Source organism: Labeo rohita, chromosome 5 (genome assembly GCF_022985175.1).
Source record: "Labeo rohita strain BAU-BD-2019 chromosome 5, IGBB_LRoh.1.0, whole genome shotgun sequence".
In the NCBI taxonomy this organism is placed as follows: Eukaryota; Metazoa; Chordata; class Actinopteri; order Cypriniformes; family Cyprinidae; genus Labeo; species Labeo rohita.
In genome coordinates this window covers 22,619,204-22,763,382 of record NC_066873.1, presented here as the reverse complement: position 1 = coordinate 22,763,382, position 144,179 = coordinate 22,619,204, and the positions used below count along the sequence as shown (strand labels likewise).

Genomic DNA, 144,179 nt, shown 5'->3' with positions numbered 1-144,179 from the left:
TACACTCACTAACGTTATATGAATGAATTGCGTTTGTGCCGAATTCTTACAAAGCAATCTCTCTCGTTTCTCTGTTAATATACGCAATCTCACTGTCTGAAGCATCTGTCATCGCAAATCAACACAGGCTTTTGTGAATAATTAGGCAAAGCTCTTCTCATAGGATAAGAAAACACTGCCTCATGAATAATTATGAGACACCAGCGTGTCATCAATGTACTATAGTCCGTTGTCACGTCACAAACTGTGACGTCAGCACAATGTAGATTTAAAACCCGGAAGATGAAAATACCACAAAAAAGCTCAGATTAACCAGTTTTCTCCAACAATTAAAATTAACAGATGCTAACATTGTCATCTGTGATGTGCAACACAAACACCTCTGCTAAAATCTCAGAAAAAGTTGTCCAAGGCTTCGTGAACCTTTAAGTAAATGATGACATCATTAACATTTTTTGGGTGAATTATCCCTTTAAAGTTTTTTTTCCCCCTTTCTTTTTCTTTTCATTATTATTTTTTATTTTAAATGAAATAACACAATAATACTCTACATAAGAAGCTAAAACTGCCAGCAGGTAGTGGTAAATGTCTTCATGACTCATTCGTTCATTTGATTCGTTCAAATGGCTGATTCATTCAGGTATTCAGTAACGGGCTCTCATTATGAATGGGCCTTTGAATCACTGGTTCACACAATTCGTTTAAAACGCGGATTCATTCGGAAACTAAACACTGCTATGTTGCTCGGAGGTGCACAACAATTCTGCTGCGGCTTTAGGTAATATTTTTGTTGGCAAAACTGAGCAAAAACAGACAATATTGTGTTTAAATATAACACAATTTTGCAAAAACTTCTTATTTACTGAACTGTTGTATAAAATCACATTTTCACTCGTGCTATTCGGGACAAACAGCACTCTTGTGGTATTGCTCTTACTGCTTGTGTGTTATCACTTATCATATGATATAAATATTAGACAACAACTCATACAGCAGCATTTTTGCCCTGATATCTTGAATTTTAGTTATTATTTGTCAACAGTTTCTATATGAAATGTAAGATGACATATAGGTCTGCGGGCAGGGCCAGTGCGTTAAGGGTGTTAAAATATTTTATTCGCGTTATTTTTCATAACTAATTAAGTAAGTTAACATGTAAAACTGACAGCCCTAATTATAATACATAAAAGGACAGCATGAAACAAAAACAGCAGACTGACTGAATGAGAGCGCAAATTCATTCTCTGTCAGCAGGTGGCGCTTATGGAACAACAGCGATACAGCGTTTCCTTGGTCACCACTTTAAACAAAGCAGCATTGAGCTTTTAACTACTACATTAATATGGAGGTAAGATGAAAAGAAAATACAATCCAAACTTTTCTGAAGACACTCAGAGCCTCTCAGATACACACTGATATAAACCCTCACCCCCAATTCAGTATTTAGGATTAACTTCCAGTATTTCCAGCTTCACGAACAGTGAGCTGATCTAACTGCTACAGTATTTTCTTCTCTTTGCATTCATCTTCAGTGTCTCTGTTAACGGCTGTTTACAGTTGGTTTCTTTGCTCAGTTAAGGAATTAGTTGTGTGTTATTAATAGTTTTAAAAGTTCTCCAACCATTAGTCATAAGTGTATGCAGTTAACAAGGATCCCCTCTCAACTGACAACGCTGTCTACATTGCTTTGCCACTTGTATGCTGTTTTTTTCTCCAAAAATTCATACCATGAGCGTAAATCAAACCAGTTTGCCTTTTGAACCAGTATATTGCCCAGCACTACGGGTAACAATGGAATAATACTAAAACTGCAAGAGAACATACAATCTGTACTCACAGGCCTTTGGGTCCAAGGTCTCTGATGAAGGACAGTGGACTGATTGCCAGGAAGTCCAACTGAGAGCATGAAAAACACACTTTAGTATGGAAGCATACAACCACAGTGCACATTTGTACAGGATTTGTCCATGTGTGTGTGAGAAGATCAATTTGGATACACTCAACAAAACTTTCCTCAGTATATGACAGTATATAAACAGTATATGAATATGAATCAGTTAAAAACATAGTAATTACATGTATGTACTTATAAACAATGTGTATAGTAATTATATGTATACACTTATATTATGTGTATGTAAGCTTCTCACCATTCCATGATAGTTTCTGTAAAAAGTGTTTTCTAGCAAGTTGTTTAAATATTCCTCCAGATATTTCTGAAAAACACATATAGAAACAATGTATACAATACACTGGGTGTCCAACGTTTAAAATAAGGCTTTGATTTATTACATTTGTACCGGTTTGCTAGACGTTCTCCTGATTCTGTCGTTTCCATGTAAAGTTGGCATTTCCTCTGTTAAACCTGCCAGGTGTTGTCTTTGAATGGCAAATCTAATTCAAATCACAAGAACAATGGAAGGAAAACGCCAGGTCAAAAAATCCAGCCAAAACAAATTAAGCGTTGTGAATTTGCATGGGCCTGTGTGTGCAAGCTTACCTCCCTAGAGGCAAGAACTGCAACATCATTTTGTGTTTGTACAGGTCTCTGTGGAGCTCCTGAAAGTGCTTGTACTTTCTTTTTATGGTCCATGTGAACTCGCCATGGGTCAGACGGACCGTATATAGAGTGCACACGTGTACCTACAAACAGGATTTTTACACTGTTAGTGTAAACACAACAACACATTATTAAGTACAAACCCACAGACGCACCTTGGAGCGGGTGGTGTATCGCTCTGTGTTCTCCACTCTACAGGTGATTGGTGTGCCATGAATGAGAGGAGAGACGCAACCTTCTTTCAGGTCTGCCAGGTGATGTATCACAAAAAAGTCCCGTTCCTCTGAGAGAGATAATGAAAGGCAAACACAAGACTGAGACCACTGGTATAATGCAGTGTAATGCATTGTTTTTGTCTAATTTAATACAAAATAAAGCAGTTTCAGTGAAAATTTCATCATGAATTGCTGTTTCAATGAGCAATGCATTACAGCTGAATTAATTCCACAGGTGTTGGTAGAACACAAGTGTTGCAGTCGAGACATTCTCATTAGAATCTAAGGTCAAGACAGAGACCAGAAGACTGAGTCCACATTTACCTGTGTACACAACAAGACCAAGACCATGTAAATATGGTCTTGTAGGGCTCTGTGATTTCTGAGAAGTGGAAAATGCGGACGGAATCACAGTATCCAGTCATAAAAATGGAATTTACTGTATAATGTGCAATGTCGCAGTATTTGCCAGATATTTAGGGAATAAATCAAAAGTCAGTACAATTAAATCAAAACACTTATTAATATTTAATATATATATATATATATATATATAATTAACATTTAATAAAACCATTAAAATGGGATCCAGAAAATTAACAGAAAATACAGATTTTGGTAAAAAAAATAACACTGAATTTGAGGGGGAAAAAAAAGTAAAACAGATTTCATAGGGCCTTAAAAATTTGTTAAATGTTTAATAAATTGCTGTTAAATTTCATGATTTCAATTAATTAGGCATGCTTTTTGATTCATATTAGTTCATTCAAGGGTTATTTCACCGAATAGGTGCCATTTGCTTCCAAAATCTTCCAAAAAAATTACATTTTCTAGCTTTTTTTAGATGGAATTTAGTAATAGACATATTTGACTGTTTAAAATCTGTATCTCAGGTAACATTTTTTAATTTTTTACAGAATTTTAAAGTGGAAGATGAATGGATTTTTCTCAGTCCTGTTACCAAAACTCTTATGTCTTTTAAAAAACAGATTTAAAAATGTGTCAACAAATTCCTTTATTTTCCCCTCAGGCAGGTGTTTATTTTAAAGTGAAATAACATCTGACCATTTGATGTCACAGACTTACTAATGTGATTAGTGAACTAGAAATAGTGCAGAATCTAAATGATTTATTATTTTGCACAATAATGATTCTTTGTTTATTTTCAGGTTTCAATAAAATTTTGGATAACAGATGTTCCTATATTTGGCCCCTCTTTTCCTCATGTTTTGGAAAATCATCCATTCTGACAGGCCTCAGTATCAGCAATGTTTTATCACCAGAGGTCAAAGATCAGACGAGTCACTCAGTTTCAGTGCTGTGCTTAAGAACACAGAGCATGGGAAGCATGGGAATGAGAGAAGGCAGCTGTGAAGCCAGTCATTCCACTCTCTGCAATCTTTTCACAAGGAAGTTAAACAACCCACTGTCACACTTTCAATACCTGTTCTTACAAGCATGCGGCATAAACGATCCTTTGTCCTTCGAGACAAATAAACGAAAGTGAAAAAAAGTCTGGAGGTTACCTGTGAATTGTGAAGCAAAATAACTAATAACTGTTTTTATTCTCAGATTAAAAAAGAAAATCTGAAGCATTATGTCTGTCTTTTGCAATACAAGACCTTGTTTCTGTAAAATATTCTGACTTACTGTTAATATTGCCAGGGTCTTGATTTTGTGTATCAGAAAACATTCTGTTTTCTTAGAACATAACACTGTAGAAATGTTCTCAAATGACAATTTCAGCTGACCAATACATTATTGTTTTCATGTTATTCCATGAAAACTGATAAATGGCCAATATTAAAACTCTAAACTATTAAAAACAAAAAAACAGTTCTAAAATTCCAATAAATGTGAGCTGTTTGGCAGCAGGAGGGTATGTAAATGATTTACACAGTGATCCTAAAAAAGGCAAAAAAATGCGAGCACTATCTGACTCCTGCTCAAATCGAACACACATGAGGTCTTCGAGCTCACTTGAATGTTACAGGCAGGGTTCAAAACTTGTGATCTGTTAATAAATACTATTAAATACTATACTATATAAATTTGTCTCACCACTGTTGTTTTCGATAGATTTCAGCTGGTCCTTAGTAAGGTTGCACAGCACGGTGTCCACACATTTCTGCCACCTTTTTGATGCATCTGTCTCAGAACTGGCCATAAGGCTACTGGACCACGACACACCTGTGCAAACACACCAACAAACAAAAACTTAGCTATGCGCTTTTTGACAGTTTACAAAATGTGAAATGTAGCATGATATTAGATAAACCTGGAAGTAAACTATTCTCTAAATGTGGAAACAGCTGGGGGTACAGCAGGGATCTGTGCTGAGACCTCTGCTCTGATACCAAATCACATGGCTCTTAACTTATCAGCTTTTATCTCACCACGGTGAGAAAGTTTTACGTGTTCTGAGCTACCTGTATATGTCCTGATACATGCAGTTTAACTTGATTTGTGCACAACTCTGGTATGAAAACACTTGATAAGAACAGATATACAGGCATTTGCAAAAATTCTGCAGGTTGGTGAAAGATGGCTGTAGAGATTTGGGCTTCAAAAGTTCACACATTTCACGAAACCATATCTTCATACCTGCCGTATTGTCAAGATAAACATAGAAAATTTTATCTGCTTAACTTTTTCTTATATTTTTTTCAATGGGAAGACAGTTATTTACTTGTTTGTTTGTTTCTTTAAACTGAAGCTGCATAGGATAATGTGTATTACAAAACGTATGATTAAAAACACCACTCATTATTGTTATTACTGTACATGTATTTCTATTCACAGGTGCAGGATTTGTCTGCACTGTTATTATTATCGCATAATCTGTATTCATGTAAGCATGAGTAAAAATAACTAGGACAAAACAGCTAAAGCGCTTGTGGCTGTTGGAATCGTTCCAGATTATCTTTGGGCTGAATTGTGTTGTATTTCTAAAGCAACTTTCTCCACAAAACAAAAGAGCACATCACTCTAGCAATACAAAAAAACTGCACTCCAGCTGTGGCACAGATGATTTGCCATCAAGTTACCTCTTCATCATTTTGTTCAAAAGATCTAAACGACTCTTCAGCTGACAGAAAACAAAAAAGTGGAAAGTTAAATGAAATAGATAACGAATTGATTTCAGCTGATTTGACAGTGGATTTCACTTTATGCGTCATGTTCTAACATTCTAAATTCATGTAGTACAGCAGTTCCCAACCATGTTTCTGCAGGTGCCTCAAAACCACAAATCTGGATGTCTCCATGAACAAGCTTGATTCAACTCATCAGTGCATTAGTAGAGACTCCAACGACTGAAATAGGTGTGCCTAATAAGTGAGACATCCAAAATATGTTGGGGAACCTCCAGGTACAGGACTGTGAAATGGTGCTGTTGTAAGTGTAACAAAGCAGAGTAAGATGCCTTAGGTGATATGATATTAGCCATGTATCTGAGGTTACGACATTTCACACGACTGTGACATCAACACTGACACACAAGTACATCTTAAAGGGCACCTATTTTTACAATTTTAATCTACATCTCAGCTGTCCCCAGAATGTGTCTGTGAAGTTTCAGCTCAAAATAACCCACAGATCACTTATTACAGTAGTTCCCAAACTAACTTTTCCTGCCAGGCCCCCCTTTTGCAGAATAAAAGCCCCACCCCCACATTTACACATAAACATAAACACAACTTTTAATAATTAAAATTCAGTGTGTGACAACTTACTGAAAAAACTAAACAAGGAACTAGTCACTTTTAGAGTAGAAACACTAAAAGTAAAGCATGCAGCTTTACTGGTACTATTTTTTGTACTTTGTAACAGCATTCATTGTTTTTTAAACAGATTTTCTTCTCTTTGTTGTAGTTGCAATTTTTGAAGTACATTCATCATCTACTTTACGTTTACCTGGCACTTGTCTTTTCAAAAACTTGTCCATGCTTAGAGCAGAACTACTATGTGTCATTCATTCATAATTTTACTCGGCTAATGGCAGTTCTCATTTTGATATCAATTGCATCGTCGAGTGGTCTGTTATTTTACGACAAAAATTGCTACAACTGATAACAGACAGGTGCAGCGGGTACTGCGAGTCGTCTTGAGGTAATAAAATATGATAAAATTCATATTTAGTGTTAAATTATTTACATATGTGGCAAGTAGCCGTATAATAAGCAAGATCATTTCACAATGGGGTCTTGTATCACCCTGAAAATGTTTATTTTTACATAAAACCTAGGGATGTACCGAAATGAAAATTCTTGGCTGAAACTGAAACTGGTAAATGATTGTGATCTAAATAATGTGTATATTATACGTTGATACCTTTGCAACATGTTAATGTTTTAAAAACCCTTAGTAGTTTTTGCATCAACACCCAATCAAATTACATATGCAAAATACCATGCTCACAGACACCTCCAAAGGTGAAAGTTACCATTGGTTCGTGGACCTCATGGAGGCGCAGCCTCCAGAGAGCTTAAAGGCATCAAACAATTGATCGCCACCCTCTCTTCACTGTCTTCTTCATCTGCAACATCTTCCGATTGCTGCCCGTGTGGAGGAACCCACGGAGAGCCTGAGCCGGCACAGGACGTGCCCGGCGGGCCCGACAGGCCCCAACATACAGAGCTGTGGCTCTCGACCACAAAGAGCCAGACATTTCCACTCAACCCTGGAATTCATCTTCATGACTCGCCTCGGTCAGCCAGAGGTTCTTTTCGAACCTACGAGGATGAGGAGGATGAGCTAGAACTCTTCAGGACTCCCCTAAGCACACGCCAGGCCTTGCGGCCTTGTCTTTCCATTCCCCAAAGATCACAGGACTTCAGCTGGGTCCCTCTCAGCTCTTGTTCTTCTTCACTTTTCACATGGGAAGACACTCCCAGTCACCATCGAGTCAGAACATCTTTGGAGTTCATCCCTCTTCAGACCCGGATGAACGTGATCACGATTCCAAAACCACCACTGCTCCAAACCATCAAGACTTTCACCCGAGACGGCATTCGGACACTTGTTCAACGACCAAGGCAATGCAAGTATCGTACATTTAACTAAACAAAACAGATGTTTAGTATAAGCTGTAGACAGCACTGATGGTTTCACTCAGGTGGTTAACTGACTCTTTTCATCGCTTAATTTCCTTGTCTCTCTCTAACTGCTTCTCACTGACCCTTCCCCCATGTATGAGTGATTTCATGTTTGTTTGTTAGTCCTTCGTTAATAAAACTCTTATGCACAAATTACATGAGTTTAGATTCTGATTCTGCCTTGCAAATTAATGTCCCTTTACGATTCTGATTCGAGCTACATGCTCTAATGCAATGGTACTTTAAGAAAGTTATTTTCTGTGGCCAAGAAAATACCATTTCTTAGAGTTGATATGAAAATTATACTGAACGTTCGCTGGGCGAACAGATTGGTTGATGGAAAACTAATTCTGCTACAGTTACTACTGGCAGCTGATATAAACAACTGTAATAAATCATAATTAATTGTAATTACATTTCCCTTTGAGCTAAATCGCGACAACAGCTTTCCTAAAATTATGTCCTATTCATAAGAAATATGTCAATATATCACCTTGTTTACAGTATCGCAATGTATTGCAACATATCGTATTGAAACCCCTGTATAGTGATACATATCGTATCGCCAGATTCTTGGCAAACACACCCCTACACAGAGAGAGAGAGGGTATTAGAGGGCGTTGCACTGGCTGACTGTGCCCACTGTTGCCAGGCAACCAGGCTGCAGGTGAAACACTAGACACAGTGGGAGAGAGACACAAGTTCAAGTAAACTAGAAATGGACTGGAAGAAAGGGAGGGAGATATTTCTACACATCATAAACTTACTGCACGTTAGCAGATCAAACAAATCATAAACCCGTCAGTGGCGATTTCTTTAAGACTGCAAGGGAAGCTCAGCTTCCCCTATAATGTCACAAAATTAATGGTCAAATTATGTACTATTGTATTAACATTTTATTGACTAAAAATGCGTTAGAAAACGTTCATCTCAAAGACGAGTTCGTTCAGAATCAGTTAGATATAGCAGGTCGGCTGACTTGATTTTCTTCTCATACATTCCCGTAGCGTCACAGTGCATTTCCCCGTTGAAGCCCAGCGTCCATTGACTTCAATGCGGCTGCTTTGAACGTTTTTTTTCAGTGCTTTGAAACTAGACGGTCATTGGATAAACGCTGCGATTATGTCCCGCCCACGGACGCTCAGCGTCTCTGGGGGTGAATGAGGAGCAAATGAGGAGTGGGCTGGCCTGGACGCCGAGCTTCTGCATGATGATTGGAGGGTCTGTCGAAAGATTGCATCTCCTTTTGACTGACAGCGATTTTGTACTATAAGGAATCGCTGAAGCTATTCGCGCTCAGTCCCATCGCGGATTTCTCAAGTTCAGTCGAAATAAAAACTGCTGCAACCTATTTCTTTATATTTGCTTGGCGAAATTGCTTGATTTTAATCATACATTTCACACAATTATACACCACATTCCTTGTTTCACTTTTACAGAGTTTAATATTTTTTTTTTAGATCGTTCATTCATTCATTGATTACTTGGTGTTCCTTAAAGACATGGAGTTGGACAGTGCAATGCCTCAGCTTTACAAACTGTTCTCATTAGTGGCAACAATTGGAGCTACATCTGCAGGTGTAGAAAGGAGCTTCTCCTGTTTAAAGCGGCTCAAGTCCTACACCCGAAACACAATGGGCCAAGGCCGTTTAAGCAGCCTAGCTCTGCTGGCCATTGAGAGGACACTGGTCAAGTCACTGGAAAAGACGCCTAGTTGGTACGACAGGGTCACAGACTGTTTTCTTGAAAAGGAATGTAGGGCAGAATTTACTTTTAAATAAATAGACAATTTTATGATGTAGGCCAAAAATGAGCTTCCCCTATTTGACAGACCAGTAGCCGCCACTGAAACCCGTGTATGAGTAAAATGATTTGACAGTGCATTTCACTCTTGAGATAAAGTCCAGCTGTTTGCATTTGACGATTTTAAAATTAGCAACTGGTTTGTCTAGATAGTGCAAACCACATCTAAAAAGACCTACTAGAAGGAACTGCGGCCTTGACTCAGTAATCTGTGATTTCCTGAAAAGCAATATCAGATGTGATAACAACAGCTGCAACCACAATTACATTTGTACATGACTGGTATGTCAAATAAGTGATATTCAGATGTGTATTTTTAAAAAGTATGAATTAAATTATGTTTTACAGATATTAGAATAAAACTAAAAATCGAACTAATATTCAACTGGATGTCCTGGCTTATACATTGTTGAAATATTTTCCCCCCCAGAATGTGATGATGGTTGAATGTGATTATGGAATGTGATCATGAGTGACATCTAACCACGTCTAGTCTTTTTTCCTGTCCTGTGAGCACACACCTCTCTCCGACAATTTCCCTTTTATAATATCTCTCCGAACCTGCTTCTACAGTATCTGGTAACCCGGATGAGGTTGTGCATTGTTAATACATCAACAGTCCGGAGGATGCGGGAATGAACAGGGTGGCCGTGTCTCAATACCTAGTGACCTACCCAACTAGTGAGCATCACGCGTTCATGCACCAAATGCTGTCCAAATAGACAGCTCATTCGTTTCTGATACAGAGTCGGTGTTTATGCATCAGTGATCTTTGTATCAAGACATTAACATTCCTGTCTCGTGTTTTTACGAGACACGTTTTTTACTCGCCATTTGAAAACAAAACTCAGATGGAAAATTTTGTTTTAAAACACAGTATAGATGTTTAGAACAATAAGAGGTTTCACCGTGCCTAAAAACAAGCGTAATAAATAACGTTACGTTTTACAAATTACTGTTGAAAATGTGCGTGAAGCCGCATTTTTCAGTGCACCATGATCGTAATATCTATTTCTAATCAAGATTTTATAATGTATTACTCACCACCAAGGAAACTGTCGCTTTTAAACTCTTGTTTGGCCCCTTGTAGTTTCGTATGTTGTTATTTCCCAGTTAAACTGAAACTTCTGGATAACTTATCCCCCATCACAACTCCCAAGGCGTAGGTTTGCTGTAACATTCAACGTAGGCAACTTGAGAGGCCAAATCTACCGTAAAGCCCCGAGAATGATCCGCAGAGAATTAACACATAAGTGCATATGCATCTACATTTTTCTTGTCATTTCTGGCTCATACAGAAATGTGGTCAGTTTAGGGAAATATTTTATAACAGACATTCTCTATAATTTTTGGCTCACTGAAGCAAATATACCTGGATTTGTCTTTGGCGCAAAGGCTCCACATCTTCACCGTAATTTACGTAGATGCGACGCGCGAAGCTGCAGCACTGATAAGCAGCGTTTTATCACAGAATCGTCAGAGGCATTGAAGCAGTATCTGTACTGTTGAAACAACAGTTTTATGAAAATTCAAACAGCACGCTGATAAAGCCCACATCAGAGGAGAAAGTCAGAGAGCGTGGACCACAGGAAGCAAACGCGATAGAAACCTCAGGGTTTGGCAGGAAATTAACACATTCAGCGCACAATGGCTGGTAACAGTACAGGAAATGATAAGTTGATCAGAAATATCACTTTGATTAGATCAAACAACAGGCTCTGTGAAACTATAAAGTCAGAGTTGTTACAAAGATGCTAAGTTTATTGTTATTTATCCTTCCACTATGAAGCCTCAGTAAAACCAGTGCTACTAGCGCCATCATTAGTACCTAAATAGTACATATTAGTAGTTATATAATCTGTAGAACCATTGAAAATTACCACCCAGGGACAACTTTTTTTTTTTTTTTTTACCATTTCACCAAGTTTTAGTCAAGCTTATAAAAAAAACAACAGATTTTTATTTGTAATATGATAGTTATTTTATTCTCCATCTTAGATGCATAAAGAAAAATCACAACAGTCCTTAATAAGGATTTAAAAATGATCTTACAAGCAGACATCAAACTTCTTTCTTGTGCGTTTGCACTGAACATTTTAAGACAGTGTGAATTAAGAATCCATTTATTCACTGCAAAGTGGCTGCTATATATATATATATATATATATATATATATAGACTACCAGTCAAAGGTTTTTGAACAGTAAGATTTTTAATGTTTTTTTTTAAATAAGTCTCTTCTGCTCACCAAGCCTGTTTATTTGATCCAAAGTACAGCAAAAACAGTAAAAATATTTTTACTATTTACAATAACTGATTTTTATTTGAATATATTTAAAAATTTAATTTATTCCTGTGATTTTAAAGCTGCATTTTTAGCATCATTACTCCAGTCACGTGATCCTTCAGAAATAATTCTAATATTCCAATTTGCTGCTTAAAACATTTATTATTATTATTATTATTATTATTATGTTGAAAACAGCTGAGTAGATTTTTTTCAGGTTTCTATGATGAATAGAAAGTTCAGAAGAATAGCATTTATTTGAAATATAACTCTTTTGTAACATTATAAATGGCTTTATCAATTTAATGATCATTGCTAAATAAAAGTATTAATTTCTATAATTTCTTCCCTTTTGTTACAAAAGCTTTTTATTTCACATATATACTGATATTTGGATCTTTTTATTCATCAACGAATCCTGAAACCGTTTTACATATTTTAAATCATATTAAAAATATTAAATATTAATAATAACAATAATAAATGTTTCTTGAACAGCATATTATAATGATTTCTGAAGGATCATGTGACACTGAAGACTGGAGTAATGATGCTGAAAATGTAGCTTTGAAATCACAAGAATAAATTACATTTTAAAATATATTTAAATAGAAATAGTTATTTTAAATAGTAAAATATTTCACAATATTACTTCTTTTGCTGTATTTTGGATCAAATAAATGCAGGCTTGGTGAGCAGAAGAGACGTCTTTTTCTGTCCAAAAATGTTTGACTGGTAATGTAGAGAAAGAGAGAGAGAGTAAATAATAAGCAAATAATAAACTTAATGCAAAATTGCATAAGCAAAATTAAAATAACATTTTGACAAAGAAATACATGAGATAGAATAAACAAAAATAAACATGCACTTCTATAATACTAAAACTAAATCACTGTATAAAAAGTGGCTGATGTAACACACTGTTAACAGTACCACATACTGTTTACATATGATAACCTGATTTGAGGCATTACAAAAGGCAGCCACAATAAACTGGAGAACCACTATGGTATGAAATAAGCTGAAATCATTAGCTTATTTATTCCTTATCATTTCACTAATTAATATAGTTTGCATAAATATAAGCAAAATGTACATTTCTGTAAAAAATCCCCCTAGTGTAAAAAATCTGAGCATTCTTGACTCAAGTATAAGACAAGATCACGTACTACTGTAAGTCGAACGATCCTGTTCAAATCATGTGCAGCTTACTGTACTCTATAAAACCTGTCTTGGTATTTATTTTGTGTGTCAGATAAGCAGAAAGGAGTGTCTCTTTGCTTGTTTCTTCTCTGGAGACTTCTCTACTCAGGTACATACTTTTTGTTCTCCCAAGAAAATGGGTACTCAGGTACCTGGTTGTAGTGACCCATGAGGAAGATGGCCACTGTGCCAACAGAGAATAGCAAGATGGCTGCCCAGAAACAAACCTTGTCAATCATCTTACCAATCAGCACCCAACTCTCCATCTCCTGAGAAAGAAAAGAAGAATAACATAAGAAAAACAAGATGAAGGAGGAAAAACAGTGTGTGGGTAGAGATGACTGCACTGAGGATGTCACTTACACGAACATGCACGCTCATACACACGTTTACTTACAGATCCAATGTCATTTTGCTGCTTAGTGGATTCAGCAATGAAGTTACAGGCATCCACACACTCTTTTATTTCTGGTGCTGTCTTTGCCAGACTCTTGTAAAGGTTTGCCGTACTGCTCACATCAATTTCATCCACTAGAGGGAGACATACACAAACACTATATTTTTATATGTTCTGAATGCTTGAGGTAGGTGAATGTTTGAATTTGTGTTACCAATTGTGCGCATGAGTCCATGTCTCTCTCTTTGTTTATCAAACATCATCTCACTGCGTGGCTGTTTCAAAACATATTCCTCAGCCCTCTGCATCAGTCCAAAAGAACTGCGCCGTCTCTCCCTCATTTCATACATCCCACTGCTAGGCTCCTCCTCATCCAGAAATGGGGCCATGCCAAGGAAACGAGGGACCACCTCAAGGAAAATCTAATGAGTGTAAGAGAAACACAGTTAAAGGATTACAGAATCAGAACCTATGCAATTACATTTATGAGATTTAAAAACGAAAACACATAAACGCACATGTCTGATGGTGTGCGACATGTTGTGTGTACTAGGACTACGGAGGGAGAAGTTGAGGACAATGATGCAGTTGGTCCCAATCAGTGTAGTCATACACATGACAAAAATTAGATACCTAAAATAAAATCAAGAAAAAGAGAAATTAGATGATTAAAACCAGTGAGACTGATAAAAGATGGTTCAAAAAATTCAACTGTCTGCACATTCACACACAGTGACACTCACTTGCCAATAAGAGGAACAGAAAGTGACGTTTCTGGAATCTTTTGAGCAATCAGGAAGAGAAACACAGTCTGAGCCAAGAGTACAGAAATGGACACGGTCAACTTCTGCCCTCCAGCTGAGAGACAGAAGAGACAGAAAGGAAGAGTGAGACATAGTGAACAGAAAAAGAAGAAATGACAGAGAGAGACTATCAACACTGTTAAGACAAGGAGAATGGGATCTTAAAGGATTACTCCACTTCCAGAATAAAAATTTCTTGATAATTTACTCACCCCTATGTCATCCAAGATATTCATGTCTTTCCTTCTTCAGTCACAAAGAAATTTAGTTTTTTGAGGAAAACATTTTAGGATTTTTCTCCACATAGTGGACTTCATTGATGCTCAGTGGATTGAAGGTTAAAAATGCAGTTTAAATGCAGCTTCAAAGGGTCTTATCTAGTAAAACGATCTGTCATTTAAAAAAAAAAAATATATATATATATATATATATACACTTATATTTATACACTTTTTAACCACAAATGCTTGTCTTGTCTAGCTCTAAAATGCGCACCCGTACTCCGTTTCAAGACAGAGTATACTGAAAAACTCCCATTTCATGTTCTCCTCCAACTTCAATGTCGTCCTACACTCTTAAAAATAAAGGTTCTTCACGATGCCATAGAAGAACCTGTTTTGTCTAAACGGTTCCATAAAGAACCTTTAACATCTGAAGACCATTTCTGTTTCACAAAAGATTCTTTGTGGTGCAAGAAGGTTCTTCAGATTATAAAATGGTAAGAAAGCGATGGTTCATTAAAGAACCTTTGCCTGAGTGGTTCTTTGTGGAACCAAAAATGGTTCCACAAAGAAGAACCTTTTAAAGCACCTTTATTTTTAAGAGTGTACATCGCTGTTTTACCTTTTTTTGGGCGTTTTATCTTCTTTGCACGTTCACTTTGTAAACACTGGGTTGCTACTTCTGCGGCGATGTAGGATGATTTTGAAATTGGAGGAGAAAATGAGATGTGAGTTTTTCGACAATCGTTTCACTAGATAAGACCCTTATTCCTCGGCTGGGATCGTGTTGAGCCCTTTGAAGCTGCATTTTTAACCTTCAATCCGTTGAGCACCACTGAAGTCCACTATATGGAGAAAAATCCTGGAATGTTTTCCTCAAATAACATAATTTCTTTGCGATATTGGATGACATGAAGGGGAGTAAATTATCTAGATTTTTTTATTTTGGAAGTGGAGTAATTCTTACATTTTTTAAGGCATACAGATCATTAACCTCAAAATGTCTGCACATGCACACGCAAACACCTTTTGCAGGTAGAAAAAAGGCCAGAACAACCAGAGAGGAGATGAGAGAGCAGGGCAGGATGATGTTGATGATATAGAAGAGTGGTTTTCTCTGGATGATGAGGTTGAAATACACCTCTTGGTACTCCAGATCATCAGGAGAGTAACGTGGGTTTGTCAGCTTACGAGCGGGCCGATGCTTTATTGCCCACTCCCCGTTCTCTGTGAGACCATGTGAGCATTAAAAGAAAGCATTAGAAGAAAAAGACGTAAACTTTCCTCTTGGTATTGAATGAGATGTGCCGATTGTGTTTTGCTGATATGTGTTTTACTACATTACTCTCTATTCTCTCTGTTTTTGATTAATTTATAATTGTTACGATTTTTTGTTGTTGATAGTTTCTTATGCTAACCAAGACTGCATTTATTTGATCGAAAATACAGTAAAAACATTTATTATTGTGGGATCTTATCAAAAATTAGGGTAACTGTTTTCTTTTTTACTTATATTGAAATGAGATTTATCCCTGTGATGGGATGAATTCTTAGCAGCCATTACTCCAGTCTTTAGTGTCACATGATCCTTCAGAAATTATTCCGATATGCTGCTTTGCTGCTAAAGAAACACTTCTGATTATTATAAGTATTGAAAATAGTTGTGCTGCTTAATATTTAAGTGGAAACCATGAGATTTTTTAAATCTTTGACACATAGAAGGTTCAAAAGAGCAGCATTTATTTGAAATTGAAATTTACTGTCACTTTTAAATGAATCTAATTAAATGAATCTCAAATTAATCTGTCCTTGCTGAAAAGGTGACCCCAAAGTGTGTGTGTGTGTGTGTAATGGTATTCAATACGTCATGGGACCAAATGTCCCCACAAGCATGGTAATACCAGTAAATTTTGACATTGTGGGGACTTTTTTTTAGGTCCCCATGAGGAAACAAGCTTTTAAATTATACAAAATGAAGAGTTTTAAAAATCTAAAATAGCATAAAATTATGTGTGATGGGTAGGTTAAGCATAAGGGGATAGAAAATACAGTTTATAAACCATTACACCTATGGAATGTGCCCTAAATGATAAGAATACCAGTGCGTGTGTGAAAAATAAATAGTAAACTGTGTGAACATGGCACCTGTGAAGGCCTCAGGGTCAATGTCCACCCACTCAATAGGCTTTCCTGTATCTGCATCTTCTGCCAATACCATATCAATTTCATTTGCACTGTATGTTTGAGACCTGCAGGTGTAAGATAAATATAATAAAAAAAATAAAGAAAAAATTAAAAATAAAATGACACAAATTAAAAATAGTTGTTATCCATAAATTTGTCATTAATTTCCATGAATTCATGAGACTTGCATTTAAACACAACTCTCACTCTGTGCCAACCTGAAGACTAGTGTGCAGTTTTGCCAGTCGAAAGGGAAATAGGTGATCTCAATAGCACAGGTACTGCGGTAGATGGCAGGGGGAAGCCAGTACATGGAGCCATCGCTCGAAATCAGCACGTTAGCGTAGTAAGCCACATCAAACTTGCCATCAATGCTATAAAGAGAGTGGAAAAGAGGTGTTTTCACCAATTTTTGTAGTAACAAAGATAATAAAATAGAAGATTTACTCTTTTACTGCTAACTCACTTGTTTTCCAATACTATATCTGGTAGCCACACAGTGTTGTATGGCACACGGATCAGACTAATGCCATGATACTCAGATGTATTCCATGCAAGGCGGTAATCGTGCCATTGCTAAAGAGCAGAAACGTGATAGAAGGAAAACAGGAATCAGCAGGACATAGAACAGAAAAAAGGAAAGTATGGAAGTACAGAATGAAATATGAACTGCATTAGCTAGGACATTTTATAACTGAACTGAATAAACAAATATTGTAGAAAGAAAATGAAAGAGAAAAGATGATGCAGAGGAATAAGAGAAAGAGCTAAAAGACATTTCTATTCTTTAACCTCTCGTGATTTTTTTTTAAATATTTGACATACTGAAATAAAAGATTTAGTTAAATGTGTGAGCAATCAGACAGCTCAAGTTAATTATTTCTTTGAAGCATCTTAAGGGCCGTCACACGAAATGAGCTTTTGCATCCTGCTGTCCTACTTTTCTTTTGTTTTTCTATGTAAACATCTGCATAACAGATGTCTTTGACTTGTGTGTTCATGTCTTATGCTTGAGCAGAATATTTTTAGAATGCCATGCCAAGTAAAAAAAGCTCAACTTCTGACAAATTTGAAAAGTCAGCATGAAATGTTCTCTAAATGCATGATGCATTGATTTTGCTGTGAACAATTCTCCAATATGTCTTAACTTGATGTTCCAGTAAAACATTAGACTTCTCTCTAGTGGCGTCCACTTAAACTCTGCCCCCTTCTAACAACTAAATGCAAGATCACGTTCAGATCTGCCTCCATCCAATCAACAGCTGATGGACAGAACCAAGTATCAGCTCTACATTTTTCCTTAGTCGATAACTTGTTTCACTCTGATGTACATTGAAATACAGAACAAAGATCTGTTACATTGCAACTTTGAAAGAAAAAAATAAATAAATATTTTGTGTAAATGGCCCCTTGGGAGGTTACGTAAAATACTCACAATCTCAATCCAAACATTTGTAGTTAGAGTCTCGTCTTTTTCATTCTGTTCAGGGAGAGAATGTTTCCAAATGTTAAATGTAAAATACCATCTAAATATTACTCAAATAATTTGTGCAAACATATTTTTATAATGCTGTACACACAAATTTCTAAAACAAATTTTATGCTATTTGTTATATTTATTTTTGCTGGTATTTATAACATTTAGATAATGTAGTGACATATGTGCCATTCTACAGAATTGTTGTCCCACAACCAAAAACACATTTAAAAAGCAATTAAGTTTTCAAATCCTATATGTTTACTAAGATCCTTTTATTATCTACTGAAACCCACAATAATATTTAAATTATTAGCAAGCTTAATATATATAAAATCATCATTTATTGGGTACTTTCAATTGGGAGGTGGCTGTCCCGAATCCTAACCCTTAAATTTATAAATTAAAAATGATATTAAAATATTTTTTTCTTCCATTGTTGTTTTTAAAAGTGTCTTTTTGATTATTTAAAAAAAAGTTTTATATTTTCTTTGTAAATTAGTAAACTTTACGTAAAAACAACAACAACAACAACAAAAATGTTGCGCATTTTTCATGTCACTACCAGAACAGTGTATGTTTTAGTCTATTAGCTGAGACTGATTTTAACTACACCCCTAAATTTATGGAAATTTATCAGGAAATTTTCAAAAAAAAAGTTACTACAGTTATGAATTTTTTTTTTTTGTATTTTAGTATGTTTTAGTAGTGTTTTAGTCCGCAAGTTCAAATTCTGTAATGTGATGTGGTTGCCACCAAAGCATACTGTCACTACCAAAAATGTGCTGTCACGATCGAGACATGGGATGTTTTGTCAAAAAAAAAAAAAAAACTCTACTGAATTATTACTAAGATATTATGATAATTTGGTTCATTGTGGTTTAGTTCAACTTTGAAATCAGTATGATCAACTTTTTGCCTTTTACAAAGAAAAACTGGATTCAAAATACAATTCTCATAAATTACACTTGAAATATTGTTTAAAATGTAATTGTTATTGATTTACCTCTGAAAAAATGTTAATAAAAAAGCTAAAAATATCTATATTTACAATGTAGATGCAAGCAAAATCTTAAGTCAATATAACCCTTCTAATTAAATTACTATTACAGTGTTTTGGTAGTGACAAATTTGGGGAGAGGAAAAATGTTCCAAAACTTTCTGAAAATACAATATGAGAATTAACTGCACAATTACTAGAAATGCATACCTTGCATATTATACAAATTGCATACATACAATTTTTTTTTAGAAAAATACTTTTTTTTTCCCAAGACATTTCCTTTGGACCAGTTCTGTAGACTGGCCCATTTAGCCCTACATTTGATTACTAAAAATCTCAGTACTAGTTACTCTTAGCTCTTAGGTGGATAAATTACCAAGGAGATGAGGTTGGTGAGGGTTAACTTGACCTGAACCTTCACTTTTTCATTAGGGTGTCTTGCCGGTCGAATATTTTTATTGTAGTTCTTAAACTTATCTGCGATTAACTGTGACTCCTCATTTGCACTGACTGCAAAGTAAAAGACAGAAATCAGTTTAAAACAGTTAGTTGACAAACTGAATTAAAGCATAGAGCATAGAGATTTTATGACAAAGTATTGAAAGGCCCACAGTTGAAAATCATAATGAAATATTCATAATATATAGCCATTTAAAACTTTACTGACTCAGCACTGTGAACCCAATACATTTGCAGTTACCCTTAAACACATTGTAAATGTTTATAACAGCTTCCACATCTAGCCTATATTAAAATGTCCACAATCTAAAAAGATTTTTAGAAAAATGACACAATTAAGTAACACTTAAAGCTGCCTGCGGTTATAGTGCGGTAGCAAGTGTGTTAAAGAAGAAGAGCCGAGTCAGTCAATCAGTTAAGACATACACAAGAGCACGTACCTTGTAAAACAGTGGCCACCAGCGCAAACGCAAGTATACACGTCCTGCCGAACAGGTCGGCCATGGCCATGGTCGCCAAAAGTCCGTCTTGAAAGTTGTTAACAAAGAGACGGACACGTTATTTTCGAGTGGTCAGTAACCGAGCTCTCGCTTCCCCTCACCGCTACAGCTGTCACTGCACGAGGCTCGAGTTACAGCGCTGCTCTTAAAGTCACATTCACTAATCGCCAATATCATTATGCTCCTAATACGCGACAATGATGCAGATTATGTAGGTTACTACTCTAGTATTACTGAAAGTGACCTCAGATACTATGAATAGAGCCAAAACATGCTGACAGAAGCGTCAATTTCAGGTGCCAATCGCAAGACTTTGGTTCCACTCCACTCACTCTCCGTGATGATGGTGACGGTCGTGCATTTCTACGAGTATCATAATGGATTAATACCGATAAGCATAACGGTTATTGATAGTGTTGTTCACCCTCAGGGAATTGTGTTGCAGTCTGAAGAAATAAGCATGTTAACAGGTGTACAGGAGGGGCCGGCTGAAGGGCCATAGTGTTGATGTCTCCCATGAACATGGGTATAAATAACCAGTGTCTGTCTGGACATTGTGCTCTGCTGCGTATCTCCCTGGAACAAGGTAAATACAGGGGTTAGAGTAAAGGGTGTGATTAGATTATTTGGTTATACACTCTATAAAACTGAAAAATAGGGCCCAATGTACTATGTGCAATGTAAATTAATTTTCCATATTAATTTTTCACAGGTGTTTTGCTTGTATTTTGAACTTCACATTGCACTTTTAAAGGAAGTGTCTGTAAACTTAACAGATAATGTCCTGGTGGAAAATTAGGACCTTTTTTTTTTTGTCTTCCAGCGTATATTGGGACCAAATGCCTTCTGGACAGGTTCTCACAAGGATAGTAAAACCTAAAATCCCCTACACTTGTAGCCAACAGTACTCATGAAGAATCCAGCTTAGTAAACACACTAATGTCTTTATGAAAATATAAAAATCCAATAAAACTGGCTTTCATGGTAAGGGATAGAACATATAACTCAGTTGAAAAACAAATAAAAGTCAATAATGTGGTGTTAAATGCATGCTTGTGTGTGAAAGATAATGTAGCAAAGACAACTGTTAAAGTTTCTTTTTGTTCCCAGCAGGTCAAACGTTCATAACTGTGAGTTATGAGCGACGCCTGAGAGGTGATATCATGTACAAAACGGTTCAGCATGACAGGTTTTAAATGATTTATGAAGTCTAGCACATACTGTGATAACTGACACTATACGTTGGTTTTAAAGCATGGCTGCAGATCAAAGAGAACATTTTGAATAAAATAGGCACCATGATCTATAGGATTTTTCAGTAATCTTATGCACTGCAGGAGAGGACAGTCTCTTCGATGTCAGTCTCTTAAATTAGATTATGACACAGATTTGTTGTTTATTTCATGCATTTTTGTTTTGTTTACATTCTGTATGAGCCAAATAGCATAAATGGATTGCTTTGCCAGTTGCTGGACACTGGGCTTAAGTGGTATATGGTACATGGGCTTAAGTGTCACTGGATTGCAAAGCTTGTCGGTGGGCTTACCGGATCATGAATTCCTGTCTCCTTTTGTGTACTATTAATATGACCTGAAATTGAACCGTGTTCCATGTGGGTAATCGGAAACCCCACATCCAGGAAACGTCATGCAAATGAAAACGTCAAAAATGTCATTAGCAGTGACTTTGTGTCTTTATTTTCCACGTATCTTACCAAAATAAAATAAATCTTGAGTCTACAGAACAGATTAATTTCACCTCTGAGTATGTAGCAAACATTCTGGTTTGTTGAATAGCCTCCTGCACGAATTTTGGAGAATGATAAGGTTTGCATCCCTCAACTTCCTCATTTATTATTTTTAATGAAGTGAAAAGTTTTTTTTACTGTCCAGTTGGGGGAGCTACACTCTAAAATAAAAGTGCTTCAATGGTTCTTTACAGCACTATCCAGCTTTTTCTTCAACGTGGAAGTAAGCCTACAGTATGGGTGAGACGTCTGTTTCATTATCTGCTATAGGGAATTAATGGGAAGAATAACAATGTGCAGTATTCGGTAAAACTGTTTGCGCTACAAACCAGTGTGTTCAAAATTAAGATACATTCAAATAACATGGTAAGACACACCAATTTACAATATCAAGCAGCAAAACGAGCAGTTTTGTACAGCTAAAAATAGCTGGACGCGGATGAGACCGGAAACCAGACCTATAAAATTTACAAATGGCCGTGCCCTTTCTTACGGAGGTGGATAGTTGGATAGGTACAGGAAGAACAACTTGTAACTGTGTAGCTGTGGTTCTACTTTTTTTTGTAAAAGATTATTGATGTATTAAATTAAACATATAATTTGTAAAAAAAAAAAAAAAAACTAATGTTAAGAACCTGTGTTCTTTTAAATTAAAACAATATATTTTTAGAAGAAATTTATTTCAGTATTTAGCATTTCAATTTATCATTAAATTACTTGAATATATTAATGATAATTCATTAAATTAAAATCTTTAAAACTGTCCTGCATTCCCTTTGAAAAATTTGCTGAGACCACCTAATGGGTATGGTTGCCAAGTCTGTGGATTTTCCGTGTGTTAAAAGTTTGACATATTGCATAAATTATTTTTGACTGAAATGCTTGTGATGAATTATTTTATATTCTACCAGAGATAAAACTGTGGTAGATGCTAAGTTTTGTGAAAAACTGGTAGGGAGCCGTTGAGCTTCTTTATGAAAACAAACTATTTGTTTATCTATTTTTTGGTATTTGAAATTGTATATAATGCATAACAGTGACTGTAATATATGTATTTTACATATCAGGGTGGCAAATTTTGAGTTTTGATATTTGGACTACGGCCATTGCGCTAGTTTTGTTAGGAAGACCTGGCAACCCTGGTCCCTGGTTAAAGCCACTGCTGTATAAGGTTCTTGAATTGATTGTATCTTACTTTGGAGATTGGAAAAAGTCTTGTTTAGATTACAGAATCTCCCAAACAATGTTGGGAATCCAATGTCCAATGTAGAGAATCAATGAGAAAGAGCACAGTCCAATGTGCTATATTATTTATTGTAAGATTGATGACCGTATCTTTTATGTGGCTTCAACAAAGAGTTTTTTATTGGTTATGATGAGGCCGAAAATTACATTAATAATCAGTAACCTGTAGCGTGTGTTTGTATGAGTTAACGATAGCCTTCAGATAATGTCACCCTTGATAAGCACCTGTGATTGCTTTTGTGTAAATGAACAGATGTCTATAAATCAGCAGTTGGGCCTAAATATAGTGACACTGAGACAAACTGCTAATGCCTACAGCCATACTTACTCTGCCAAACTGGGGCATTGAAATTCATCAGCTTTCAAACCATGGGTTTTTAGGGCATGACAGCTTTTTTAAGGTGCTCACTGACATTTCAGGTCACAGTGCCTGTCCAGTGTTGACTTGATTAGGATTGGCCTTGTCATTAAATTCACCCAATTTGAATATACAGACATGATGGTCTCTTTTTAAAAGTTATAAATATAATAAATACTAAGGTAATTAAAGAAGAAAACATACCAACATTATTTAGTTGCCTAACCAGAATTCAAATTCAGCATTTGAATAAGACGCATTTGAATTCGACATTTGAATGGGGAATTTGCATATTTCAAACAGTAGTTATCTCCTGTTGAAAATTTTTTTCTTTATCACTCAGAGATGCACGTGTTGGGTAAATAAAACTTGGACCTTCCCTTGTGGATTCCAGGACTTCACTATTTATTTGTGACATGTGTTGTACAAGTGTGTGCGTCTGAGTAAAGGTTATTACAGGTTGCATAGGGCTTGCCTAATAAGGAGTGATTTGTTGTTCATGACTAATCTATGGACTTTTAGATTGTGCAACATCACTGGAAACTGACAAGACAGAACAGGACAAGAGAAGAAAGAAAGAAAACAACATAATGAAAAAATCTTAGCATAAGGTAGACCAGCGGACTAACCTGAGGATACAGAAGGAGCAGAGTAGAACAAAACAAGAAGTTACAAACTGTGTCTGTACAGTAGTGTGAACACATGAGGGCAGGGATTCGCTTGCCAATTTGTGGTCGAGTGAAGATCGAAACCCAATCAAAAACTTTACAAACACACTGTGTAAGAGAAGAAAGGTACTGGGCACAGTGGTGTAGAGATGCTCAGGAGAGAGAGTGGGAGCGCATAGACTAAGAAGGAAAGCGGGGCCGCCTGAGGAGACACAACAAGGAGGAGGAAAGTGGATCATTATGGGAGTCAAATGCAGGGCTTGTGTTGCCATCGTCTTCATCCTCCTTTTGCTTGGCTCCATGTGGCTACGTAAGTTTTGCCAATTCTTTCTGAATTGTCCTTTAACAGGCTGAATGTAATATATTTGGTTAATGTACGCGTTGACTAGGCCAGTTTTTCTGTTTGCTGTGGGGTCAGATTAGTAGATTTTTTTTGAGATGATGTTTTGTTGTTTCTATTTTAATTAAGCTTGTAAATCAGTTAATCACCACAATATCTGTTTTGGTAATACTTTCGTGTCCATCGCTACCTCAGTTACTGTGACTGACCATCACTATCAAGGCAATAAACATGTAAATATGCTGAACGGTCATTTTACCTGAATTCGGATCTTAAATAGACTTTATAGTTTATATAGAGTTCATGAGAGAACTAGTGTCTGAATCTTATTCATGAACAAATGCGAAATGCTTCTTTTGAGTCAGATAATGACTCGGTTTCAGATTCTCCTTATGAAAATTAACCATGGTTTTATTATAGTAAAAGTGCAATTACCGTGTTTTTTTGGTGCTTTGATTACTATTTGTATAACCATAGTTTTACTACAAATACCATGGTTAAACTATGGTTAGTGTAGCAAGACCATGGTTAATTTGTGGTTACTGTTTTTTACCTATGTTAACCATGGGTTTTTTGGTTTTATTTGTAGTCAAACCATGGTTAATTTTCATAAGGGTCATTCAAGAATCTGAATCATTTACTACTGGTTTAATAATCTCAGCAAAAATTATTCAAAATTTGTCTCCCATGAAATAAAGTAAATAATACATGTTTGAAATGACATGAGAGTAAAGGAAGACAGAATTTGTGTTTATTTTGGAGCTGACTAGTCGTTTACTATTCAGAGAAATATTTACACTGGATTTATCTCACTCAAGTCAGTAATACAGCTCACAGATCTTCTGAGCAGGTTTATGTGAGAGCCTAATCAATTTATGATACTGGCTTTGAGTAAATTCTTTATAAAACTATGATTTTATTATGTGATTTAACTACTGTATATTACTTTTCCTTTTCTCTTCCTGTTTAAAATGGTTTATTCTCCCATTACTTATCCTCTGCCTCTCATTGTAGATGGGAGCCTGGAGAACCACTGGAATACTTGTTCGAAGTTTTATAATATAAAAAACAAGGTAAGAGTGATAAAAAACAAAATTAGTGGGGGCTTATAGGATTTGCTGTTTTACCTTTTTGTAAATGGCGTTAGACCTTCTTTACATGTTAACTTTGTAAACACTGGGTCGGTACTTCTGCAGCAACGTAGAACGAGTTTACAGTTGGAGGAGAAAATTAGATAGGAATTTTTCAACATACCCTAACTTGAACGAGGGACAGAGCTAAACAAGATGAGCACTAAAAGAACAAAAAAAGTAAAAAGATTGTAAAAATTGTAATTTTTTTTTTAGAAAATAACCAGTCGTTTGGCTTCAAACTCGTGGGCTCCATTATACAGAGAAAAATCCTATTTATCCTTTACCATTTTCAATCTACGCAGCCACAGAGCTTCACTCTGCCCATGCTAACAGGAACTTTGCCCATGCATTTTATGGCATCACCCTCCTCAGAAATCTGCCCTCACTTTTCCATCTCTTGTCGTTTCCTCAGGTTCTGTCTTTTATTAAAGTTAATAGTTCAGATGATGATGTGGCTCCATTGAAGGTGTGTCCTGGCCAGAGGTTTCAAGTTGCTGATTTGCTAGCTCACCTGCAGGCAGCACCCGTTTCTACCAATGATGTACTGCTAAAGCCATACCTGGCAAGCTGGGATGAACTTATCAAGTAAGTTAACGCACGTCATTGACACCACCTGTTTCCGAGGGGCGCTACTGTAAAAAAGAACGTGGGAACAGCTTCCGGTGAGGCGGCAGTAGTGTTATACCAATGGTATTTTGTGTGCTAATTAGCAAGAGGATAAGTGTTTTTCGGATCTTTGTTCTCTTTGTAAAGTTGCAAACCTTTATGAGAGATGTCGTTACGGTGCTCAGGGACAACATGTGCTGTTCGAAGCTGTGCTCTCACATCTTTAGCAAGTTTAGATCGTTAAATCTTGAATGTCTATTAACTAGTAATGTGATGTTTGAACCGAGGCATCAGAGCTTGTGTTAAGGGGTGTGCCAGATGAAGCCTCGATTCAAGGCTTGTGTTGTTAACGTAGAAATCACAAAAATCAGTGACAAACAAAGCCTCACTTTCTCTGCAGTCCCATACGCGATTCAATTTGTGTGTTGGTTTGAACCTCCAGATCTTACTTATTAATTTATATTTTTAAATACCCAGTCATACAAGTATTGTGAAAAATACAAATTGTTGGAGGAAAAATTAAATATTTGCCATACTGCACTTCAAGTGTACATTATTCTTCTATTACATCAAATAGATATTCGTACTAGCATTTAATGCCACAATTTAATTGGCAGATGAATTTATCAGAGACAGAAATTCAACAAACAAACATGCACACTGTTAGACTTACATTTGTGCACGTAACATGAGTCGATCTGTGGAATGTGTGGTGAATGTTTCATCCAGTGGTGTTTCTTTCAAAGGCTTTTGGTTCCTTTAATTTTTTACTAACCACCAGATCGTGTTGTTTTTGACACACTCGAAGCTTTGAATCTTTTCCCGAAACAGTCAGAGGAAAATGTCAGTGCTTCACGAGGCTTTATTTGCCCATCACTTCTGTCAACTGTTGAATGAATGAGTGTCACCTCCCACTTGTTTACTACGAACCGGAAGACGCTCCCACTTTTGACGCAAGGGCTCATGAGGCGTAGGAAACTTGTGGATAGCAAGCTAAATATGCCACATTCATCTTATGTTTCCCCTAAGAATGGCAGCAGCTGTTTGTAAATTGAATGTGTCTTTGTTTCCATTGTCATTCGCTTCCAACTCTTTTGCTGCTTAATATTGCAAACTGGTGTATCATATTATTTTAATGTATTATCTTAATTATGAACACACTGGTTTGTAGTGCAAATAGTTTTACTGTTTTCTGCACTGTTATCCTTCTTGTTATTTCCCCTACTGCAGCTAATGAAACAGAAGACTTTCACAAAAAAACGGCGTACTTCCATATTGAAATATAAAGTAGAGCAAGAGTACAGCAAGAGGCCGTGGGTGTGATATTGCTTTTTTACACTTCAGACAACAAGTCATTAATATGGACTAACTTATTATTTTGGACCCAGTATTGCAGGTAGTTAGTGTATTTCATTCTAACAACAAATATAATTCCAGCCAAAGACAAAGCAAGAGTAAACCATTGTGCATCTCTGAACATCACTAAAAAGACAGACTTGTCCTAGTGGCGTATCGGTGTAATTTACAAAGGCCACGTTCACACAGCAGCAGAATATGGTTGTCAGTACTGTATTTGAGTCCTTAATACAGTTAGGTTCACAGACAATACGGTTTGTACAGGTGTGATAACCGCATTGTATAACCAAACTCACACCCGCAAATTTTCAGGACTCACAACGGCATTCTCGGAACACACACGCTGTGTGAACAAAACAGGACTGGACAACTAGTTGTCCGTCAAGTCATTCAGTGCCAGAGAAAGCCGTTCTGCCGCACAAATGCGCGTCTACCATTGCATGCTTTCATGTGTTGTTTCGGTGACTTACATTGATGGAGAACTTTCAGTTTTATGGATGTCAGTTTTATGGACATCTTTTACATGACTTTGGTCACTGTTGCTATGGTTACTAGTAAGGAATAGGGGCTGGACTCCCGTTGTGTGAAAGGGACATTTCGAGACTCACACCTGTAAGCAAATGGGGTTGTCAGTCCCAAAAACTGACAGTGTGAATGTAGCCTAGAGAGTTACTAGCTACGCATCTCTACTTTTCACGTTATTTTTTATGAAGACTATGAATTCAGAAACTATGTTCATTACTGTTTATAGGGAAATAGGCATATTAGGATGCAAAAGCTGTAAAATCGTCATCAGTAATGCAGAGACTGATTGTTTATTTTGAACATGCAAACACAGAGAAGCAGACTGATGCAAACAGTGAAAAGTCCAAGTGTGCTTAAACTGTATATATGTACTAGAATGCCAACTGACCTGTCAAATCTGAAAACAGTGATTCTCTGATTATATATATATATATATATATATATATATATATATATATATGTATATATATGAGTAAATCTATAATTGCAGGTGCATTTTTCCGATGTCATTATTTTTTCTGTTTATGAACCAAAAACATTAAATTTTTTCTTTAAAATCTCATAAACATTATTTATTTATTTTTGCACCCTTATGTTTCAACAACTTTTTTTTTTTTTTTTTACTGGATATATTATTGAATACATTTACAGATGAAAAATATTTGCTCCAAGTTGATGGTTCTGTAAAGACATCATTTTGTTTGTTTGTTTGTTTTTTTTAAGGTAAGCATAGGTGAAATACTTTTTCAGTTTCAAGTGCTGGAATATAAAGACTGTTTGTCTAATGAAAGGATTTTGTTTTCTGTTATGATTTATTGTTATTTGTACACACTGCCTAATTTGTCCGTAACAGAGTTGACAAACAATACCATAAAGACATCTGTTTATTCATTAAAAGTAAAAAAGGAAGTAACTTGTGTTTAGCAAGCACTAAATTATTCAAATGTAATGTTTTCAATAAGATACTGAGAAAAAAATATGTAAATGAACAGTTTTTCTTCTTAACTTTCTTAAATGCCAAATGTTTCTCCAATTGTAGAATCACCCATATATATATATATAAGTAGAAACATACACATTCAAAATATATCTTCTTTCTTCTGTGCATTTAAGGTTTTTGGAAGCATTGGGGCCAATGGTGGGGATAATTTCCCAAGAAATTGAGTCGAAAACCAGCATCATCCGTGACCTTGCCCAAAAAGCAGAGAAAGAGGCAGAGAAAAAAATGAAAGACAGAAAAATAATGCCTCAGCAAAGCGATCCAGTCTTAATGATATCTCATGACAGATCTTCAAACTACTCAAAGATGAATCATAGACTCTCATTTGGTTACACTTCTAGCCGGTCTATGATTAAATGGGAGCTGGATAACGATTTGGTGGACTTCCACAAGCATACAAACTCAGGCTGCAGGACTCTGTTGCGCTTGCATCGTGCTCTGCTCTGGCTCCAAAGCTTCCTGGAGGAACTGGGGAAGGATGCAACTGAAGGAGAGCATCTGCGAAGGCCTTCTGACCTCTGCAAAGAGACTTATCAGCGCACACTGGCCCGCCATCACAGCTGGTGGGTACGGAAAGCAGCGGAACTGGCTTTTCTTGCTATGCCTGAACGACCTTATTTCTACCAGTTGGTGTGTGTGGAGACGCAGGCAGAAGCTACTGTGGTGCTGAACAGGGTAGTGAAAGCAATAGAAGAAGTGTACGAAAGAAATGAAGTTGCTCTACAAGAACATGGCATGCTGGATCTACCCTGAGTGTAGAAAGAGAAGAAAAATCAAGGGAAATATGAGTGGGACCAACCTAAAGAACAGGACACTAAATTATACTGTAAGACTGGAGTTTTGAACCCTTATGAGAAAAGAATGAAGACACTGCTGGATAAATACAAAGCTTATTTATTTGGTCTTACTGATATTCTGAAAGAGAGGTCAGTTTTCATGACAGCTGGAATGGGCAATTTTTATTCTCTATCTGTTAATGAAAAAGGTTGCCAAGTAAGTAAGTAAATAAATAAATAAATAAATAAAACATCTCACTATCAAAGATGTAACAGTTTTGTTGCTAAAAAGTAAATATACAGTATACTGTTGGTGCTAATGAATGACCAATACTCGAGTCCCTTTGCTTAAAGAGAACACTGAGTTTTCAGTGGGTTTGCACAATAATAGTTCTGGTTGATTGTGAAAGATGCAGGCACAGCAAATGTGACAGAACAGTCCGAAGTCCTGTTTCAACAAAACTTTTTACAAGCTTATCAAATGCAGTTTTATGGTGTGACTGATACCTAATGATATGATAATGTTCAGAGGCAGGGTTGCAAGGTTTTACCAATGAAACCTGCCCAAATGACCCTTCGGAAACAATTTGATTGACAGGCAATCTGACCAATCATAAGGCCGAATCCGCCATTATGCCCGACACGCAAATCAGACAGGAGCTTAGATTGACTTTGGTGGACTTAAACTTGAAACATTGTGTTTTTGACGTCTTCCGCAGTTGAAATGAAATACGTTCTGATGTTCATTCATGTTTTTTTTTTTTTGTGCTTTAAGTAAAGAAGAAAAGTCCATTTAAAGACGTGAATAGAGGCTAATTTGCACCGGGCGACGTGATATTCACCTCAACCTGCGCAAGTTGAAAAATTTCAACTGGAGCGGAAAATTCACATGATGCGTTTTAGCGCAAGCCAATCAGCTAAGAGCTTTATCATGTCCAGAATATGGGAGAAAACATTATTGTAGGCCAAAATTTATGATATAGGTATCTGGAGCATAGAAAACAATTAAAATTAGTTGTAGTGCTATATAGTAGTGCGAGTTTGGTGTAAACACACCATTATGGTATGTGCACACCAAAAGCGAATTTAATTATTTGAGCATGTAGATTACATACGAAGTCAATACAAAGAGGTGAATAGACCGGGTGATGCGATTCCCGCAAACGAACGTTATTTGCATGAAAATTTGGATGAGGCATTGTCGCACAAGCCAGTCAGCAAAGAACTTATTGACACGTCTAGTCTGACACATACGGTTGTATCAGAAAACGGAGGAAGCATTATGACACAAAAAACATTCCGCCCCAGTGAATCCATACCTTTTTTTCTGGGAGTGTATAAAGAAACAACATTATGAGACAGTTGTTGTTAGAATTTATTGGTGATTTCAAATATTAAATTTAATCTTACGTTCGCCAAACAGTTTTGGAGAATGTGAGGTTTCACCATTCAAAGTGATTTGTTTCGCGCGGTGTTCTAATATGGTTACAGAGTGAAATGACTTAAAGGGTTACTCCACCCCAAAATGAAAATTTTGTCATTAATCACTTACCCCCATATCGTTACAAACCCGTAAAAGCTACACTCGTCTTCAGAACACAATTTAAGATATTTTGGGTGAAAACCGGGAGTTTTGCGACTGTCCCACTGACTGCCAAGTAAATACCACTCTCAAGACCCTGAAAAGTATGAAAGACGTCGTCAAAATAGTCCATCTGCCGTCAGTGGTTAAGCATAATTTTACAAAGCTACGAGAATACTTTTTGTACGCAAAGAAAACAAAAATAACGACTTTATTATAACAATTCATCTCCTCCGTGTCACCATAGCGCCATTTTGGACAGTATCCGCTGGACGCAAACAGCATACACTGTTCTGTCAGCCACACCACACGGATACGTTTTCTATGTTTATTTACACTTCGATTTGAACAAGAACAACGTATCTGCGTGACACAGCTGACACAGAACGACGTATGCAGTTTGCGCCCAGTGGATGCTCTCCAAAATGGCACTATGGTGACAGAGACAAATTGTTGAATAAAGTCATTATCTTTGCTATTTTTTATTATTCTGACGATGTCTTTCATACTTTTCTGGTCCTTGACAGTGGTTTTTACTCAGCAGTCAATGGGACAGTCACAAACCTCCTGGTTTTCATCCAAAATATCTTAAATTGTGCTCCGAAGATGAACGAAGCTTTTACTGGTTTGGAATGACATGGGGGTAAGTGATTAATGACAAAATTTTCATTTTGGGGTGGAGTTAAAGGGACTTTGATATTATTCCAGGAAACTAAAGCTAATATAAATAAAGCAAGGTCCTCAAATCAAATCCATTCAAGCGACAGTTCTTTGTAAAATCTTTCAGGCTGCTGTTACGAATGTGTGTAAGCATAAATAATAAAGGAAAAATTACACACGTGACATTCATGTTCTCATATGGACAGTGATAATAACTGGAAAGTGTGTGTAAACATATGTTTGCTATTGTTTTAGTTGAACAAATGTCCCTAATGCTTCCTGGTGGTCTCTTTATATTTGTTAGGCTACTACTGTGTTGCTAAGTAAAGCTCTAAATTTCACATAGAATCTCATGCATGACCTCCTTTTATGAAAATAAATACTCAAAAAAAAACCTAGGGTTTCACCCTTTGTACCTCCAGAACTGAATTGTGAAAATTACAATGCAGATTATATTGATGAAGAGGAGACAGTGTATTTTTGTTCATTTTATTAGGTTTGTTATTTCAATACATTGGATTAAGCCTGTGAACATATACAGTATAACGTGTTTAGACAATTAAACTTAACTAGTCAATATAATGTCAGGTTTTCATTGTTCATTAAAGATTTGAGCATAGTTTACTCAAGGTCCAGTGCTGTGTGAATACTGAGTCGTATCAAATGAACTGCAGTTTTGTTCTGTGATGTTGTTGCGATGTGGCCTGTTCACTCAACCCACTCCACCTGTTCAAACACATCTAAACCACAGCATTCACTGTATATACTTATTCATATAACTCATATGCATTAGGCAAATTACTTTTCATCTAGTTTTCAAAAGCTGTTGAGTTCTGTTGGTTATTATATTCACAAGAGACTTAAAACAGATCATCAGCTATGCCATGACTTGTACTGTCAATGTTACATTTGCAGTTTTATGAAACACAAAAGTTGCATACATTTTGGTATTTCAAAGGCTACAAAGAGGTCCAGACTATTAAAGTGACAATGATTTATTACATTCTTGGGCTGATTTAAGTCTTGTGACCTCCTTGTGTTGTATAATATTTACTGCAAAGCCATACATTCCCCCAGCTGTTTCATGCTTTTATTAATAAATGATCAACAAAAATAGAAATATAGGTTCTTTGAAAATATAGGATCTTTTCTATATTGCATGGGATTTTAAAATACATACAGCCATTCTCATCTACACTGTAAAAAACAAAAAACATAATTTGTTGAGTCAGCGTAAAATAATTTGTTATCCTGCTGCCTTAAAATTTTAAGTTCAGTCAACTCAAATAAGTTTAGTCAACTTGAAATGTTAAGTTCTACTAAGTAACAACTTAGATATTTGTGTCTGTTAAGCTTAAAAGCTGGGTAAGTAACCCAGCTGCCTTAAAATTATAAGTTGAATCAACTCAAATATCTAAATTGTCACTTTTCAAGTTAAATAAACATTTTTGGAGTTGACTGAACTTAAAATTTTAAGGCAGCCAGGTAACAAATTATTTTAAGTTGACTTAAAAAATTATTTTTTACAGTGTATAGATTTATTTAAATATTCCAATAAATAACCCTCTCTCTTCATGATCAGCCAATCTAAAGGAAAATACACATATAGTATGTAACTTTTTTTATACACCAAATGGACTCACAATATAAATATATTGCTTTTCAGAAGATTCCTGTATATTAAAACAAATGCTAATGCACTATTAAAGGTGTAGCTCACCAGCAGAAACAGTTGGTGATGTGGGAGAGGCACAGCACAACTGTTACACTAGGGGCGCTGTTTACAAAACCATTATTTCAAATGGCTGCATTTGCATGCATAAAAACTGCACTTATGTATTTTTCTCTTTTGCCTTTTTTAAGCATGGTGCTACAAAATTTAGAACAATAATTAAAATATTGTTGATTTTTCACTCCAGAGCGAACTAGTGTTCAGGGTAAAGGTAATGATATGTGATCTGGGGCTTGAGGTGAATGAATATTTAATTCTGTTGATTTGAAGCTTTCTCTGCCGGGTCAGATAACAACCTCGCCATGCACAAACATAAAATATGCAATATACAGACACCCAAGGTCAACACAGACGCACATGTGAAAGTGATCAAGTGAGAAGAGTTTTTGTCACTCAACTGAATATTCTTCAGTAAATGAGCTAACAATTTATATCTAGATAGATAGATAGATAGATAGATAGCTTTTGAGGAATTGTAGGTATAAAGCACCATGCCTATTTAGGATTATCCAATGAGATTGAAGGATTAGGGCATTAGAGGAAGTGGACACACTTGTCAGTTACTATGACACAATGTGTTTGTTCTTATTGGCGATCAGTTCTCCGTATGACACTAAACATGAAACTATCTTCACAAGACACTTCTCAGCATGGAGTATGAGATGCATGTCCTCAGAGAATGAGTTTAAAAGTTTAAAAACATAAAGAAGACAATGAGATTTTAAAAAATAATGAGAAATGAAGTTGGTGACCATGTCTTTTGTTTTATTGACTTATGCAGGGTAAGGATTGGGATGGATTCACTTATTTCTCCCTTATCAGCAGAAACATAAACCTGCTGTTCCTGCTCTTAGAGCCTTTCTATCTGTCTCTATGGTTATGCTTAGAGTCACTTACAACAAAATCCAAAAAAAAAGTTAACTGTGCACAAAGATTAACATAAAAGAAATAAAATCAAATAAAACACACACACATGCAGGAATCCACACATATTCTCACACACACACATATCAAACACGCTTTTTCTATCTATTTTTCAGATTTGAAACTGAACCCAGGCCTGCTGTTATCCTCTGAGCCGGTGCAAAACTTCAGTACAAAACGTTATATCCCCTCACCATGTGAGACAAATTGGATTACACATGCCAAAAAAGGAAAATATTGCAAAGACCTATTTTTACATATAAACAAACTTAAATAGAAACGCCTCATGATAAATGAAACGTGACACACTTCATCATATGAAAGTACAGACTACTCCAAAACCAGTAGGAATGCAGAAATGCGAATGTATCAGTTTTCTTGTGTGTGCTGGAGAGGAATGCAGAGCTGATGTTCATCATGCACAGCATTATCTACATGTTGGTAAAAAAAAATCCTCTTCACTTATAAATCCACAAATCAGAGAGGTTTCAATACCGCTCTTTAGAACTGATATACACGTGCAAAAAAAAGGGAAAAAATCCTTGCAGACAAAAGACGCTCCAATACAAGAGATCATGCCACATGAATTCAGACACCTGCTTTAAAATTAGGATAAAATATTTTTCCTGCTACTGATACTGAGGGAAGAAAAATTACATCTCTTTCTCTTTTAAAAATGATATCTTATTCTTAATATTATTTTAATAGGCTATATTATTTTTAATGAATAGCTCTGATAGCTAAACATGCAATTCAAATTTTGTGTTTCAGAAAATAAATACTGTAATATCTCAGCTCACCCATGCAAACACACACACACACAAATGTACACACATAAATACACACAAAAACAACCTTGCTAACTCTCTACAACCTCACTATAGTCTCAAATGAAAAATGCTAAAGCATTACTCTCTGCTCTATCTTTGCTCAGGATTGCTGTGTCTGGCTTGTGTCTCTAGCTGTGCTTTCTGCGCATATTCATGCACTCATTTAGACGAGGAGGACCTATGTGTGTGTGTGTGTGTGTGTGTGTGCCTGTGTCTGTGTGTAAAAGCAAGGAACACACTTTCCCCCAATTTAATCTCTGGAGTTGATTCTGAGTTTGAAAGAAACACGTCCAGCAAACTTGTCTCGTTCACTGCCCTCAGGAATATTGTTAGCACTGATTTTGCATTCCACGTTGACGTCCTCATTCATGGTGATGTTGAGAAACTTAATGGCCACTAGAGGCTGAGAGTAGTTTACCTGCAGCAGAAAAAAAAATGAGATACTGTAGAAGAATTTCATAAGGACAATCATTTTATGGCTGTTTTAATAAAGGCGGCCTAATAAAAGGTATTTTACATTATTGTAGATTTTGGTTTACATCATTTACAGCATATTTCTATAATGACACTGGTAACTTTTCCTCTACTTTTCCTGTGACTTTCATTTCGGTCCGACTTTAAATGTGCAATAAGCAATTTTTGAAAAAAAGCTTTTGACCACAGTGTCGGACCAAGTCCCAAAACACACTTGCAGCCAATCAGCTGTAAGGGGCGTGTCTTGTAATGATAGAGAGAAGAGAGCGCTGAGTCTGAGTGCACAGGATGGATATTAGCAGATCGACTATAGATAGAGAGAAATGGAAGATAAAAAGAAGAATCTATCGGAGGAATGACCATTAAAAAGAAGGGTTATGATCAGGCATGAGGTAGAGCCTGCGTAAATACCGGAGCAGCTTTTCAGCGGTGGAAAGAACTCAACGAGCGGGAAGGCCTGGAATCAGATGCAGAGGTTGCATTGTTTCTTTTTGATAGGTGAGTGACATTGATTTTGCATTGTTTCACACAACTTATCTGTGTTGGCTTTTGTTTGAATATGCTTGTGTGTCATCTTTGCTCGTTTCCGCGATCGTTAAAATATCAACATTTCAAATATCAACATTATTTGGCACAAATCGCTTAGTGCACGTTTAAATGCGTACGTAAAAAGTAGGGGTTGGGAACTTGCAGCACTTCGTTATTCGATTCATATCGATTCTTGGGGTCATGATTCAATGAAAAAATTTATTTATGATTTTTCAATATTTAATCACAATTTTTCATAATTTTTTTGTGCACACTGGACATCAAACGCACCAGTATCTTGATACAAAAACACACCAGTCCCTAAATGGGTAGTTGTGACTCAAAAAGAGTTTTTCCTATTAACTATTAACTTCCTAATAAATCCAAAATATTTTACACTTCCTATTAGGGATGTGCCTGAATCTGAATACTGTGTTCAAAAAGGAAATGACATGTACTACGAACACCCAAAGGTAATAAAAAAAAAATTCAGTGCTTTCTCATGCACTTACATCGTTGGGTAATTAGACCGTATATAAGCTGGGGGCATCAGGGAGCCGCTATTAATATGTGCATTGAAATCGCTTTTGAATGCACGCTCGCTTTTTACTTTCACTTTCGAGATTTGCAATCACACATACTCTGTGTATACTACAGAGTGGCAGTACTTACCACACATTTTACGAGATTAAATGTTTGTCAGTGGTGCTCAGAATCTGAGAATCATTCACCATCATCCTATCATTCAGCTCTCCTTACTGGTAAGTGAAATGTACTGAAATGCAGGCAACCGCTAGCAAGCGGCTAAACATGTCCCTTTCCATGCTTTTCCGAATACGGATTCACTATTCAGGCACTTCCCATAATAACAAACGATCAGTAATTAATATATTTTTTCTGAACACTTGCCCTCGCTAAAAAAAAAATGTTTTTCCTCCTCCATGCTCATGTTATTATTATTATATTACCTAGAAAATTTGTGATTTTTTTCTCCCACCCCTAGTAAAAAGTATATCATCGCCTTAAAATTATAAGGTTCTATCAGACATTTTTGTCAAAATTGAATTATTCACATATTCTTATTTAGGGATCAACTTTATGTCACAACATTATGCAATGTTTCTTTTGTAAGCTGTGTACATTTTGGACCTTTTTTAGAAAACAAAAATGGTTCTATCTACAGAAGTCTATGGAACGCAAAAACTTTGAAGCTCAATATCTCAAAAGTGCTCAAAATGCAGATAGAACCTTATAATTCTAAGGCAACGAAATGTGTATATACTGTAGTATGTGTGCTTACACATGTAGTGTGTGTGTGTGTGTGTGTGTGTTGTACCTGGGCTTTCTTGCCATAGTATGGGTAGTACATAAGGTTGAAGGTGCCGTTGGGGGGGAAAGTACGCCAGTTCACCAAGTTTATCTGAGTCATCCGTCTACAGAGGGAGAAAGACTGTATGAGTTCATCTCAGCATTTAATCTGAGGATTTCAACCTGTTCTAATACCAAAACTACCATTACTGAACTAAAGTCAATAAACAGAACAATCAATCGCCCCTTGAGTTGATCTTATGCTGGAATTATCTAGCATATGATCTGACTGTGTGAATAATCATTTTATCTTTTGCTGCTAGAATCTGTAGATTTGACATGTAAATAAAGACTGGTTAGTTTGAACTGGATTCCAGTTTTTCTTTCAGTGCAGAATATCAAAGCTGTAATGCACATTATCAATTCTCTGCCTCTGTTAAAATGATTATTCTTTATTCTGTCTGTTATTCTTACCCACTCATCTTTCCCAACTTTGTATTTCTGACAAGAATGGAGGGGGAGAACAGATGAGACACAAAAAACAAAACAAATCAACCACATGGAACATAAACAGAGATGATGAGCAATGGTGTAAAACAACACATATTGAACAAACACTGAAACAACACTGAAAACAACAATTATATGACAACAAAGGAGGAGGAATGATGGGTCCATGATGAGAAAGAGCAAAATATGTTGACAGTGTGAGGTTTAAAAAAATGGGTGAGTACATTGCCACCGAAGAGAGAACTGAAGAGGAACATGAGCCTGAATGGTGGCTGATATCCACACACACACTATTGAGAAAGCTCTGGGAAAGAGCAGGAAAAACTTCCACTCTAACGCAATATAGTTCAAAGTTTGCAACCTGAGTGGGGTAACTAACCTAGGGTATGTAAATACAAACAAGCAACAGCGTTGTTATTGTTAACTAACCGGTTAAAACTGTTTTGGTTAACTGAAATCAATCTGAAATAAAATAAAATCTAAATATTAGATGAAAAACTGGAATATAAATGAAAAATGTTGCCTTGACAGCTAACAGAAATAATAGTTTAAGTAGTAAAATGACTAAAAATGGAAATAAAAAAACTAAATAAAATTATTTTAAACTAATCAACTATAACTGTTTTAACACCCAATTTGCACATGCCCAGGTAATATCTGCTAATATCTGCATTGTCACAGTTGAACCTTGCATGACTGAATGATAATTCCTTAATACATTCAGACATATAAAACACATGGGAAATACACAACTGTTACTTGTTCTTTTTTTCTCTTCCATGTGAATCAGCAGCATATAGTCTGTCGTGGCAGTTTTTCTCTTAAGCCGGCCACAGTTCTGATTACTGGCTAATTTAATCTGGTTACCTTGTTGAATGGCTCATGTAACTTTAATCTGAAATCAATCCCTTTCTAAAAGACTGAAGGATAAGGAGAGTGAAAGAGTGGGAGAGAGAGGAAAAGAGACTGAGACACTTACCTTAGGACCACATCTGACATAAGGAGGCTGCCCGTCATTAGCAGGCAACAGACCAATCACCTGCAAAAAAAGAAGAAACACAGAGAAAAGTGTATTTAAAATTGAAATGAGAGAGGGAGAAAAATAAAAAGACCTAATGAAGAAAACAAAAGGGAAGAGACAGTTCAAGTTGGGTCTCATTAGAAAGCTAAAGTAACTCTGATGAATTATTAATTATAAACATTCAGGCCACTGTCTCTGATTCTGTGGTTTCAGGTCAAAGTCTTCACTGATAGTTAGGCAATAAAACCTTGGGGATTCAATGACCTAAAATCAAATCAGGCATATATATTTTGCACTATTTGCAATATGAAACATATCAATTAGACGTTCCAAAGAATTCTGGCAGGGTTTCTCAATACTTGATTCTGACTGGCCAGCTGCAGGACTGAGTGGTTGGGTTTTTTGTGTAATAACTGTTAAACTGTAATTTGACCATAGTTCATTTTGGGATATTATTAGGCATGGTTCTGACACCAACATTTATATTCTATTCCACGTCTTACCCGGTTGAGCTTGATGATGATGCAGGGTTTGCCCTCATTGTAACCATAGTAACGATCTGTCCCAGAGCAGTCCTCCAATATGGAGCGTTTGAACTGGCAGGAACGCTTGGGGAAGTTTTTCAAACTGCCGCTGTCCTCCTGGATAAAGTACTGATCCGGTTTACATTCGTAATTCTTCTGGGCCTGGACTGAGTCATTGTAGGCTGCATATAGGAAGCAACATGACATCTGTGAACTTCTTGCTAAATGGCATGCAGAATTTCAATAGCATAATGACTGCAGCAGGTTCTGTGTAATACATGTATGGTTGTTGGTACGATACTTACGTGAGAGGAAGTTATTGAGGGCCTGGACATATCTTTCCCATGTCTCTGTGTACTCCACAGTGTAAGTGATCTCCAGCTGGTCTCCTTTAGGTCTGATCATCATCCCTGCAAAACAATCAAATAATAGAATCTGTACTATAGCAATAACATTAGGTGTAGTGGTTATAATTAGCTTAATTCAAAAACAAGGTTTCCACACATATAGGATCAAGCCTGTATGTATTACCTGGAGTTGAAAGTCTATCTTGGTATGTTGGTCTGTGGTCATCGAGTGTCTGCAGCATTACGTACATGGTGAGAGCAAATAATCCAGCCAGGAAAATGTAGAATGCCAGATAAAACAACAGGATCAGACCTACAAGGACACACACACATTTAAATCCAAACTCTATACAGACACATACTGTACTCAAGCTTTTGGAAACGTTCCATAAGTGTGGTATGTTACTGGAACACTGATCAATCTTAGCACTGAAATATACTTTTTTTTTTTTTTTTTTTTTTTATTGAATTCTTCAGTTTAATAACAACGACAACAATAATATAAATTAATTTATATTAATTATATAATTTATATTAATAATATAAAGTAATTACTGCCATTTTTGTTTCATAAACCCATATTTTTTTATGACAGATAATCCAAAATGTCGACTAGATTAATGGTACAACAGTTCAGACTTCAAGTCCCTCCAAACTTGTAATTTGTCCTAAGCGTAAACTCTAAAGCCTTCTACAGACTACAATTTCAGCAATCTTATAAGATCACTACAAATCACACTGTGCGACATGGACATAATAAACTTGAGTACAACACGTATGCAGACTGTTCGATGATGACACCTAGTGACTCGGCTACGCCACAAGTTATGCGGCGTTCCAGACTAGAACTAGAAATTCATATTTTCCCACCTCCTACTTGCAAATAACGTCAAGAACACTGCTTGAAATCGGACATTCAACCCGTGACTTCGGAGGCGGGGCAGATCGATTAACTCCGACTTCAGCAATTTGACGTCTTTGCTTTAAATGATCACAGTGTGGAACTACCTTGTGTCAAACTTGAAAAACTTTATACATAAAAAAAGAAAATAATTTTTTTTTGCTTTTTGTCCGCTGTTTTCAAAACGACACACATACACACAAACACATGAAATGCTCTCATTGTGTCATGGCAACATCATGAGATTAATACGTTAAGGTGACGTGTCTCGACTGGAACGCGGCATTGCTATTGAAAAATAAAACATCAGTATCAACTATCTACCTTTTTCTTCCCGTAAGAGTGGGCGCGGCCATTTGTAAATTTTCTGGGTGTGGCTTCCGGTCTCGTCCATGTCTAGCTATTTTATTTTAGTACAAAACAGCGTGTTTTACTGCTTGATATTGCAAATGGATGAGTATTGTATTATTTTAATGTATTCTCTTAAAGGAGAAGTCCACTTCCAAAACAAAGGTTCACATATAATGTACTCACCCGCTTGTCATCCATTATGTTCATGTCTTTCTTTCTTCAGTCGTAAAGAAATTATGTTTTTTTAGGAAAACGTTTCAGGATTTTTCTCCATATAATGGACTGCTGTGGTGCCTCGAGTTCGTACTTCCAAAATGCAGTTTAAATGCGGCTTCAAACGATCCCAAATGTGTTGTAAATGATCCCAGCTGAGGAAGAAGGTCTTACCTAGTGAAACGATCAGTTATTTTCATTAAAAAAATAAAATTTAAATACTTTTTAATCTCAAACGCTTGTCTTGTCTCGCTCTCCCTGAACTCCGTGTATTCTGACTCAAGACAGTTAGGGTATGTCGAAAAACTCCAATCATATTTTCTACCTTAACTTCAAAAATCATTTCAAAATCATCCTACATCGCTGCAGAAGTACCGACCCAGTGTTTGCAAAGTGAACATGCAAAGAAGATCAAACGCCCTTAACAAAAAAGGTAAAACACGATATAGGCATATTTTGAAGTTGAGGGAGAACATGAGATGGGAGTTTTTTGACATACCCTAACTGTCATGAACCTGAAAAAAGAGTTAGGCAGAGTAAGACAAGACGAGCGTTTGACATTAAAAAGTATATAAATTGTATTATTTTTATAAAAATATGAGATCGTTACGCTAGATAAGACCCTTCTTTTTTGGCTGGGATTGTTTACAACCGCATTTAGGGTCGTTTGAAGCCGCATTTAAACTGTATTTTGAAAGTTCAAAATCGGGGGACCATATCAGTCCATTATATGGAGAAAAATGCTGAAATATTTTTCTCAAAAAACATAATTTCTTTATGACTGAAGAAAGAAAGACATGAACATCTTGGATGACAAGGGGGTGAGTACATTATATGTGAATCTTTGTTTTGGAAGTGGACTTCTCCTTTAATTATGAGCACTCTGGTTTGTAGTGCAAACAGTTTTACAGTTTACTGCACGTTGTTATTCTTCTCGTTATTTCCCTATAGCGGCTAATGAACCGAAAGTCTCACCCATAGGCTTACTTCTGCGTTAAAGAAAAAGGTGGATAGGTAAACATAGGTAAAGAGCATGATGAATCACAGTTTGACAGTTGTACTTTTTATGCTTCCTTAAAAAATAGGAAGCTGTAATAGACAACGGGAAAAGAGTTTGAGGGTAGCAGTTTTAAGTTTTACTGCCATGTCCCATTGATCAATACACTATTTAATGTTGCATTTTTATTGGCTGGTCAGTAGACGTAGGTCGTAGCAGCAGATGCACTGTGTGATGATCATCCTGAATTTCTGACACTGAATTTCTCACAAGACCATGACAATGGGCATCTTGAACCTCTCTCACTGTACAATTTAGGACCATAGAAATCGCCACGATTGTTTCACGATGGTAATCTTTAATCTAGTTGAAAATTGTGCAGTGTGTCCCAGGCTTTACATTAATGTATCAAAATTTAAATTATACAAATTAGGGATAGTTCACAGAAGTATGGTTTTATTCTTGATAGAAATGGAATTAGAGACAAACGTGTCTAGACTAGCTCTGGCAATAGAGTCATGCGGTTCAGGTATTATAGAACAAAACATGTTTTCCTTCATCGTAGCCCCTCCTACACTTTATGTACTTTAATAAAAGCACATTTGTTGGATGTGTTTGTAATAGGACATGCAGAATACTATAACCATAATAACCTTTTATGACTATGTCCTTTTGCTCTCTCTCTCTCTCTCTCTCCCCTGCTCTCCTTCGGCTGATGTAACTGTGAAAAGATACAAGACTAGTAGGCCTAATCCTCTTAAATTCTCACCAGAGCACAGGATCTTCTCTCCTCATTCATACATTTATACATACACGTTGACTGCAGCTCTGTCTTACACACATTCATACTTTTACACACCGATGTCCCTTACAGGAAATCTGGTAATCCTGTCTGGTCAATGTCTGGTCTTTGACAAAACTGAATTACTGTAGGGCAGATGTGGGTTAAGAGGGGTAAAAAAGGGGGAGGGGAGCTGGCAGAAGGAGAAGAAGAGGGCAGATTAAGTCAAAAGGGGATTTTCGGAGAATATATGATTTAGAAACACCAGAGTAGCCTATGTCTCTACAGACATTCGTGCAAACGCTACCCAACTACCAAACTAAAATAATTATTACACTCTAGATTGTTACGTCTACACAACTGCACTATATCGATCGGCACGTCCTGATTTTGCTGAGTTAGATGTGTTCCTGGGTCAACATAAATTTAATCTTGACCACATCCCTACACCTAAGACTAACCTTACCCATGAGTAATCCCTAAAATCAGAGGAAATGATAGATGAATGACACTGATGTACAAACACTGGTTGTAAGCCTAAACTACACAAAAACTATAAACTGTTTTTTAAAATCTGATTGGTTAATCACAATGTTGTTCCAGGGTCAACAACGATGTTGATCCAGGAACATGTTGTACTTGGTAAAATCAGGTCCTGCATATCGATCGATCTCTATACAAACTGCAGCACTAGCATAATGGGTTGATATGTAGCATACTTAGAAGAATGACAGAATGACGCCAGTGGTTATTTATTCATGAGGTATATAATGTGGTACAGTATGGTTATTGAGGGGCCAATCTAAAAAGCCTTTGCTGATGTACACTTATACAGCACGCATATTAAATATACATTAGAAAATAATTTCTAAAATTATTATAAGATAAAAGATTATATGCTTTCCATTGATGTATGGTTTGTTAGGACAGGACAATATTTGGCCGAGATACAACTATTTGAAAATCTGGGTGCAAAAAAAAAAAAAAAAATTAAATCAAAATATCATCTTTAAAGTTGTCCAGATGAAGTTCTTAGCAATGCATATTACTCATCAAAAATTAAGTTTTGATATATTTATGGAATATGATCGTTATGATCATTTTGACCCATACAATGTATCGTTGGCTATTGCTACAAATATACCCCAAATATGATACTTATGAATGGTTTTGTGGTCCAGGGTCACATATGCACTACCATTCAAAATATTTTTTAAATAAGTTTATGCTCACCAAGAGTGCATTAATTAGATCAAAATACTGTGAAAACAGTAATATTGTTAAATATTATTACAATTAAAATTTTCTATTTAGGTCCCGAGCATCGATGGTGTGAGGAGCCTATTGGAATTGCTCAGTTTCTTGTTCATCTTCTCCAAAATGAACTGCATTTTTGAGGGTCTAAACATACTTGAAATCTCATGAAAACTTACATCTGATATGGCTTTCAGAAGTGGGTGTGTCAAAATGGCCCAATAGCACCACCTATAAAATTTCAATGAAGTGCCCCTCAAGGTACATTTCACGTACCTGAACGAAATTCAGTAGACACATGTAACACTCCAGTAACTACTAAAAAGTCCCCCGGTATGAAATCTAAAACCCAACAGGAAGTCTGTTATTTTCTGTTGTTTTCTCGGCAAGTTTTGTGCTGTTTTTGTCACATTAAAACAGATCAACACCAAATTTGGTCAGTGTAATCTGACCCAATCTTGAGTTTTTGTTGAAGGGCGTATCCATGTCAACGTGACAAACATCAATGAAATAGGAAGTTGTTAGAATTCAGACATACAATGTCCGATCTGCACCAAAACTCACATGTTTGACAAGAGTCCTGTCATGAACACATGCCATGCCCATATTCAGTTATAGTCATAGCGCCACCTGCTGGCAACAGGAAGTCGCATGTTTTATGCTCTAACTCCTCCTAGAGATTTAATGACATCAACATTATATTTGGTCAGTCTACTCTAAAGGCCTTCGCAATGTTAAATTGCAAAGATCTTGAGTTTTTGTTAAAGGGTGTGTCTGTGGCAGCCTGACAACGTTCGATGGCAACAGGAAATTACTTGTTTTACACTAACTTAAACATGCAATGTTCACTTTGCACTAGACTTCACACGTTCGGTAAGAGTCCTGGCATCGGTAAGACATCTAAAGGCCAATATTCAGTTATAATCATAGTGCCACCTGTTGGCAACAGGATATGTCATGTTTTATACTAACTCAAACATACCGTATTCAATCTGCGCCGAACTTCATATGTTTGATCAAAGTCCTGGCTTAAAGACATCTACATGCCAATATCCAGTTATAATCATAGCGCCACCAGCTGACAGTAGGAAGTTTGGCACATATTAATGACTTCGACATGTCTCCTTTATTTACCACTCTAAATGCGTATTCAGTGTTTTCCTAAAGCCTCTGGGTGGTGGTGAGCCCGGGTGTGAGGGCCCTTTCAACACTGCTAGCAGCTTTAACTAGTTTTCTATTTCAACTTCTAATGATTTCTGGAAGATCATGTGACACTGAAACCTGGAACAATGGCTGCTGAAAATTAATCTTTGCCTTCACAGAAAAAAATTACATTGTAAAGTAATATAAAATATGCCAATTTGATTCTTGCGAAACATTTGTAATTATTAACAATATTTAAAACAGATGAAGATTTTTGTGGAAACCATAAAAACCCTGGTTCTTTGTTGAACATAAAGTTCGACAGCATTTGAAAAAAAAAGGGTAACATAAATGTCTTCACTGTCACCTTTGATCAGTTGCATCCTTGCTAAATGAAATTTTACTAACACCAAACGTTCGAAAAGCAGTGTGCATATTGAGTTTATATTATATACTATAAAGATATTGCTTTGAATCGTATCACATGCAGGACATTGCTGAACATTGCTGACATTGCTGATGCCCAAAGATTCAGTAGCTCATCCATTTGCTCCTTCACCAACACAATAAATAATTTAGGGTTGAGTGCTGAAGGCGTATGTTTGTATGTGAGTGCATAGCAGGAGTGTGTATGCCGGAGGAGAGCTCATTAAGATACAGGACACCTGAGCTTCACACAGCGAGGCCCCTGGGGACGGTCGATCAGGTTGCCCCAGGTTGAAGGGAGGAGGGATAGCAGATCTCTGTCCCCCGCTGCATCCTGGAGCTCCCCGCACAGACAAGCTTTCACTGATCAATAACAGCAGGGCAATGTGAGGTTACTCTACAGGCTAGAATTACCCGGGAGTGTGTGCTAATATGCCTGGAGAGAGTGAAAAGGATGCAATGCATGCGCAAGAGAGAAAGTGAACAAAGATAAGCTTAGAACGTCGCCTTATGCAAGGATACTAGGAAAGTTCGAATCATTAAGCACTACTTAATCTCGCAGCAGGACAGCCTCAAAATAACCACCGTCTCTCTAAGGATACCAAGGACCTGCATTATCAAACATTACTTGCTGAATTTGGTTATGGGGTTAAAACGCAGTACATCCTCATCAGCTGTGCTGGCTCTCCTCAGGATCTGTGTGTGTGCGTGTGAGACTGATACTCTATCTGTGCTCTTCTGTTTCTTTATCTGTCTCTCATCATGATGAAAGTCACCCTCCCTCTTTCAACCCTCTAATTTGAACGCAACCTGAAAGAGAGGAACAGAATGTGCCGCTGTGATCTGCTATTTGCATGTTCACGTTCATTAATACAGACATGAACCCCTCAAACAGTCTCTTTAGATCTGCCCACAACCTTTTAGATTCATCAGTTCTGAAATCCATCAAACCTACTAGGCCACCATACTATCAAACGCTTCAGAGGAACTCACACCTGTGATGTAGACAAAGGGAGCAGTCCGTCCACCGTTACCTCTGAATATCAATTTCCTGTTATTTGGCAGGAATATGTTTGTATTGGGTGCACTGAAATATAGAGAGAGTAACTATAGACTGCTAAAAGCCTAAATGAATTACAATTAATTACTACAATTAATAGCTAAATTAAGTGATGTTACTCAAGTCAAAATTATTGATCATCACTAAAACAACCTGAATACTTTAGACCAACAAAAGGGTTAGACAAAGGATATATATAGATATATACATACAGTTGACGGACCTCAATAAGATTTTTTTACATTTTTTACGTTTACATATAGTCCACAAGAGAAAATAATAGTTGAATTTATAAAAATGACCCCATTCAAAAGTTTACATACTTGATTCTTAATACTTTGTTGTTACCTGAATGATCCACAGCTGTGTTTTTTTTTAGTTTAGCTGTTCATGAGGTATTTATTTTGTACAATCTTATTTGTCGAACAGAATGGAGATTTATACATTTTTCCTAAATATTTTTTTTTTCATTTAGTACGGCCCTTCAGAAGTTAAATTTACCCTGATCTTCAAATTCTTAATGGATTGTTTTTCCTTCTAGAGCATCAGTGAGGGTTTGACCCTTCTGTAATAGTTGCATATGAGTCCCTCGGTTGTCCTCAGTGTGAAAAGATGGATCTCAAAATCATACAGTCATTGTTGGAAAGGGTTCAAATACACAAAAATGCTGAAAAACCAAAGAATTTATGGGAACTGAAGGATTTTTCTGAAGAACAGCAGGCAGTTTAACTGGACAAACAAGGGACTCATGAACAACTATCACTAAACAAGAAAACACAGATGTGGATCATTCAGGTAACAAAACAATCTTTAAACAGAGTCATTTTTATAAATTCAACTATTATTTTCTATTGTGGCCTATATATAAATGTCTTTTAAGTGAAATATCTTACTGAGGTCAGTACTAAATAAAAAACAACATGCATTTTGTATGATCCTTCTTAATTTTGTAAAATAATTAACATTTTGCAGATTCTGCAAGGTGTATGCAAACTTTGGACTTCAACTGTGTGTGTGTGTAAACTTACATTATATAATTTAAAATAAAATTACATAATTTCAATTCAAAACAATATTTAATGTCCACATTTGTATTTGTGAGGTGTGTAGCTATGTAGTAAATGGGACAATATGCATTTGAATGGGAATTCTGTGACTAAATTCAACAAGAGGATCTTAAAGTCTATCGTCCAGCTACAACTGGATGTCCCAAACAGGGTTTGGGAACTGCAGGGAGTTTAAGAGTTGATGAAAAAATCCTAAAAATGCAAAAATTAAAATAAATGAATACTTTATTATACTTACTAAAAAGATTAAATATTTAATTTGTTTACTTGCATGTCATCAACATCAGAGAACTGTGAACATGCAAATATGTTGCTGAATTATTCAAAAATGTACTTAAAATCTCAGTGAGTACTTCATGTAAATATTTTATGTCAAAGGGGTTTGGCTGATAAAAAAGTTTTAGAATCTTTGAACTAGAATATCTCCAGAATTTTTCTAGGTGGTTAATTTTCAGCAATCTATATACTTCTTTAAGCTGAGTATTTGGATCTTTTTCTCTCATATACTGCAATTTGAGCTATACATCTCCGGTGTGGTTTGGAGAATCAGTTATGGCCTGTGCAAGAGTGATGTTCAACAACAAGATGGGACACAGGCTTTTTATGATTCTCTAGAGGGCTATAGTCAGATCAGCCTTAAGTGTTTTTATCTGATACTATTGACCCCTCTGTCCCCCAGGGGTCCTGAAAACATCCCTGGATATGTTTCAATAAGAGACGCAGCTGTATGAATGTAGCCGCAGTTCCACAGTCCTCCATAGGTCACTATTAAGCTTCAGTAATGAGGATGTACTTTGTTAAAGAATCTAAGCATACCCAGGTTCACTCTGGTTTGGGCACAGACAAAAATAGACTAATTAAGGAGTCTTAGAGAGCACGCTGGCTTAACTAGGCAGCTAGTCCTCAGAGCATCACACACACACATACAATCTCAATGCAGTGCTACATACTGAGCTCCCTAGAGCAAAATGTACTGGCATACATGGAAGTCTTGAGGGCAGTGATCTAGCATTTCTTACACACACACACTCTAAATATCCTATAGCATTGACAGCTGAGTTATAGATGCCTGAGGGGCAATTTTGGAGTGCTGCAGTTTTAATGCTATCACACCCTGATTAAAAGACATTCAGTTCCAGAATTAATCTACGGCTGTTGAAAAGGCTACGTCTCCACATGATAACCTCACCAAGGCAACCAATGAGCCTATTAGTAAAGGATTACATCTTACACTAATTCACAAACCCCCACGCGCACACTCAAAATGGCTCTCGGCTAGATTAAATCATCTCAATGTCACTGCAAAAGACAGTTTGTAACAATATGCACTGGGCTAAAGGTGTTTTGTGGTTCACTTCTATTGTTAGAAAGATCTTACACAATCATAAAGGCAGATTACTTAGGGGTTTGAATATGTTTGGAAAGTTTAAACAGGTTTAAACCAAATGGCAGAATGGAAAATTTGTCAAAAAATGGCAGCTGATGATGGTACAAACAATAAGTGCTGGCATTTTGGTGACTATATATATATATTTTGTCATTCAATTATATGTTAATATAGCAGCCTATTTGAACTATTAAAATTAGTTTGCATAAAATGTACAGATAACGGTACAGATGGCACACTGGAGCTTATACCTGATCAAAATGGGCCTCTCTAGCAGCTGTCACGGTAGCTCAGGGTGACACACATAACACTAAAACGTGACCCTGGACCACAAAACCAGTCATAAGTAATATGGGTATATTTGTAGCAATAGCCATTGAATGTGTCAAAATTATCAATTTTCTTTAATGCCAAAAATTAGGATATTAAGTAAAGGTCATGTTAAATTAAGATATTTTGTAAATTTCCTACCGTAAATATATCAAAACTTAATTTTGATTAGTAATATGCATTGCTAAGAACTTAATCTGAACAACTTTAAAGGCGATTTTCTCAATATTTTGATTTTTTTTGCAACCTCAGATTCTAGATATTCAAATAGTTGTATCTCGGCCACATATTGTCATATCCTGACAAACCATACATCAGTAGAAAGCTTATTTATTTAGCTTCCATGATGTATAAATCTGAATTTCAAAAAATTTACCCTCATGACTGATTTTGTGGTCCAGTGTCACAAATATGAATTAGAAAAGACAATATACAATAGAAAGCCTGCTACAAATAGCAAGGAAATTTTGAGCAAGAAATTTTTAAAATGTCCCTTTCCCTATTAATTTAAAAAGTGATTCATACATGAATTGCCTTGTTAAATATAAAATATTCTTCAAAATAGTCTCAATACAATAAAACATACGGTGTACCTACAACATTGTAATAACATTTCACATGTTTCTTTGATTAAATTCTACTTTGTAACATATATAGCAAAGTATTTAACATATTTTTGCTGCAGCATTTCAATATTCTTTTGCAGTTAAACTTACTGCTGTTCTAGAAAGTGGTGCAGGGAATACTGATGTGTGCATGCCTCTATTCAGACATTCTGCTTGAAGCGCATTGTGTAGTTTTGCAGTGACTCGACGCATCACATTTCTCCACGCTGTTTATTGGCTGATGCCGCGCATTCAACATTTCTACCTGCAAAGTCTATCATAACACAATAATCAGTGAGTACGGTGACCTGGATCTATCTAGACATAAAATTTCGAAATTCGACTAAGATTCTAACACATTCTAAGGCTAATGTATTAGGAAACGCATGTGACGCATTACAGCCCGGCAAAACGCACAAATTGGAGTTTCAGCACCGCGGACAGCGATCCGCCTCCTCAGTCAACTTATCCGCACTGATAGAGTGAGACTCGCTGTGCTCATTCAGTGCTTATTACAACTGCAAAATAATGTGAAACTAATTAGCATATGTGCATGCGTGTAATCCTATGCAAGACTTACCCCAACTGCTCGCGGTTCTTCCGCAGAACTCGCGCGTCCTCGGGTTCCAGAAGAACTCCTTCCACGCGTTCTTCTGATCATCCTTTGCCATTTGTCTAGAGGAAATAAATGTGCACTCACAGAGTCAACGCCTCGGGTCTAACACTCTCTTTGAGAGTAATAAAGAGCTATTCAACCCTTGAATAGTGTGGAGAAAGGGTTAAAGCGATCTTTAAGGTCTCAATAGAAAGCTTTTTAAAAGAAAACTGGGCAAAAGCGATTCTCAAGGCACTCTGCCGAAACCTGAGCACTCAAGCGAGGACTGAGTGAGAGCAGACCTCGCTCTTTCTGTAACGCCCGGCGTTTTGCCCACCCACAAGTGCAGTGCGCATTCCGCAGAGAGCCAGAGCGAGGGAGAGAGAGAGAGACAGAGAGAGCAGTGCAATTCTACTGTGCCGATACTGCAGTAAAACAAGCTCTGCCTGCTCAGCCCCCTCCCCCCCACAAAAAAACAAAGCCCTCCTTTAGCAAAACTCAAGTTACTTCTTGGCCAATAGCAGCGCTATGCGGTGCACTCGGCCCCGCCCCCCTCAGCAAATTGGCACATCGTTAAGCCCGTGATGGCAGAGACTCAGTATCTCATGCGGCCGTTGCCAAGGAGACACTCGCGTGCCCTGCTCTGGGAAGTCTCAGGTGAAGCCAGGGAAAACTCCTCTCACGATGTGCGTGGCGTCTCGGTTCTGTGCTGTTCCGTGCAAAGACTTCCAATAGCCACTGATTATCAGATGCACGGTAAAAACACAGTCTTGGATTAAGTAAATAACAGGCTACTGAAAATAAGCAACCAAAATCTATTTGATTATTGTAGCTACTTACAGTTAATGTATCTAAACAGGTAATGTATCTTAATACTGCTCTTCTGTTATATACATAGGCTGATCTTAAACAAGCATTACATGTAAGTTAGATTAATGCATTTATTTTAGTTCAGACAGCTCTATTTCAAAGATGCATTTATTTAAATGGTATTTGCCAGCAAGCAAGGGGGGCATTAACAGTTAATATAGCTATAGTGTTTGGCTACTTAGCAGTTTTACTGGCAGTGTTATTGATTACCTTTGATAACTTATGTCAAGAATCCTGTTCACTTCCAGGACAAAAATGTACAGCTAATTTACTCACTTCTTTGTCATGCGAGATGTTTATGTCTTTCTTTCTTCAGTCGTAAAGAAATTATGTTTTCTGAGGAAAACATTTCAGGAATTATCTCCATATAGTGGACTTCTATGGTGCCCCCGAGTTTGAACTTGCAAAATGCAGTTTAAATGCAGCTTCAAAGGGCTCTAAATGATCCCAGCCGAGGAAGAAGGGTCTTATCTAACGAAACAATTTTTTGTCTAAAAAAAAATGGTAAATTTCTATACTTTTAACCTCAAATGCTCATCTTGTCTAGATCTGCGATACTCATGCATACTCTGTGCACTCCGATTTAATACAATTTGGGTATGTCGAAAAACTCCCATCTCATTTTCTCCTCTAACTTCAAAATCATCCGACACCGCAGAAGTACTGACCCAGTGTTTACAAAGTAAACATGAAAATAAGATTAAACATCCATTACAAAAAAAGTAAAACAGCAATGTAGAATGATTTTGAAGTTGGAGAAGAAGATGAGATGGGAGTTTTTCGACATACCCTAACTGGAATGCACAGTTCACACAGAGCTAGACAAGACGAGCATTTGAGGTTAAAAAGTATATAAATTCTAATTGTTTTCGATAATTGTTTTGCTAGATAAGAGCCCTTTGAAGCTGCACTGAAACTGCATTTTGGAAGTTCAAACTCGCAGGCACCATAGAAGTCCACTATATGTAGAGAAATCCCGAAATGTTTTCCTCAAAAAATAATTTCTTTACGACTGAAGAAATACATACACATTTTGGACGACAAGGGGGTGAGTAAATTATCTGTAAATTTTTGCTCTGGAAGTGAACTTCTCCTTTAATATAGATTTAATTTAATTTTTAAAAATGTAGGAGATTAATGACAACTTGACATTTTACATTCTGTCAAGGCATTTACTTTCAAAAATTTGATTTAATTATGCTCAGCATATAATTAAATAATATAAAATTAAATATTAACTTAATTTAAAAACATGAAATGGATCATGAACTGAAACCAAAATTCCCTTGATTTTTTGACATATAAGAGGTCATCGTACTATAAAAACATCCTGTAAGTTTTGGAACTCAAAATGTTCTTGCTTATATTAAAGCCAGTCTGTCAAAATGGTAGGTTGTGAAATCCGCCACTTTATGATGTAATGGTGTGACTAAACACCGCCTTCGCAGAAGATCAACGGCAACTTCTACCAAAGGGACTTTGCATCTACATCGCTGCCTGTTTAGCCCACATGTAGTGTAAATAACGAGAGAGGTCTACACAGAAACAAAACAATAAAGATGGCTCTGAAGACAAGAAGATGCTGTGCAGTGCCAAGTTGTGGAAAAACAATCTTTGCATTGCCTTCCTTCTGATCCCAACTTTAGGAAAGAGTGGATAAACCAGACCACGTCTGTAAGAACTTGGCCCTTTGTTCACTTGGCCTTTGTTACCGTGGATTTGTTTACAAACGAAGCACAATTCGATGGAGGATTCTCATAAAGACTAAACTAAAAGACGCTGCTTTGCTGACTATATTGGATCTGACAGTGATGTCGCAAAAGTGTGAGTAACTGTATTACGTGGTCTCTATTGCTTTGTCTGTTAATACAGATTGTTTGATGTATACTGAGTATTCATGCCTCCATCTGTGAAGGATGTAGGCTGTCAAACATATACAAGTGTTAGCCAAAAATTAGCAGTGGGCGTTTACTTCCAAGTCTACAATCAACCACGCCTAGTCAAACAGTGTTCTGATGAGGGGGCTCAAAACAGGACAGAAAAAAAGCCTATTACTTCTAAATTATGATGTTTTTGATGTACAGATCTTGGTAACATTAAAAGTGGACCTTAGAGGACAGTACAAAATAATCAAAAAGGCAGTTCATGACCCACTTAAAGAAAATTCTTACTTTATGTTCTACATAAAATAAGATTCTATTTCATGTTCTATTATGTTCTACAAACATCCAGGTTTTACAGTGCTGAATTAAGCTAATTAAGGCAAATAAAACTACTGCTCTGGGCAGCAAACCCTTAAGCATAAAAGAAGTTCAGTTATTAAAGAGCCAGTCTACGTCTTAAATTTCCTCTCAGCACTCACATAAACTGTAGATGTTTCAATGACTGGCAGTACTTGATAAATCTGTCACATCACAATAGTCGAGTTACCAATGACAATGAGAGAACAGAGGCAACTTGTACAAGAACTGCATCTATGATACAGGACATCGGTAAACAACAAATCAGTCAACACATTTTAGCAACAGATTGTTGTTACAGCATCCTGTATTCATGATGCTGACACATGAGTAAGAAACAACAGTCCACAGTGAAACTGGATACTGAAACAACAAGTCTGGAAGGTCAGGATGAAATGAAAAGTTCTGGCAAAAATTCACATGAGTTTATGTCTTAATTGGAAAAGATTTGGAGAAATTATTACATCGCTTGCCATCAGAATGAGTCCAAACAGCCGATAATAGCAATATTATGGAAAGAGGATTTCCATACAAAGGATTTCACATTGCAACACATTAACGGACTGATTGGCTGGAGTCACGTGGATTACTTGTGAATTACTGTAATGCTTTTATCAGCTATTCGGACTCTCATTCTGACGGCACCCATTCACTGCAGAGAATCCATTGGTGAGAAAGTAATGTAATGCTATTTTTTCTAAATCTGTTCCAATGAAGAAACAAACTGATCTACATTTTGGATGGCCTGAGGGTGAGTACATTTCCAGCAATTTTTCATTGTTCAGCGAACTATTCCTTGAAGAGACATACAGTGGGTACGGAAAGTATTCAGACCCCCTTAAATTTTTCACTCTTTGTTATATTGCAGCCATTTGCTAAAATCAATTAAGTTCATTTTTTTCCTCATTAATGTACACACAGCACCCCATATTGACAGAAAAACACAGAATTGTTGACTTTTTGCAGATTTATTAAAAAAGAAAAACTGAAATATCACATGGTCCTAAGTATTCAGACCCTTTGCTCAGTATTTAGTAGAAGCACCCTTTTGATCTAATACAGCCATGAGTCTTTTTGGGAAAGATGCAACAAGTTTTTCACACCTGGATTTGGGGATCCTCTGCCATTCCTCCTTGCAGATCCTCTCCAGTTCTGTCAGGTTGGATGGTAAACGTTGGTGGACAGCCATTTTTAGGTCTCTCCAGAGATGCTCAATTGGGTTTAAGTCAGGGCTCTGGCTGGGCCATTCAAGAACAGTTGTTGTGAAGCCACTCCTTCGTTATTTTAGCTGTGTGCTTAGGGTCATTGTCTTGTTGGAAGGTAAACCTTTGGCCCAGTCTGAGGTCCTGAGCACTCTGGAGAAGGTTTTTGTCCAGGATATCCCTGTACTTGGCCACGTTCATCTTTCCCTCGATTGCAACCAGTCGTCCTGTCCCTGCAGCTGAAAAACACCCCCACAGCATGATGCTGCCACCCCCATGCTTCACTGTTGGGACTGTATTGGACAGGTGATGAGCAGTGCCTGGTTTTCTCCACACATACCGCTTAGAATTAAGGCCAAAAAGTTCTATCTTGGTCTCATCAGACCAGAGAATCTTATTTCTCACCATCTTGGAGTCCTTCGGGTGTTTTTTAGCAAACTCCATGCGGGCTTTCATGTGTCTTGCACTGAGGAGAGGCTTCCGTCGGGCGCCGACTGGTGGAGGGCTGCAGTGATGGTTGACTTTCTACAACTTTCTCCCATCTCCCAACTGCATCTCTGAAGCTCAGCCACAGTGATCTTTGGGTTCTTCTTTACCTCTCTCACCAAGGCTCTTCTCCCCCATAGCTCAGTTTGGCCGACGGCCAGCTCTAGGAAGGGTTCTGGTCATCCCAAACGTCTTCCATTTAAGGATTATGGAGGCCACTGTGCTCTTAGGAACCTTAAGTGCAGCAGAAATTTCTTTTGTAACCTTGGCCAGATCTGTGCCTTGTCACAATTCTGTCTCTGAGCTTTGTAGGCAGTTCCTTTGACCTCATGATTCTCATTTGCTCTGACATGCACTGTGAGCTGTAAGGTCTTATATAGACGGGTGTGTGGCTTTCCTAATCAAGTCCAGTCAGTATAATCAAACACAGCTGGACTCAAATGAAGGTGTAGAACCATCTCAAGGATGATCAGAAGAAATGGACAGCATCTGAGTTCAATATATGAGTGTCACAGCAAAGGGTTTGAATACTTAGGACCATGTGATATTTCAGTTTTTCTTTTTTAATAAATCTGCAAAAATGTCAACAATTCTGTGTTTTTCTGTCAATATGGGGTGCTGTGTGTACAGTAATGAGGAAAAAAAATGAACTTAAATGATTTTAGCAAATGGCTGCAATATAACAAAGAGTGAAAAATTTAAGAGGGTCTGAATACTTTCCGTACCCACTGTATAAAACATGACCAAGTTAGAATGTGAAAGCAGATATTCCATTGATTGTACGTTAAGCATTCTGCAGGAAAAGATGACAATAAATCCATGTGCACTGCAACAGTTTCTTTCACTCGCTCTCACACAGTTATTCGCAACATGTGATGTTCAGTTCATCATATAAAATTTATTTCATGACGATATCAATGCAAATATAGCACTACAGTGATTTCCAAGGTACACCGTATCTTACCATACCAATATATTATGGCACTCATAATATGGCCACCATTTATGTAGACACGCAAAGCCGACAGTTTCTGTAAACTAGTTTACCCAATAATACTTAAGTTACCCTTTTCATCTTAATAAATTGCCACTAGATGATTATTTAGTATATCTGAAGTACAAACTGGGCACAATTTATATAGACTGGGACGCAGCCCAACCTTGAACTGAATGATTAAGGGAATCCGTCAAGAACTCCCAGCATGCATTGCACCAGCCCTCCTCTACTGTGGTCCGCCATACTGTTTGATAAAGACTGTGTTTCAAATGGTGCAGTGAAACCCTGGTGTCGTGGTGACAACATGTCAAACCCTTGGCAACATCACTGCAGCGTTGCCACATCACATTTACAGTAGTGTTGCCAGGGTGAGAACTGTACAGGTTGGTGGTGCTAACTGTTCGGAAAAATAACAACAACTTTGAAATACAACCACAACAACAACTGAGAAACATTCAATTGCCAACAGTTACAAAAAGGTTCCACTCCTCAAAACTCCATCGCGTAATTGAAAAAAAAAAAAAAAAAAAAAAAATCAAAGAGCACTCAAAAGAATGAAGAAGAGAAATCAAACAACAGCAGTGAGGGATATGTAAGCAATAGTAGAAATGCAATATAGCAGCAGAAGTACTTCAAAAATATCCAACTGATATTCCAACGAGCGGGGTAGAGTGTGTCGGTGTGGGTATGAATGTGATCAGACTTAAGTTGCTTAAAGGGACTTGCATGACATTAGCCGGAAAAAACATTGGTTGGTAGGTTGGTGTTTGTGTGTCTGGGACTGTGCCTTTAGTAGAGAGGGCTCGCATTTTAGCGGTCCATTCAGTACAGTGTAGACAGGTAGCCACAGATAAAACTACTAAATTTCTTTATAAAACAATTAAACACCTTGTACTTTTATACATTATATGCTACAATATATTTATTGATTACAAGTATGAAAGTGGAAATAATTGCTACATAATCAATACAGTTGTACATGTTTATTTTACATATTTTAACACCTTGTGTTTTTTTTTCTTCTCGTTTAATCTCGATGTCATGTGGTTCGCTTCCTTCGTGTGGAAAGTTCCAGCATCGGTCTGAGGAGCGCCGCTGTGTGTTCATTTCTCCCAGCAAATCGCTGCGAGTGTGTGCGTTTCTGTATATGCATGTGCGCATGAGCGTTGGACCGTGTGTGGAGGTGGAGTTTGCTCCAAAACTGATTTTTCTTTAAAGGGAACTCCAGGAATTAAGACTTGTATGGTTTAATATAACGTAAATGATGTATTTTATTGAAATACCTAGCAGAAAACCCATAAAAAATCCACATCGTTTAATACATATTTTGGACTATGGGGGGGGCGCCATTATTTCAATGATGTGAAATGGCTCCACACAAAGAGCTTACAAACGGCAGAGACAAGAAATGCTAGATGCCATCCTGGCAGGATGTAAATCAGCACGGATTTCACTGGATATCTGGGACATTTAGACTCATTGTGGGGAAAATAGATGGTATGACATTTGGTTTAAGCCTACACTTACATCCATTGCCACCTGTAAGCTCTTTCCGTAGCCGTGGTCCTTGTATCAGTATTTTATTTTCAGAGTTGTGTATTTGAATTGTGTTGCGGTGAAAACTGGTAGCGCGAGTAGCTCACCAAGCACAACCATTTCAAGTCATAATGGCGCCCCCCCATAGTCCAAAATATGTATAAAACGATGTGGATTTTTAAAATAACATAAATCTTTCATATGTTTTCTAATACATATTTCAGTAAGATATATAATTTGTTATATTAAGCCATACACTGGACTGCTCAATCTGACTACTGTATGATAAGACTTACAAAGAATTTCTATATATGTTATTATATTTTATTAAAAACTCCATTGCAACATCAATTGACCCATCGCAGGGAGTTTGATAGGCATTGCTCCGCGATACATTTTCACTGCGTGACAGCATCATGTGTAGCGTGTAACGAAGGGGGGGCGGGTCTTTGCGAAAGGTTCATTGATTGACACATGAGACTATGCTGCCAAAAAGACAGAAAAATACAGTTAGCTCCGGATATGCTCAGATACAGATTAAATGTAAACAGATGCGTAAATATGGTGGTCCGACGGTTTTAGGTGAACACAATGACACCTCGTGTTAACGCAGCCCGTGCATTGGTCCTCAATCTATTTCCTATTTTGTAATTAAGCTCATCCCGTGATCTTACTGTTACTGTTTTCATCAAGTGAATGTTACACAATTGATTTGCCTTTGTGAAATAATGCAATGCGCATCTGTCTTTTTTCGCCATCGTGATTTTGTACTGGACTGCGCCTAATGATCAGTCTCCTGCTTTAACAAATATTGCTACAAAAGTCATGTAACTTCTGCTGAACAGCTTTTCTTCTGCTCCCAAAATACGCAGACACACGTGTCACCACACTCAGCAAATTGGCACTCAATCAATAGGCAGTAATTAGACTTAAAATGAATCTCCTCTACAAACTACAACATTACCACACAGCCCTTCATCATCCTTTCTTGTGTCTGAATGTGTAAGACTTTTTTTTTTTTTGTGTATACATGTTGATTTATGTGTTTTATTGACTCGTTTCCCTGTACCCCTCACCATTTTCTTCCCTGTATGTCTGGATTTCCTCTCATCTCTGTTCTGCTTCCAGCCTCACATGTCTCTGATGCAAAGATGCATCTTACATAGTTCACCATGACACCACACACACACACACACTCTCACGCACACGTACACACATTCTGACACTCTTCTGGAATGTAAAAAAAACATCAGTCTAGTGGGTGCCCAGGAAACAGCAGCATAACTGAGTAAATCTGGTCAGTAAAAACACATAAGCCCAAAGTCACAGACAGTTTATGATATGAAGAAAAGCTCCACTATGATCTTTCAGCGTCTCTTCGTTCTTTACACATCAAGTTGTGATCATTTCTTCATTCTCTGGAGGAAAAAGCATGTCTATTCTCCTCACTAGTGGTTTATATTCAGAGTACGAATGTCACGGTGCTCCAAAGGTTTCCAGTGTGTTTCAAAAAGGTTGTAAACTCAGCAGCACAGGTTGTATTTGCAGCAGGTCAGAGAGAGTTTAGACTTGGGTGGCTCTCCAGTGTGTGTGTGTTTCGTCTGCTGCATGTGTATGGCACATAAACACCATGTGGAACACATTTTCTCCTGCTTCTACAGAGAGATTTATTCTAAATCATGCTATTCACTTTGTCTTTCCAGTCTTATTTTAATCTCTTCACTCAAAGGCCACTTCTCTCATTTCCCCTAAGATTCCCATTTTGTCTTTTCACACGCAAAAGAGAAAAAAAGAAGAAAGGTTGTTACTCCATCTGTCTCCCTCAGTCATGTCTTTCTTACTCCCTAACCCTTGTTTGCTCTCTCTGCCTCGGTCAGATGGCCGTGTCCCACACCACAGCCTGTGGCCTCTGGCAGGGCGGCGTTCCAGTCTTGCGGGGCTCCGGCGTTTTCCTCCAGCTGGGTAAAATAGGCATACTGTCCTGCTTACATAAGCTCTTATCCGGTCGGCGATGAGCCTTAATCTCCTTACACAGGCAGCGCTTTCTCTCTATCACCTCCAGGAGCTTGCCGTCACGTTGAGCCGGGGCTGTGGAGGTGCCCGCTGTGCCCGTGCCGAGGGGAGCCTGGGCCTGCGCGGCGAGCTGAGCCAGCTGCTGGAACTGGAGCTGGACCTGCTGCTGGTGCTGGTACTGCTGCTGTCGGCTCAGAGACGGACTGCAGGGAGCCTGAACCTGCGAGAGAGCATGGAACTACAGACAGAGAAAGAGAGAGAAAAATTGTACAATATTAGTTATTTGAAATACCGTAGTTAGTCATGTGATTGTTGACTTTGGAACAAGGTATAAAGGGTTGGCTGGTTAGCATGGTCTAGTTAGCCTCTTCTGGTAGATGCTGTAACTACACCATCTGGCTGCAAAAAGAGAGCGATGCATCAAGGGCGATTAGTGCTATTTTAGTATTATTTATATACTATTACAGTATTTATTAAAGGGATAGTTCACCCAAAAAAGAAAAGTCTGTCATTAATTATTCACCCTCATGTCGTTCCAAACCCGTATGACTTTTGTTCATCTTTGGAACGCAAATTAAGATATTTATGATGAAATCTGAGAGCTTTCTGACCTTGCAACTACTACGCTCAAGGCCCAGAAAGGTAGTAAGAACATTGTTATATAGTCCACGTGACATCAGTCGTTCAACTTTAATTTTATGAATTTACAAAAATAATTTTTGGGTGCAAAGAAAACAAAAATAACAACTTAATCAAAAATGTATTCTCTTTTCTGTCAGTTTTCAATGCAGGGACTACATTTCTTGCCCTTGAATGTGGTACTTGCATTGCTGCATGCTCAAAAAGCTCTCGGATTTCATCAAAAATATATTAATTTTTTGTTTGAAGATGAACAGAGGTCTTACGGGTTTAGAACGGGGTGAGTAATTAATGACAGAATTTTCATTTTTGGGTGAACTATCTCTTAAAGGAGATAGTTCACAAATAATTTACTCACCCCCTTGTCATCCAAGATGTTCATGTCTTTCTGTCTTCAGTCGTGAAGTGGACTTCATTGGTGCCCCGAATTTGAACTTCCAAAATGTAGTTTAAATGCAGCTTCAAAGGGCTCTAAATGATCCCAGCCGAAGAAGGGTCTTATCTAGCGAAACGATCTGTCAATTTTTCGGGAAAAAAAAAAGGTATACTTTGTAAGCACAGAAGCTTGTGTAGCACTAGCTCTGGGACGCACGTCCACGACACTACATACTACTGAATCACGTCGAAAGGTCACGCGGAATGTAGGCGGAACCACAGACCCAGTGTTTACAAACCAAATGTGCAAAGACTAAAGAAGTGCAAGTAAGTCAAACGCTGTTTACAAACAAAAAGGTGCAACGATGTTGGACGATTCTGAAGTTGTAGGAAAAAATAAGATGGTGTTTTTCGCCATACTCTGTCTTTTTGAACCGGAGTACACAGACGATGAACTTAGACCTGATTCATAGTGTCGTGGACACGCATCGCAGGGACTTTGCTTAAAAAGTATACAAATTTTTATTTTTCGGAAAAAAATCCTGATCGTTTCGCTAGATAAGACCCTTCTTCCTCGGCTGGGATCATTCAGAGCCCTTTGAAGCTGCATTTAAACTGCATTTTGGAAGTTCAAAATCAGAGCACCAATGAAGTCGATTATATGAAGAAAAATCCTGACATGCTTTCCTCAAAAACCATAATTTCTTTACGACTGAAGACAGAAAGACATGAACATCTTGGATGACAAGGGAGTGAGTAAATTATTTGTAAATTGTTGTTCTGGAAGTGGACTTCTCCTTTAAATACATTTTTAGGGGTTCAAGCTAATTGTTAGAATGGTCACGAATCAGTGATCTCCATGTAAAACTGATCATGCAGACCAAACCGTAAGTCGTAGAGACCTACAAGGCTCGGCCCAATCTGCCTGACGGGGGCACTGCTACAGCAATCAAAAGTATAAAATTGCTCTTAACTCCTAAACCGTCAGTCGCAGGCTCAAGTGTTATTTCACAGAAATGCGAAATTTTCGGGTATTTTGCATTTTTTTTAAAAAACCTATTTTTGCAAACTAGTTCTAGGTTTTTGCCTGATCGGAACCAAACCAGTGCAGAAAGATTCTCTGGAGAGTGAATATCAATAATTATCAAAAAAAAAAAGTTCAATTTTTGGCCTTTCCGTCGCAAAGGGGCACTAAAACGTGCCACTTTTAATAAAATGCCTATAACTCTTGAATGGAATGAGATATCTCAAGATATCTCTTGCAGATAACTCAGAACAAATGTAAGAGCTCAATCTGAGGTCACAGGAACAAAAATTGTGGAGCTTGGCCACTTGGTGGAGCTATAAGAGGGAAAAAACATACAAAATTGCTGTAACTGTGCAACCATTTGTCCTATCAACATGAAAAACGCTGTGCATGATTTTGGTCCAAAGTGCCACGAATGTCTACAAGGACATTTGCGTATCTCAAAAAACATTGGCTGACGAAGTTTGAGCACCTGTTTACGGTTAACGGAGGCCGATCAGAATGAAACTCGGTGGGCCTGTTCGACTCACGGCCCCAAAGGCCTGTGAGAAATTTTAAAGTAATCAGTCACTGGAGGGTGATATCGCATTTTTCAGGGGCGTACATTGCATGGTTTTTCACACATATGCGCAATATTCATATCATATGACAGAACTCCTATTTTCGGACAACTTCGCTTCTAAAACCACCGCTGTTAATCAAATTGTTTGTTAAATTACTGAGAAGATGTAGGAAAAACCTTATTTTGTGAACTAGTCCTAGGTTTTTTTAGCAGAATTTGAAAAAAAAAAAAAAAAGACTGCAGTACAATTCTCTGGACTCTCCAGGCCAATAATTATTAAAAAAGGTTGAAATTGACCCTTTGGGAAGCCATAATGGGTCGTTTAGAAAAGGGGCCTGTCCAAATGTACCCAAAATCCTAAAAAACCTAAAGGAAAACTCAAAACTTCACAAAACCTGCTGAGTACATGCGACAGGTGATTCTAAACAAGCACGCAAAGTTTTCAGGGGATCAAATCACAGCTGGCACTATTACAGTCAAAACCATAATATTTCTATAGTAAATTGCCTGGTTTTACCAAAATGCTTTTTAAATAATTGATTTAGGTGGTTACAAGCTTCCTAATAATGTCTTTCTTCATATGTGCTCAAATGCCTTAAAGCGACTGAACCCCGGTAATCGCTGCTTGAAGCTATATTATTAGTTTTTATTGTTATATTTTTAAAAATGGTTTTATTATTAAAAATGATTTTGTTATGTGCTAATGTCATTTATTATTTTGTTTTAAATATTTATATTTATTTTGTTTTAAGTTTTAGTTATTTTAGTGTTTTAACCTTTTTATTTAGTTGCCAAGGCAACATTTAATATTAAAATGATTTATTATTTAATATCAACATTTAATATTACAATATGACATTTAACATACATACATTTCACCATTTTCTAATATTCATTATATTTACAAATTTTTTAAAAATATATTGTCTAATGATTTTTAAAGAACACACAATGTGTGTATTTTTAATCACAAATTAAATTTTTACTATTATCAAATATCACCAATAAAAGTTAGCTTCTTGTTCTGCTGCCTGATGCATCTTTTTGCCAATTTTTGCCAAGGTTCCAGCTTAAAAAACAAACAAACAAAGATGCCAGGGCTACTTGGTGGGGCAAGTACTGCTGGCATTCCACCCAACATATAAAGAAAATTAAATCAATATGGAGAGCCCGATAAGGGTTTGCTCAGAGCAGCCACTGTTTAATTAATTCCTTCCCAAAATTAACTTTTGCCACAATGATGAATGAATTGAGAGGAGGCCAAATATATATATATATATATATATATATTTTTTTTTACTTGCCTTGAAAGTGTTTTTTTCTTTTTGTATTAAATGTAAGTACTGAAAATTTTAATTTTAATTCTAATTCAGAATTATATTTAGCTCAGAGTATTCCACATATGTGGAATTCCCAGAAAAAAAAATAGTTACAGCAATTGTTTTTAAAATTAAAATGGATTAAAAAACACAAGTCTGTTCCATCAGCAATCACTCATGTCAGACTATAGCTCTTACAATTCATGTTTTCCTTTTTTTATATTCTGGGTGTGTGCTCTATGCTATATCAAAGAACGCCACCAGATAGCGGCATAGCGCCAACTCACAGCATCTATCCCATCCCCCTGCTCTGAGAGGGAAGGTCATATCAGCTCATAGAGTCAATCTCTGTGCTACACACACACACACACAGACTGCGTCAGCATGAACTTTTGCCAAGAGACAACAGCACACCAGGGGAAAAGAACAGAGGCTTCTGTACGGCAGCTAACATCCAACAAGATTGAAAATGAAAGATCTTTCTCGCGTGTGTTGCCAGTTCCACTCCAGCCTGTCTATAACACAACCCACACGCCACTAGAGCTATACGAAGTAGAACATCCCTGTCTGTTAACGCGCAAAACACGAGCTGCTTCGCATGTTTGCAGTCTCTCTGGATTCTCATTCACATTCAACATACTAAACTCCCAAAATGGCTCTCTAACAAACCACTGACAGCGACAGTCAGACGACAGAATCAAAGCCTGTCACCGACCGACACGGAGAGACACCGGCAGCGCCACTAGGTTTGAGTTTGATCATTCAGTTTGTCTGCCTGCCACAGACTGACAAAAAACACTCTTTCTTACTGCTGCACCTGTTTTCTCCGCCCATGTGCTGCATCTGTCCCCTCTCTTTCATTATGTCGCCTCTTTTTTTCTATTCTATGCTGCATTTTTCTCCCTTTCTCACTCGCTCTCTCTCTCCCCGTCTGTCTTTCCCTCTGCTGCATTTCTGTGCCTCCCTCCCGCTCTGTATTCATCCCCCTTTTTCTCTGCACTCATTGACCCTGCAGCGGAGTGCAGTGCAGCTACAGACGTGTTTGGGTGGGGATGCTGGTGACTCAATGGGCTCCGCGATTTACCTAATGACTGTCTGGAACAGCAGCCACAGGGGCACAAAACGGAATGAAATTAGTTACAGATCACCTGCCGTAACTGTCAAGCTTGGTGTCAATTACACTTACGCATGTTAACCAGTTGAACTGAATTTAATTAATTACTGCAGTATCTACACCGACTGGGGCTGAACAAGCCTGTGCGATTTCAAAGCATTTCCTGAATACTTTGAACTGAAAAGCGCAATATTCTAATGCACTCTTGTCTGGGGTTTTCTCAGAGTGTCAGGCTGGTGTACAAGGTGAATTAAAGGTCATTGGAACAGCATTTATAGTACTCCAAGTAGGCTTAGACAGAAAATGTGCATTTGTTTTCCATTTTGGAATGGAGTTAAAGGAATAGTACACCAAAAAAATGAAAATTACCCCATGATTTACTCACCCCCAAGCCACTCTAGGTGTATATGACTTTCTTCTTTCAGAATACAGTCGTTATCTTAAAAAAATGTCCTGGCTCTTCCAAGCTTTATAATGGCAGTGAATGGTGTTTAAGTGTAAAAAGAATATCCATCCATCATAAAAAGTGGCATTCCAGTGGATGACGTAGGACACAGGTGTAGTGTAAGCTCCGTTGAGAATTTTCTATTCTTACGAGAACCAAGCTGTTTACAGCAAAGGAAAACCAGTCTTTACAAATCCTTGTTTTGCTCTCTCCACTATGGTTCCGCGTTCATTACTGCATACGTCTACGTCCTACGTCATCCGCTGAAACGCCACTCTCTCGTAAACGTGTGTATGACAGCGGAAGCTAGAGATTACGGTTTATGGAGTTTTAAATATGGATATTTTGCTTACAAAAGCACATCAATTTGCTTCAGAAGCACTTTATTAACTCCTTAAAGTCATATGGAGTACTTTTTATGATGGAAGGATGCACTTTTGTTGGAACTTCAGAATCTTAAATTCCATTCACTGGCATTATAAAGCTTGGAAGAGCCAGGACATTTTTTTTATTATTACTCTGATTATATTCGTCTGAAGGAAGAAAGTCATATACACCTAGGATGGTTTGAGGGCGAGTAAATCATGGGGCAGTTTTTATTCATCCCTAATATGGTAAAACATCCTGTATGTTACACTGTTGCAATATAAAATGTGTTAAATGGAGCTTATAGTAATCCATGCATTAGGTATTGTGAACTAACATGTTATGTTGCAGAATCGAAGTCAAATCAGACTATTCTTTTTTATGGAATATTGCAGTATTTATTATAAACTATTTATTTCTGCACATCATAATTTTTTTTTTTTTTTTTTTTTTTTTTAAGATTTGTGCCCTTGTAATCTTTAATCATGACCACTGACGTCTCCTCCCCTCATATCGACACCTATTCTCTGATGACGTGTGCACCGGCACAAGTGTGGGACAGTAATTTATCCCCTCCAGCAAGCTGTCACTCACATAAGACTCACACTCACAGCAATTAGCAAACGACAACAATTCCTGATGGACAAAATTAAGTCTGTCCTAATTTTTTTTTTTTTTTTTTAAATTTGAGAAGCCTTTTACTTGGATAACCACTTTGATTAAAATAGGGAAGAAAATATGCTTGTTACTTCCGTTTAATGCCAACTTTAATACTGGCTAATGTTAATTTTCTACATTTCATACAAATTAGGGCTGTCAAATCGATTAATCGTGATTAATCACATCCAAAGGTTTGTGTTTGCATAATATATGTGGGTGTACTGTGTATATTTATATGTACATATAAATATACATGTATATATTTAAGAAATATATATATATATACAGTTGAGGTCAAACGTTTACATACACCTTGCAGAATATAAGATATATAAGATATATGAGAGTGATCATACAAAATGGATGTTATTTTTTATTTAGTACCAACCTGAATAAGGTATTTCACATAAAAGACGTTTACATACAGTAGTCAACATTTGAAGTTGATCAAAACCTTTCATCAAAGTTGTCCCAACGACGTGGGACAACTTTGTCTTAGGACAACTTTGATTAACTTTTTTTAAAATTTTTTTAATAGCTGTTTATGAGCTCCTTGTTTATCCTGAACAGTTAAACTGCCCGCTGTTTACCTTCCTTCAGGTCCCACAAATTCTTAGATTTTTCAGAAATTTTGTGTATTTATACCTTTCCAACAATGACTGTATGATTTTGAGATCCATCTTTTCACACTGAGGACAGCTGAGGAACTTATATTCAACTATTACAGAAGGTTCAAACACTCACTGATGCTCCAGATAGATGGGGGGTGAAAACTTTTGAATTTGAAGATCAGGGTAAATTTAACTTATTTTGTCTTCTGGGAAACATATAAGTATCTTCTGTAGGCAAAATTTAGGCAAAATAAGAAAACACATCTGAACACATCTTCACTCTGTTCAAAAGTTTACACCCCTGGCTCTTAATGCATATTTTTTCCTTCTGAAGGATCAGTGAGCAGTGTATTCATATTTATATATGATTTATATTATATATAAATATAAATATATTTTACATATATTTCTTAAATATACATGTGTATGCATGTATATTTATATACAAATATACACAGCACACACATATATAATGTAAACACAAACTTTTGGATGTGATTAATCGTGATTAATCTATTTGACATTTTAAACATTTCAAGCAATATAAATTAACATTAGTTAAAGGGTGGTTCCCCCCAAAATCCTGAAAATTCTGTTTTTGTTTACTCATCCTCATGTCGTTCCAAACCTGTATGAATGTCTTCACAAAAGAAGCCATTTTGTAAAAGTGTTTTTTGTCCCTACCATGACTTTCATTGTTTAATCAAAACTAGTTTAAACATTCTTGAAAATACCTTCTTTGGTGTACCACAGAAAAAGGGCTGCAGGTCTAAAGTATTTTCATAAGGTCAAATCCTAATGTGATCACTCATCGTTTTACCTGGATGAGTGTGTTTAAACAGGGCTGAGGAAACAATAACACTGAAGGTGCATAATAACTCTCTAAGTGTGTGTTTATGTGAATTCAGCGACAGCTTTAGTGGTGCTGGCATGTGTTACCTGGCTGAGTGCTTCTCTGGCCGGCAGGCTGCTCTGCCTTTGAACGTCACCACCCACTTGTCTCACTCCTGATGTGGAGGAAGATCTGCCAAGGCGACCCAACTCTATAAAAGATCACAGACACACAGCCAAGTTATTGTTTTAGAAAACCAAATTTTTAGTCAAATCTAAAATAATGATGGAAATAGCATGTCACATAGCCTAAAACAAACAAGTTCCTATTGCTATCCTGCAAAAAGCAGAAATAATATGGTTAAAATGTATACAACAGCAATCAGAACTGAGGAAGATATCGCAAAAAAATTGTGCCTGCTGATTGTTGATTTAAAGGAATTATGCAAATTAGGGAATAGAGCAAACACAGACAAAAATGAGCACTGATGAAATTTGCATGCTGCAGTTTCTTTAGTGTGTGGAGGATGGGATGCACACACAATACACCACAATCTTTGACCTGCATGCGGTGACTGTGCAGCGTCATGCCACCCCTGCAATCCAGCCACCTAAATCAGTCTTTAAAAAGCAGAAATGGAGCTCAGCTAAAAGTTCTAAATCTAGATTCATAATATTTTTCACCTTCATTTGATCATTATTTGATGGATTATTGCTGCCTTGATGAATAGAAGCAGCAGACAAACTGTTTCTACAGATACAGATATTCCACCCTACTTTCCACTAATAGCACAACATTAATTGCACCAGGCAAATAGCGCTGACGTCTGTGAATGTGTTGCATTCTATAATGAGCCTCATTTGCATTGAAAGCAGGTGTGTTTGCATTGTAAAAAATGACACTGACTTTATTCAAATGTGCACTGCACAATGTAATGCACATAGTGCTTGGTTAAGTTGGACTGCGGGTGGTATGTGAATAAAACGCATGATGTGTGCTGCAATACTGCAGTCAAAGAGGCTTAAGTACTTAGTGACCTCCCTCCTGAATGTATCATGGCATGAAATTATCATTTCTGAAATGTCCAGAAATTTATAGTTAGATCTTGCAGCTAGTTAGCTAGGATAACATATGTTTGGCTATTTCTAGCTAACATTGTGTGCTGCTTAACTAATTATGCTACATGATCTATGTGATTTTTGTTTCATAGGATAAAGTCTTTTTCCCCCATGTTTTCAATTACATTATAGCTATTCGAACATTCTGTTGTGAAATTTGATGCTTTCTAAATAAATCAATGCACACAGATCCCAGCAGAATAAATTAACATCAACTTACAGCTCTTAAAGGGATAGTTCACCCAAAAATGCTGTATAGACAGCAGCGCAACTACCACGTTCAAGGCCCAGAAAGGTAGTAAGGACACTGATAAAACAGTTGATGTGACATCAGTGGTTCAACCTTAACGTTATGAAGCTATGAGAATATTTTTTTGTGGACAAAGAAAACAAAAATAACAATGTCATGGTGCTGTCGTGAACGCACGTAGAAGACTGACACAGAAGAGAAGAAACTGTTAAATAAAGCACTTATTTTTGTTTTCCTTGTGCACAAGAAGTATTCTCATAGCTTCATAACATTATGGTTGAACCACTGATGTCACAAGGACTTTTTTTTGGCATTTTTGCACTTTCATGATAGGACTGTTGAGATATGACAGGTAGTGAATGCAAGAGAGAGAGGGAGGTGTGATTGGAAAAGGTCCATGAGGTGGGATTCGAACTCGGGACACCCGAAGCGCAACTGCGCCATATGTCGGCGCACCGACCATATGGATTATTTTAACGATCTACTTACTTCCTTTCTGGGCCTTGAACGTGGTAGTTGCGTTGCTGTCTATGCAGGGTCAGAAAGCTCTCAGATTTCATAAAAAATATCTTAATTTGTGTTCCAAAGATGAGCGAAGGTTTTACGGTTTGGAATGACATAAGAGAGAGTAATTAATAGAAGAATTTTCATTTTAGGTGAACTATCCCTTTATATAACTACTCTTTTCAATTAGTTGTTTAAGAAATTAAGTCTACAAATGTTTTATCTCTAACCTAAACATGCTCTATCTATATCTAGAGTTTTAACTACTGAGGTCATGGCAGGAAGCCTGTGCTAATGTAATTTAAATTAAATCTCACCTCCATTGCGGCATGCTGGGAAGGTTTGGCAGGGTAAGGGCAGTCCCGCTCGTATTAGTCCTCTCAACCCTGGTGGTCCATCCGCCCCAGCCAAGCTCTCGCTGTGTCTCCCTGTTGCCCGCACAGGTATTCCAGAGTGTCCGCCACTCCGCATGGCTGCTAGGTCATCCCGCTCTCTCCTCAATAGAGCATCTGCACTGCCATTCCATGCACCTCCATCTTCCTCTACAGAGCATTAGAGAGAAAAACAATATTAAACATCTACGATAACACCATTCCCTCAATAATCATCCCTTACACTAATTCCACCATCCCTACAACCATTACTCACTCTCAGTGTCTCGGCTCCCATGACTGAATGATAATTTTCGATGCATGGGCCAGTAAACCTGTTCTTCGGTGAGCCCTAAGGCAGCTGCGCTCTCCCAGGGAATGAACCCGGCCTTGGCCTGCAATGCCTGGGCTGCGGATCCAGTTTTAGTGGGGTCTGTGTGCAAGGATGGCAACTGTGAGCCTCCACGTAGGCTATCGTAGGCAGGTGGGCGACGGAAGCCAACCGAGGGGTAGGTCCAGAGCAGGGGGCTGTCGGAGGGGGGAGGTTTGTAAGCAGGAAGGCCATGAGACAAGTGCGGGGTGTGCGACCGGTGCATGTGAGAGCGAGATGGAGGGCGCTGTGCGGAAGAAGAAGAGGTGGAAGGTGGCGTGGCTGCTGTGGACGATGATGGTTGACTTGGGGTTGGCGTGGTGCTCGTGCCGGTTTGAGAAGTGTGTGTGTATGCGCTTGAGGCAGAGGTATCAGAATGACTGGATGATGGCGTGCTCAGGTCTCGTTCTCGTTCTCGTTCACGTTCACGTTCACGATCCCTTTCTCGATCCCTTTCCCTCTCAGATTTGTCAGACTTGAGCAAGAAACTGACAGACTTGCCCTCCTTAGGCTGTGTTTGCGTCTGGGTGGAGGACTGTCCTGACCCTTTGCTCGATGATGATGACTCTTTCTCAGGCTTGCGGTAATGGTGATAGTGGGAAGGCCTGTGGTGAGGGTGGTGGTGATGATGGTGGTGAGAATATGGAGAGGAGGACTTCGACGATGGAGGAAGAGGAGTGGAATGACTGCGGGCTCTGAGTCCTGGTGCCGGCCCCAGCTGTCCGTCCCTCCTATCCTTCTCCCGTTCCTTCTCAACTCCAGAGGACTCTTTGGAAGTGCTGGTGGAGCTCGTGCTGGAGGAGGTGCTAGTAGATGCTGGCAGACTGGAGGCTGATTGCACGCTGATCTTGGCCGAGCTCGTCTTGTGTTGAGCCCCTACCCCACTGGAGGCAGCAGCCGGCTGGGGAAACGCCAGGAGTGGAGGCTTGTGCTGGAGCAAATTGGGGAAGGGTGCTGGGATCTTACTGGAGCTGGGCTCATGCTCAGGCTTGGACCCTGGCAGTAGAAAGGGTGTGGGAGCACGGGGAGGGTGTGGTGAGGAGGAGAGGACTTGCGGTACGGGAGTGGAGGATGCAGAAGAGCAAGATGAAGGCAGAGGAGAGGAGTGAGAGATGGAGACAGCTGCTTTAGGCTTGGAGGAAGAACAAGCTGGAGAAGAGGACGAGGGCCGTGGGAGTGAGGAGGAGGTGGAGGATGAAGAGGATGAGATGATGGAGGAGTGGTACGCTTTTGAGGACTTGATACGCTCGTGTTTCAGTGGCAAGCGGCGGTGGGCTTCTCGAGCTGCGTCGTCTGGTAGGGGGTACTTCATCTCTTCATAAATGGCCTCTCCTTGGTCTGAGTCGGAATCAGGCGTGGTGGCGGAGGGTGTGAGCGGGTGAGGAGTAGGGGCACTGTGAGTCTCTCGCGTAAAGACCTGGCCCACCATTTCAATGTAAACTGGCTCGTCATCCCCCCCCTCACCCCGTGGAGAGGGTTCAGAGCTCTGGAAGGGAAGGGGTGTGGTTGGGGGCGGGACCCGAGGGGGCGGAGGGTCAAAGGAGAGCTGTGTGCTTGGACTCCGCTTGGGCTTCAAGGGAGGAACCTTCCGTCCTGACATTTCACCTGAATCAGATTTCTTCATTGCTGTTTAACAGATAAAAGCAGACAAAGGGTGAAAAAAGAGTGACAAGACAAAGAGAGAGGAAGTTTTACAGAGACCACAGGTCAAGTATATACAGCTTTCTAGTTCCATTAAATCAAAATGGACACTTTTTACTTTATTAAAGGGATAGTTCATCCAAAAATGAAGCCATCCTAGGTGTATATGACTTTAAAAACAAGCCTACATCCTACTTCATCTTCTGGAACGTCACTCTCTCAAGAACGTGTGTGCATCTGTGGAAGCTAGAGATTACAGTTTGTAAAGTTTTAAATGTGGGTATTTTTCTTACAGAAATGCATCAATTTACTTCAGAAGTTATTAACTCCCTGCATTTTGGATGGATGTACTTTATTGGACTTCAAAATCTCGACCACCTTTCACTGCCATTATAAAGCTTGGAAGAGCCAGGAGATTTTTTAATATAACTCCGACTGTATTTGTTGGAAAGAATCAAGTGATATACACCAAGGATGGCTTGAGAGTGAGTAAATCATGGGGTTATTTTCATTTTTGGGTAATCTATCCCTTTAACACATGCTCCCGGTCCTATGATTTAACTAAAAACTAAAATAAAAAAATCTTCTTTTAACTCTTTTATCACAATATAACTTTGCTTCACTTCTGAAAGAACTTTTCAGTTGACATCATGTTTCTTACTATTTATAACCTCTTCCATCCTACTTTTCAGAGGTGAATCAATGGATCAAATCAAGACCCACCCCACATTAATTTTTGCTGAATATGACAGCTCATTTTGAAATAAATCTAAAATAAATTTTAAGTAAATGGCTTGCAAATCATTCAGCACGCATAACACTAATCTGGCTGTTATTTCTGTACGTTTTAGACATTAATACAAATTGTTATAAAGGCTGGGGGAAATGTGTTAATTTCTATGATCAATGTGGACAATTTTTCACCCACACACTGCATCTGTTTTTAAAGAAATATTGTATAAATATAGTATGTAAGATACTGAGATGGTAATGTTTGTAACATACACTTCTTTAACCACACTGAATTAAGTATTCAGTCCAAAGCAATTATTAAATCACAAATAACTGAGATTTCTCACTGTGTCCAAAAAAGTGAGGTCCTAATTGCTCTTTGCTACTAGGGTAAACAGCACAGTGCCATTATGTGTGGCTTTTTACACCTTTTCTTTTTTTATAATGTAGTAAAATAATACTGATCCACAACAGAAGCTGCTTTCATAGATTTTATCTTTTAAATAAAATAATTTCCTGAGCTGGAAAATAACATTCATTAAGTACTGTGATCATCCTTCAAAATAAAGGCCCAAACTGCACTGTACAGAGAATAATTAGAGCTATCTTTGAATGACTAACAAATGTACTGCCAGAGAACAATGAATTGCTGAATAGTCATGAATCATAAGTGCTTATACTTAAAGGGGTCATCGGATGCCCATTTTCCACAAGTTGATATGATTCTTTAGGGTCTTAATGAAAAGTCTCTAATATACTTTGATTAAAAATTCTCAATGGTTTTGTAAAACAACACCCTTTTTACCATGTCAAAATCAGCTCTGCAAAAATCATCTCATTCTAAGGGGTTGTTCCTTTAAATGCAAATGAGCTCTGCTCACCCCGCCCCTCTCTTCTCTCTGTGGAAAGACAGTCTTGTTTACGTTAGCCGCATTTAGCTATCGTGGGAGCGGCCTCTGTCGGTGTGACGCCACACCGACAGGCATTTGGGAAGGGCTCGATTTGAAAAAGGGGATATTATTTTTACAGATTAATTAAAAACCACTGCATGGTTTTTTATCATTATAGGGTAGATTTGTACATACACTGCCAACACACATTAATGTTCAAACAGCATGAAAAAGTGAACTTAGCATCCGATGACCCCTTTAAGAACTGGACATTGGAGCTTGAGTTAGAGATTTGTGGTAACAAATCTTTTAAAATCATTTGGTTTGACGCAGTTAGCATCAGGCAAACATCATACTGTTGACTCTTTGCCTAACTTTTATTGCGTTCCATGTTCTATCAGTGGTACCATCTTTTTCAGAACTAAATTTAGAAACAAGTAAACTGTGATTAGTCATGTTACATGTGAGTCAGACGGCCCCTTATTTATATCCAAAGTATCAGAAATACACAAGTTTATGAGACCTGCCTCCACGCAAGAATTATCCCAGGTCAAGAATCATTTTTTAAAATGGATTCACATCACTAATTTTACCATGGGCACACAACTGATTTTTTGACAAAAACTGCATGCCACAAAGTCTGCCCATGTTGCAAGAGTTGCGCTCACTTACCATTCCGCTTCTCTGGGTGTTTGGGTGGGTGATTGGGAGGTGGAGGTGGCGGAGTGTCAGGTGGTGCGTGAACCCCTCGGGAAGGATGCTCCTGCTGAGGTGTGGAGCTGAGGCGAGTATTGGGGTGGCGTTTAGGCTTGGCTGGGGGACAGCGGGAGGGATTTGACTGGTTTTGGGGGTCTGAGTCTGGATAATATCCGTTCTCCATCTCCTCTCCCTCACCAGTGCCCACAGCATGGCAGGATTGAGAGCGTGGGGCCATGGCGGCCGCACAAGTGTGAGGCGAAAGGTCCTGGGACGCCGGCATCGTCATAAATCCCATTCGGAAATGACGTCGAAATGACGCCAGATCCCGAACTTTCCCAACCGTCGCAGAGGAGGCATCTTTATAATTGGAGCTATGGGAGATGGGAAGATCAGAGAATGAGAGATGGAATCAGAAATTGAGGAGAAAGGAATGATTTCTCTGTAGTGAGATTCTTTATCAGATTAGAATAATAAATTTGTTTCTCATTGTGCTGTAGGCCTCCCACATTTTCCTCTTTTCTCTCGCTCTCTCCTCAATTCTACTGATAAAGGCTCTATTAATAGCTCACAGTCAATTTCATTTTTGTCTCTACAGCCCCCGTTGTACACTCTCCTCTGCTCATTTCCGGAGTTTAAACATCCCTCCTACTACTGCACAGTCACACAGACCAATACCTACACACATAAAACACACACATCTCTCAGTTATGATGAGGACTTTTTAACCCTGTCTTTTAACCCTAAACCAAACCCTCATAGACAGTTTCAATAAAGTTCTGTAATTTAATACGTTTATTAAAGGGATAGTTCAACCAAAAATGAAAATTCTGTCATTAATTACTGACTCTTCTGTCATTCCAAACCCGTAAGACCTTCCTTCATCTTCAGAACGCAAATTACAATATTTTTGATGAAAATTTGAGAGAGTTCTGATCCTGCGTAGACAGCAACGCAACTGACATGTTACTACAACCAGAAAAGCACTAAGGTCTAGGGCTGCCTCCTAACAATTAGTCGACGAAAAGACTAATTTTATTAGTCGCAGAAAAAAAAAATCCACAGGAACTGGTGAAGTCACGCAGTCCATGACGAACAGATCATTAACAGCAGGACATCCAAATGCTCACCACTCATTCATCAACTTCAAAAACTGCTTTTCATCTGAAAGATGTATGTAGTAGCAACTTTACATGGCCGCTCAATCTAATGTTAACCTAGAAAAATGTGCGCTCTTTAAGTGTCTATGTGGATTGTGGAAGCTGAACAGCAGCGCCAATGCGGTCATTTTTGCTCATTCAGATAATAGTTATACATCTTTTGAATCTGTAAAGACTACATATATTTGTGTGCACCCAGAATAACAACGAAATGATGCGCTTTTTTAAAATAATTAAAACAAAGATACACTTTCCGTCATCTACGTCTCTGTGAATTGAGTGCGAAACTTAAAAACTCCCTGTATACTTGCCTCACAGACATGAAAAATATATCTATAGAGAGTGAAATGTCTACTTTTAAATGAACCAATTCAAATACAAAACAGATATTCTCAGATTATGTCATCCATACAAAACATGCATACAGGTACTACAGAGATGACGAGTCATTGTCACTGACTTCATCTCTTAAGCCGAAAACAAAGAAAGCGCTAATTTATCAATAAATTATTAGAATGTAAATGCTGTCTCCTTGCTGTTTTTCCAGACGCATTCTTAATTAAAGCTTTTTTGTGTGTGTGAACTCTTATTAGGCTATGTAGACAATTAAAGGCTCATTATTATAATTAATATGGTTTATTAATAAACATGCAACTAATAGTCGACTAATGCTTAAAATGGATGACTACTAGTCGACCAGATAAATCTTTAGTCAAGGGCAGCCCTAGTAAGGACATTGTTAAAATAGTCCATGTGACATCAGTGGTTAAAGTTTAATGTTATGAAGCTATGAGAATACTTTTTGTGCACAAAGAAAACAAAATAACGACTTTATTTAACAATTTCTTCACGTTCACAAGAGTACCACGACGCACACGTGTAGTGGTGCTGACGCAGAAGCCAGCGAGTCTCTATATTCTGGTTCGAATAAATAAGGCTGGACAAAAATTTGCAAGTCAACCTCTCTGTCGAAATCTTCAGACATGTTTACTAAGACAGTGTTATGTTTTATGTGCAGTGCGCATCTTCCTCTGCATGTAAACAAGACGTAGCGCATATACGTAGACGTAGCAGGTTCTCTGTCTGAACGCCGGTTCCTGTGTCAGCAGCACCACACACATGCGTTGTGGAACTCGCGTTGAAGACTCGCAGGAAAGAGAAGCAATTGCTGAATAATGTCATTATTTTTTTCTTTGCACACTAGAAGTGTTCTCGTAGCTAATTACGGTTGAACCACTGACGTCACATGGACTTTTTTATTGATGTCCTTACTACTTTTCTGGACCTTGAACATAGTAGTTCCATTGCTGTCTATGCAGGGTCAGAAAGCTCTTGAATTTCATAAGAAAATAACAAAATTTGTGTTCCGAAGAAGTCCTACGGGTCTGGAACTACATGAGGGCGGAGTAATTATTGACTGAATTTTCATTTTTGGGTGAACTATTCCTTTAAGCCCTGTTGTGGCTCCCACAACGGAGATAATTTCAGGTTTTACTATTCTGTGGGGACATTTGGTTCTCACAATCTAAGCAAAACCAGACCACACACACACACAAGTTCAGGATGAATGATGAGAGGAGGCGGTTCATGCCAGCCTGCGAGAGACCCAACAGCCTCCTTCACCCTCCCATCCTTCTCTTCTTCTCTATTGTCCTTAGCTCCCATTCTTTCTTATTATTATTTCGCTGTTTCATTTCTGCATCAAAAACTAGTCTCTAAATGCATGTTATAGATATTATGAACATCCATGTATATCCATTTTGACCTTGTAACATTCAATTAAAATGTCATAACTGGACCTTTTGAACATATGGCAGGCTTCTCTCTGGTGATGTATGTTGGATCACTCACTCCTCTTAAACCACCCCTGCAAGCAAGCATTAACCTGCCTTCTTTTCTTGAGTGTTATGGCCACATCTCAAAATCCAATCAACAACCAATGGATAGAATCTACCCAACATTTTCTCTTTTGCAATAATCTCATTGGGATATACATCAAAATGCGGAAGAAATATTAGTCGCTACTTCCATTTTATCATGCCTTTAAATCAGGAATTCTTAGGGATGATGGATGCAAAAATGGTTGACCTATTCCTTTAATATTTTCTCATGGCATATTTGCAAACATTGTTTAATCAGCTGATCTTTTGCTCTCCCGCTTTCTCTCTTCCCCCCACACAAAAAAGACTTTGTCCGTAGGCCGTGTTTCTCTCTCTTCATCCCTTCTCTGCATCTTTTCTTGAATCTACTAGCATGCTCTCCCCGTTTCCAAGGCAACTAGCCTGTCATTTGTTTATTGTTTGCTGATTTTTTTTTCGTTAAACACACAAACTCAGAGCACACACTGGCATATGTGCGTGTATGTGCGCGAACACACACACAAGCTAATTCATGCAGGTGTGGCAAAGCAGCATATTGTGGGTGGTAAATAGTGGGCTGCCATCAGTACAAACACACTCATACACAATTAAAGGGAAATGATTCAACAAAGCTGTTTTCTGATGAAGGGGTGAGTTAGAGAAATATTTAGAGATGTTTTTCCATTTAACAGAACCACTACACGGATACTGATATTACAAAGATATTGCTTTTTTTATAGCTCATGTGACTTAATGGAGTTCTCAGTGCTGTTTCAGTTAAGTATCAAGTGTTTCCTATATGTTCTTCTAATATTTCTTGGAAGGAGTAAAAATAGACGGAAATGAGACAATGTAATACAGTACAATAAAAACATTGAGCGATATAAACAATGTGGAAACACAAATACAAAGACTAAAGAATAAGAGAAATGTTTGAGTTCATATTGGAACAAAATGATTATAGCTATTATTAGATTTCAGTTGTGATTTTTTCTTCCTCTGAGCATAGCTGTCGCATTTAAATTTCCTGGACTTCTTCCTGTCAACTTTTAAGATGTGTAAACATTGTTTAGAGACCACTGTGTTCACCTCCTCTGACCTTTATGAAGGTTGATGTGCACAAGGTCCAGATGGAAGCGACTCATCAATACACTGTTCAGCAGTGTGTGTGAGTGTTCATGTGTGTGTGAGTCTCTGTTGTCAGGCAGAAGGCAGAGAAGATGCTGAGCTAGTAGAGTGTGACACACACTAACAGAAAAGAACAGCACCACAGGATATGATGCGCAGGCAGGGCACACAGCGTATGAGCTGGCCATGGAGATCTCACAGTACAGCTGTCGCCCAGGTATTATCTGGACAAAAAGATCAGATGAGTCTGAACGTCCTATCATAAAATCCATCAAGGACATGCAGTTTTAGCAGCACACACCATCATAAATATTCAGAATAAACCACTGGAATTAATTATTTTGTGTCATTGTGTGATGTTTATTTTAGGATGTTTTCAACACCAGATCAGTGTGTTGACTACATTTCTGTCAGTTCTTCCCCTGTTGATGGTACTCTTCTGTTCAAAGGTTTGGGGACAGTCAGATTTTTAAATGCTTTCAAGGAAGTCTCTTATCTTCACCAAGACTGCTTATATTAGTCAAAACTACAGTACAAACAGTAAAACTGTGAGATGTTATTACAATTTAAAGTAATGTTTTTTTTAAATATATACAGGGTTCGTAAAGATACTGTAAAATGAAATACCAGGACTTCAAGCACTACTTTTTTTTATTTTCGAGGACTTTAATCAGACATCTCATTTATCAAACAATGTCTTCTCTTTTAAATTAAAACCATAGTTAATTTTCGTAAGGAATTTGTAACTGTACTGCCTTGATGTACTGCCTACTGTTTAATAGAAAAACTCACGAAACCACAAATGATTTGCGATGCGTGCTCTAAAGTCTCAAACTGAATCAAATGAAACGTGAGCCTGCTCCGAGGTTCCGATGTAAAGCAAAAGATTTGCGAACCTGCTCCAAAGTCCTGATCTATATCAAACGATTTGCAGTAAAAGATTCATAAACCTGCTCTGAAGTTCCAATCCAAATCAAATGATTCATAATACGTGATCTGAAGTCCCGATTTGAATCAAATGATTGGTGATACGCGATCAAACAGTGAATCACTTTGCGACGCAGTTGTTTAACTGATTCAGAGTTTCAAAAAACTTAGTTTCACCCATCACTGTGCTTTTTAAAATTGTGACAAACAATGTACACATTCCAAAATGATTGGCTCTTTTAATTTGATCTGTTTTTTGCTAGTGAATCGTTTGAAATGAATGATCGAAGTCACAAGTTTGAATCAATCGGAGCAGTTCCAGCATAAATGAATTGACTGATTCGGTTCATCTGTTCTTCTTTTCGCGTCTTCAGCCATGTTTACAGGCCATTGTCAGTACTACCACTGGCTTAGCTTGCAAGTTTTGTTTTATTAGGGTTTTTTTTAGTATTTTTTTTAGTATTTTGTTTTTTGAATTGTTGAATTTTACGTGAAAAGACATAAAAGATGTATACAAATAATTCAAAACTTATTTTATAGATACATTGTCTTTCAATAACTCAAGAACTTTTCAAGAACCTCTTTAGGAATATTGCTATTTTCAAGGGTTTTCAAGGCCTTAAATTTAAAAAATTAAATTCAAACTTCAAGCACCTTGTATGAACCCTGTATATAACCCTGTATATAAATATTAATATATATGAATATATTATTATTTTTTATATAATTTATTCTTGTGATGGTAAAGCAGAATTTTCAGCAGCCATTACTACAGTCTGAGTGTCACATGATCCATCAGAAATCATTGTAATATGCTGATTTTAAGTTATCAATCTTGAAAACATTTGCACTGCTTAATATTCTACTCTCTCTCTCTCTCTATAGTATTAAAGTGATAGTTCACTCAGAAATGAAAATCACCCAATTATTTACTTTCTTCATTCAGACAAATATAGTCAAGAGTTATATTAAAAAAAATGTCCTGGCCCTTTTTGAAGCTTTATAATGGCAGTGAATGGGCGTTGAGATTTTGAAGTCCAATAAAGTCAATCCATCCATCATAAAAAGTACTCCACATGGCTCCAGGGGTTAATAAAGGCATTCTGCTATGCCTACGTCATCCGCTGGAACCCCATTTTCTGAAGGATAAGCGTACAACAGTTATTTTTTTCTTATATAAACACATCACCTCACTTTAGAAGGCCTTTATTAACTCCTCCGAGCGGTGTGGAGTAGTTTTTGTGATGGATGACAAATCTCGACACCCATTCACTGCCATTATAAAGCTTGGAAAAGCCAGGACATTTTTAAATATAACTCAGATTGTATTTGTCTGAAAGAAGAAAGTCATATACACCTAGGGTGGTTTGAGGGTGAGTAAATCATGGGGTAATTTTCATTTTTTTGGTTCGCTATCCCTTTAATTTTTGTATATTAATTTATAACCTACTTACCTAAAACATTTTAAATGGCAGTGTATACTAAAGTATGCTAATCAATGCAAAAAAATAAATGCTATGTTTTGTAACCCATTTGTGCCAAAAAAGTTTGAAAGAAAATCTGTGCCTCAAAGCAAAATGAGAGGGAACAGACTGTGAGTCATATGAGGTTTGCTCTCATAGCTGAGGATTGTAGGTTGTTCGGTTTCATTTGACACAATGCTTCACATGGCAGAATGAAAGCTCAAAGGTACGGGGAACTGAAGCAATTCATGTCTGCTCTATTTCTGTTGTTTTGCTTTAGGCTGCACAACATGTGGCTCTTACATTGCTTTATCTGAGTCTCGAGTTTAAGGCACGTTAGTGTGCAGAATCAGTTTACTAACATGCTAAGTGAATCACTTGATTCATCCATTCATTTGTTGCCACTCGAGATTGACAGCAAAATGCGGGAAAAGAGAGAGGGAAACAGGGAGAGATGGATGAATGAATGAGAATCATCTGCATTCAGCAGCAGAAAGGAGAAGGATGGAGGGAATGAGTGGGAGGACGAGAGAGGAAGTGGACAGATCCTTCAGACAGAGAGCGAGCATGCGTGGGTGACCTCTTGTGTATCTCTTTACGTCTGTGAAGGGGAAAGAGAGGTGGAAGGAGACGAGATAACTGCTTAAGGATACTGTGTATAAAAGCATGTTTGTTGTGACAGCACATGTATGTCCGCATGTGTGAGCAGTTTTTACAAAGGCGGCTAAAAGCAGGCATGTTTGTCTGAGCTCAGGATGTGTTGTGGGTTCTGCGTGTGTCATGAATGTAGAACACAGAGCGGATGAAAAGCGCTTTGATGTCCATTTGCACAGGTGTCAGAGACAATCATCTAAATGCATTCTCCTCTTCATCCAGAAACACAGAGACGAAGAGAGAGAGAGTAATGCAAAGAGGCATAAAGGTTGCAATCAATCCTGTCCAGCTGAGAGGAATTATAGAAGGAAAAAGCACTCAAAAAGAGCTGAACATGTAAACAAAGCATTGCTGAATATGCTAATATACAGGCTTACATAAGAAACTTGAGATGTCTTAAAAGAAGAAATGTGGATTTAAGACAAGGAATTAGAGTGAAACACAAGGCTACAGATATACACACATTTTTACACCAAATGATGACATTGCCAAAGGAGATTTTGTCCGATTTAGCTGGCTTTTGGTACAAATTTGTCCCCAGAATAATGTTAAGTAGGGACACAGAATACATACAAAACAAAAAATGTTTTTTCTTTGACAAGCATTATGTTGATACTATATCAGTTATAATATATAGAAAAGAAAATATATAGAAATATTTACGTTTCTGGAATCGGATGATATTGATTTTTGACCGATATTAAGAGATTTTAAGTTTTCCGTATTGGCTGATTCTAATTTTACTATTTTAATTACCTTTGTGATCACCTAAAACGTGATCATTTAAATTACAAAAACTAATAATTTAATAATTCTATTAAATCTAATCTTGAGTAAATCTCAAAAGTAATATTACATTTTTATATATTTTGATGCCTAAATTCATTTGTAGCATTTGAACCAAGTCTTTTTTTAGTGTTTTATTTTAATTTATTAAGACAAAATAGTATAGAAAACCATTTGTTGGTTACTGGCCATAAGATAAAAGTGACTTCTATTAATGACAGTCAAATTGTATATATATTGGAAAAATAAATAAAAAAAGTAACTTATCTGAATCATATATATATATATATATATATATACATACATATATATACTAACATTTTAGCACAAAATAAATGTATTTAAAATACATTTTACTTTAAAAATCTATTTTAGATACAATTATTTTGTGCTAAGTATGCTACAAATACATGTATATATTTATGTGCTTAATAAAAATATTTAATAATCCTGTAATTGTAGTTTTGGTATACTAAACTGATATACTGAAATTACACTTTAAATGTCCTGCATTTAAAGACTGATATTATACAGAGATAATACAATCCTTTTTAATAGTGATATTAAAACACATTATAGGCATAATATTAAGAAATGTGTATTGTGGAATAAAGAAATACTCCAAATAAATTTTCATTATAATTTTATATCAGTAAGTCTTAACAGAGAAGTTCACTTCCAGAACAACAATTTACAAATAATTTACTCACCCCCTTGTCATCCAAGATGTTCATGTCTTTCTGTCTTCAGTCGTAAAGAAATTATGGTTTTTGAGGAAAACATTTCAGGATTTTTCTTCATATTATGGACTTCAATTGTGCCCCCGATTTTGAACTTTCAAAATGCAGTTTAAATGCAGCTTCAAAGGGCTCTAAACGATCCCAGCCGAGGAAGAAGGGTCTTATCTAGAGAAACGATCCGTCATTTTTTCCGAAAAATAAAAATTTGTATACTTTTCAAGCACAAAAGCTTGTGTAGCACAGGTCCTGGCATGCACGTTCATGCCACTACGTACTATTGAATCAGGTCGAAAGGTCAGGCCGAGCGGAGGCAGAACCACAGACCCAGTGTTTACAAAGCAAACGCGCAAAGACTAAGAAAGTGCAAGTAAGTAAAACGCTGTTTACAAGCTGTTTTAATCTAGCGAAACGATCCGTCATTTTTTTCGAAAAATAAAAATTTGTATACTTTTTAAGCACAAAAGCTCACGTAGCACAGGCTCTGGGATACGCGTTCACATGTCGTTCTTGAACGAATCGTTCATTTTGAACAAATCTTTAATGTGACTCGCGAAGAACGAGTTGTCTCGGGGATTGATTCGTTCAGTTGCCCATGCGCAACATCCTATTAGGTTCTGTACTGGAATTAGTTCACTTGTTTCGAGTCTTCGGGTTTTCGAGTCGTTTGTTCATCTTATGGGGCTGTCACGTGACACTGATTTTGCTACAAAAAAACGAAATGACTCAAAAAAAGATTTGTTGATTTTGCTGAACGAGACTCAAAGATCCGAGTCAGTAAAATGATCCAAACTTCCCATCACTACTGCGAATCACATCTAAGTTCATCGTCTGTGTACTCCGGCTAAAAATGGTAGAGTATGGCGAAAAACTCCTACAACTTCAGAATCGTCCGACACGTTGTACCTTTTTGTTTGTAAACAGCGTTTGACTTACTTGCACTTTCTTAGTCTTTGCGCGTTCGCTTTGTAAACACTGGGTCTGTGGTTCTGCCTCCGTTCGGCCTGACCTTTCAACCTGATTCAATAGTACGTAGTGGCGTGAACGTGCATGCCAGAACCTGTGCTACACAAGCTTTTGTGCTTAAAAAGTATACACATTTTTATTTTCCGAAAAAAAAAAGACAGATCGTTTCGCTAGATAAGACCCTTCTTTCTCGGCTGGGATCATTTAGAGCCCTTTGAAGCTGCATATAAACTACATTTTGGAATTTCAAAATCAGGGGCACAATTGAAGTCCATTATATGAAGAAAAATCCTGAAATGTTTTCCTCAAAAAAACACAATATCTTTACAACTGAAGACAGAAAGACATGAACATCTTGGATGACAAGGGGGTGAGTACATTATTTGTAAATTGTTGTTCTGAAAGTGGACTTCTCCTTTAAGTGATTTGTCAGTAAATATGTTAATGGATTATGCTTAGTATGAAATAAATGTATTTTAAATAATTTTAAACGTATTTTACAAGGGAAATTATAAATAAAAACATGAATAAATTGATACGGATAATTGTATTTATTTGAACAATCATGAGACAAAAAAAAAAAAAAAAAAAAATCTCCAGCTGTTTTTGACTATATTTCATGTCTTCAGTCTACTGGGACACCAGAGAGGAAGATTGTGTAGGAATATATCCTATTCTCTCTCTCTCCAGTCAATCTGAGTCTCAGGCGGAAAGATGATTTGGATGCTTTGCATAAAATATGAAAGACAAATGTCTCTATTTCAGAGTTAAGACTACTCTTAATTGTGTCATATTCATCTATCTCGCCTCCTCTCTCTTTTTTCCCCTGTATAATCTTTTTCATTCTACCATTTTCCTTCAGTTTCACCTTTTCCTCACCTTCCCTACAGAGTTAGGATTTGACTAAGCCTCCCCTTGTTCCTTCTTTCCTTTCCTTTTCATTTAAGCTCTGGAAGGCATCTCTGTAACCCCTTCTATCCTTCGCTTTCCTGACATATTTCTTAATTCTCCTACAGCAGGCTCACAAGTTTCTTTCTTTCTTTTACCTTTTCTTGCCCTCCTGATCTCTGTGTCTCCAGTCCAGTCGACTTTTGCGGTACAAAAGGTTCATGTCGCCACGGGGATGCTCCTCCTCACAGCCAATAACAGCGCAGTGCAGCCACTGGCCCCGCCTCTCTATGTCACGCAGGAAATTCTCCACCGCCACATCCTGGGCGGAGCCAGAGCTCATGGTATAGAGGACCAATTAGGAGCAGGGGGAGGGATTTTGAAGTTTTCCCCCGTCCCAGTTACCTGTAAAAGAGTGAAATGCAAGCACTTGGTTAGTAGTTTGCATTTTCAGTAGTATGCAAATTCATTCCATTCTCTCTGAAAACATAAAATCCCAACCGTCCACTGAAACAATTAACACAGCACAGACGCTTAATGAAAGTGCTTTACTCAGCGTTCTCTACACTTATACTCTGCATTCCCTAGCACTGTTCATGTTGTTCTTTTTCATGTGAAAAATGGATGACAGTTTGGACTAAGTGTCTATAATAGAGGCTCCAATGCACAAGTCCCTTCTCCCCATTGGACATAACCAAAATTAAAAAAAAAAAAAAAAAATCATCTTAGACTCGCAGAGATGGAGGTAAGCAGCTGTTTATATTCCCGTATGATCATGATAAGTGAGATTACAAGCACATTTCCATGAAAATTTAATTAAGATCTTCACTTTTATGCTCTATACAAGGTTCAGAGGTCCCACAGTTCTTGACTAAATTTATAAGACTTCCACTGACCTTTTTAGTTGTATGTGATAACTAGAACAAACTAATTACAATGTAAAAAATTACTGCATATGTCAAATATTAAGCTTGCAGTACTAAAATGGCTAAAACTGAAATAAAAAAGCTAAACAGAAATATTAAAAATGACAAAAGTGCATGACCAAAATTACTAAAACTCTAAAACTAAAAAAAAAAAGAACTAAAATTGCATGAAAATATAAAAAAGCTAATTGTAAAAAAAACTGTACTCAGTTGTTTTTAACATAATAATAATAATAATAATAATAATAATAATATTTTTTTTAAATCAGTAAATCATAATATTAGAATGATTTCTGAAGGATCATACGACTGGAGTAATAATGCTAAAATTCAGCTTTGAAATCACAGGAATAAATTACATTTAAAAATATATGCAAATAGAAAACATATATTGTAAATAGTACAAATATTTCAAAACATGTACTGTTTTTTTTTTTTTTTTTTTTTTTTTTTTTTACTGTACTTTGGATCAAATAAATGCAGGCTTGGTGAGCAGAAGAGACTTCTTTAAAAAACACTAAAAGTCTTACCGTTCCAAAACTTTTGACTGGTAGTGTGTATCACAATATATGATTATTTGTATTTCTCATTGTATTTTTTTTATTTATTTATTTATTTTTTTACAAGAAACCTGCAACCCACCAGCTGGGAAACACTGTGTTATATTCTCTTATTATCTTAAAATACTTTTCACACTTTTGCCTTCAGATCTGTCTTGCACATTTACACATCACACATGTGATATAAAAGGAGGGAAAACTTTAAGCTGTGACCTGAAATCATCACCACTGCACTTTTTTAATTTTCATCTTCATCACAGTGGCCTGGAAAGGGCATGTGCCATCTCTCTCTGTCTTTTTGAGAGGAAGATCTGAGTAAGTATGAGTGGCTCAGTTGGCCGCAGGCCCCCGGGCTGCCCCGGCTGTGCCTGTGTAAATCTGCAGTCTGTAATGCAGCCTGTCACATGTAGTACACAGGCATTCTGGCAAGAGAGAGAACAAGCTAGCAAGAGAAGAAGAGAGAGAGAGCTCGTTCGAGCTGCTTGTTGTGGGGCAGATATTGTACAGAGTGCTCAGAGTTTGAGCGCCGGGTAGTACGCGAGAGAGCTCTGATTGGCTAAAAAGGATACAGCTGTCAACTGCTGTGCTTTTCCAGTGTTTTTCCAGCACAGAGAGAAAGAGAAAGCGCGGGAGAGGGACAGAGAGAGAGATAGGGCCTGAAAGCGAGAGAGAGAGAGAGAGAGAGCAATGACGAGAAGAAGGTGAGTGGGTTAGCTGAGTATGTTGCTGAATGTGCAGATACGTGTACGTCGAGTGCATCAGCAGTACTGCTATGTAACAGGAATATAGCTGGACTTCACACAAACTCAGTGTCCTATAGACAACAAACACATTTAATACACACACAAACACATCCCATAATGATTCATTGGCATCCAGGCACCCACTTAAGCAGTCATGCATCACTAACCAGTTCGTAAAGTCACGCACACCAAAGGTAGTTTATTTGGATCACACATGTAGTTTTATTTCCAGTCTTTGCCCAACTCAAGAAAGAGCTGTGAATGAAAAATGAATGAATTTATATAATTACTCATTAAACCCATGCCTGCAAGTTAAACTTCACAGTAAACTGGGTCAGATCTTACAGTAGAGGGGAGCTAGAGATGAATACGGAGCAATACAGTGTCATAGATGTATACGATGTAAACTTTTTCTGCATTAGATTGACACTTTACCAACAGAGATACTGATACCTGACAGAGAAAACAGAAAAATTGATCACTGACTAAGCAAAGACAACACACTTACAGAAAAAGATTCTGATGAAAGTTTTAGCTGAACATATTCATATAATCTTGCCCCTAAAAATAGTTTATAGAGATAGACAGCTTCTTTCATCATTGCTTACTATATATCAGAGGTATCCAATCCTGCTACTGGAATTTTCTAGTGATCCTGAAGCTGGTTCAGAAGTGTTTAATTGGGAATTCAGCTAAACTTTGCTGGAAAATGGCTTTCAGAGGTAGGATTAGACAAACCTTTGGCTTTTACATTTCTGTATGTGGCTTTAACTAAGCTACATCAGTATGAGGATGCTTCAACAGAATGGTTATACCTGGCAAGATATACCAGGACAGCTCTCTTTTTTCAAGACCTTGTACCATGTTGGTGGCTGAACAAATTTAGGGTTACAGGATTAGTTTCGAATCAACAAAACCAAACCAAGCCAACCCAATCTGGCTTTGCTGGTACCACGATGCTGATCATCAACTTTCTCTGTCAACTCAGGCTTTCATCCTATGAAGTTTGAAAGTGTGACATCAATAATGAACAGCCACATGCCTTGAAACTGTGATTCATTTCTTGTGAGAATCAGTGTGAATGCTGAAAAATACTAAGAATTTAAACACATTTACACAGCAAGATGAAAAGAGCTGTCCATGAAAAAGGACAACTTAAAGTGTGTGTGTGTGTGTGTGTGTGTGTATATGTATATTAGGCATTCAGAGACTAAAATATCTAAACTCATGTTTAAAGATTTATCTGTTGATTGTACAACTTATTTATTTTGCATATTATCTGCTCGTGTGATGGATTTAGGGCCAGTTTTACTAACAGCTTGTGCCAGCACAAACCGTCTTTTGGCGGTAAAATTGTACTGTCAGGTTTTACTAAAGACGCGCAGTGAAAAATTAGCGCTGAAAAGGCATGGTGGTCCTTAGCTGGTCATGTTGCTGGTCAAGGACCAGCATAAACCAGCAAAGGACCACCATAAACCAGCTAAGGACCAGCTTAAACCAGCTTCAAAACATACCTAACCAGCATATGCTGTTTTTTTCACCATGGCCATTAGCTAAAAAAAACATAAAAACTAATGCTAACGCTTCTGGTTTGGCAGTATGTGGGAAAGGAGACCAGAGGCTGTTTTTTTTTAATGGATGTCAATGCAGGAGAGGCTTCACCATGCTGAATAAACAGCTTTTTAGAGGAAACGGCTTGTCATTTAATGAATCGACAGCCTATCTGCTAATATTAAATGTGTTTTACACTAAATAATACCTTTCAATTGAACTTTTTTTTGAGTTTACCAGGAAAAAATGTTTTATAAGAGAAGTCACTGCCTTTTTTCTTACAGCACTGCTCTTTTACTCCTATGGTATCCGTAAACAGCAACTGAGCGTCGTACAACTGTGACTGAAATTCAGTGACATCAAGGCTTTAATATGATTGGTTATTAAGGCACATGTGATCCAAGTTAGCCGTTACGCTTTCTACAATAGTAAGTAATACAGACCCTCTCATGTCCTTATAGTAAGACAGTCTCTGTTTTGAAGACCTTGATTAGCTTGTTCAGGTGTGCTTGATTAGGGTTGGAGCTAAACCAAAGCCACTCGAAGGCAAGCTTGCAACCATTAGACAAAAAAGCGTAACACTAATGCTAACGCTTCCGGTCTGACAGTATGTGGGAAAGGAGACCAGAAGCTGTTTTTTCTGATTGGATGTCAATGGAGGAGAGGCTTCACGCTAAATAAACAGCTTTTTGGAGGAAACGGCTTATCGTTTAATGAATCGACAGCCTATATTCAACATGCTTTACACAATACTTTTGGTTTAAATTATTTATTTGTTTACCACGAAAAAAAATGCTGTTTTATAAGACAAGTCACTGACTTGCTGTGACAGGTAGGATTCAGCTTACGGCACTTCTCATTTATTCCTATGGTATCGCATAGTCGCACAACTCTGATTGAAATTCAATGACATCAAGGCTGTAATGTGATTGATTATTAAGGGACTTGTGATGCAAGTTAGCCGTTACACTTTCTCCAATAGTAAGTAATACTAGATCCTCTCATCTCCATAGTAAGACAATCTCTGGCTAAACTCTGCAGGACAGTGACCAAGACGGAAGTTGCCCATCCCTGCTCTATGTCTCCACCCAACCTGAACTGCACCCTTTAATCAACCCTTAATGATCTCTGCTCAATATACAGCCATTCTGCTGCCCACACAACCACTTCATGTATTTTAAAGACTCTGTATTAAGATCAGAGAGGAAATGTAAGGCAACCAGGTACTAGTAGTAGTGGTAACCATGACCAGCTGGTACAACTAGGCATTTTGTCTCAGGTCTGGGATTGAGGGAGGCCTGGACTGGATCAAGGGGAATTAAAATCTCATTGTAAAAGTCACCTGGACAAAACAGCAGCTAAAGACAACAACAAGGAAATAAAAAATCAACTATAAATAAATAAATGAAAAAAGACAAAATGACCAGCAACCATCACAGAAAAACATTTTCCAAAATGGTCTTTTACAAGCGCTATAAATGTATGTAGTGAAAAAAGAACAGACAGTTTTAAGGTTTTCCTGTATTGCTCAAGGTTGCTGGGCATTAAACTTTAAGCCTTTTTCCCTACTTCTGTCTGAACATGTGGAACAGTCACAAGGGATAGAGCATATAAAGTGTAATGGTGTGTTTGATAGCCACAACCGGCAATAAAATGAAAGGCACTATGAAAAAGACCATCTAGCTTTTCTAAACGTTGTTCATGTATTGCATGTATCACCCCTTAATCACTTCCCTCGTAGACCTCACCCTGCACCTTTCTCCATACAGTATTTCTTCAGAATTTCTGTCACCACAAATCAGCAAACACATGAATGAACAGTTTAATCTGTAATACATGCCATTTTCCACCTCCTCATCTTCCTCCATCCTCCCCCACACCCTTCTGCCTCCACACTCACTGCCGAAACAAACACAACGGCAAAGTGAAACACTTTGAAAGTGGCCATCATTTGCAACTCGACCTGCACTAACACTACCCACTGCATGGTCCAGTCATCCACCCCACAGATGACTGCCTCAGATGGGAACATATTCTACTTTTTCTAGAGGTCTTGAAACTGTCAATCACACACTTCTGATCTCCAGGCTGTAATATCTTGTTCTACCTGAACACAATGTTCTCCCTGAATAATAGGAACGACCAAGTCAGCTGGAGAGGGTCATTCTGTTCACTCGAGACGCTAAGCACTTGAATAACTTAAGGATCGATGCCTTCTTTTCTGTGTCCAAACCAGATCTCTGTCTTCCAAAAAGTGACAGTTTTTCTGCTCACTGCTATGCCAATTCTTTATAGTATCCCAAGGTCCAACTATGTATCTGCAACCTTAGAATCTCAAGCTGAATTTCAGCCAAAGTTAAATCTATCACTAGCTAACTACATTAGTTAATATCAAATAACCATGAAACATGTTTCTAAAATAGCGGCCTCAGGCATCTGAGAATGGCTCGGTTTGAAAAAGGGGATATTATTTTTACAGATTAATTAAAAACCACTTCATGGATTTTGATCATTATAGGGTAGATTTGTACATACACTGCCAACACACACTGATGTTCAAACAACATGTAAAAGTGAACTTAGCATCCGATGACCCCTTTAATGGATCTGGACTAAAAAGAACTAACAATGAACTAGTATTTTTATTAACCAGTGTTAACACAGATGAGTAAGTACTGTAACAAATATATTGTATGCTGTTAGTTAGTATTATTTAAGTATTAGCTTAACTAATGAAAAAATTGAAAAAACGTTTAATGCATTTATCCATTTATTCATTCATCAATCCTTCCTTTTTTTTTTTGGCAGGCATCATTTTCATCTGCTTGTCCCAGTACTTGATGTTAACATGATTTCTGTGCTTTATTGTGCGTCCCTTTATGTGGAAAGCATCTGCTATCATCAATCTAAATGCAAACAGATTACCAAACTCAAGACAAAGAAAATGTGACAGTTATGTCAATGGCTTTGATGTCCCCATTTTACATCTTACGTTACAGCTCTCTTACATCTGAGTGTGAACTCTTGAACCAGAAATTTATGCCAAAGGCCTACCCAACACAGGGACTGTCATACATAATCATATCATGTATTGATCAGTGCGCATGTTCGTGTAACACACATGAGAGTTGTGGACAGGCTAGACAGGTTTATTTTAGCGTCTAACAGAGATACTTGAAAATTGGAATCAATGACGGCTCCCCTAGGCTATAACCATGGTAAGACAGACAGATAATCAAGAGAGTTGTAGAAGTGTGGATATTGTTTTACCTGATGGGATTACATGAACATACTCCCGTCCAAGTTTTTCCTCACAAACCCAACACTAGGACGGATGCCATACTAAGCAGAGATCAATACTCTCCGCAACACGGAATAAGACACTATACAGAACACAGAACCTGAGAAAACACAGATACAGTTACTGTACTAAAAGCAGAGACTATTACAAACAAAGCATCTCAGTTACAATTTCAAACTGTGCAGAAGGTGACAGACTCTAATACTGTAACTAATACTATGTACTGATCACAAAAGCGTAATTCAGCATAAATACAGCACATACAGATTTGAGCATTATTAAAGACACATGTACTGATATCTTCAAGCATATTTTGTTACGGCTGCATAAATAGTAAGACATGTTATTGATGCCAATCCCATCTGCATATACTACTTTATATCTCTGGCATGATTTGAGATGATCCAAAGAGCATCTTGTGCTTCAGTGGAGAAAAGACCGTCAGACCATCTGTCATGTGATCAAATTACTTATTTGATTAGTGACCTAGAAATACTGCAGTTGAAACTTGAAACATTTTTTAATCATTTGTGATCCTGATTTATATTGATTGATTTATACATATGAAAGCTGAATGAATAAGCTTTCCACTGATGTATGGTTTGTTAGGATAGGACAATATTTGACCGAGATACAGCTATTTGAAAATCTGGAATCTGAGGTTGAAAAAAAATCAAAATACTGAGAAAATCACCTTTAAAGTTGACCAAATGAAGTTCTTAGCAATGCATTTTACTAATCGAAAAATTAAGTTTTGGTATACATACAGTAGGAAATTTACAAAATATCCTCATGGAACATGATCTTTACTTAATATCATAATGAATTTTGGCCTAAAAGAAAAAAAGATAATTTTGACCCAACAATCAATATTATACAATATACAATATACCAGTGCTACTTATGACTGGTTTTGTGGCCCAGGGTCACATTTAAGGTTATAATGTTTCTTAGCTTGTTTACGTTCTATCAAATGATAAAACTTGGGCACAAAAATTCACTATAACGATATATTGTGATGTACGTAGAAAAATAAATAAATAAACCATCCTATCAGTCAAATTCATATTTTTCTCCCTTTTTGACCGATGAATCACACCATTGCACACAAACAGAACAATTACACTAAACAGAAGAGACTAAATACATCAGAATAACAACATATTTTACTCCAAATGAGTGTTTTAAAGTTCCTTCTGTGAACTGATTCGTATCACAGAATGATTCACCGTTTCGAAGCGCTCGAAACACCACCCGTTAGTGGTGCCTGCTGGTCAAAAGTGTGTAAATGCAACAAAAACTCACACAGAAATTACACAAATGTGACCCTGGACCACAAAACCAGTCATAGGTAGCACAGGTATATTTGTAGCAACAGCCAACAATACATTGTACTACAAAATATACATTGAGTCAAAATGATCGATTTTTCTTTTATGCCAAAAAAATCATTAGAATATTAAGTAAAGATTGTGTTACATAAAGATATTTTGCAAATTTCCTACCGTAAATATATCAAAAATTAATTTTTCATTAGTAATATGCATTGCTAAAAACTTCATTTGGACAACTTTCAAAGAGATTTTCTCAATATTTTGATTTTCAGATTCCAGATTTTCAAATAGTTGTATCTCAGCCAAATATTTTCCTATCCTAACAAACCATACATCAATGGAAAGCTTCTTTATTTAGCTTTATTCAGATTTATACATCTCAATTTTAAAAAAAATGGACCCTTATGACTGGTTTTGTGGTCCAAGGTCACAAATGTCTCATTAAAAATTTCTACAAATTGATGAAACTGATCTGAGATCAGGTAAAAACCATAAACACTGGTTCAATGGTTCGCCTCAAAGAACTCGCATAATCCATGGGTTTGCAGATATTGCCCTCCAACGGCAAACCATTTTGAAACCAAATTGAGATTTGGAAATGTTTCAAAACAGTTATGACGTAATGAAGCCTCACTGACTGAAATCACCTGACGCGTTTGATGTGCGCTCCGAACCACTGTTTCGAAACAACTGATTCACAAAAGTTTCGAAGCTTCACGAAACAGTGCTACGAAAGCGCCCATCACTAATGTGTGCATGCCCAGTAAACCCTGGTGGCCATAGCTATCCCATCTAGCATTCCATAATGGTGCTAGATTATTGTGTGTCATATTGTCCTATGTGTACTATTCATTTTTAAATATCGCCAATACCGGTATTTATTTTAATTATTTAAAGGGGTTGCCCATTTTCCAAGTTGATATGAGTTGTTAGGGTCTTAATGAGAAGTCTATAACATACTTTGGTTAAAATTTCTCAGTGGTAGTGTAAAAAACACCCTTTTTACTTATCAGCCCTTTTCACCGTAAGCTGTTTAGTGCATGTTGCTTTAAATGCTAATGAGCTCTGCTCAACCCGCCCCTCACTTCTGTGGGGTGACGAGCTGTATTGTTTACTTTAGCAGCATTTAGCCGTGTTTAGCTGTGAAACTTGCTAACTAGCACATTATTAAGAAAGGCGATTTACAAAGATGCATAAAAAACCTGGATCACAAATGATTCGTGCGAACATAGATGCATTTATGTAGATCGCCAGGCGCATTTTTCTTCAAAAACTAATGTTAATCCTCTGCGTCTTCAGCGGCTCAGATGTCGGGAGTAAATGACGACTGCTATGTTCATTATTACATCCAACAACAAAACAACTCAATTGCTCAATCAGAGACATTCTTGTCTTCCCCTGCACCGGAGTCGACACAGTTCTCAGCTCAGTCAGGGCGGGTCTAAGGTAAGACGTCCATGTCAATCAACTATCGTGGGAGCGGCCTTGGTCTGTGTGACATCACACAGACAAGAAGCTGAGAATGGCTTGATTTGAAAAAGGGGATATTGCTTATAAAGATTTAAAAAAATACTGGGTGGATTTTTATCACTATGGGGTGGTTGTGTACACACACTGCCAACACACATTTATGTTCAAACATGTAAAATTGAGTTTTGCATAATAACCCCTTTAACTATCACGATTATCGTTAATACCGGTAAATCACAACACCTTTTCAATGTTGTTTCAGATTTTTAGACTCCACTGTATTGTGTAGTGACTGCACATGGAGCCAATAAGACATATACACACGCCTCATTTATGTATAGAAATGTTTTTCACACACATACTCAAGAACATAACATTCCTTCAGGCGTGCCATTACAGGTACAACAACCACTTAAGACATACACGCTTGTTTATATAGATGTGTGGGTCATAAGGTCAGTTCACACAGATCATTAAAGCTCAGGGACAGATGGGATTTGCACACATCATACACACACAGAGCAATACATCCACTGCATAAATAATCACACCCACATGGCATAGGCAAAAATAGACAACTGAATCTTCGCATGTGTAAATTTCTTGTATTTGAATGGCAGATTTTGCGGCGCATCCCAAAATCTGTTTGTGAAGACACATAACCCATCCCTCACTTATTGTCCTGTCCCTTTACACTGCACCTGGCTGTTGTCATGGTGACCGGCCAGCTGTCGCTTTGGCGACTGCTCTCCTGTCACTTCAGAACCACAGAGCTCTCTCTCGTGCCGAACGAGTGAATGAGAGAGACAGACAGAGATGAATTAGACACGGAGACAGAGAAATGGGGAGAGTGGATAGAAAGGTGGAGAAACAGAGGAAAGAGGGAGGAGACCACATTTGAGAGGTTGGGGAAGGTTAAAGAGTCTGGTAGGAGGTGCTTAGAAAGACGAAAGGATGTGAAAGAGAGAGAAAGAGCAAGACAGACGAGAGCAGACAGACAGGAGGACAAGTGCGGAAAGATGAATGGAGGGGAATATGGAGACAATGAACGCAGGAGCGGGCAAAAAAAACAGACGGAGAGAAAAGGAAGTGTGTTGTAGGGATGGGGGAGGGATGTGAAACCATGTCTCTCACACCAGTCACTGTGTGCGGTCTCCTAGCAACACTGTCTACTGCCGTCCACATCCCTCTCTGTCTGTCTCCATCTCTCGTCTTCTAGCTCAATGCTCACACTGTAGGATTCCAGTCTGCATGTGTGTGTGTGCATGTATGCATGCTCGCTTTGCTTTACTAAAGTAAACTCACTCACTCAATCTGTTAGGACTTCAGCCTTGCTTTTAAAACACACTCAGCAGCTCTATCAGATGGAACTGTCAGGAAAGTCGAAAGTAGGAAAAATGATAGAAGCAAGCTGGGACACATGCATGCTGGGAGTGCCACCCACAGGGAAATCAGCTGGTACATATACACCGCAGCACCTGTGTGCATATATTAGCAATGTGTGTTCAGTGCGAATACGGATAAACACTATTCAGATACAATTATCAAGACACAGTGTTCAATACCGCAGTGTCTGAGACAACAAAATATAGACTTAAAGGGATAGTCCACTATAATGAACATTCAGTCATTTAGTCATCCTCATGTCCAAATCTGTATGACTTTCTACTGCAGAAAACACAAGAAGATATTTGAGAAATAGCTCAGTGTAAATTACGATGACAGTCAATGATAACCAAAATTGTTACAAGAATTCTCTTCTGGAAGGCAAAAAGGTGTGGAAAGACATTAGGGTGAGTAAATTGGTCATTTTGGGATGAACATTAGCTTTGAGATGTTTGAGAGTCAAATGAAATAATGTGAATATGTGGGCCTTATCATGCACATTGCTTCAACCAGAAGTGGCTCCATGAAAGTCTAACTTAAAATGTAGTAGATTTAAAGGGATAGAGTCATTAATTACTCACCCTTATGTTGTTTCATACCCATAAGACCTTTATTCATTTTAAAAACACAAATTAAGATATTTTTGATGAAATCCAAAAGCTTTCTGAACCTGCATAGACAGCAATGCAACTGACACGTTCAAGGCCCAGAAAGGTAGTACGGACTTCGGTAAAATAGTCCATGTGACATCAGTGGTTCAGCCTTAATTTTATGAAGCTGCACTTTTTGTGTGCAAAGAAAACAAAAATAATGACTTTATTCAACAATTTCTTCTCTTCCATGTTAGTCTTCAACCCGCTTTCATGACAGTACCATGTGTGTGATGCTGCTGATGCAGGAGCTGGCATTTTGATGTTGAACCACTGATGTCACATGGACTATTTCAACGTCTTGCTACCTTTCTGGGCCTTGAACGTTTCAGTTGCTTTGCTGTCTATGCAGAGTCAGAAAGCCCTTGAATTTCCTCAAAAATAGGTTTTACGGTTTAAGGTTTTATGGGTTTGGAACGACACAGGGGTGAGTACTTAATGACAGAATTTTCATTTTTGGGTGAACTAACTAAAAGATTAAGTGTAATTTTAGACAGATGCATTTACATTGTGACTGTTTCCCAGATGCAATCAACAGGAACTGTCTCTGTAAAGGTGTGAACCAAATAGTCCATACATTTACAATAACAAAGGAACAGCATTTCTCAGGAACTTCTTGTAGATTGCAGGATCTCCAGCGGGAGATCCTGACAGTATCTATTGTTGTTTCTAGCCATTTGTCTTTAGGTATAAAGTTCTGTCTTACAGACAGAACTATGGGAGAAGCTATGCAAAAGCTATGGAGAACTTTAGAAGAAACTAGGAAGAAGCTTCAGACCCTTACACGGGTTAAGATTCTTGAAGACAGACTAGCTAACATCACTGTTGAAGACCTGCTACACTGCTACCTACAATAAATTCTTCTCCCCACAAGAACTCTGGTCAAGCTTACTTATTTTATGTATTAGCGAAATCGAATACATTGGCAAGCCACCCAAACCACTGCTTAGCCAAATACAGCAAAATCTAGCATAACCCTTTAAATAATTATGAAAGGGAATCATAGGGCAGCCTGCTCGTTGAAATCTGATGATGGACAGCAGTCACCTGCTGCCCTAAATATGTAGGAAATTGTAATGTAAATCCAAAATTTCTCAAATCCATTATTCCAGGTTGTGCCATTGTGGCGATTACTGATAAGTGGCTAAATGGGACTACTACATAGAGGTTGTCAGGACATTAAATATCACAGCAAACAGAAAATCTGTGATTTTTTTCAGCTTTTACAACGTCATTCATTGTTTTGATGCTCATGCATTTGTAAACTATTCTATCTCAAACTATTTTATTTTATTTTATTTATTTCTTTTTTTTTTTTAAATAAAGACTTAAAAAGTTGTCAGAAGCTAATGATGCTGGCTTTAGAACAGGGGTCGGCAACCTATGGCATGCAGAGGGATAATAACTGGCACGCAAGCAATGGGGAAAACTGCATACACTCTTAAAAATAAAGGTGCTTCATGATGCCATAGAAGAACTTTTTTGTCTAAATGGTTCCATAAAGAACCTTTAACCTCTGAAGAACCCTTCTGTTTCACAAAAGGTTCTTTGTGGTGCAAGAAGGTTCTTTAGGCTACAAAAAGGTAAGAAAGAGATGGTTCTTTAAATAACCTTTGACTGAATGATTCTTTGTTGAACCAAAAATTGTTCTTCTATGGCATCGCTTGAAGAACCTTTTAAAGCACCTTTATTTTTTAAAGAGTGTACCGACGTACATGTTCAAAGTCTAAATTAAACATTAAACTTTTTAAAAAATCCTTTAGAAACATTTTACATAATGCACTATTTGTATGATAATCCAATAAAGATTTTTACATGAACATTTAAATAATAAAAAAACAATTGTATTTAAGCTTCAAAAATCATACACGTTGTGTTAATTTGTGAAATATCATTATGAAGATTATCACTTATCTTATTTTCTGCAGTAATTTAACACCAAATGGAAAAGTCCTACTGGGTTTTTGTTGAGGGTGATGCTAACTTCCAGGTTGGCCTACAGAAATAAATCATCACAGCAGCACTCTTTCATATTTCATAAGATATGAAAGCAACATAATTCAGCCTTACAAACACTTCATGCATAAAACGTAAAATAAATGTCCTTGAAAAGATTGTCGCACAGTCAATAACATCCATTTTTTTTGTGGGAGGCATAACTTGTAGCAGTAGGTGTAACTTGTAGGGGTGTGGTTTGTAGTATTGCGGGATGCAAATAGACAATTTTTAGTCATTGGCTTCTTCTATGCATGTGTAGCCTATGCTCTTTGTGCTCATTTTGACACACTAACTTGCATTAGCCATATCTTTATGTATAATGCTAACACACTATCCTAACAAATCATAAATCTGTCCTCCCTTTCTCTTCTTGCCATCCTCTCTTTATATCCATACACCAATATTCTTACTAAATTCTTTAGTATATAGGTACTCAAGTCAAAACCCCCTTTCGGTAATTTAATGACACATTTGCACGTTCACAATTCACACTGGTGTTTTTTGGAACCTAAACCCATAAATTATTATTAATTTACCCATAGATTATAATACTTCTTTCTTAATTAAAAAAATAATATTGGATAAGTATAATTAGAATTTTAGTTTACACTACAAGTTACAATATTATTATGTATGCTATACATTCTTCATTTTCAAATATTTTTAAAACATTTTTTAACATTTCCAATCCGAGCTTTAATATTGCCAGAACACTGGTGTACCCTTCTGTCCATAAAAATGTAAAAATAATTACGGCAAATATACATTTGCTGTAATTATTTTATGACAACTTTAAATCCTTTTATGTAAAGCACTTTTGAATTACCATAGTGTATAAAATGTGCTCGCTTGCTTTTCATCAGCTCATGAACCCCCTGCAGTTCCCTCACAAACCCCCAGGGTTTCACCAACCCCCCCCATTTGGGAAACCCTGCTTTAGTCTGTCAGTTACAGCAACACCTATATCACCTGAAATCACAGCTTTTAGACAGGTGAGATTTTCGTCTTCAACATTCACTGACACCATATACTTTTTTTTAGTTCTCTTTCACATGTAATACATGTAACACATGCACACATCTGTTTTTCCATCCTGATATGGAATTTTCCATATTTTCAACTGCCAAACCTAAACAACATTTTTAAATGTGTGCAGTTTTAGATATTTGATACAACATATATTTCCGAAGCTATTTTTTCTTGTGAGAAATGTTGGCGGCTCGCCACAACGAAAGTGACTACAGTTTTTTCTATCCTTGTGGGGACATTTGATCCACACAATTTAAGCACAACTTGACCCTAAACGCATATACACAAACCTTTACCACAGATCAACAATACACTCAATAAATGATGAATATTTAATGAAGTCTAGACTAAAAATAACCCGCCTTCTCTCTGTCTCTGCATCCAAATTACATTAAAGAGAACTGTTCTGCATCTCTGGGCAGCTAAACCAAAATCCCACTGCACTCAACCTGCAGTCTGTCTGTCCAGCTCCATAACGCTCCATAGAGAGGATGGCTGTGTCTGATTGCACCGTCTGGAAAACACCCATACATACAAGCAATCACACACTGAGCACTGCAGCAGACTGCCAATTAGCGAGGAACTGTGGAGGAGCAACCGCTTCCTCACACGCAGCACTCATCTGAACATGTGTCCCAGTGTGTTTTGTCGAAACAAAGTGCACCATCACCTGGGATTACCAGTATTTGCCTTATTCTGCAAGCTGACAAAATATATCTCCTCGTCCTGATTTTAAATCACTCCTCCCTTCCATTGCTGTTTCACTCTGTTCTTCTCCTGTTTTCCGCATCCAATTTTCACTCTCGCTCACTTTATTCACGGAAGCACTCACTGACCTCCTCTCCCCCTCCTTCTTGCTTCACTCCTTCCCTTGTTCTCTCTCTTTTTCTCCTAGTTTGCCCTTGGCTTCATGATGCTCACTGGAATCTGCAGTAATCAAGGTGACATGCTACATACACACGCAAGCCAGTAAATATGCAAACGCACACGCATACCAACGCATATGCGAACACGTGAAGCAAACATACTCACACGCTTCTTGAATTGCTTACGTCGTAGCATCTGGATATGCTTCTTAAAACATTCAGTAATGGAGCATGCTACTCAAAAAAGAATGATTTGTACTACAGGTACATGCTTACATATATGTATGAATCAAATACGTAGGCCTACTGAAACAGCAACACTAAGCTGGGGCAGACGGTGAAGTAATGGACCCCTTCACATGCTTATCCCAAGGGAAGATTTTGTTTTGAGTATTGCTTTGTATATGGTGTAAGTGTGTGTGTGTATTCTTGCACATCTGTTTCATGTGCTGAGTACACAAGTGAACAAAAGACTGCTCGTCTGTGTGTGTCTGCATGTGTGTACAGAGGTAAGATGAGGACAAGGAGGTGGGTGCTGTGATGACAGAAGCAAAATATTTTCACTGTTAGAGACCTACAGGCTACTCACCTACACATACATGCTTCACGCATAGCAACAACCAACAATGCACTCCCACAGCCTCATCAGAAAACCACAAGTATGCCATCGTTTCTGTCAACCCATATTATACGGGATCATTTAGCATTGTTAATAATATTACTAAAGTCCTAATATTCTCTAATATTACTAAAGTGCTCTTATAAAATTTATATTTATTGACAATTTTTAAAGTACATTTAAAGTACATCTATTATATATTGCATATTTTTATTATAAATGTAATATTATTATTCTTTCTAGTTACTATTTTTAAAAGTTGTTTATATATTTGCATAATAATTTATGAATATATATATATATAATTTTTAAATTTAAAATGAATTTAAATGTAAAATTTTATTTAAAATATTCATATTTATTTATTTTTTATTTATCAGTATAATTTGGTATATTAAAGTACATATTATATAATGCAGCATTATTTTATAAATATAATATATATTTTATTATATATAGTAACTATTTGTAAAAGTTGTTTATATATTTGCATAATTTTCTAAATATTTATAATATTAAAAATTATTTATAATATTATAAAATTAAAATATTTATCATAATATTAACGTATATTTCAAGTCCATTTAATTTTAATTTATATTTATATTTAATTTATATTCTATTATATATTGAATGTTTGTAAATGTTATATATATATATATATATATATATATATATATATATATATATATATATATATATACACATATATAGAGCAACTTTTGTTAAAGTTGTTTATATATTTGCATAATCTTTCAAATATTTGTAAATATAATAATAAATATATTTTATTTGCATTTATTTTCTATTATATATTGCATATGTATTTTGTTCTAAATATTATACATAGTATAGTACTATTTAAAATATTTATAAAAATATTAATTTATAAAATATATCAACTATTTTTTAAGTTGTTTGTATATTTGCATAATCTTATATATATATACTATTTTTAAAAGTGTTTATATATTTGCATGCTTTTCTAAATATTTATAATATTCATGAAAACATTTATTTATAAATACATATTAAAGTATATTTAAAGTACATTTAATTTTAATTTAGATTCTATTATATATTGCATATTTGTATTATAAATATAATATATATTTTATTATATATATATAACTAACTATTTCTTAAAGCTGTTTATATATTTGCATAATTTTTAAAATATTGTATATAGGTTTTTAAAGTGCAACTATCATACACACACGCACATGCACACACTCACACATATTAAAAATGCATTAGAATACTTATTAATTTAATTAATATTAACACACACACACACACACACACACACACACACACACGTAACAAAAATTTTTATATTTAGATGGCAACAAATATCTGAAGTTATTCCAAACAAACGTTTAATATAATCTCGCACACATTGTATACGCAATTACAACTAGTGTTTCACAAAAAAAAAGTTTTATTTAATTTATATTTTTTATGTATATAAATTAAACATTTATTTCATATAAGTGTTTTTTAAATAAAAAGTAATTATTTTTTCACTGTTCTATAGGTTTACAAAAGCTAAGCCATAAATTATCAGGCCCCCCCTAAACAACATGCACCCCCAGATGGGAATCACTACCATAAATAAAGCAAAGTATGTGGCAACCTGCTCTGCCCCAGTTGTGAAGGACTCCCCCGGTTCACAGCAGCAGCACAGTGCCGGCTCCTGACAGATGCCAGATCCAGCCACATGACACTCCTCCAGTAAAGCAAATCCCCCAAATATTTAGCGCAGAAGGCATATAAACACAACCATTCCAGATCCCCTCTACCTGTCCTCCATGCTAAAAGCATTAGACTCTCTGACCTGAAAGTGTTTCTATGTTAGACTGCAACAGATATGACACATTGTGCAACCAAGTGGAAGACAGAAAGAAATATTTGACTTTTTACGTACCACAAGCTATTTTGGACCTAGAAGACACAACTCGTGATGTTTGCGAACGTCTCTGGTCACTCTTCTGTTGCTTTTAAGTTCAGCAGAAACCAGGTCCACAAATCTAACTTAAACCATGAAAATTTAATGTCCTCCCTCTTGTTCCCTCAGCCTGTATACAAGCTATGCTCTATTGAATCTGAAACATTGATGTTGCTCGTGAGGGTCCCCAATGACGCTGGCCTCTTCTCTTCCATGTTCTGTTCTTTTTTTATTCTCTTCCTGTAGTCCTGAGCAAAGCTACAACGGTAACTCTGAAGACAGACAAGTATGTGTACATAGAAAATCCACATATAGTTAAACTGTACAATTCTGCCTGAGAGCACTACTTTACACCGCTACATTAAAGTGCTATGCTTTACTAACCAAGTTATGGTTTACATTAGTATGCTAAAGCACTTCACTAACAGAACATTAGTGTGAAATACATGGATTGCTACTCTGCCAAGCATACAGTAAGCCTCAGTGCCTGAAGGGTTCATTCTAATGTACATCTAACCCAGCTCTGGCTTAATAATTCTGTCTTGCGTCACATTAGCAAGTATTCATCTTTATTCATCAGCACTTTTTCACCCACCCTTCCCACATCTCATTTGATTTAAGCCTAAAACAGACATCATACTGCTGCTTAGATGCAAACATGCCATAAAAAATCAATTCGGCCCTTTCAGGAAATCTACAGCGTAAAGCCTGAGCCTGGATCATCCAGACAGACAGACAGAACTAAAGCCCAACGCGAAAAATGAGCTTTACAAGGGAACATCTGTCAACGTCTAATCAGAGACACACAAACATACAGTCTCCCCTTCTGTCCAATGCGCTCACACATTTCTCCTCGTAAGATCATATGATGTTCTCTCCACCTTGTTAACAATTGCACGTCTATTCTCTTATTTTCCAATTACACAGTCTTTAAAACTATCTGCTCATTATCTTATTATGCTCATTCTAATGCACCCAGCCTTTGCTCTTTGCTCATTTCTCTCTCCCTTTCTTTCCCACATGCCGTTGTCATATGCTGTTTCATCAAATTTCAAAAACAAATTCATGGGAGCTTAGAGACGGGGAGTCGGGTAGAGATCAAGACAGACAGAGGACATTCTCTTACCAGCCACTAGAAGTCACTCTTATTGTGCTGCAAGTGCAGTTGTTTTAGATTTTAGTAAGGGAATCTTTAACAGGGGGTCTGTGCTGCTATTGCAGAGGGTTTCCTTTTTTTCCTTTTTTTTAGATCAAATATTATTCAAATAAAGATATGAATACGACATTTTCATTTTAAAACACACTGCAAAAAAATGAGTGTGACTTTAACAGTAAAAATGCTACAGTAAAAACTTGTTAATTGATTAACAGTAAGTTTCTACTATTTACGGTGCATAACTGTTACATTTAATGTCATTTTACAGTAATGTGGTTTTTGGAAGTGAAAAAGAACAAGTCATTGTAATTTACAGTGATAATGTAAATTGACATTCACAAGAATGCCCTGCATGACACTTCACATTTGATGTTTTGTTTTTCTTAATTTTTTCTTATATGCGTACATTAGGATTTTACCTGACATTTAATTTTGTTAAATGAATGTTTATTGCATTATTTCAGTACCATGATGTTGTTTAGTATTTCCCTTCTAAGTTTGTGGAAAAGCTGCTTGTGATGAGCTTTGGTTCATCATGTGACATTTTCAACACCATCTATTTTTGGTTGTTATCAGTGTATTACAACGGGACAAAACAGATATTAGTACTTTAATACATATTTTGCACTGTGAATTTAAGACTGTAAAACCTAGGATGTTGCAACCATATTTTTTACAGTAAAGTACTGGCAACCACAGCTGCCGGTATTTTACCGTAAATGTCACAGATTTTTTTTTTAAATGGTACAGTGCAATTATTTTACATTATTATTTATATCATGACATTAAGTTGATTTACTTTAAGTTAATTCAGCATGAAACACACATTGAAACATATTATTAACCCAAGTTAATTTAAAACACGTGCAAGTATATTATTCAGCTAACACATGAATAACAGCTATGCAATGAAAGCATCATAAAGTATGTAGATACATTAATACAATATTCCACGTGTGTATTTATATAGGCCAAGCTTATAATGCAACAATCAATTTAATACAGTATGTGAGTGGATTTGTCTCTATCACTTACGTGTGAAGACCTCTGGTTTAGTCTCTCTCTCGCTCACTGAATAAAACTGATATAGATATATATGTACATATATATTTTTTATGTACACACAGTTGTTTCCAGGTTTCCAGGTGCAAACGTATTCTCATAACCACATCCACATGCAAAATAAAAGCACACTCACACTTGCTCACTTATATGGTCAAAAATACACATAAAAACCACACACGCTCACACACACACACACACACACACACACACACACAAATTGGTATTGTTGATTTACGAGGACTCTCCATAGGCGTAATGGCTTTTATGCTGTACAAACTGTATTTTCCATCACCCTACACCAGCCCTACCCTTCACAGAAAACTTTGTGCATTTTTAGATTTTCAAAAAACACCATTTAGTGTGTTTTAAAGCCTTCTGAATTACAGTGACATTACATTACAGTAAACCACCTTCACACTGTAATACAGCTGTCATACCCATGTTATCATACGAATTTGTGTCCCCATAAACGACACAAACCAGTGCAAACTGAGAACACACCCAGCACTTATTTAAATGCATCACTCTCAAAAGGGAAACACACAACAATTGATTGATCAGCTGGATGATTGACTGAAGGTCTTGTCATACACATCCTATTTTTAAAATGTTAATCCTGTATGGTAAAATCAAGAAAGAATGTCTCATAATAGCAGAACGACTCATTAGTTAGTACCTTTTGACTAATTGTTCAAACATTCGGGCAGGTTTGTTTTAGACTTTTGCTGAAAAGCCTTGTGTGAAGGTTTCCACAGCCCCCAGACAAGGTGGGGCTGGTCTCCTCATGTCTGCAGTGTACTCCAGTCTACACCTCCTCGCCTAACTGGCTTTCCCCGCGCTCACCCCGCCTCTATTGCTTTTAATCCGCGAATAATATCTCCGGTGGACAGTCTAACTTCGTGCTATTAATCATTACTAAGAATACACAAGACCGCTCCGGAGACGTCCAGGTTCACGCCACAGACATACACGCGCACGCAGCCACGCCTCCAATCTACTATCACATCACGACTGTAATAAAATTGGCTGCAGTTGTAGCTTGTCGCACGTGTTATTGGCATTCTGATGCCACCTTCACGCACGATTCATGCAGACGTTACGTGAGGCGAATATTTCTGTAGACACTCGCCGTTACAACAGACCAGGTTACACAACTAATAACCAAAGTCTATGTAGGACTGATAGCAAAAATGTAAAACACATTAAAGATACAGTCTACATGCTTCACATACTTAATGATACATAAATCTCATAAATCACCGGTAACGGCTCGTTTCCTACATGGCAAACTCTAAAAGTCTTGTATACACTATACCTGAAGACGCTCCTCCAGACGCGTCACTTATACACGCTCAAATGATCACAAACCCGCTGCCTTTACACATTTACACTTTTACGTTGTATAGGGACTAGACGGTGAAAGCACGTCATCCGAGACATATTTTTTTGTTAGTTTCGATAGCGAATACAAATTAAAGGACTGGTTTAAAAGACAACTGGTTTCAGGGCATGCATTGGTTTGTAAAAAAAAATTATAATAATACAACAAATGTATTGGGTTGTCAATGAGAAACATTCGCATATTGACATAAACACGGCAATATAGGCGCTTGGTCAATTCCTCTGTGGGAGATCGTATTGCTAGCCTTTCCCAGATGTTTGTAATTATATTTCCACACACACAAGTCAATACCAATTGAGGTCGAATTTCGTCACAATTTGTATGGTTTAAACATATCCGCCTTTAGTGTACAGAAAACAAATGGTGCAGAATAGCCTGACTTACATAAACGATGATGTGAAGTCGGATTGCAGAGGACAAGTAGTAAAATCAGACAACAACAAATCCACGCCGGTCTGCTGACGATGACATTGCCCTCTTCATAGAGGAAAGACGGAGGGGACAGTAATTTCCAACCGTGTCATAAAAGATTAGATGTAAAATGAAATGCGAGGAGACCGAGCATCAGTGCGCTGACGGCTGGCTGCTTTTTGTAAACAACATCCTCATCCCCATTCACCCTCCGCGCGGAGCACGATGAGAAAGCGCTTCGCTATCCATGGTGCAGTTCACTGCGACGTTAGGGAAAAAAAAAAAACATCCGTTCAAAGCAGGCCCATAGAACCATTCACAAATGCAGTCTGTTAGTCCCTGCACACTAACCGCGAGACGACTTCTCGGTAATGAATACAGAGACCGCAGATAAACAGATATGTCGGCGGTGGCGGCGCACTTCGCGCTGATATTAATATTAATATTCTTGCTTTAGAGCTCGTCGGTCACCGGAGAAGCAGATGCCGAGCTACTGATTCCGTTCTGATGCGCGCCTCGCTCTCCTAAAATGACGTTGTATCGTGCTGCTGTTTTTGTGAAGGGAGACATTTTCTGCCCTCGCCGTACTAAATATAAATTACACCGACTGTTATGCCGTTGTTACGTTTACATTCTTATGCCTGCCCTTGCCTCCACCTTTCTGACAGCTGATTCGACGCACGTATTTACAATTTTTGTCCGCGTTCGGTGTGTGCAGACGTAAGCAGTCTGTCAGAGCGAGGCAAGCGCGCCAACGAACCCTAATACTCCACCAGCAACATTGAGGCATTGCTGAATATTCCATACCACATGATTTTTCTCATGTTTGTTTCTCTTTCCACTTACACACTTGTGCTCAGCCTGTATAAATTTAGCATCTACGCAAACCACCTACTGTCAGTCGTGACAATCACCTAATTCACCTGAACAGCACTCATTCATAGAATCACCTGTCCATCACAGACCATGTATTAACATCAAAAACAACTCATTGTAAATGGCAGGCCTATTTTTCCTCTAAACCTAGGCATTCACTCTTCTTGCTCTCATCCTTACACTTCCATCACTTTATTATTAGATGTACTTGATCTCCTCCTGCATGCAGGAGTGAGAACATTTTGTGATTTGAGCAAGAGACAAGCGATGATGGAGAAATGTGAGAAGTGGAACTTGGAGACATGGAAAACAAAGGATATAAATAACAGTACTCACACTTCAGGATGGCGGAGAGTCATCGTGTCATCACACATTTAATTGGAGTAGCTCATGCGCATACGGCATGAGATTGCATCACAGAAATAGTCGGGAAGCTTGAATATAACCATTGATCAGTAATGAATCACACTTCGCCTTTGCACAAAAGAAGAACTTGGTACACTGAAAATAGACTGTGTTGCCTCTCAGCATCTGCTGAGTATGAGTAAATCTATTTGGTGTCACAGACATTTGGTAGCTAATCCAGACTGTTTCTCGTAATCTGTGACTGAGCTCAAACATAGCATAGAAGTTTGGTCCTTATCTGGTGAGGCCCTGCAGCTCATTGACTAAAGAGATGTGGAGTTGTGAAATCATAGATCCAGATTCAAGTGTAAATCATGAAAATGTATATAGTCAATAAATAATTAGTGATACCATTTGTGTATGTGAATACACAAATTTGATAAGATGGACAAAGAACAGACACAATGCTCTATACTTGTAAACTTACATACATTTATACAAACTATTCAGTTGGAGATATCTCTTTAGAGGGAATACATGAAATGATTTATTCAGTTCAGCTCAGTTCTTTTACTTTAAATAAGAATTTATGTACAGATTTCATTATTAATTGGCAACTCTAGCTAGCAAACAAATTCTGTCAATCCCGTTCTTTTTGCCTTATCAGTTTAACTGCTATACACAAAACAGAACTACTTCTTATCAAGACACGAGTTTAAAGGAAATCTTAAAATTAAGGCTAATTATCCTATAATCTATATTCTTAATCCAGGGCTAAATATACTTTGCCAAACTTTAATGGGCAACAACCAGAGGGGTCAAATCAAAGAGACAAACCAGTTTAAACAAAGGAGCACAGCTTCTACATAAGATTACACATTGTGAAATATTAGTAAAACCAAGTGAGGTCTAAAATTCCTGGCGAAACACATTTCATCTCAATGTTAGTTTCTCGGCTTGTCAAAAGTGCACAACCTGGATGCTTCAAATTTTTGCTTCATGGGCACTCAAAATGACAACTTCTGGATGGACTCAATCACAGCAGCTAGCCATATGTGACCCTGGACCACAAAACCAGTCATAAGTATATTTGTATCAATAACCAACAATACATTGTATGGGTCAAATTGATCAATTTTTCTTTTATGCCACAATCATTAGGATATTAAGTAAAGATCATGCTCCATGAAGATATTTTGTAAATTTCCTACCGTAAACATATATTAAAAAATGTTGATTAGGAATATGCATTGCTAAGAACTTAGTTTGGACAACTTTTAAGGCGATTTTCTCAATATTTAGATTTTTTTTAACCCTCAAATTCAAGATTTTCAAATAGTTGTATCTCGAACAAATATTGTCCTATCCTAACAAACCACATATCAGTGGAAAACTTATTTGATGATGTATAAATCTCAATTTCAAAAAAAAAAAAAAATTGACCCTTATGACTATTTTGTGGTCCAGTGTCACATATGTGACCAATCACAAGGAAATTATGTTATGACAATGCAGATTGCCAGTCCTCCAACTAAAATGAATTGATTAATTTATAATAATAATAGTTATTTTAAGTGTTTTATTCTGTTCCATTCCTGCCATGACCTTTCCTCCTGGTATCTTGTGAAGCACATACTTAACTTTGAAAACACAGGGCATATTAATCTTTCTATCACGGGTGCACTGAACTTAATCTGTTAATTTCTATAACCAAGAAAACCCTATCTTTTACAATTAAATGAGTTCCATTTCTAACTTAGATATAATTTTAATGTCGTTTTCACCCCTGAGTAAAACTGCAATATGGTTTTACACTGGACAAAAAGCTTAGGTTTTCCTAACAAAAAGCTTTCTTTAGTACACAACATACACCAATCATTGATATGCAAAACATAATATTTGATGTTGACTAGACTTATTTCTAACAAAAAATTAGATCTCTAAGGTTCATCATTTGACTAGAAAAACAGGTTTCACTCGTTACAAAAGAGAAATAACGCCATATTTCCTGTTAGCACTGGCATCATGTAGCAACAAGTGGCGAGCACTAGGCAACATTTTTTAAATGCAGCGGTTGTGCGCGCTGCAGTGCACGCGGCGCTCACAGTCGCTCCACCCTCCACCCTCGCACGCAAGCGAGGAGCTTTCATTCAACCAAACCGCGCCGCTGGCTGTTCAGTGTTGAAGGGACATTTAAACGATATCTCATGATCCCATGTCTTATTCTGACATAAGAGTAGGCGTTTGTGGCGTTTTCGTTGCATAGGCGCGACAACAGAGACTCGAAATGCGTTCTTTGTTGTTTACGAACGATTCATGTTCAAGCAAAGGGTGACTGAAACTGCTTTCACTCATGCGGACGCGGATTCGTAAGTGGCTGGAGATAAACACCAGATAGCCAGTCCAGAAAGTACATACATACATTAACAATGACGGGATTAGAGAGCGAATCGTTATCTGTTTGACCAATTGAACCGATCAAAGTGCAAACAAGAGTAACGAGAGGCTTCTGTCAGGGAAGGTGAGGAAGAGGATTCGTTTGCTACAGGGATCACTAAAATTGGCCACTTAATGGGAACAGATAACGGTAGGCTCTCACGAATCTCAGTACGGTACAGAATTTGATTTAAGAATGATATATATATATAACACATTTAAAAATGATTTAAAATCTAGCTTTAACCTAAAGGTTCAGAAGTTTTGAAGACTGTAACGTAATGTCTTGCAACACCGTAAAGTGGTTAAACAGTAGGCCTGCATGTTTAAATAGCATATATTTTTTACCTATCATAACACTATGCATGCTGACTTAGTGCACGTGCATATATTTCGCAATTTAAAAAAAAAAAAATGCAACTGGAAAGTCACATTACACAACATCACTGCCCTAAGTGGGGTCAAGATGTCATACTGCACATATTAAAATAATATTTACTTATGGTCGTCTTTACCTGAAACAAGTTTTGGTTTTCAAATGTCACGATTTGAAATACGACTACTTAATGATTAATGGATGGATTCTGGGTTAACTGTACATCAATAATGATATAATGTTAATTCGGCTATCTGCTTGAGGTTCTACAATCTGGTTTGTGATCCTGATAAGCACCATAAAGACACGTGGTGAAATAAAGAGTTATATGCTGAATAAAATGAAATGAAATGTGGACTTTTTATGAGCAATATCTATTGAGCTGTATAGACAAAGTACAGCAGACAGTGTACAGCATTACCCACCAAATAACATCAGGGTAACAGGACACAAAAGTAGTGTTACAAACATTAACAAAACCTGAAATGCCTTATAAAACATCATCACTGTACATAACTGATAAGACAATCAAATTTTCCATGTGAATGTAGTGAGACAATGATTTCTGGGAACCTCTTTTTACTGATTTTAATTATAAGTAATTATAATCATATATTATCAGACTGAATATAATATAGATCTGTAATAATTGACAATAAAATTATTTTTTTTTAAAAATGTAATCTATTTTTTTGTGCTGTCAAACAATTAATTGTGATTAATCGCATCCAAAATAAAGGTTTTTAGTTACATAATATGTGTATATTTATATATAAATACACATACAGTACATATTTTGAAAATATTTACATGCATCTATTTATATTAATATAAAATATTATAAGTATACACACACATATATTACATAAAAAAAAAATTTCCACTGTGTATGATAAGGTGAAAATAGCATTCCTATCCCATACTAATAGAGTTTGTGTACACCCAAAGTTTGCATATGGAATCTAAGGTGATTTGCTGATTGACTACATGGCGCCACATTAATAAACAAACACATTGTGAACCCTTTTAAAATGTTTAGGAGCTTTACCTCAGCAAACTGAATGATGACATCTGCTGCTCCAACAAGTTTGTACACATATCCTAGGTGCAACAGGTCACAGAAGTAGGTCCTGGCTCACAGCTGAACTTCAAGTTGCACTTACAGTGGAAACTTACAGTGGCTTTTCCCCCCTCAAATTATACAAAAGGAGAAAAAATCTGAACAGTTTTGGCTGTTAGAAACTCAAATCAAGATATAACGTAAGGAAGGAGTTGCTAGAATCCATTTAAATTAACTAGATGATTCCTATAATAGATTATACAACTTACTACTGTCCATATACTCATGTCCAGTATAGAAGTTTGGTGTTCATTAAAGAAAATCTCTTATATTAGCTACACAATTAAAATCACTCACCTTTGGAACTCAGTAATCACAGATATCAGACACCTAGGTTTCTAACATCTGCAGAGACAATAAACCCATAACTACAAGCAGTGAAACAGAATATAATGAACCATATTGAATGTTAGAAAACATAATAAACAGATAATCACTACAGGCCACTATTGTGCTCCCACATTTTAGATATATGTGGCATTTTTGACTGTGACATTTTTGTGATGAGCCCTAGTTAATTTCTGATCATGCTGCCTGTTGAACTGTGACTTCCAGATTGCCTAATAAAGATATTTCAACTTATATGAAACAGAGTTACATTGAGTGAATCTGACGGTTTAGGTCTTTTGTAACACTTGCTTTGGTAATTTTAGTGAATCAGGCGGCTCAAATGACAGAGTTTATCTGTGACGTGTGATCAACACTGTGAAGAATGTGTGACCAACCTTAATCTGATTCGTCTTCTCTGTTTATCCTCTCTTTCTCAGTTACAGAGTTAAAGGGGAAGGAGAACAAGTCCCAGTGGAAGGCATTTATCGAGGATATAAGTGTTTTACAATGGGTGCTTTCATTTCTGTTTTTAGGTGAGACCTGTTGCACACAAACAGAAAAAAGTTACTTTTGGATGCTTCCCCTTGTGTGTCAGATTGACACTGTTACATTCTCACTAACTCTGTTTATGTGTGTGTGTATGCAGGAACAGCCTGTCTGCTGTTTATGATCTATTTGATGTTCACCTCTCTGTGGCTCATTCCCACACTCTACTTCTTCTGGCAGATCTATGATTGGCACACACCCGAAAGAGGTCAACCCATCACAAAAAACACATTTATATTCTTAACAGTTACAAATTGTTACACGCACAAACACGTGGATGGTTATAATTTACTCACTCTCATGTATTACAAACCTGTCTAACGTGTTTTTCAGGTTTGGATAAGACATTCTGCAAAATCAGGGGTTTTTTTTTTGTCTTTGGTCACCAAAACTGTTTGTTTTTCAGGATTCTTCCAAATTTCTTTTCTTTCTCACAGATAAAAATAAAGTCAGGTTTGAAAAGACATAAGGGTGAGAAAATTATTAGTTGTAATTTTTTTGGGGCCAACCTAAAAACTAGATCATTCAGATTCTTAAAACAGCTTTCACTGTCTGATAGAATTAAAAATATTTTGTCAAAATGTTAATATTTCCTCTGTCCACTAGGTGGCAGACGAACAAAATTTGTGAGAAACTGGGAAGTATGGAAACACTACAGAGACTATTTTCCTGTGAAGGTAAAAATTATACTTAGTAACTGGTGTAACACATCAGTTATTCTTCAAATTAAGCTCTTGAATCTTTTGTATCCCACCTCTTTTTCCCCTCTCTGTCTTTTTTATGACTTTCTATTCTTCTCAGCTGGTAAAGACTGCTGAATTGAATCCCAATAAGAACTATATTATGGGTTGTCACCCCCATGGCATCATGTGTGTCGGAGCCTTCTCGTGTTTCAGCACAGACCGTAATGGATTTAAGGAAACCTTTCCTGGAATACGCCCCACGCTTGCAATCCTGGCTGGACTTTTCCGCCTTCCTCTCTTCAGAGAATATATTTTGTCTGCAGGTCAGTAAAATAACAAGCTAAAATGAGACTCAATGAGAAAAAAGATATTAAGAACATGTCGACAAGGATGAAGTGTTTCTCCATTTGTTTCTCTTTCTCAGGTCTGTTGCCTGTCAGTAAGGAGAGTTTAGATTACTTGCTGAGCCGTACTGGTGTGGGTAACGCTGTGATCATCATCATTGGTGGGGCAGAGGAATCACTTACCTCATCTTCAGGAGTAAACACTGTGGTCATGAAACACAGGAAGGGTTTTGTACGACTGGCCCTTGAACACGGGTGAGTAAGAGAAACAAACGAGACGAGAAGATTGACCGAAATAAACCTCTAGTTTAAACCAGTGGTTCTCAACCAGGGATTGTGACACACTATGGGGCCTCAGCAAACCCATGTCATCCAAGATGTTCATATCTTTCTTTCTTCAGTTGAAAAGAAATTAAGGCTTTTGAGGAAAACATTCCAGGATTTTTCTAGTGGACTTCAATGTTGATCAACGGGTTGAAAGTCCAAACTGCAGTTTCAGTGCAGCTTTGAAGGGCTCTACACAATTCCAGCGGAGGAATATGGGTCTTATCTAGCAAAGCGATCAGCCATTTTACCACAAATGCTGCAGTTGGGACCTTCAACCTATTGGCTCCCATTGAAGTCCACTATGTGGAGGAAAAAAAAGTTCTCAAAAACCTTAATTTCTTTTCTACTGAAGAAACAAAAACATTAACATCTTGGCTGATATGGGGGTGAGTAAATAAGCAGTATATATTTATTCTGGAAGTGATCTAGTCCTTTAAGACTCTCCATTATCAAAGACATTATTCAAAGGTAACCAAGATGTTTCTGATGCTTTTGTTGTAATAGCTTAGCTCTTCACTTTCAAACATTTATTCACAGAAACTAGGAGTGCCAATATATTACAATAAAATATTTATAAATAAATTCCTTATTTACAGAAATTCCATTAACTGATGGTGCTTTAAGGTTTATACTGTCTGTTACCAATGAATTTACATGATGTCTTTCATGACGTGATTCCTGAGAAACACTACTCAAAATAGAGGATGGCAAAAATTTTAACTAGAGGGAAAGGAGGTAGAACTTGAACAAAAAAGTCATGGAGAAACCATGGAAGTTAAAGGTGCTGTATGTAGTTGTTTGACTGCACTAAAGCATAAAAGCACCATAATACATTTGCAGATATTTAGGAAACATTAAGTTCACATGCTTATTTCTCTGTAAAACAATGCTACAGCCAGTTATTCTACTTTAAAAATGTGCATTCCATGTTGGAATGTCTGCTTTTGTTTTGGTTTGTATGATTCTGCCCATTACCAGTGTAACCAATAGTATTTCGACAGTCCCGTCTGCCAGTTGTTGGAAACACAGCGTAATACAGCCATGGAAGCGAGCAAACAAACTGGGTCAGAGATCACATATTCTACCTGATCTAACAAGCCCTGGCATCCAACTAAAAACTTCTATGACCAGAGGCATAATAAAATGCAGATAAATCAACTCGTCAGCTTATAGTATAAAGCCTGTCGTCTTCTATTGTCAGTTGCACTCGTTCCTGTTGCATGTCCTCAACTTGACAACCCACGTGAGCTTCGAGTCAATGGAAGCCCGTTTCCGCCACTGAATTAAAAAAATAAATAAAAAAGGTAATGGCGACTATTTAATCTCACAACTTTTTTCTTGCAGTTGTGAGTTTACATCTCGCAATTGTGACTTTTTTTTAGATTTTCATGATATAAACTCGCAACTGTAAGTTATAAACTCATACTTTTTTTCAGAATTGCAAGTTTATATCTCACAGTTGTGACTTTTTCTCACAATTGCGAGTTATTACATCAGAATTGTGAGATGTAAACTCGCAATTCTGAAAACATATCAGTCTTTTTACCCCCTCAAAATTGGACTTTATTAACTCGCAATTTATCGAATTTATATCTCACAATTCTGAGAAAAAAAGTCAGAATTGCAAGATATAAATAGTTTATATCATGCAATTGAGAAATAAAGTCAGAATTGAGTTTATATCTCCCAATTCTGACTTTGTAACTCGCAACTGAATTTATATCACGCAATTCTGAGAAAAAAAGTCAGAATTTAGAGTTTATATATCGCAATTCTAAGAAAATGTCAGACGTGTTTATTTATTTGCAATTGTACATTTATGTTATGCAATTCTGAGGAAAAAAAGAATTGAGTTTATATTACGCAATTCCGACTTTATACCTCACAGTTGATTTTATGTCAGAATTGCGAGTTTTATCTTGCATTTCAGACTTTATTTTTTGAAATTGCTTGTTTGTATCATGCGATTCTGACTTTATAACTTGCAATTGCGTTTTTATCTCACGATTCCGTCTTTTTTCTTACAATTGCAAGTTTATATCGTGCAATTCTGAGAAAGAAAAAGTTAGAATTGAGTTTATATTTCACAATTTTGACTTTATAACTCACAATTGTAAGTTTATATCATGCCATTCTAAGAAAAAAAAGTCAAAATTGTGAGAAAATGTTGCAATATCCTTTTTTTATATTTTTTATTCAGTGGTGAAAACAAGCTTCCATACAAGTCTGAGGAGGAGGGGGCAGGAGAAACCATATTTTTAATTTGGACTGCACTACCCATTTTAACAACTAGCTAGCAATATAACATATATATTATATATAATACCATTATATATAATACCACACCTTTAATTTATAAATATAAAAACTGAGTCATAAAAAAAATGCTTAAAAAAAAATATTAAAAAGGGACCAAACCAACTTATGAAAGACTTTTCACATTTTTACATGTTTGACTTCATTTCTTATTGCTGTTCACTCAGGGCTGACCTGGTTCCTGTGTACTCCTTTGGTGAGAACGAGCTTTTCCCACAGGTGGTTCTGTCTGAGGGCAGTATGGGCCGACGGCTGCAGGCACTTTTTAAGCAGATTATGGGTTTTGCTCCATGTCTCTTCACTGGGGGTCGCTGGCTGCTTCTGCCGTACAGACGTCCTGTCACCACTGTGGGTCAGTTCAAAACAGTTTTTTTTTTTTTTTTTTTTTTTTTTTTAACAAACTATTGTTTATGTAAAGATGTTGCTGTAGCAACTCTTATCCATCTACTACTGAAATGTATAGAACTGCTAAACTCTTATTTAGATTGAAGTAGCAAATTTTGGTATATATGAATGCAATGTACCTTTGTCCCTTTCAGTGGGCAGTCCCATTACTGTGCCTCAGGTTGACAGTCCTTCTCAGGAACAGGTGGATCATTACCACAGTTTATACATGAAGGCTCTGACTGAACTTTTCCACCAACATAAAACCAACTATGGACTGGCTGACACACACAAACTGCGCTTTATATAGAAATGTTGGAGAGCACAAAGTTATTGAAACAGCTGCCAGAATAATGATGTGGGACAGATACAAGAAGAGGAGAACATACTCATTTCTGTGCTGTTTTTGTGTGAATGTTTTAGTCTTTTGGTTCTAAGCACAGAGTGAACCAAATGAATGAATGCAATTTAGGGTCTTAATCAGAACAATGCTCTCATCATATGGAGCTCAATACGCGCTGTAAACAAACGCACACGCACACCAAACTTTAGTCATCCAAAAAGAAAGGATTTACCACCTTTATCACAGTGACAAAATGCTGGAAATGTAAAACATGTTGGTGTTCAAAATGAAAAAATGTATGAAGAGTATTGAAAGGAAATGGTATTTTTAAAAAGTATGAAAATATAATTTGATGAATTTAAAGTAAAAGAATGAAATTAAAGAGCATCAAAAAAAAAAAAAAATATATATATATATATATATATATATGTGTGTGTGTGTGTGTGTATATATATATATATATATATATATATATATGGGTTTTTTATGCTTTTACTTTAAATTCATCTGTGGCATTGGTGCAAAGTCATTATCATAAAACAAGCATTTTAACAATTTTAGTCATTTATTACAATTTTATAACAAGAGAAACAAATATGTACACATATTTACAAACGAAAGCAATATTTTGTGCTAAATTACAAAAATCATTGTATCTGCTTCAGGTTCCTTTAATTATGAAAGAAATTCCTGAACATATTTTAACTTTTGTCATCATGAGATGAGAGTCTTTCCATTCTTTTCACTGGCATTCTCTATATTTTCTCTGTAAAGCTTGCCACGCATTTTGGCAAATGCTTTATATTTCATCTGATGTGAAATTTCAAATGAAGTGCAGCCTACTTGTTGTACATTGAGGTGCAGAGATGACAGACTATTATTTCAGCTGTCAGACCTAAGGCTTCTAGTGATTTATACCTCAACATGTTTATTGTGCAGGCAAATGACTGTGATGCTTCTGAGAAACATAAGCTTGTTTTGATTTTGATAGGAGTTCAGTAGAGAGAAGCAAATCATACCGTCCACTTTAGACACCTAAAAAAAAAAAAAAAAATTTATACTTATTTCATCTTCCCTAGTCTTATTAATTTACCATATGCCACCTTTTAATGTTGTTTTAATCTTGACCTTAAATGCATAATGAAAATTATGTTGTCTTATTGTTCTAAACCTGTATAACGTTCTTCTTCTTGGAAAACTTTCTTCAAAATATTTTATTTTCCACAAAAAAGAAAGTCCTACAGGTTTGGAAACAACATGAGGTAAACAATGACAGAATTTAAATTTTTGGCTGAATTTTTTAATGTCACCTTTTCTTATGGTGTCAGTGAGCTGTAACAAAACAGTTTGTGTTGCTGTTATCTAGTCTCACTTTTAAGGAAGTGTGTTGCCTTTCACTCTCACATGCGTGAACGAGTGCATTACCTGGTCTCATGGTGTGTTCCTAAACATCGGACACAGCAGTAGCGAGCTCCACATGACACACAAGTGTAGTTTGAAGGGAAGCCGCACACTGCACAGAAATGTCGCTGAGGAAACTTGGAGGGCTCAGCACATGCAGTCAGATAGTTCGGACCCTCACTGACACTCAAGTCCTGAAAGAATGGAAAAAAAAGGGAGTAAGAGGTACAGAACACATCCACGACTCCAAAAAGTAAAAAAGAAACTATCCACCTTATTCTTTAACACGGAAGTAAGCCTATGGGTGAGACTTCTGATTTATTAGGCACTATAGTGTGTTTGCACTTACGTCACGATTTGGTCAGTTACCCGGATGCATGGCCATATCGGCGATAGATGTAAACAACAGCATGGACTGCACGGTTAATGTACTACTGAATATGTTGTTCTGCTAATTTATGCTGCTAAATCATACAGAGAATGGCTTAGTAAGCAGGAAAGAGCTAAAAAAAAATTCGACAAACTAAAGTCAGTAAGTGCTAAAGATACATACAAGCAGTATTAGTTAAGATATTCACCTAATATATTTTAACTACCGGACTGGAAATTATAAGAACAAACACGAATGTTGTCAAGATTTTTGCCCTGGAAATCCTGGTTCAGTTCGGCCAACCACAAACATCTTTTCTCAGATAGGTTTTTAAACTCTTCTCCTTGATTTGTTACAACTTTTGGTAGTCTAATGCAGTGGTTCCCAACCATGTTCCTGGATGCATCCCAACACTGCACATTTTGCATCTCTCCTTTGTCTGATACACCCATTTCAGGTCTTGGAGTCTCTAATGAACTGATAATCTGAATCAGGTGTGTGATTAAGGAAACATGGAAAACGTGCCGTTTTGGGGGCCTCCAGGAACATGGTTGGGAACCACTGGTCTATAATACTCCAAATGTTTTAGTGTATTAGTACAGCCCAAAACATGACAATAATTGGACATTTTCAGCAACAATAATCAGCTAAATATGTGAGGTTCATTCAGATCATGGCATTGTTTACATTCAGTGCTGCCAACATGGCCGACTGATGATGCATAGTGAAAACACTATATAGAGAAATATTGAGAATAACAACGTGCGGTAAACAGTAAAACTGTTTGCACTACAAACCAGTGTGTTCGCATTTAAGATAATACATTAAAATAACAGGGTAGACACACTAATTTGCAATATCACACTAATTTGCAAAACTAGCGGTTTTGTACAGCTAAAAATAGCTGAAGGTCCAGAAGCCAAACCCATAAAATGTAACTTTTAAGGACTAGGTTATTCTTAATAGCACTACTTATTGTAATAACATTTTTATAACAAATGCTACGATGATATATTAATACTTAACACTTTAAATCACAGCTAACGGTCATGAAAATAATGTCGACGAAAAACATTTTAATGGTCCTAAAGGATCACATTCTTTATTCATGTTGTAGTATTCACTAGAGACATGTATGTGGGTGTTTGTCAGCACGCAGTACTAGCGAGTGACAGATGCGTTACCTCCTCCTCCAGAAGAGTCTGGAAGTTTTTGCGGAACCTCTGCTTAAAATGATCACCCCTCGTCTTCTTCCTCCGCTTGCCTTGAAATCAGAATCAATCGGGCGAGAACAACAAAGACAGCACAGATGTCATCGTCGGATACAGTTGGTAAAGAAGACATCAATGCGAGCAAAAGGATGGGGACTGATGCATAACACCGACTCGATTCGTTACCGGATTCGTTGCTCTCGTCGAACTGCGGTAGCCGCTTGACGAGCTGCGGGAGGCTCGCGTGAGGGTCATCCTGGAAATTGTCTTTCTCGAGAGCCTCGAGCTGACGGGTTAAACGGCGCTGGCGCGTCGCGCTGTCCAGGACACGCCGCTGGTTGGGATCGTGCGAGCGGACTGAGGACGACAAATCATCCCAATGTGAACTACAGCTGGGTTTACATGATCAGACAATAGCAGTGCATAGCATAACTGTTAACATGTTTTGCCGCAAATAACGAGAAACGTAGAGTTGTAAACAGATTGACAAGCGTTGCGTTGCACATTATTTATTTATTTTTACCATCCACTGTTATTACCCAAAGGATAGGCTACAGAAATTTAAATGGAAAGCATACTTACCGGTTGTTTTCTTATCCGCCATGCTCGGATGTTTAAATGAGAACCAGCGTTTTTCTTCTGTTGATTTGTGGTGGTTTTTAATCTGCTTGTGCACTACTGACCTCTAGCGAACTGCTGTGCAATAATCGTCTAGCTAAAACAATTGGAGTATGATCCTCTCGCAGTAATAAGGTGTAGAATTGGCTAGGTGGCGCTGTCACAAAAAAACTAGGGTCCTAGAAATGCAGTCCTGAAACTGCAGTCTCTGGTAATGCAGGATTATTAAAACAGTTGTTCTCGACCTATTCTCGTCGAGGCCCACTAGGGGGCCTCAATAGACCTTCTTCAATGGTGCAAAACTTCTGAGAAAAGTACCACTGAGCTCACACTTGAAAGATTTAATTTTCAGCAGATCAGATTATTATAGATAATCCTAAATATGGGCTAATGAATCATAAAAGTTAACGTTATATTAAATGCATGTTACACGGTGACACAAATGCAGTGGCATGTTTTGTCTATTCTAGTCCTCAAACCACATGCGACAGTCTCAACCTTTTGAGGATAAACACTTCAAATTTATGTCCTTCATGTATTTTCATGATTTTTAAAATATCCCGCTGGAAGATTCGTATGAACTCCACATTGGTTATTATTTGTGAATGTGTTTATGTATTTTCAGAAGTGCAATGAGGTAAAAAGTTAAATAGGGTGAAGTCAGGTAAAGTGCGCCGCTTTTTTGTAAAACGTCATTTAGATACCTAGATGTCTTTTTCTTTACTTTTCTTTATTTTGTTGACTTGAAGCTATAATATTTCAGTTTAAATACAGTTAATATAAAGTGTTATTTACAAGATATATACCAATAAACATTTTGAGGTCATGTACTCCAGACAAGTTTCTTTTCAGGTAAAGAGTAAAGTGGGCCCTTATTTATCAAAAATTATTGTGCATCTTAATTAAAAAAAAAACATGATTTATTAATGCATACTGTATGATCAGACAAACCAAACAAGTGAAAGAACATGTTGTGTTGACATTAATTTGATGAAATCTGAAAACCAGAACATTCAGAAATCAGAATATTGATTTAAAAAACATTTAAAATGGTAACCATATGTAAAAATGTTTTTCTTTCTATGCTCTCTAAACTCCTTAACTTTTAAATGCATTCATATGTTTTCTAAAAACATAAATAGCCACTGAATGTCTCTCTCTCTCTCTCTCTCTCTCTGTATATATATATATATTCTTTGTATTTTATACCCTGTTGATGGTAGTATTGAATAAAACATTTATTGAGCAACCTTAAATGTTACAAATAAAAATCTTGTGTTTCTACATTTCACCATGACACACGGTCCTCCTTTGAGGTGTAGTCACACCCACCAGTGTCATATTGCATCCACCAAAACTATTTTAGCATTTTAAAAAAAAAGAGTGTATACCTTTAATTACAAACCATGCTCTGAAAGTATACACCCTTTGAACAGAGTATCAAGCTTAAACAGCCCACTTTACCTGAATTCACCCTACCAGTTAGAATGAGGTTATTCATTAATAAAACATTATCAGAAGAGTAAAATTGGGTCAAGTAGATGATTGAGCTCACAGGTTTATGTACTTTTTACTATTCAATATACTCTTACAAAAAATATGATTAAATAGATTAGCTGTAGTTTAATGTATGAAGGAAAATTTGAAAACCTTAACTTATATCTGTAGGCTATAGGCTATTAACTTATTGAATAAATCATCCAAATAAAGTTTTTCTTTCTCTAGGCTATTGTTTACATCTAAGCGAAAGATGTTAGCCTATAAAACAGACATAGCCCATAGCAACGTAATGTACTGAGCTAATGTGTTGAAAGAAGGCTGAGCTTGTATCAGATGAAAATGAAAGTGTTGCTCAGTGACTCGTGATTTACTCTAACGCTCAAACCTCTCGCAGCACTTTAAACATCTTAAGAAAAACAATCGGTAAGTACGTATTATGTATTTCACCGATTCATTTCCATCATTTACAAAATGTCTTAACTTCATCTGTGTTGCCCTATAATTTGTGCATGAGATTTTAAGTGCGTTACCACGGAGCCTAGAATGATAATTGAATAACAATTATGTAAAATAATCTGTATTATTATAGCTGAATCTGTAAAATAGATGGGTAAATCAACTAAAAGGAGTATACATAAAATACTAAAAATCGACCTAATAATAACAACAACAATCTGCGCATGTTTATGAGATTCTGAGTGCATCATCATGGAGCCTGTATGAAATAGCCTATCAAATTTTGAGGCGTCACGTTGAAACTAACAAACAGGCATAAATCGTATTTTCTAAAACTACACTTAAAAAAATAAAGAAATCGTTATTCCCTTCTAACGGCACTTTTCACAAAAATATTTTTCCACTAAAATCAGGTTGCTCTACATTGCGTTTTAGACCGGTGTAATCACGCCTCAGCGCTGCGCTTCCTATTTTCACCTTAATACTGGGAGAAGCTTGGTGAACAGAGAAGCCACTACGCGGCGCTTAAGCAAGATGACAACGCAAAAACAGTAACAACATTTCACTGAGTCAGATGGAACAGCCGGAACAGGCGTGATCAGGGACAGCACGGGGGGGTGGGGCGGATGGACGACCAAAACGAGGCACTGTGCCCCCCTTCTCCTCCTCCCCTCTCCCTATGAATCCCTTACGGATTTCGAAAGTGAAAGAAAAAAAAACCGCACGCAGCGATTGCAGACTGAACCCCTCACACCCAAAGCAACTTCCACCCGACTGGTTACCGTGATTTCGGCCCGCAAGATTTAGTGTGAAACATTACAAAGGTAAATGCTGATTAAGCAATAAGATTTGGTCGAGTCTTTTACAGTACTGTGCAGGGTTGGGGCCATTCATGAATTGAATTGAGAATGAATGGTAAATTCCAATTCACTTCCTGGAATGGAATTGGAATTGCATGCAGCTGACAGAAAATGGAACTGGAATTGAATTGGAATGTCAGGAAACAGAATTGAAATCAAATAAATTCCACTAAATTCCACTTGAGATATTTAGGCCTGAGAGATGCAATCTTAGCGATGACAATTTTCAGGAAATGATGATAATTTGATGCAATAAAAAGTGAATGAAATACATGAATGAACATGACTCATTTTTTTGTGAGTTGAGACATACACTACCCTTCAAAAGTTTGGGGTCAGTAAGACTTGTAATAGTCTTTAAAGAAGTCTCTTATGCTCATCAAGGCTGCATTTATTTGATTAAAAATATAGAAAAAAAAACAGTAATATTGCAAAATGTTTTTACAATATAAAATAATGTTTTTTATTTGAACGTACTTTAAAATAGAATTTATTCCTGTGATGAAAAGCTGAATTTCTATCAGCTGTTAGTCTTAAGTGTCACATGATCCTTCAGAAATCATTCTAATATGCGGATTTATTATTAGAATGATCAATTTTGGATAATATCAACAGTTGTGCTGCCAAATATTTTTTGGAACCTGTGATTTTTTTTTTCATGAATAACAAGTTTAAAAAGTACAGTGTTTATTCAAAATATAAATATTTTATAACAATGTAAATTATTTATTATTAACTTTTAATAAACTTTTAATTATTAACTTAATACATCCTCGGTGAATAAAAATTAATTTCTTAAAAAAAAAAAAAAAAAAAAAAAAAAAAAAGAAACAATAAAAATGTACTGACCCCAAACTTTTGAACGGTAGTGTATATTATGTGGTAATCATATATTGAATGTATAGTACATCCAGAAACTTATCACCACTGTCATTCAATTATTAATTCATAATGTACAGTTCTCATTTTTATTTACTTGCATTTGATCAACTCTATTTCATACATTACTTGGTATTTGTAAAGCATCATAAATAAAGTTTAAATCTATGTCTCTAAATGCAATCACAGATAAATGCTCAGAAACAGCAATAAACGGAATTCAGTGGAATTTCCCTGAATTCAATTCCACTTCCTGTAATTCCAATTCAATTCCAACTCTGTTTCCTGTAATTGTTGTTGAATTCCAATTCCAATTCCTTCTTTGAATTGGAATTGAGTTCATTCCTGAATTGACCCCAACCCTGGTACTGTGCAGCATAAGCGGATTGTTTGTGTTAGCTTTTTTTTCTTCCATAGCCTTTAGTATGTTTTGTAAGGCACTGATTGATTTGTCCAATAAAATAACGTTTTGTGTCCTTGATGTTGTAATATGTAGTAACCACTTTAACCATTCTTTAACCATTTTATCTTTTTTTCCCCTAATTTTGGATTCAGGAAAGACAATGGAGCACGCTATAGATGACTTAAAGAAAAAGCTGAAGAAATCTGGCTTGAAGGAGGTCTCTTCCCCTGATGGATGTCATTTCATTCTGTTTTTCTGCCCTATTATTTCCCGTGCTGGAACTGACATTGACAATGCATTGAAGTACCTTGATCAAGTGAAAGGTCACTTACAAGTGTAGGAAGCTAGGTTAATGATAAAACTTATTAACCGAATTAGTTTTTCTCATGATCCAATTAACTATCCACTTTTAACTGCCTTACAGCTTCCAGGCCAGTCATCATGGTGGTGCTCCATTTCACAAATGACCCTGAGAAAACTATACTAGACAGCAACAATGTGATAAAGAGAGAGAACCTGTATGCAGTGGACTGTCTGTTCAATGACTTGGAGTTACTGGAATGTGAGAAGAATCTGAATGCAATTAATAAAATTGTACAGGACTCAAAATCAGAGGTAGGCCTATTGATCACCATGCCTTTTACACAAATCGTGATGGTGTGTTTCCACAGATATTAACAAAAAGCAAAGTTTTTCATTTTTAAATGTGGATTTATAACACAATAACTACTTTCACATTACCTTGGCATAAAACTAGAAAAAACACTTGCTGCAAAGGTTTTTCTAATACAGTGGCTAAGGGAGTGAAGGTGAAGTTGTCAGCTTTTTTCTTTTCTGTCTGCTGTAATCAATTTCTTCCTGTAGGCTCTGTCCACCTTTTTCTTCAACGTGGAAGTACGCCTATATGGATGAGACTTTCAGTCCATTATAGGGAAATACAGAGAATAATAACAATGTGTAGTAAACGGTAAAACTAACTGTAAATAACATGGTAAGACACATTCGTTTGCAATATCAAGTGGCAAAATTAGCTGGTTTGAACAGCTAAAAATAGCTGGACGTGGATGAGACCAGAAGCCTGACCCATAAAATGTACAAGTGGCCAAACCCGCTCTTGCGGGGGGAAAAGAAGGTGGATAGGTGTTTACACATTAATGACAACTTCTGCTTCAGGGAAACAAGGAAACATGTAAACGGTCCAAAGCGAAATATTAAATGTGTGTTTTATTGCTTTGAATACAGATATATTGATGTTTTCATTTCTTTTCTAGAAGCGGTCTTTGTATTATTGCTTGAAAAGTAAGTATTTAAAGATTTACATTCTTCCTTAGTAAAATTTTCACTTTTACAGGGTAATACTGTAATTAATAATTATATTATAAAATAAACAAAGATTTATAAAGGCTATGATATTATATTCTATATAAACTGTCTTTATTTTTTGGTATTTTTTTTTAAAGAAGATCATGGAAATCCAAGTCTACTCACAGACCAGGATGCAGAAAATCGTCCCTTAATGTCTAATGATTCCTCTCATGCGAACACAAGAGAAGACGGACGTTCAGAGGAGCGTAATTTATTTTGGCAGGCTTTCGATTGTATCTGTTGTTGCTTATGTTTGAAGTGACCATTTTGTGATTTTAAGTAGTAATTGTTCAGTAGTAATTGTAATAATACACCGCATGAATAATATTATTAAGAAGTAACAGGGTAGGTTCTGTGATAATATGTCTATGTAAGACAAATTTATGTAAGGAAAAAGTAGCCTGTACATGAAGTTCACTTTGTTTTGTGATTGAATAGTTAATTGCAGCACAAACACGTAAATATTTGCATGTCTGTCTAAAGAAATAGCACACAAAACAATTATAAACAGCTGTTTAACTCACATCTTACTGTGGTTTGATTCTTTGAATCATTAAATGTTTCCATTGCAAAACACAAGCCAAACCAGATTATTAGGTTCTGAGGTTCTGAGATCACAGCATGAACATCTTACAGTTTATTAGCAATTAACATGCTGCCTATGGCGAGCATTTATTTTATTTTGCTTGGCAGCGGAATCTGGTAAAAGTTACTAATAAATAAATTACTAGTACATGCATAATTACCTAACTAAAATTATATGCTCTATTTTTTATTTTTTTTTTTTTATATATATTGTACAAAGATTAAACATAAACCATCTAAAATGAACCAAACTGCATAAAAATCTATTCCAAATGATACTAAAATAAAGTTTTTCATTTATATAAACCATTTTTTAATTGAATAAAAAAGCTCAAAAACCGCCAATCTGGGACATATATCTGAAATATAAAACATTCGGTATAAAACTGAAACATTCACGATATTTGGTCGCACCACATGATATTTCAAATTCAGTCAAAATTTACTAGCATAGAATTGGCCACCTAAATAAAACAAGCTAGCTTCCCACAAAAGGTCACTATGAAATGTATAATAAAAATGAATACTTGTAGAAATAATTTAATACTCATTGTTTTTTGAGGTCATTCCACGTGATATCCAAATGTGGTAACTAAATACCAGTCATTAAAAAGGTTATTTATGCCCAAATATGAAAGAGATTTACAAACCTGCTTGATGCTTCCATGGGTCATTGGCAAATTGCTAGCAAATGATGCAAAGTCCTATCTTTGAATGGATTTCAACATAAAAGTCCCAAAATGGTAGTTTCTTCATGGTCACAACACATGATATTTCATAAAATGGAAATCATTGGACAAAGTTTGTTAACTCATAATATAACAAATTCAGCAATTACTCTTAATTTAGATGACATGTTAGGGTTCTTTGGAGATATAATGTTCCAACAAGCCTGCTTGATCAATTACTTGATCAAAGAAGAATGTCACAGTTATTCAGCAAAATAAGATTTTCTTATCAAAGTGATAAAATGTTGTGTTGCAAAAATGAGTACACCCTCCTGAAAGTTACTGAATAAAACAAACAAACAAAAAAATATATGTATAGGTTTAAGGCTATTTTTTTTTTCAACAGATAAATATTGAACCAAAACTTTAAAGACAAGTAATTTCCTGACGATTAAAAGTGTTATATAGCCTACTGAATCATACTCAATGACTCAATGCTGGCAGCAATGGAACCACTTGGGAGAGAACTGCCAGGTGACTTATTACTTAGCATAAAAAAGGACAATGGTACAATAGGAATACCATTGTTTTAAGTGTGAAAATATAACAGAAGTAGCACTAATATTCAAAAGCAATAGATGACAAGGCTCCTGAAATAATCAGGTCTTCACTTTAAGTTTTCATTTAGTGCTGAGTGAATTTTTGCTAGAAAAAGAGCAGGAGAAATACCATGGGTCAGACCAATATACTTACAGTTCTGGAGGACATACTAAGCACTAGAATATTATACATTTGCTGAATTAAATCTAGGGTGTACTCATTTCTGCAATATTTCTTATAAACAAAATTGGCTAATTTACTCATCTTACAGAAAATATTGGTTTGGTTTTTATTAAGTATATGTTTAATACATTTCAATTTTGCCATCTTTCCATGTGATCATTAAGAAAATAAATATTTTATATTTATTTAGAGGTGGTGTATGCTGTATATTTTGTAAAATTCAAATAAGCTTTACAGATCTTTATTGGAAAGGGTTTAAAAAATGTCATGCTTGTTCAGTGAGCCATAACAATTATTGCACATGCACTTTTGGAATAGGCAGTATTAGACCTTTCTACTGAAAAACACTACAAGAAAGATGCCCAGGGCTCCTACTGTCCAGCATAAACTTGTCATAGTCCTGCTGCAGTAGCAGGTTAAACATTGTGTCTTTAATGTCACTATATGAGCAACACCAAAATGCTTTTTCCCCCTTTGCTTGCTGATTTTCATCTTTGACTTACAGCTTGTACATGCAATGTTATATACTGTTTTTAAAAATCCTCCACCATTTCACTTCTGCATATTTCTCAGAATATCAGTACTGTTTGAATACCATTACAATTCAGTGCCACATTAATTGGTTAGTTTTCACTGGCTGGTGCTTTACAGATAAAATTGAAATTCCTTGAGCATCGGGCATCATTCAGTTTCCCAGATTTGGTTAGTTCTCCACAGTCCTCATTTCCCATGCTATTATTTGGTTCTCCAGGCTCCCACTGACTGCAAAAAACAACAACAACAAAAAAATCTAATCACAAAAATACATACAGTACATACATGCGTACATCAATAACACAGTGCCATGCCAAACCACTGGTATAAAAGCATATAGTGCCCAAAAATATTTAATTAATAATAACAACAACAAAAGGGAATTCTCAACATGCCAAAATCAGTTTTACAGTAGCTCTAGGAGTGCAACAATCTCTTTAAGAGTGCAAATCAGATTTTTCAACAACAACAGTAGGCTAAAATTTATGTTGACTATATTTGTAAGGGAAAGTCTGTATATTAGATGTTGTATTTTATCCCCGTCTTGTAATTTGAAATGGTAAAAGTTTCCAAATAACAACATAAACCTTCAATAACAGTAAAAGCTATACTAAAATCATATGATCTGACTGAAAGGATATGGAAGAACTACAAATATTTACATACCTGCTGTTCATGGTGTAGGGTGTTCCATCAACCCATCTCCAATTGGCAGTTATCGCATCTGTAAGACCAATCCAGTAGGATTTAGATGACTGGACAGCGTGTTGCACAATAAAATCCTGAATGAAGCAAACAAAATATATATTACATGAGATTATATTTAATTTATAATATGCAGTGTTTGTATCTGTGTATCACTAACCCACTCCCTGGAGTCCTTCCCCAGGATGAGCAGCAGGGCGCCCTGTCCACTGCAGGATGAACGTGCCGTTTGCCAGTTCTTTTCATCACTAGAAAATTTATAGCAGTTGGAAAGAAAAAGTTGCCACCCAGCTTTACAGCTCAGAAGAGGTTTATCTAGAAGAGAGAAATAGTTTTATAACATATTTATCATAACAAATTCATTCATTCATTCAAAGTCAGTTTTGCTATTGTCTATATATATATATATAGTATATACTATACATACATTAATATTCAATATACATCATATACATTAATAAATGCTTACGCCGAGTCAAATTCGTTATTCTGCTCTCCAGATCTGCTTTCAGTTCACCAAGCATCTCCATAAATCTGTCATCTGTACACAGACAAGAACTAAGCATTTAAACTTTCATGTTCCTTCTTGTTTTCAAACTTAAATTGTTACTTTCCCTTTTCCTGAATTTTGGGGTTGTGAAAACATCATACTGTACTTACAGTAAGTTACACTGATATGCCAGTAGGGAGCAATAAATGACTCGCTGTCTTTGATGAGTGAATCACTAAGTCATTATCAACCAATTCATTCAAAATCACTGATTCATTTAGAAACAAAACTCCACAACACTGTGTGTTGCTCGGAGAGGCAAAGGTTGTTTCTTGGTTTGGCTTATTAGGGGCCTAGCACCGAAGGTGCGAAGGCACCTATTGTATCCGCTGGCTTTCTTCTTCTGCTCCTGAGTCTATGGCAGCCCATAGAACCGTTTGCAGGAAAGTTGTGAAATTTGGCACATAAATAGAGGACAGGCTCAATGAACAAATTCTACAAAAAGCGCACAAAAATGGATGTGAGGCTGTATCTCAGCAACGGTTTGGCAAATTGAGATACTTGGTGAGTGTTATAACAAACATGACCTGAGGCTACCTGCAGTGTTTTGGCGCAGTGCCGCTTAGCAGTCAGGAGATATGAAAAATGGCTATTTTTGCATATAACTTCTCAATGGTTTGGCCAAAATTCACTTTAGATTTGGAGGAGCATACCGAGTCGAACCATACCCAGTTTTCCCATATAAGCCATTTTGGGTGTCGGCCATTTTGAATTTTGTCATAAAATGCTATATTTTACGAAAACGTTGATGTCGTTAGGAAATTCCGCATGTGTCTCCGGCACCTTACCCTGACAGTACTCAAAAGTTATAATAAAATTGTGAAAAAATGCTAATAACTTTTGTTTACTTTTGTTTGTTGAAACTCTCGGTCTTGACATATTCCTTGAGTCATGCTGAGAACATTGATACCAATTATGCTAAAATTGGCCAAACTTCCTGTCCGCCATTTTGATTAATGTTGAAAACCTACTTTTTCGAATTCCTCCTAGACCGCTGGTCTGATTTTCACCGAATTTGACCCGGATCATCTTCAGACCATGCTGGCAAAAAAGTTATTTGATTTTGTTTCAAATGTGATTTGTGAACGTTTTTGTTCAAAACAGAGATCAAACTGTATCTCTGCCAAGCTTTGACATGTTTGCACCAAACTTTGTATGTGCCATGATCACCTCACACGGTCCATGCCACATCAATTTGGTAATAGCACCACCTATTGGTCAAGAGTAATAAACTATTCATTAACCATTAATTATGAAATTTCCAAAAATGCTAATAACTTTTGACTGCATTAGCCTATTGTAATGGAATTCACCTCAAAATATCCTTTGGGTCATGCTGACCCATAGATACCAATTATACCATAGTTGGCCAAACTTCCTGTCTGCCATTTTGATTTATGATGAAAACCTCCACAAGGTTATGACGAACTCCTCCACAACCATTGGTCCGATTTTCACTGATAAAAAGTTATGGATTTTTTGTCGATAGACAAAACTGTTTTTGCATAGCAATGCAACAAATTCGAGCCATGATGCCAAAATATTTATTTATTTTTGAACATATGTGCGTTACCGGTTTAAGCAGTATTTGATGAACAATTAATAATGTTATAAAGTGCTATATGAAATATAAATCTTAAGGTAAAATCTCACGTATATCTTGTTGATTTGAAGAAAGCAAAGCTAAAGACGACGTCAGATTGGCCACTTCATTCTCTACCTCAGTCAGTTTACTGTATTGGTGTTTCACTGTGAAGAAGAACAGACACATACATTTGCAAAACGAAGTTAAAATGATGGAAAAGCACTAAGCACATATATGGTAGCCAAGCTTTTAACGAACTATACACTAGTCAAGTTTTAATGAACAATTGAAGTTATTATAAAATGCTATATGAAAAATAAATCTTAACGTAGATCTCACTCAAGTCTTGCTGGTTTGACGAAAGCAAAGCGAGAGAAGACGTCAGATTGGCCACTTTATTCTCTTCCTCAGTAAGTTTACTGTATTGGTGTTTCACTGTGAAGAAGAACAGACATATACGTTTGCAAAACAAAGTTAAAATGATGGAAAAACACTAAGCACATACATGCTAGCCAAGCTTTTAAGGAACTATACGCTCGTCAAGTATTTCATGAACAATTGAAGTTATTTTTAAATGCTTTATGAAACTTTGATCTCAACGTAAAATCTCACTCAAGTCTTGCTGGTTTGAAGAAAGTAAAGCTAAAGACGACGTCAGATTGGCCACTTCATTCTCTACCTCAGTCAGTTTACTGTATTGGTGTTTCACTGTGAAGAAGAACAGACATATACGTTTGCAAAACAAAGTTAAAATGATGGAAAAACACTAAGCACATACATGTTAGCCAAGCTTTTAATGAACTATACACTAGTCACGTATTTAATGAACAATTGAAGTTATTTTAAAATGCTTTATGAAACTTTGATTTCAACGTAAAATCTCACTCAAGTCTTGTTGGTTTGAAGAAAGTAAAGCGACAGAAGACGTCAGATTGGCCACTTCCTTCTCTACCTCAGTTTGTTTACTGTATTGGTGTTTCACTGTGAAGAAGAACAGACATATACATTTGCAAAACAAAGTTAAAATGATGGAAAAACACTAAGCACATACATGCTAGCCAAGCTTTTAATGAACTATACGCTAGTCACGTATTTAATGAACAATTGAAGTTATTTTAAAATGCTTTATGAAACTTTGATTTTAACGTAAAATCTCACTCAAGTCTTGTTGGTTTGAAGAAAGTAAAGCAACAGAAGACGTCAGATTGGCCACTTCCTTCTCTACCTCAGTTTGTTTACTGTATTGGTGTTTCACTGTGAAGAAGAACAGACATATACATTTACAAAACAAAGTTAAAATGATGGAAAAACACTAAGCACATACATGCTAGCCAAGCTTTTAATGAACTATACGCTCGTCACGTATTTAATGAACAATTGAAGTTATTTTAAAATGCTATATGAAACATAAATCTCAACATAAATCTCACTCAAGTCTTGATGGTTTGAAGAAAGTAAGGCTACAGAAGATGTCAGATTGGCCACTTCATTCTCTACCTCAGTCAGTTTACTGTACTGGTGTGTCACTGTGAAGAACACAAATATAAATTTGCAAAATGCAGTTAAAATGATACAAAAATGCTAAGCACTTCAATTATGCAAGGCCTTTGCTAGACATGTTTATTATGGCACATCTATTTCCTATTTACACTTAATAAACAAAGTTTTTAATGACTCATTTCCACATGATCAAAATCACAAGCAATGGAATTTCTAGAAAAACTTACACTTTACAGAGACTGTGATTAACAGAGCCACGAAGAATATGATAATTCCACAAATCAGTAGAAAGCAAAACTCTTTACTCCATAAGCAATCTGCAGAAAATAAAACAGAGGTATATTACAGTTCTAATTTATAATCAAAGATTTATTATTATTCTTTGCTTTCTCAATAATATGTTATCAGAGATAATATTTTTTTCAGATATTTGATCAACCAGATTTGATTGAACAACCCTGAAGTCTACGAGCTGTTTCAAAATGCGTTTATACTGATATAATTACAAAAACATTGATATGATTACACATCCACATTTAAAGGCTATTACTTCATCTGAGTAAAAATCAAAGCCTTCAACTAAAGTTAGGTCTTCAGTAAGTACTTAATACTTAATGTATGAACTACAGGTAAAGCGTTCACTAAATGCAATGCAGGACGGTATGAGCCATACCTTTCCTTGTGCGTGATGGCCTCGTGTTCGTATCCTCTTTTAGTATGCAGTAAAAATTGCTCTGTGAGTCGCTGCTGGAGTCCTGAATATGCTTAAACTCTGCCATTGCAAGCCTGTGAATGTAAGAGGAACTGACAAGAGTTTATATAGTCAAGGAGAAGAGTGCAAAAAACTGTCTTAGGAAAGAGGGCGTTTGTGCTTGGCCAAACTGAACTAGGATTTCCAGGGTAAGAATCTTGACAACACTGGTGTTCTTATAATTTCCGGTCAGGTAGGTGAAATATTAGGCAAATATCTTAATTAATACTGCTTGTAGATATCTTTACCACCTATTAACCTTAGTTTGTTAAAATATTGCGCTTTTCTGCTTACTAAGTCCTTCTCTATGATTTAGCAGCTTCCACACATTTTTTTTTGATATGGTTTAAACAGCATAAATTAGCAGAACAACATATTCAGCAGTACATTAACCATGCAATCCATGCTGTTGTTTACATCCAAGTATCGCTGATATGGCCACACATCCAGATATCGGACTTGAAATGTTAAGTTGTACTAAGTAACAACTTAGATATTTGTGTTTGCTAAACTTAACAGATGGGTAAGTAACCCAGCTGCCTTAAAATTTGAAGTTGATTCAACACAAATATCAGTTATGCAAACTATTGATCTCAAGGTTGGGTTGATTAGAGCAGAGCAGTTCCAAGAAATCGAAACTGAAACCATTATAGATAATATAGACATAAATATAAATTCAAGTAAATTGTAATTGTTAGGTGCAGTCTTATTTTCCCTCAAATTATTTTCTTACAAGTGTGAATAAACAATGCCCACCACTAACATTGGCGTCCTTGGTAAATATGAGAAAGGTGGCTGTGAAAATAAATCTGCATTTTTTATCCTTTTTATCTTTAATTAAAAAAATAAATAAATAAAAAATAAAAATCAAACAATAAATGATGATGATGAAGGTAAATGATGCAGACATATTTTCACAGCCACCTATGGTGTGTATGTACTAGTTTCATTCTTTTACCATATTTTGTTATGTTTGTTTTTAATTATCAAAAATGGTAATCTATTTAAGAAAGACAGGCTTCATTCAAGGTGTAACCAACCAGTCAATATATATTTTAATATGAGTTAGGTTAGTTTATTTTCGTTAGTTATTAGAATAGTTATTTTAGAAATATGTTTAGAAATATAACATTTTATGTTTGTTAATTTTTTTTTTCTTTGCCGACCAAGCCACCAGCAGCAGACAGTGAGCTGATCATATCTAGCCTTCTCAAAATATATATTTACCTCGTTAATTAGCTACAGTAGTGTCTATCAGTTTCTTGTAGTCTTTTTCCAATGACCGGTAATTTGTCCTGCCATGCACACATTCAGTAGTAGTCTATAGCTTAAGCCTATTTTATCTACGAGCCCTTTTTCCACAGTCCGTTATGTCCTTTTTCGTTTTCTTATGCACTGCGGTAAATAATCGTTTATAAGGGGGACAGAAAAACTTTACCATATTAGCTATTAAATGCAGTCATGCCATGCAATTACATTTAGGCTACATTAAGTGCTTACGTTTTCTCCCTTTAAATATCCAATTTAAGACGAATTTTAGTTACAACCAGGATTTCTGGCACAAATCGAGCACAATTAAACACGCCATTTTTTATTAGGCTATATAATTATATGTAGGCTAAACAATTTATTAATATTAGCGAACCGCACAACCCGGCACAAACCGAGCACAAACGAACGGCACCGGTTTGGAGAGATTTGGAAGGCATGGGGTGGAGAGTGACGTCACTGCCTCAAATTTGTTTTTGTTATTTCTAAGAAGGGGAAATATATTTGACGTTCATTTCAACGGCACAAACCGACCGGCACAAATCGAGCACAAACGAATGACACCAGTTTTGTGTGATTTAGACGAACTGGGGTGGAGAGTGACGTCACAGCCCCAAAAATATTTTGGTTATATCTAGGGAAGGAAAACAGATACAGTGTTTATTTTAACGGCACAAACGGGCACAAATCGAGCACAAACGAACTGCGCCGGTTTGGAGCGATTTGGGCAACATGGGGTGGAAAGTGACGTCACACGGTCAAAAAAAATAATGTTTAATATCTTAAACACCAAACCAGCACAAACGTTCGTTTTTGCGGCACAAATCAGCACAAACGTAGCACAATCGAATGGCATAGTTTTACCCTATATTACTTTTCATGAGGTGCCAACTTCACGGAGGTTTTATAGTTGTTTGCTGACCGGAAAATGCCCTGTACAGCAGTGACCTCAAAAGGGAAACAGAACTGTCTATTCAGCATTTCTTAAAACAATGAATAAACTCAAGATTTCATCAGAAATTTACAAGTTTGGTTTACAGGAAAGAGGAATTCGCATGGAAAAGGTTATACTTCAGGAAAATGCCATTTCAGCACTATATCAGACTAATATACAAATAACTTCGTATGAAAGTGTTATTGAAGTGTGTAAATGAAAGCGTTTGTACATAGATTGTTTCTTGAAATCAATGTGAAAACTGTTGTGGTGTAACTTGTTTTTATATCATCCTTAATGCATCTGATCATTTTCACAAATAAAGCCAAGCTAAAAGTGAAAGGACTTTTATTCTGCCTTTTCTATTCTGAGACGCAGCAGGAGCGGTAAGGAGATCGGGCGACGTTTGCAACGTAGAGACGAATGTGTTATATTCGTGTATTAATGCGTGAGAGAAAGTGTGTTGTACGTTTCTCAATGTGTTTTGAAAAGTTTAAAAAGTGCACGTTTAAAACAGCGCTAGGTTCAATGACTAAATGTCGTGTTACGGATGTCAGAGCTTTCTGCTCTCAGTAATTTAAGCTCCTCTAAATGACTAATGCCATTTGTAATGACATGCGATTTTGAGAATAGTCTTTCTTTATAAAATAAATAAGTTGCAGATGCAATAATGTTCGGTGTTGATGATTTAGAAAGAGAGTGAAAGTGAAAGCGATAAAGATGTTTGAACTGTTATATTCAGTTTTACATACAGAGGGCAGTAAAGAACAGGACGAGGCAACAGTCTCTATGACTTATCTAAAAGCACTGATAATCAACTAATCAATTAATAATCAAGAGTGAATTCAAATTTGTTTCAGGACAAGATTAAACAACAATCAAGTAACCAATACGAAAAACAGTTTAATAAGAAGAAAAATGGTCCAGCAGATTGAAGGTAAGATTTTGGATTATTGAATTGATAAAGTGGGGAAACTTACTCACAAATATCCTAGCCTTGACTTGAGTCCATGTTTCAAAAATGCACAACTAAAAACAACACACTCTGTTCCTTATCTTAAAGGAAAATACTACTTTATAATTGAGACGGGCAAATCACAAATTTTGCGGAAGGAGATAATAGATCATCTTCTAAAGTATAGGCCTGGATGGACGGAGGTGCACAATGTGGACGACTGTAATGTGATTCTGGTTTTCTGCCCCATTGTTTCACGGGCAGGAACTGACATTGATGCTGCTTTGAATGTACTTAATACATGCTCAGGTAACTTCAAGACTAAGCACCAGAAAGTTACTTAAAAATGTATGTATATGAGTAAAAATACTTTTCACACATTTTCAATCTTATTGTCCTTTATTTGAAACAGCATCCAAACCAGCTATTTTCATGGTGCTTCATCACTCATTTGACCCTGAAAAATTTGTACCGGACAGCAGCAGAGTTGTAAACAGGAGAAACACACTCACAGTGGACTGTCTGTTCCATGAAGACAAGGGATTGTTGAAATGCAGCAAGAATGATGAGGCCCTGGACAAAATTGTTGGCCTTTTCAAGCCTCAGGTTTACGTTTATCTTAAATTAATTAGACAGAAATACTTTTTCATTCATCCAACTCGTATTTTGAGACTTTTGTCATGTTTAGCATGAGAATCCAACTCTTTAACAGTGTAAATAATGCATGACATCCCCTTTAAAAATAACCATAAACTACATACAAAGTAGGAAAAATGCACAACAGTCACACTGCATATGGATATTGTCATTCTTATGTAATCAAAATAGCCAGCATTGGTCTGAAATATTGTTAATTGATAATTCATTTATTTTTCATATTCTGTGTTATTATTCTTTGTTCTAAATTATTGACACGTTTTATATAATTTTACTATATCTGCTTTTCTCCCTTTTAGAAACAAAAGAAATATTCACCATTCATCATCATTCTCTTTGTTTTTTGTTTTTCCTATCTCTCTTACAAATTAATGCAGGTGAGAATCTGTCAGCAAGTATGAGTAGATGATGACTGAATTTTAATTTGGGATGCACTGCCTTTTTACAGTCTAATGTAGACTTGTTTGATTCATATTAATGTCTAACTTTATCTGATTTTAGACATTGGATTTTAGATTATTTGGGTAAACTGGGTTTTTTTTTGTTTGTTTGTTTTGGTTTTTGTTTTATTTCAATTGATCTAATTCAAATTCTGCATTTTTTCCCCCACAGATTGTAAGGAATAACTGAAAGGACCGAGGACAAATTGTTGCTCATTATCACACTGAGTGTAACCTTAAATAATAAGCTCTGAAATGTGTTATTTTCGATTAGATGCATGCAGATTGATAATTGGTGTGCTTCATAGCCTGCATTAACATTATTTTGAGACTTCAGATTGAGAAGTTCACTGTTATGATTAAATTACAGTTGAATTACTTCTGTTGTACATGTAGGGGCATCAAACTATAGCCAAAGTTTTTGTACAGGCTTAATGTTACTGATCTCTAATATCACACTTTGACATGGATATGTAAATTATAAAATAAAGTGAATCTTGATTGCAAATGTGTCTCAGAATCTATAAATGCTACAAAATTCAAACATGACATTTAAGCATAAGATATTTTTACGATGCACATTCCCAACAGTGAAAGAAGAACTAGAAGAGGAGTAGGCATAATAAGGTTCAATCTGATCAAAGCCTGCAGACTAAAAAGGAAAGATCTAATTGACTTGCTTAAGGAATTACATTAACAGTCTAAAAGGACTGTTTTCCTTTTACTTTTAACATCAGTCTTTATTGGGCCTTAAGTCTATTCAGTTATATCAGGATTTACTTGTACTGTCAACTTGTAATATCATAAATTCATAATAGATTATATTGTTGTAAATAAAACATTCGTATTTTAATGTTAAATGTCTTCTCCCTAGAAAATATGCAAAGAAAAAATTTTTTTTTTGCTTACTTATGTTAAACCTTTACTACGGTCTACAATCTATGTAAAATGGAAGTATGTATCCACCTTATTTTTCAAAGCGGAAGTAAGCCGTTTTCTGTGAATGTGCAAGACTTACGGTTCATTAGCCGCTGTGAAATAGCAAGAATAAGCAAAGTGAAGTAAAGGGTAAAACTACAAGCCACTGTGTTCATAATTAAGGTAATACATTAAAATAATATGGTAAGACACACCTATTTGAAATACCAAGCAGCAAAACGTCTCGGTTACGTATGGTAACCCTCGTTCCCTGATGGAGGGAACGGAGACATTGTGTCAAGTGTACGACACTAGGGGTCGCCCTTGGGAGCCCAAACACCTCTGATAGTTTGAGAAAAGGCCAATGAAATTGGGTGTGCAGATTTGCATAGCTGGCCAAGCCCCTGACATCCAGGTAAAAATAGGGCAGCGCATGCTCTGCTCACTCATTCTGTTCTGAGGAGTTGAAGTGTCTCAACTCACTCAGAGGCGGTCCAGAGTTGTGGCATGGAGGACACAATGTCTCCGTTCCCTCCATCTGTCGTACACTCCGAGTTGTGTCAAGTGTACAACACTAGGGGTCCCTATATAAGTCTGGCCGCGTCACGAGTGATCGGGCGCAGATAGTAACAAGCCAAAGTGTTAACATAAGTGCAGCTCACCTCTTCGTGACCTTCCAACGTCCAAGAACTAACCTGTCACAGGCAGGGTTACCTGCAGCCGGGCCTTTCCTCAGTGGAGTGGCTGAGTGTCTTGAGAACGTTGGGAAAGTGCCTGTTTCCCGTAGGGAAAAAAAAGGCACTACGGAGATCACAACCTGCCCAGAGGGGGGGTATAAAGTGAATATCATTAATGAAGGGACCTGAGGTGGGCCCCGCCCTAGGGGGGACTACCAAACTCAGAACCTAGAGACAGGCAGGTCTCAGGGGAAACACCTCACCACAGAGAGTTATAGGTGGAAATTACACACATGGGGCCACATAAGGAGCCACTACATATGGGGCACAAATCCAACCAAGAGATAGCAAGTAATCTTACCTTGTGTTGGATATTTGTAGCGAGTTCCTCCGCTCAAACCAGCTACGACCAGAAGTACCAAGTGATGGAGAGGATGTTCAGGATTCACACCAGGAAACCTACTGAAACTGGAGAAGCGTAATCACCGTGAGAGGAAGCGCTTAAGCAAGCACTACACCAAACCAGATTGCTGAGTCAAAGGGCTTGCATTCAAGACTCTAGCAGATACTGGTTCCATGCACAGGTTGTAAATCTGACAAGTGTATTAGGTGTAGCCCAACCTGCAGCTCTGTAGATGTCTGTTAACGAGGCCCCATTCGCAAGAACTGCCGAGGCAGCGATGCCCCTGGTCAAGTGGGTTCTCATTCCCAGTGGGCAGGGTAAGCCTCTGGCCTGGTAGGCCGTACAGATCGCATCCACAAGCCGGTGAGAGATCCTTTTTTTGGGCCAGCCTTCCCCTTCTGCTGTCCTCCATAACAGACAAAGAGCTGACCGGAACGTCTGAAGTGCTGAGAACGTTCCAGGTAAATGCGTAGGACACGGACCGGTTATAATAAGGTCAAGTTGGGGTCATCTTCCTGGGAAGGAATTGCTTGCAGGGTCACCACCTGATCTCTGAAGGGAGTGGTGGTTACCGTGGGCACGTATTCAGGACGGGTTCTCAGAACAATGTGAGAATTTACCGGCCCGAATTCCAGGCACGGATGTTGACGGAGAGGGCTTGAAGATTTCCCTCTCTTAACAGAGGTAAGCGCAATCGGGGAGGCCGTCTCCATGGAAAGGGCACAGAACCAATCAACTGAAGGGCTCAATGGATCTTACTGTAGGCCAGAAGGACCACAGACAGATCAAGAGGGGATGTGGTGAAACCAGGGAGGGTTCAACTTCCAGGCACCTCTACGGAATCTGATAACAAATCGTGCCCCACCGATCTGCCTTCTACCAAGTCACGGTAGCTGTACATGGACCTTGGTGTAGAAGCAGAAAGGTGCCTATCCAGGCCTCCTTGGAGGGGGGATAACACAGATTTGATGCTGCAACTCCGTGGGTTCTACCCTTAGGAAGAACACCTGCGCCATTTCCAGCGCCTGGTGGAGGGGGCTCAGTCCTGTATAAGGTGCTTACCACTGCGGGTGCAAGGTTTCTGGAGGCTTCTTGGTTGCATCCAGGGACCATAGAAGGAAGTTCCAAAAATCTGGGCACGGGTGCCAGATTGTGCCCTTCCCTTGAGGGAGGAGGTTCCTTCTCAGGGGGATATGTCAGAAAGGAAATGATGGTAGGAGCACGAGCTCCGAGAACCAAGTTCCATTGGGCCGGACAGGGCTACCAAGAGAATCTGTTCTGAGACCTTCCTGACATTGCATCGTGTCTGTGCAATAAGGCTCACTGGGGAATAAGCCGCACGGTCAGCTGAGTGCCAATGGATCTGAACCAAGGGAGTCCTCAGTCAGGCCGTACCACTACTGGCAATGAGTGGATTCTGGTGAGGCAACAGATCTACCTGTGCCTGGCCGAATCGACTCCAAAACAGCCGGACCGTCTGAGGGTGGAGCCTCCACTCACCTCGGGGCAAACTTGTCGCCCGGAAAGTGAGTGGCGCACAGAAGCCTGAGTCTGTGCTGGCTCTAGGGCAGGAGATGGCGAGTTGAGTTGTGACATGCGAAAGTAGCGTACACCGTCCTGGTGGTCAGTGTACGCCACAGTCGCTGTGTTGTCAGTGCAGACCAACACATGCTTGCCCTAACAGAGGCCGAAACCCCTTCAGGGCCCAAAGCATTGTCAACAACTCCAGGCAATTGAATGCCCAAGCAGCCGAGGGCCCAACTGAACCACCGAGGCTGCATACCCGTTGCACATAGCGCCCCAGCTTGACTTGGAAGCAACTGTTAAGACACAGTGCGTCTAGACACTTGTCCCAGGGGCATGCTTGCCCACAGAACCAATGTGTCCCCAAAGGCTGAAGGTTTGCAACACAAAGTGTGATGTACACACGATGTGAGCCTGGGCACCACACCCATCTCGGGACTCGGTATGAAGTCAGTGCTACAGCGGTTCCATATGCATCGGGTCCAGCAGCGTGACCGCGGCTGAAGATGCCATATGTCCCAGAAGCCCTGGTACATGAAGGGGGCCGCTGTACTGAACCAGAGTGCAGTCACGCACTATAGCACTGACTATGCACAGTCTTAGGCAAGACGTGAAGAACAGTGACCAGAGAAAAGAAAAACCCCGTACTGAGAAGAGTTTACTCTTTTCCCAAATGACCTGAAGTCCCAATCGAGCCAGGTGGTTGAGAACCACATCCCTGAGAGTGCAAACCGAACCTCGTGAGTGTGCTAGGACAGCCAGTCACAGAGATAACTGAGAATGCATATGCCCACTACCCCGAGGAGGCAAGGGCAGCCTCCATGACCTTCGTGAAGGTGCAGGGCAGTAGGGATAGGCCGCAGGGGGAACCTTGTACTGATGAGCCCAACC

General features: G+C 37.1%; 8 protein-coding genes across 12 annotated transcripts in view; 2 read left to right on the top strand and 6 right to left on the bottom strand.

Moving 5' to 3' along the window:
- The window catches only part of pld2 (phospholipase D2), a 33,461-nt gene extending 22,204 nt beyond the window's left edge, over positions 1-11,257 (bottom strand). Inside the window, exons 1-8 of one of the 3 annotated variants that reach the window (XM_051110295.1) lie at positions 11,047-11,257; positions 10,719-10,845; positions 4,837-4,965; positions 2,716-2,843; positions 2,501-2,643; positions 2,301-2,394; positions 2,151-2,216; positions 1,838-1,896 (exon numbers count right to left, since the gene is read on the bottom strand). In XM_051110295.1, the coding sequence (XP_050966252.1) occupies positions 1,838-1,896; positions 2,151-2,216; positions 2,301-2,394; positions 2,501-2,643; positions 2,716-2,843; positions 4,837-4,942 (596 nt within the window). In that variant the 5' untranslated portion in view covers positions 4,943-4,965; positions 10,719-10,845; positions 11,047-11,257. Of the gene's footprint in view, positions 1-1,837; positions 1,897-2,150; positions 2,217-2,300; positions 2,395-2,500; positions 2,644-2,715; positions 2,844-4,836; positions 4,966-10,718; positions 10,877-11,046 lie in introns of those variants that run through there. The other 2 variants (XM_051110296.1, XM_051110294.1) reach the window with 2 other exon arrangements.
- A 1,021-nt stretch (positions 11,258-12,278) lies between these two features.
- On the bottom strand, positions 12,279-20,642 carry chrne (cholinergic receptor, nicotinic, epsilon). The gene is made up of 12 exons (XM_051111039.1): positions 20,149-20,642; positions 19,626-19,759; positions 18,205-18,249; positions 17,236-17,345; positions 16,988-17,143; positions 16,731-16,834; positions 15,612-15,812; positions 14,305-14,419; positions 14,080-14,194; positions 13,776-13,983; positions 13,562-13,695; positions 12,279-13,433 (listed from the first exon to the last, which is right to left on the bottom strand). Exons 1-12 carry the CDS (start codon positions 20,216-20,218, stop codon positions 13,266-13,268), a joined length of 1,560 nt encoding a protein of 519 aa, XP_050966996.1. The 5' UTR covers positions 20,219-20,642; the 3' UTR covers positions 12,279-13,265.
- Positions 20,643-23,999: 3,357 nt separating this feature from the next.
- On the top strand, positions 24,000-30,727 carry gltpd2b (glycolipid transfer protein domain containing 2b). The gene is made up of 4 exons (XM_051109618.1): positions 24,000-24,536; positions 25,581-25,639; positions 26,112-26,284; positions 29,300-30,727. Exons 1-4 carry the CDS (start codon positions 24,467-24,469, stop codon positions 29,937-29,939), a joined length of 942 nt encoding a protein of 313 aa, XP_050965575.1. The 5' UTR covers positions 24,000-24,466; the 3' UTR covers positions 29,940-30,727.
- Positions 30,728-32,679: 1,952 nt separating this feature from the next.
- atp1b2b (ATPase Na+/K+ transporting subunit beta 2b) lies at positions 32,680-51,929 on the bottom strand. Its single transcript, XM_051109619.1, is given in 9 exon segments — positions 32,680-36,108; positions 38,029-38,088; positions 38,090-38,125; positions 38,475-38,501; positions 39,490-39,549; positions 40,035-40,237; positions 40,361-40,465; positions 40,587-40,715; positions 51,498-51,929. Coding segments are annotated over 9 exon segments (879 nt in total). The 5' UTR covers positions 51,589-51,929; the 3' UTR covers positions 32,680-35,940.
- Positions 51,930-60,548: 8,619 nt separating this feature from the next.
- LOC127165813 (neuronal tyrosine-phosphorylated phosphoinositide-3-kinase adapter 1) lies at positions 60,549-109,104 on the bottom strand. The gene is made up of 7 exons (XM_051110727.1): positions 108,335-109,104; positions 86,105-86,351; positions 75,355-75,752; positions 71,327-73,045; positions 70,996-71,220; positions 68,914-69,017; positions 60,549-61,094 (listed from the first exon to the last, which is right to left on the bottom strand). Exons 2-7 carry the CDS (start codon positions 86,287-86,289, stop codon positions 60,717-60,719), a joined length of 3,009 nt encoding a protein of 1,002 aa, XP_050966684.1. The 5' UTR covers positions 86,290-86,351; positions 108,335-109,104; the 3' UTR covers positions 60,549-60,716.
- A 2,623-nt stretch (positions 109,105-111,727) lies between these two features.
- On the top strand, positions 111,728-119,196 carry mogat3b (monoacylglycerol O-acyltransferase 3b). Of its 2 annotated transcripts, none has more exons than XM_051110303.1 (8): positions 111,728-112,169; positions 114,288-114,377; positions 114,491-114,598; positions 114,997-115,067; positions 115,192-115,396; positions 115,498-115,672; positions 118,228-118,412; positions 118,600-119,196. In XM_051110303.1, the coding sequence occupies exons 1-8, from the start codon at positions 112,154-112,156 to the stop codon at positions 118,752-118,754; spliced, it is 1,005 nt and encodes a 334-aa protein (XP_050966260.1). In that variant the 5' UTR covers positions 111,728-112,153; the 3' UTR covers positions 118,755-119,196. The 2 variants fall into 2 exon arrangements, with proteins under 2 accessions (XP_050966260.1, XP_050966259.1); XM_051110302.1 differs by having other exon boundaries at positions 111,730-112,169; positions 114,282-114,377.
- A 376-nt stretch (positions 119,197-119,572) lies between these two features.
- znhit1 (zinc finger, HIT-type containing 1) lies at positions 119,573-123,979 on the bottom strand. 2 transcript variants are annotated; one of them, XM_051110305.1, is made up of 5 exons: positions 122,352-123,979; positions 121,944-122,126; positions 121,743-121,822; positions 120,213-120,382; positions 119,573-119,822 (listed from the first exon to the last, which is right to left on the bottom strand). In XM_051110305.1, exons 1-5 carry the CDS (start codon positions 122,371-122,373, stop codon positions 119,801-119,803), a joined length of 477 nt encoding a protein of 158 aa, XP_050966262.1. In that variant the 5' UTR covers positions 122,374-123,979; the 3' UTR covers positions 119,573-119,800. The 2 variants fall into 2 exon arrangements, with proteins under 2 accessions (XP_050966262.1, XP_050966263.1); XM_051110306.1 differs by having other exon boundaries at positions 121,956-122,126.
- A 6,062-nt stretch (positions 123,980-130,041) lies between these two features.
- Positions 130,042-141,429, bottom strand: asgr1b (asialoglycoprotein receptor 1b). The gene is made up of 13 exons (XM_051111331.1): positions 141,347-141,429; positions 135,434-135,546; positions 134,988-135,077; positions 134,691-134,786; positions 134,419-134,514; positions 134,146-134,241; positions 133,873-133,968; positions 133,600-133,695; positions 133,329-133,424; positions 131,595-131,666; positions 131,286-131,440; positions 131,087-131,202; positions 130,042-130,648 (listed from the first exon to the last, which is right to left on the bottom strand). Exons 2-13 carry the CDS (start codon positions 135,537-135,539, stop codon positions 130,510-130,512), a joined length of 1,254 nt encoding a protein of 417 aa, XP_050967288.1. The 5' UTR covers positions 135,540-135,546; positions 141,347-141,429; the 3' UTR covers positions 130,042-130,509.
- Positions 141,430-144,179: the final 2,750 nt, after the last annotated feature.

Bases quoted from the DNA above. Each gene is read 5' to 3' on its own strand.
- asgr1b (XM_051111331.1), bottom strand. From the start codon at position 135,539: ATGGCAGAGTTTAAGCATATTCAGGACTCCAGCAGCGACTCACAGAGC. The intron at 133,425-133,599 runs GTGAGATCTACG...TCTTCTTCACAG, and splicing joins GTCAAACCAGCAAGACTTGA to TGAAACACCAATACAGTAAA. The intron at 131,441-131,594 runs GTAAGCATTTAT...TCTCTCTTCTAG, and splicing joins AATAACGAATTTGACTCGGC to ATAAACCTCTTCTGAGCTGT.
- znhit1 (XM_051110305.1), bottom strand. From the start codon at position 122,373: ATGGCGGATAAGAAAACAACCG. The intron at 122,127-122,351 runs GTAAGTATGCTT...TGTCGTCCTCAG, and splicing joins GGCGGATAAGAAAACAACCG to TCCGCTCGCACGATCCCAAC. The intron at 119,823-120,212 runs GTAATGCACTCG...TTTTTTTTTTAG, and splicing joins GGAACACACCATGAGACCAG to GTGTCTAAAGTGGACGGTAT.
- mogat3b (XM_051110302.1), top strand. The intron at 115,397-115,497 runs GTCAGTAAAATA...TCTCTTTCTCAG, and splicing joins AGAATATATTTTGTCTGCAG to GTCTGTTGCCTGTCAGTAAG. The intron at 115,673-118,227 runs GTGAGTAAGAGA...CTGTTCACTCAG, and splicing joins CGACTGGCCCTTGAACACGG to GGCTGACCTGGTTCCTGTGT.
- LOC127165813 (XM_051110727.1), bottom strand. From the start codon at position 86,289: ATGAGCTCTGGCTCCGCCCAGGATGTGGCGGTGGAGAATTTCCTGCGT. The intron at 71,221-71,326 runs GTGAGTAATGGT...AATGCTCTGTAG, and splicing joins TGGGAGCCGAGACACTGAGA to AGGAAGATGGAGGTGCATGG. The intron at 69,018-70,995 runs GTGAGATTTAAT...GATCTTTTATAG, and splicing joins CCCAGCATGCCGCAATGGAG to AGTTGGGTCGCCTTGGCAGA.
- gltpd2b (XM_051109618.1), top strand. From the start codon at position 24,467: ATGGGAGTCAAATGCAGGGCTTGTGTTGCCATCGTCTTCATCCTCCTT. The intron at 24,537-25,580 runs GTAAGTTTTGCC...CTCTCATTGTAG, and splicing joins GCTTGGCTCCATGTGGCTAC to ATGGGAGCCTGGAGAACCAC. The intron at 26,285-29,299 runs GTAAGTTAACGC...TGTGCATTTAAG, and splicing joins AGCTGGGATGAACTTATCAA to GTTTTTGGAAGCATTGGGGC.
- chrne (XM_051111039.1), bottom strand. From the start codon at position 20,218: ATGGCCATGGCCGACCTGTTCGGCAGGACGTGTATACTTGCGTTTGCG. The intron at 17,346-18,204 runs GTGAGTATTTTA...TCTGCTCTTTAG, and splicing joins CAAATGTTTGGATTGAGATT to CAATGGCACGATTACCGCCT. The intron at 13,434-13,561 runs GTAAGTAAACGT...TTTCTTTCTCAG, and splicing joins AGCAAAATGACATTGGATCT to GAGATGGAGAGTTGGGTGCT.